At 45.2% G+C, this 143,312-nt stretch overlaps 4 protein-coding genes across 6 annotated transcripts in view; 2 read left to right on the plus strand and 2 right to left on the minus strand.

The window, feature by feature from the left end:
* Nucleotides 1-12,730: 12,730 nt before the first annotated feature.
* Gja5 (gap junction protein alpha 5) lies at nt 12,731-61,452 on the minus strand. Of its 3 annotated transcripts, none has more exons than XM_048351902.1 (2): nt 61,383-61,452; nt 12,731-15,911 (listed from the first exon to the last, which is right to left on the minus strand). In XM_048351902.1, exon 2 carries the CDS (start codon nt 15,887-15,889, stop codon nt 14,846-14,848), a length of 1,044 nt encoding a protein of 347 aa, XP_048207859.1. In that variant the 5' UTR covers nt 15,890-15,911; nt 61,383-61,452; the 3' UTR covers nt 12,731-14,845. The 3 variants fall into 3 exon arrangements, with proteins under 3 accessions (XP_048207859.1, XP_048207857.1, XP_048207858.1); XM_048351900.1 differs by lacking the exon at nt 61,383-61,452 and adding an exon at nt 27,400-27,484; XM_048351901.1 differs by lacking the exon at nt 61,383-61,452 and adding an exon at nt 27,201-27,393.
* A 27,653-nt stretch (nt 61,453-89,105) lies between these two features.
* Nucleotides 89,106-90,383, plus strand: Gja8 (gap junction protein alpha 8). The gene has a single exon (XM_048351905.1). It carries the CDS (start codon nt 89,106-89,108, stop codon nt 90,381-90,383), a length of 1,278 nt encoding a protein of 425 aa, XP_048207862.1.
* An 8,302-nt stretch (nt 90,384-98,685) lies between these two features.
* LOC125355501 (Golgi pH regulator A) lies at nt 98,686-129,948 on the plus strand. The gene is made up of 14 exons (XM_048351904.1): nt 98,686-98,848; nt 103,052-103,111; nt 105,039-105,142; nt 105,866-105,972; nt 107,054-107,155; nt 108,538-108,658; nt 109,747-109,827; nt 112,329-112,438; nt 114,552-114,640; nt 115,898-115,990; nt 121,837-121,932; nt 127,431-127,520; nt 128,771-128,836; nt 129,400-129,948. Exons 1-14 carry the CDS (start codon nt 98,807-98,809, stop codon nt 129,604-129,606), a joined length of 1,368 nt encoding a protein of 455 aa, XP_048207861.1. The 5' UTR covers nt 98,686-98,806; the 3' UTR covers nt 129,607-129,948.
* A 1,456-nt stretch (nt 129,949-131,404) lies between these two features.
* The window catches only part of Pdzk1 (PDZ domain containing 1), a 21,837-nt gene continuing 9,929 nt past the window's right edge, over nt 131,405-143,312 (minus strand). Inside the window, exons 2-9 of the mRNA XM_048351903.1 lie at nt 140,885-141,096; nt 139,269-139,518; nt 136,899-137,035; nt 136,199-136,394; nt 135,523-135,719; nt 134,846-135,067; nt 133,847-134,137; nt 131,405-131,598 (exon numbers count right to left, since the gene is read on the minus strand). Of these exons, the coding sequence (XP_048207860.1) occupies nt 131,545-131,598; nt 133,847-134,137; nt 134,846-135,067; nt 135,523-135,719; nt 136,199-136,394; nt 136,899-137,035; nt 139,269-139,518; nt 140,885-141,094 (1,557 nt within the window). The 5' untranslated portion in view covers nt 141,095-141,096 and the 3' untranslated portion in view covers nt 131,405-131,544. The remainder of the gene's footprint in view (nt 131,599-133,846; nt 134,138-134,845; nt 135,068-135,522; nt 135,720-136,198; nt 136,395-136,898; nt 137,036-139,268; nt 139,519-140,884; nt 141,097-143,312) is intronic.

The raw sequence follows: 143,312 nt of genomic DNA on the forward strand, positions 1-143,312 counted from the left end.
CCACAGAGCCCAGCATGGGAGGGAGGGGGCGAGACTGTCCATTCTGACTTAGCCAGTTTTCTAATGAGTCACATTTCAGTCTGTTTCACCCCCGTCAATGCACCCAGGAGCGCTGGGACAAGCGCTCGACTTCTGCCGCTGCCTTTGGGTGACCCAACAGGGCGCGGGCTCAGCTGTACTTGTAGTGACGGAGTGTCTGCTCACTTCCCCATCCTGACTTGTCCCTGTTCACTAAGCATGCTGACAGGAGATCCACATTGGGGCCTCCTGAAGGGGGTGAGGAGGATGGGCAAAGACAGGGAAGGCAGTGAGACATTGCTACGCTTCAATGTCCAGTGCTGGCACAGCACTGGTGCTCTACCACTTGAGCCACAGCATCACTTCCAGATGTTTATTGGTTCATTGGAGATAAGAATCTCCTAGACTTTCCTGCCTGGACTGGCTTCAAATTTTAATCCTCAGATCTCAGCCTCCTGAGTAGTGACGATTACAGATGTGAGCCATTGACACCTGTCTAAAGCAAATGTTTTCAGTTTTGACAGATGTGGCATAAGAACCACACAAGCTATCTGAATGCTGCAGACTGTCCTGTCTTGTATTTAAAAACACTTCAAAGTTTTGAGATCCACAACCTGCTATATAGACATGCTCAATAAATGATTACAACCAGGCACTTGTAATCTTAGCTACCCAGGAGGCTGAGATCTGAGGGTTGTGGTTCAAAGCCAATCTGGAGAGACAAATCCAAGAGACACTTCTCTCCAATTAGCCACCAAAAAGCCAGAGGCACCAACTTTGAGCAACAAAACTAAGGGACAGTGCTCAGACCCTGAATTCAAGCCTAAGTACCAGAACAACAAATAAAAACAAACAAATAAATGATTGCAGATGGCTGCTTTTTCTCTTAACCATTTGCCTCCATTGCTAAGAGGCTGCATTTCACCACAGTCTTTGTAGACCAATCAGCGTGCCAGCCTCTAGCGGTCCATCCAGAGGAGCAATGACGTACATCCTGGTGTTTTGATATTGACACCATGCCTTTCTCCAAATTACCAGGCTTGCTCCCCTGTTAGACACAACAGTAGGCTGGGAGCCGGGTGGGAGGTCTCAGACTAGACTGGGTGGGCATTTCTTATCTAAGGCTGACCTCACCTACTACAGAACAAGGAACAGGACTTGCTCCATCTTGAAAGATCAGCATGTCCTGAGCTCCAGATGTCTGCTCTTAGATTTTGAATATTTATACAACTATTGTAAAAAATGTTTTATAAACACTGTTATTAGCACAAGAGTTTCATCGAGTATTTATTTTGTTAAGTTTTGCTTTTGCTTTCTAAGAGCACCCAGCAGAATAAAAGCAACTCTTAGATATTTATAAATAGCTCTGATACCAGGCAGATAGATAAGTATTCGAGTAGACACATGCTATACAAATGTGCTGCCTGGGGACATGATAGTTTAAGTTGGATGATATTGAAAGACCTTGGAAGGGCATGAAGGTAGAGCATTACCTTCCACAGAAGGCTCCGAGAGCGAGAAGGAGTCTGAAGAGGAGAAGGAAAGGTGATGTGAGGCAGTATGGCTCAGCCAGAGGTGCGAGCAGGTTGGGAATGTGGGATGCGGGTATATCCCAGGACAGGGCTGCAATGCTCCTTGGAGTGAAGGCAGGTTGTGGAGTGTGGACTGTATTCCCTGAGCTACAGGAAGAAGAGCCGGTTACAGGGCTGTCGTGTGGGTAATGGCAAGTAGGCACCACTAGGAAGGATGTGGAGAATGATCCTGTGTCTACAGTTAGATGGGGAAGTGACGCCAGAGAGAATGGAAGTACTCGATCACTTGGCAAAAAGCCCCTTAAAGTTCTCTGTGGCCCAAACATGTGCCCCTATAAAACTGATCCTATGTGAGCAGAGTCCACAATCCTTTGAGCCTCTTTGGGGAGATACTCTCCTGCTTAGAGGCATTGTCCTAGCTCCATGCCATACCTATTGGGTCAATTCCAGGCTTCCCAAATCGCAACCCATTAACCAGATCCTCCATGGCTGCTTCTTCGCTGTCCTCTGCAAATGCCAAGCCAAGCTGCTGATAATCTTATGTCAGAAACCCCTGACATTGCCTGAAGGCCTCTTTCCTCTCAGCCAAGGTCATCTGACACAACCCCTTGCCCACACGTGCATGCACACATGTGTGGAGGTCATGATGTTCATGTTGGCCCTGGTCTCTGAGGATAACGCTGACACAAAATGGGAAGGCCTTTTTCAAGATCAAGGTGTCCTATTTTTCTGGGGTTCTCTGAATTCTCACGGCTGTTCCCTGGGCTGTGATAAAGAGAAGTGTGTGTGTGTATGTGTGTGTGTGTGTGTGTGTGTGTGTGTGTGTGTGTGTGTGTACTAGGACTTGAATTTAGGGCCTGGGTGCTACCCCTTAGCTTTTTTGCTCAAGGCTGGCACTCTACCCCCTGAACCATACCTCACTGTAGGCTTCTGGCTAGCTAATTGGACATAAGCATCTCACTGACTTTCTTGTTTGGGTTGGCTTTGAACTGTGATCCTCAGATCTCAGCCTCTTTAGTAGCTTGGGATTACAGGCATGAGCCACTAGTTTACATTCATAAAGAATTCTTAGAGCTGACCCAGGCTCACAGGAGGGAGAGACCAAGTCAGAACAAGCAGGTAAGGCTCAGCCATACATTCTCCCATTCGGTCCTGCGCAATTCTGCCAGTTCTACATATGAGCTTATAGGAAATTGTGCTCAGAGAGTTTCAGTGCTACCATATAGCTCTGAACACATTAACCTAGACATTTTTTGAGGCAAAAAGGGAGGTGTGAGGGACAAAACTGGAAAATTTGGTTCTTCCCATTTGTTTCCTGATCATGATCAGGCACCTACCTACCAAGGCACAGACAGGGACAGAGGCTTAAGCATGAGGGAAAAGGACCCCGAGGCCTTGGCATTTCACTCAGTCTGTTTCTGGGTATTGCAGTTGTTCAATGCCATTTATTTTGAGAAACTATAATCCCGGAGTCAGAAGGTGGTGGCTTTGTGAGTCTATATTGGGCAGAGGTGGTGGAAAATCAGATAGAGCTCTGATGAGGGTGAACTCTACATGGCACTATGCAGGCAGGCATGCAGTGGAAGGTTTGGGGAGATTTCCCTTCAGGCCTGAGACTTTCATGGCTGCTATCAGGTGCAAAGATCAGATTAGCTACTGTTTGCAGAAGTCAAATTGTACTTCTCTAAAGCATCTGCTCCTGCCAAACAATGTCTGTTTCAGGATTTATTTAGCCAGCCGTGCCATTTTTGGCAAAGAACTAAAGAATCTAGGGATTAAAGTGGAACCCAGCCTCCAGAGTTTATCTTTCCATACCCGCCATAATCCCTTCTTCCCTACTTCACTATAGGATTCACCTGCCTTTCTTTGCATTGGCCAGAAGGAACGTGTACAGAGATCTTTTGGAGTTTCTCCTCCTCCCTGATTGCCCCCACGCAATTGCATCCAGTAGACAAGTTCTGCTTTACCTCATTTCCCAAGCCCCATGATGTGACTGCTTCCAGTCCAAGGCTCACATTGTGTTCGTTCAGTCAGAGTTGGGCATGGCCTAAGCAGGCAGTTTTCCAACGTGCCAAGTAGATACTTGTATTTGAATTCATTTGCCTTTGGAGACACTGATGGTTTACACCCAGCTTCTATCTACAATCTTAATCCCACCCTCTTGGATCATGGTGATATTCATAATCTCACAGAGAAAACGCTGGGCTGGTAAACATTCATGCAGCAAGAATCTTAACTCCCATTTCTTGAATGGGGAGTAGGAAGCACCTCTTTTCTCTGGGTTCTTACTTTAACCCTGTTACACTAAAATAAATCCTCGCTAAAACAAGTTCCTACAGCAAGCTACAGCAAGCTAGGCTATTCTAGAGCCTTCTACACTGCTAGACACCAGTGGGAACATATTCTCATGGAACAAACATATTTTCATGTCCTAGATTCATTGTGATGAATCCATTAGTATACCTCTTTCCCAAAACTCCTTGTCACAAGTCCTTCAAGATTTGACTCCTTCCAAGTACTTAATTGTCCAGGCCATTCACTATTGTCCAGGAGTTGGCCTCGACCCATATCTCCCTCCAGATAAAGTACACCATGACAAGTACCACCCAGAGCTCTGCACAATGCAAGGATTTCCCTTCTCCCCAGGTCTTCAGGGCTCCTGCTCCATAGCACCCTGGCAGCAGGCATTCACTGCCCCGGCCAGCATATGGCACAGATCCATTCACAGCGCCAGTCTCTTAGGCTAAAACTGAAGGGAGAAGCTGCTGCCATGGAAATGGCTCCCATTCCTCAGGGGCTGCCTGCATCCAGGAACAGAATAAGCAAAAGAGCAGTATTTAGTCACCAGTGGCAGGGTAGACATAGTGAACAAAAAAGGGAGGGGCTGGGGTGGCATCATTGGGACCCCTAAGAGCAATGTAGCGGAGCAGCTCAATAAATTCCTTTGGATCCATATAATCAAAGAAACTAAATCTGACAACTCTAAGCCTGGCTTGATTCACCATAGTAAAGAATTCAGATCAGAATCAGTTCACAAAACCAGAGCTCCATGAGTGAAAAGAAGGCTGGAAACTTGGAGGAACAACACTGAGATCTTGCCACACATGCTAGTGCACTACCGTGTTAAGCCACAGCTCCACTTTCAGTTTTTAGTTGATGAATTGGAGATAAGAGTCTCACAGACTTCCTTGCCCAGGCTGGCTTTGAACCATGATCCTCAGATCTCAGCCTCCTGAGTAGCAAGGATTACAGGTGTGAGCCTTCAATGCCCAGCTTTTCATTGCCTTTTATGTTTTTCCATTTTTCTATACTGTGAAATTTGGACTTTTAAAAATCATATTTAACACTTGATTAAATTTATAAAGCTCAGTACTCATTTTTTCTTCTATTCCAGAAACTTTCCTCCCATTCTTTCTTCCCTTATTGTACCTTTCCCATTAGACAACAGTGAATGTCTCCTTATCTGTTGGTTTCTGTTTCATATTTTCTTTCCTTTTTGTTCATTTATGAATAGACAAGCTTTTTATTCAGAAACTACTCCCTCTGGGTCCCCTTTCATATTTTCTATCTTTTAATTCACTATGCTGAAATTCTAATAAATTTTACCAGCTCTATTTCCCTAATTCACTATTCTTTCTTCAACTCTGTCCAATCTTATTTAAATGCTACACTTAAAAAATTTAAGATCTGGGGCTGGGGATATGGCCTAGTGGCAAGAGTGCTTGCCTCATATACATGAGGCCCTGGGTTCGATTCCCCAGCACCACATATACAGAAAATGGCCAGAAGTGGCGCTGTGGCTCAAGTGGCAGAGTGCTAGCCTTGAGCAAAAAGAAGCCAGGGACAGTGCTCAGGCCCTGAGTCTAAGCCCCAGGACTGGCCAAAAAAAAACAAAACAAAAAAACACAAAACAAAACAAAAAATTTAAGATCTATGTATGTTTTTTCACATACATATACTTCATAAATCCTGCTTTTCCTTTTATCAATATCACTCCATCCTTTATGTTTATTATTTGTTTATTTATTCATTCTTTGGCCAATCCTGGGGCTTGAACTCAGGGCCTGGGCACTGTCCTTGAGCTTCTCTTTTTGCCCAAGGCTAACTAGCACTCTACTACTTGAGCCAAAGCACCATTTTTGGCTTTTTCTGTTTATATGGTACTGAGGAATTGAACCCAGGGATTCATTCATGCTAGGCAAGCACTCTACCATTGAGACACATTTCCAACCTATTTTTTTTTTTTTTGGCCAGTCCTGGGCCTTGGACTCAGGGCCTGAGCACTGTCCCTGGCTTCCTTTTTGCTCAAGGCTAGCACTCTGCCACTTGAGCCACAGAGCCACTTCTAGCTGTTTTCTGTATATGTGGTACTGGGGAATCGAACCCAGGGCCTCATGTATACGAGGCAAGCTCTCTTGCCACTAGGCCATATTCCCAGCCCCCTATTTTTATTTTTAAAAATAAAACATATTTTAAAGTTGTGTGTGTGTGTGTGTGTGTGTGTGTGTGTGTGTGTGAGAGAGAGAGAGAGAGTGAGAGAGAGAGAGAGAGAGAGAGAGAGAACTCAAGACTTTATGTTCTTGCTTGGCTATTTTGCTCAAGGCTGGTGCTGTACCACTTGAGCCATACCTCTACTTCTGGATTTTTGCTGGTTAATTAAAGATAAGTCTCTCAGGTTTGGGCTGGCTTCAGAATGCAATCCTCAGATCTCAGCCTCCTGAGTAGCTAGGATTACAGGCGTGGGCTACCAGTGCCTGGCATGCCCTCCACCTTTTTCAATCATTTGTTAGTAGGTTTCATTATTCTATTTTCATACATGTATATGAAGTATTTCAATCATATTCATACATACCCTATGTACTTTAAAATATTATATTTATTCGGGTATCTTAGACCAACTCAACACTCTCCCAAATCATAAGACATTGACACACTAAGACTGAAATAGCCTTTGGCACTAACTGGAGGCCATGCTTCCATTTTAGAGGGAAAGCAATGTTTTTTGAGGACAAATTCTATGAGGCTTTTGTATTAACATTGGAGGCAAAAAGAAAATCATTATTTCTGCCCTCAAAGAATTTTTTTAAAATATTGTATTTATCATATTTGATTAAGAATGAAAATGTGAGGCCAGTCTGTACTCAGTCTATTCTTCATCATTGAACTTTTTTTCTTTTGTAATACAAGGAATTGAACTCAGGGCTTGCTAGGCAAGTACTCAACCATGTGAAGCCCCAGCTTTGCCCCTTATCGTTTGTGTTTCAAATAGTCCTCATGTATTTTCCTGAGCTAGCCTTAGAGTATGATTCCCCTACCTCTGCCTCCCAAGTATTTGAGATCACAGGAGTGATCTCAACCATGCTTGGCATATTTTATTTATATAGAGTCTCGCTAACTTTTTTACCCAGACTTGCTTCATATTGTGATCCTCCTGTCTCTCTCTCCCATGTAGCTGGTATTACAGGCCAGACACACCTGGCCCTAAAATAAATGCCTTTTGAACAGCCTTCTAACAGTTCCTCCAGGTGCTGCAGAACATGTCCCTCATTCTATGCATCAGGAAGGCACCAGAGCTGTGGGCCATCATTGTTACAGGGCAGACTCTCTGGTAGCAGAGTATGATTGTGATTTGAATACATGACCTGATAGAGAACCGAAGGCCCAATCTTGTCTCCCCAGTATACTTGCATGTGGGCACCACTTCTGTGCTGTCCCTGCTCCTGTAGCATGAGAAAATGTGTGCCTGGAAGCAGGGCCCTCGGTGTCATCAACAAACCCCTGCTTCTCTGCCCTCCTAAGACAGAAGCAGCAGAAGGAATCTCATTAAGGCTGGACGTGACCTGGAACAGAACATGCAACAAAGGATGAGATGTGGGATTATAACTGAGGGGTTTTTTTTCTTGTTCACTAACTAGCTTTGAGGCCTTGGGAAAATCACTTTGTTGCTTGGCTCCTGAAATGAGAATAATGAGACTCGCCCATGAAGGCAGCAGATGACCGCCATCTCGTTCAAGCAGCCAGGCTGGTGGAGTGGTTGAGATTCTGATCAGCTCTGCAACGAACCCCAGCTCACGGAGTGACTTGGAACAACTCACAAGAGGTAGAAACTCTAAGAACAAGGATTTCAACTAAAAAAGAAAAGAAAAGAAAGATTTCTACCAAAGCTATACAAAGATAGGTGGGAATCTATCAGAAAATGGCACAAGAAAAGCTAATATCCATAAGCAATCATTTGATGCAAGGTTTCTGCTAAGTGCTTTCTTTACACTCACAGCAATCTCATCAGTACCTAAATGAGTTACACCTAACCACTTTTTTTGTGTGTGGTGGTGGTGGTCCTGGGGTTTGAACTCGGGATCTTGTGCTCTTTGCTTTTTCCACTGAAGGCTGATACTCTACTACTTGAGACATATCTCTACTTGTGGATTTTTGGTTATTAATTGGAGATAAGACTCTCACAGATTTGTCTACCTAGGCTGCCTTTGAGCCCATAATCTTTAGATCTTAGCTTCCGAGGTAGCTAGGATTACAGGTGTAAGCCATGAGTGCCCAGCCAATTATCCTGGAAAAATGAGCTACATTTCCTGGCTAGATAACCCTTCCAATTCTTTTTTTTTAAAAAATTTTATTGTCAAACTGATGTACAGAGAGGTTACAGTTTTATACATTAGGCATTGGATACATTTCTTATACTGTTTGTTACCTCCTCCCTCCCTCCCCCTCCCCTCCCCTTTTCCCTCTCCCCTATGAGTTTTTCAGTTGATTTACACCAAACAGTTTTGCAAGTATTGCTTTTGTAGTCGTTTGTCTTTTTTTACCCTGTGTCTCTCGATTTTGGTATTCCCTTTCAGTTTCCTAGTTCTAATACCAGTATACACGGTTTCCAATGTACTCAGATAAGATACAGAGATAGTGCAGGTACAACCACAGGAAGGGGATACAAGAGGGTCATCAATAATAGAAGCTACGGTTACACATATCACATTGAAAGTAATTACAACAGTGATATAACAGTCATTTCCATAACATGGAGTTCATTTCAGTTGGCATCATCTTATGTGTTCATAAGGGTATAGCTATCGGGCTCTTGTGATCCTCTGCTATGACTAGCCTAAACCTGTGCTAATTATTCCCTATGAGGGAGACCATAGAGTCCATGTTTCTTGTAACCCTTCCAATTCTACAATCCCGACTCGAGGACTAGAGAGGGGGAGGAAGCCACAGGCGTGCTCACTGACACCCAGCCTGCCTGAGAAGATGTCAGATCACACATGGCCTTGCTCAGCACGAGGCCCGTGACCTGCTGCTCTGCTAGGTGGACAGTCAAGGCCGGCTGGGAGGAACAGCTGTGTGGGAGGAGGTGCCAGGGAAAGGAAGGCAGAGGTGTTTCCCTTGGCAAGCTGAGCTGCCACCCCGGGCAGCACTATCTGTCCCTGACAGACTGCAGGCCTGGCTGTCAGCCGCACTTTCCTCTCCCTCTCAGCAGCTGAGTGTCCCAGCGGCCCTGAACTCAACGCCTGCACGCACGGCTTCCTGGCCCGGCCCAGCACACTCCACACAGAAAGATGGTCACCACGGGGCCATCTTTCACTTCCAAAAAACACTTCTGGTGAAGGAGTGCTATACATGTTAAGATAGAGGCCCCAGTGTGTGTGTGTGTGTGTGTGTGTGTGTGTTGTGTGTGTGTTTGTGTGTATAAGTGTATTTGTGTCTGTGTCTATGTGTCTGTGTTAACTCTACTAAAATCTTGATACTATTTTGGGGGAGCGGGGAGAGGGACAGACACAAGTTAGCCATAGTGACTCTGTGTGTACCAGTACTGGGATTGAACTCTAGGCCTCTCCTCTCTCATCCTGCACTGGAGACTGGTCCTATAACAGGAGCTTAATAGTTACTGTTGCTGAGAAACTGACTCCTCACTTGGGCCCATAAATTAACTAAAAGCAAGACAAATGCTGGACATTCATCTAGGCACCTGGGGCTCAGGCCTGTAATCCTAGCTATTTAGGAGGCTGACATCTGAGAACTGCAGTTCAAAACAAGCTCTGGTAGGAAAGTCTTTGAGACTCTTATCTCCAAATAACCAACAAAAACCATAAATGGAGTTGTGGCTCAAGTGGTAGAGGACCAGCTATGAGAGGAAAAAGAAGCTAAGCAGGAGCCCAAGGCCCTGAGTTCAAGCCCCAGTCCCTCTCTCTCTCCTTCTCTCCCTCCTTTCCTCTCTCTCCCCCTGCCCCCTCTCTCTCACACACACAGCATTATTCTTGGACATCTGCCAAGGATCAACAACTCTTCCTGCTATATAACCTCACCTGTCCAGTCCTGAGTCTGCTGACAGCCACTCGAACCAATAGATCCCACTTGCAATGGAGAGTACTGAAAAACTACAGGTATCTTTCTGCCCCTCGTTCTTCATCTATGAAAAGCTGTAATTCTTGTCATTCTTGTCTGTACCCAGGAAACAGCTAAAGATGCCCTGAAGTGCTGTCTTCCCATGGCTGCCATTCTCTGCCCTTCCCAATGTTTTTAATTTGGGATATGGTGGAGGGTGGCTGCACCTGATGTGATGAAATCATGGAGTTTGGACCTAGGCCTAAAATTCTGGTTCCAGTCAGCTTTACCTGCTCAGAAGTCTCCTCCATGGCGTTTCACCAGTTTCATCATGCACAGCAGTACAAGGAGAGGAAGGAAAAGGCTGGGAAATGAGTCTGTAGATGAAGTAAGGCCCCAGAACATAATGTGAAAGGCAGAGACCTAAGAGAAGGCAACTTAAGCTTTACTTGGCAGATACATTCCAGCACTTTCCAGTGGTTGGTTCTAGGTTGTCCTAAATGCTAGAGGCCCAGGACCTTGGAAGTAAGTATCAACTCAGGTGGACAAAACTAGCACAAGAAAAACTGGAAATCCCTATGAATCCTACAGATGCTAAAAGAATCCTTCCTCCCTTCCTTCCTTCCTTCCTTCCTTCCTTCCTTCCTTCCTTCCTTCCCTCCTTTCTCCCTCTCTCTCCTTCTCCCTCCCTCCCTTCCTCCCTCCCTTCTTTCCTTCCTTCCTCCCTCCTTCTCCCTTCCTCCCTCCCTCTTGTGTATGTGTGTATGTGCACACACACATTTGTGCAGCTCTAGTACACAGATAGTAAAACTTGAACTGAGGACCCCATGCTCTTACTTACTTGCCTTTTTCACTCAAGGCTGGTACAATTTGAGCCACACCTTTACTTTCAGCTTTTTTTTTTTTTTTTTTTTTTTTTTTTTTTTGCCAGTCCTGGGCCTTGGGCTCAGGGCCTGAGCACTGTCCCTGGCTTCTTTTTGCTCAAGGCTAGCACTTTGCCACTTGAGCCACAGCGCCACCTCTGGCCATTTTCTATATATGTGGTGCTGAGGAGTCAAACCCAGGGCTTCATGTATACGAGGCAAGCTCTCTTGCCACTAGGCCATATTCCCAGCTCTTTTGTTGTTTTTCGGTTTTTTTGTTTGGTTGGTTGGTTTGGTAGCTTATTGGAGAGAAGAGTGTCCTTGACTTTCCTACCCAGTCTGGCTTTGAATCTCCATCCTGAGATCTCAATCTTTTGAGTAACTAATTACCTGATTTTTCCAGCAAGGTTCTGAGCACTGAGGACAGGCTTCTCTCACTGCCGTGGCCCCCCGCCACCCCACATGGAGTGGGCGCTCACCACACTGAGGTGTGCAGGGGTTCAGGGGGTGATCAGCCTCCCAGGCACTCTGGTACCCAAGCATCTCGCAGGACCACAGCTGGCTGAGCATGCTCGGCCACCACCCGGGGTGGGGGGGGGGCAACTCTTGCTACCCTGGTTCCAGTTAAGAGTGGCAGGCAGAACCCATGCCAAGAAAAGTTTCCCAGGCATAAGTTCTGTAGAAACAGAGACAACTCCCCAGCAGCCCCAGGGGAACACCAAATTTAGCCCAAAGGTTGCTTATAAATGTATTTTTTCTCAATCATAATTTTAAAAATAACATGATAACATTAAAATAGTTCAGTAAACAAAGAAAATTAAATGTACCCATACAGACCAACCAACAGGAACAATTACTTTCATTTTTTGTTTGTCACAAGAATTTGTTCTTAGTTTTTCTTTTTCTTTGGCACTAGTTGTTTCCGCCTATAATCCTAGCTACTCAAGAGGCTGAGACCTGAGGATCAAGGTTTGAAGGCAGCCCAGGCAAGAAAGGTCGTGAGACTCTTATGCCCAATGAACTGGCAAAGAAAAAAGCCAGAAGTGGAGGTATGGCTCAAGTAGTAGAGCATCAGCCTTGAGTGGAAAAATCACCTTTTTTTTTTTTTCAATTTTTGTGCTGGTACTGGGCTTGAATCCAGGACCTTGAGCTTCCACTTAGCTTTTCCACTCAAGGATGCCATTCTACCACTTGAGCCACACCTCCACATCCAGCTTTTTAGTGGCTAATTGAAGATCAGAGTTTCTAGGATTTGTCTGCCCAACTTGGCTTTGAACCAAAATCCTCCAATCTCAGCTTCCTGAGTAGCTAGGATTACAGGCATGAGCTACTATAGTACCTGACTCTGAACACTATATATATATATATATATATATATATATATATATTCTCATCTCATTTATCAACTGTATGAAGTAAATTTTACTAGGCCTGATTTACAGATAAGGAAACAAAAATCTCAGTCATTAATAGCACACTGTAATCCAGATATAAATCAGCAGCTGGTATTTTAACCTTTGTCTGCCGCCAAAGCTCTTCCCCTCCCCTATCAAATCTCCCATCTTTTTATAGTCACAGAATGAGAGGGACACAAAAGATACATATGGAGACAGATTTTATTAAGACAAATTACACATATTAACTTCCTTTCTCTTTCCTGAAAAGCCTCACCATCATGAACTGCTCTCCTAGAATTTCTAATTCAAAAACACCCATTTTCACAAACCAAACAAGGGCAAAACTTTAGCAATGGAAGGACAGAAAAATTCTGTTGCTGGGCTGGGAATATGGCCTAGTGGCAAGAGTGCTTGCCTCCTACACATGAAGCTCTCGGTTCCATTCCCCAGCACCACATATATGGAAAACGGCCAGAAGGGGCGCTGTGGCTCAGGTGGCAGAGTGCTAGCCTTGAGCGGGAAGAAGCCAGGGACAGTGCTCAGGCCCTGAGTCCAAGGCCCAGGACTGGCAAAAAAAAAAAAAAAATTCTGTTGTTTTTTTTTTTTTTGTGGTACTGAGATTTGAACTCAGGGAGTCATGCTTGCTAGCAGGTGCTCTGCTATTTGAGTCACTCCACCAGCCCTTTTGGTGTTGACATTTTTAAGATAGAGTTCTCACTTCCTTCTTGGGATGGCCTGGACCTCAGTCCTCATATTTCTGCTTCTCCATGTCACTGAAATGGTGGGCACCTTGCCCAGCCATTGGTTGAAATGAAATCTCAGGATTTTTTTTTTCCCTCAAGTTAGCCTGAAGCCAAGATCTTCTGATCTTTGTCCCCCAAGCAGCTAGGATTTTAAGCTTGATCTCATCTCTGTTGGGCTAGGATAAAGAATCTTGATTAAATCATAATAAAAACGTATCAGGGATCTGGGACGACCAGTCAGTTAGTACCCTCCCATCCCTACACTCATCCTTCTTTCCACCCACTAATAGCTTCCAAATACAAGCAGAGGGGCCCGGAGATAAGGAGGGCAGAGATTGTTTCCTTCAAAACTTTCACCCTCCTTTACCTCTTACTCCTAGCCATGTAAGCTCCTGTACTAAGATAGTTAAGCTCAACCTCTCTGCTGGGCAACTGGAGCAGAGGCAGGAAAACATGAGATTCTCTACTGTTTCCTTAGTTCAGGACTTTCCTTAACCACCCCAGTAACCCTTCTACTTACACACACACATACACATACACATACACACACATGCACACGTGCATTTTTAAAGTATAAGAATGTCTCTCAAATAGTTTCAGTAGCCAATTTCTGAGCATGTTTTATCTGCATCCAAAATGGCAGCCACCATTATGGGTCCATTTGGTAGAGACACCAAGCCAGTCCTTGGGGAAGGCTGAGCTGCTCTGCATTCCCACCTAGCCTTCTCATTAGAGGCACCAGGGAGATACACAGATCTCTGTATGCTTTAAATAAGGGCCTTGCCAAAACAAAACACACAAAAATAAGCTGGAGATTCCCTTCCTGCTTTCATGCCTCTGCAGCTGCCTCTAGGGAGAGAGAGAGAGAGAGACAGAGAGAGAAGCAGAGATTGCCACTGGCTGGCATTACCTCCTCCCCCCTTCTCAGTTGGCAATGAGTAAAATAAATAAATAGAAGGGGAAAACAGTTTTCCAGTGTCTTTTCTCCTTTTAATTTCCATCATCACAGCAGAATTGCTTTTCCTTGAGGGGGAGTCTGAGCAGCACAATGCTATCTGTTTTTGTAAGTCCCTGGGGGAAACTCCAACTGCTTTGGTGGCCGGGTGATCCAGTCAGGATGGGAGAGAGGGTGATGGCTTCTTGGGCATTCTGATGATGAGGTTTTAGAGAGACGTTGAGGAAACCCGGATGGCTTCTCTCATGGACTGAACAGTAAAGAAGCCACAGGATGGCAGAGGTAGCAGGAGTGCCAGTAGAGTTTGGGTGTATAGCCACTCCTGGAGTAGGTGGCACCTTGATTGGATGAGTATCCATCTGGGCAGAAGAAAAGGCTGGGCCATTGCCAACAAGTCATTTGCCAAAGATACAAACAATGTCTTGTAAAGTGGAGACTGCCAGTCAATTTCTGAGGCTCAGGGCCTCACACTGTCGATTGGCTTTTTTGCTCAAGGCTGATACTCTACCTCTTGACCCAACCTCCTCCACTTTTGGGGCTTGTAGGGGGCAGCTGCTGTCTAATTAGAGATAAGAGTCTCTCAAATGTGTCTGTCCAAGCTAGCATTGCATCACAATCCTCAGATTTCAGCCTCCTGAGTAGCTGGGATTACAAGCGGGAGCCACTGGCATCTAGCTTGACATTCTATCTCTGTGGCCCTTCCTCCCATTCCAGATTTTGCTATGGTTCCCTTCCCTTCCTCTACCCAATTCAATGACTAGTCTGAAAGGTGAGTTCGAGCATGGGGAGAGGAAAGCAGAGCAGTGAGCAGCCGTCTCTGACTATGCTCTCAGAGATGGGGTTAGACCTTCTAGAGTTAATGCACCATGCCAACGACCCAGCACCCAGGACCCCCATAGCAGTGAGTGTGAGAACAGGGGGGTGTCAGAGGGTCACATCTTCCCTTCTCCGACCCTCCTTTGCTTCCATCTGGTCCTAGTTCCCCACCCCCACCCATATAGGGGTGTTACACGGATAGGTCATCGGATCGCGCCTTGCTGCTGGCCTTGCTGAGACGCCGCTTGTCGCTATGGTAACCGTGCAGCAGGCGGTGTCCCGGCGAGGCCTGGCTGGGCAGATCGGGCTTCTGGCCATAGTGCATGTGGATGAAGCCGTCGGTGGAGCCCGGCTCTGGGCCCTGGCCGGGCTCGGGAGCCGAGGGGGCATCCGCGTCCTGCTGCGGCATGGCGCCCGGGGAGAAGGGGGTGTAGAACTTGCCCCCCGGGCTGCCCTGCAGGCACTGGTGGAAGTCGGGCGGCGGCGTGCAGCCGGGGCCCGGCCCTGGCAGCGCGCGCTCCGCCGGGCCCGGCCTGGACTTGGCAAACCGCTGCCTGATCTTCTTCCAGCCCAGGTGGTAGAGCTCGGCCAGGCTGAGGAGGAGGGAGAGCGCGGCCACGGCCAGCATGAAGACGATGAAGACGTTCTTCTCCGTGGGCCTGGACACGTAGCAGTTGACAGCGTGGGGACAGGGGCTGCGGCGGCAGACGTAGAGCGTCTCCAGGAAGACCCCGTAGAGGAGGTACTGGCCCACGAGGAAGGCTACCTCCATGACGGTGCGCAGGACGATGGCGCACACGTAGGTGTTGAGCAGGCTGCCCTTGAGGATGATCTTGCCAGCCGCGTCCTCCCAGCAGCCCAGCTCGGCCTTGTCGGCGGCCGGGTAGGCTCCGGCCCGCTCGGCCTCACGCAGCCGCCGCTTCTCCAGCATGCGCACCGTGTGCACCGCGTGGCCCATGTACACGAGCGACGGCGTGGACACGAAGATGATCTGCAGCACCCAGTAGCGGATGTGCGAGATGGGGAACGCCTGGTCGTAGCACACGTTCTCGCAGCCCGGCTGCAAGGTGTCGCAGTGGAAATCGGCCTGCTCGTCCCCCCAGGAGGACTCGGCCGCCGTGCCCAGCACCAGCATGCGGAAGATGAACAGGACGGTGAGCCACACCTTGCCGATCACCGTGGAGTGCTTGTGGACCTCCTCCAGGAACTCCCCCAGGAAGCTCCAGTCGCCCATTGTGCTGGGGCCGGGGCCTGCGCTGCAGGGACGGGAGACAGGGGAGAGAGAGGCTGAGGGTGTGCGCTCCGTCCGGGCTGGCGTCCTCACCATCCCCACCACGGGGCTCCCAAGCAAAGGTGCGCCCCAATGCCAGGTGCACCCAAAAGCCCTCTCTCTTCACTCCCAGTACAGAAGGGGCGGGGGCAGGCCCTGGTGGCCCATGCCTGTCACCCTAGCTGCCTCCAGAGGCCCAACCCAGGCCACAGTTCCACTTACGGCTGTTTGGAGGTTATTTGGAGAGGAGAATCTCACAGGCTTTGCATGCCTACGCTGCCTTCAAACCTCAGTCCTCAGATCTCAGCCACCTAAGTAATCCTCAGATTGCAGGCGTGAGACACTGGTATCTGATGCTAACTCAGAGTGCTTTGAGATGATAGTGAAAGAGCACCGAGCACCAGGCTCCGCATTAAAAAAACAAAAACAAAAAAACCACCAGAAAACACAGTGGAATAAAAGGTAGCCGTTGCTAACAGGAAAGAATGGATGTAAGAAAAGGAAAAAGGAAAGTAAGCATCTGTCAGAGTAAAGTGCGTTAGAGAGAAGAAAAGAAAAAGGAGAAAAGAAAAGAGGAAAGAGAAGCAAATAGAAAAGGAAATTAAAAGGAAGACAAAGAAAGAAAAGGAAGGAAGGAAGGAAGGAAAGGGGGAGGGGAGATTATATTATTCCAGGACTGAGGATAATTTTTTACACTTCAACCCTGAAGACCTTTCCCATGATCTTCCCCACTCTGTCCTTCATCCTTTGCAAGTCCCCATGTATGTAAGTATGAAGTGTAAAAGTAACTCCACACAAAGAATGTGACACTTCGGTCTGCCAAGAAGCTTGGTGCTGCCTGCTTTGCTTGTGGTCAAGAAATGCCACCTGCAAGAAGACTAGTACAGGTTCAGGAAAGGAGCGTGTTAGAGTTTGGGTTTTTTTCTTTGTACCAGTCCTAGGGATTGAACTCGGGGCCTGAGCACCATCCTGAGCTCTTTTAGCTGAAGGTTAGCACTCTACCACTTTGAGCCATAGCTCCACTTCCAGTTTTCTGGTAGTTAATTGGAGATAAGAGTTTCATAGACTTTCCTGCCTGGGCTGGCTTTGAACCATGATTCTCAGATCTCAGCCTCCTGAGTAGGATTACAGGGGTGAGCCAAAGATCCCCAGCAAGAAAGGAGCACCTTGGGAAAGCAGAATAAGACTGCCAGGAAAGAGGTGTCCTTGGGAACAGTAGAAACGAGCTGAATAGGTGTAGGGTGAGACAGGACCCCCAGGGGCCTGGCAGAAGAAACAGAATGAAGGACCTCTTTTATGACTACCTCCTGACCTTCTATCACAGTCAGAATAATTAAAATACCAGCTGCTCAATTCTGATCATAGAAGGTCTATGGCTAAAGCCAGTTTTCCAGTACATCATCTCCCTTGGGTTCGCCACAACCTCAAGGAAACATGCAGAGGAGTTGCTCAGCTATTTTACTGGGTGCATAGGATGTAAACTCCTTTGTAGATTTCTTGGCCGGAAGAACATGAAGGAGGAGCCAAGGAAGCTGCTGGTGCCAAGAAAAAAACTCAGATACAATGAAAATTTCCTCATGCCTCAGGCCTTCCCTGGCCTGCTTCTACTTAAGTCTCTCTCTGTGTGTGTGCGCACATGTGCGTGCGTCCACACGCCAGTTTTAAAACTTGAACTCAGGGCCTTGCACTTTTGCTTAGCTCTTTGCTCAAGTCTGACACTCTGCCACTTGAGTCACAGCTTTTCTTCCTCACATTTTGCTTTAATAAGGCTTTGGGATGGTTATAAGGAACCAGGCATCATGCTAGCTACCACGGGTATGACAGGAAGGGAGAGAGACAAGGATTCTCTGCTTTCACTTTACTTGGTTTAATTGCCTTTTTTCCCCTTTGAGGGGAGAAGTTAAATACAAGATAATAATATAATGTGATATGTATTAAAGTGAAGGAAGTTCAGCTGGATGCCAGTGGCTCATGCCTCTAACCCTAGCTACTCAGGAGGCTGAGATTTGTGGATCCTGGTTCGGATCTAGGCCAAACAGACAAACTTTTTATCTCCAGTTAACCAGCAAAAAGCCAGAAGTGGAGGTGTGCTTCAAATGGTAGAGCACCAGCCTTGAGTAAGAGGTCAAAAAAGAGTGCAAGTTCAAGCCCTTATACCAGCACACACACACACACACACACACACACACACACACACACACACCCCATCACATACTGAATACCTCTGCAATTATAGACATTCAATTTGTATTGCTGAGAGGAATTTTTATTGTTGTGCAGTAATTGTTATAGTTTTGTTTTGCAGAGGAGAAAACATACAGAAAAGATTACTTGGTTAAAGAATCAAAGATTAATAGAGAGCAGAACTGGGGTTTTATTCCAGTACCCCAGTTCCCCATCTGGGGTTGGGGAACATTATTTCTTAGGTCTCTGATCCTGGAATTTCATAAACTGCTAACCCTAGGGCACTGAGTGACATTAGATGTGATTCAGCTGTTGTATAATAAGGCCTAGGGCCAGCTTTTATGCAACAAAGAGAATATTTTATGTGTTGGGGGGGGAGATAAGATTCTCACTTTCCTGCCCAGCTAGTTTTGGTCTCAATCCTTAGATCTCAGCCTCCCAATTAACTATGATTACAGGCATAAGCTACTACTTCCTTATCATGCTGGGGAAAAGAATGTGCAAAAATATACTTCCGTTCAGTTTCATAGAGATTTACTGACTGTCATGTGAGTTTGTGTGTGTACTAGTCTTGGGGCTTGAACTCAGGACCTTGTGTTGTTCCTTAGCCTTTTCACTCAAAGCTAATGCTCTACCACTTGAGCCCACAGCTCTACTTCTGGCTTTTTGAGGGTTCATTGGATGTAAGTCTCACTACGACTTTGCACCTGGTGGTATGGATTTTATACAAACAACACTGGATGTAGGATCATATCGAGGTCACTCAAAACACCAAATCCCACACTAATTGAGGCTGGTCCTTTCAGAAGAGAACAAGAGCAAACCCAGTGGGCATGCATGGGCTCTGACACTTGTCAGAAATTGGGCCTCCTGGGAAGCTGGCTTAGGTGCTCCTGTCCTATGAGCATTATGTGCAGAACACTGGGGAAACAAGCCACTAGGCCTTCTCTCTGCCAGGCTAAACAGGACTGAAGGTATCCAGAGGGGCTTTCGCTATACTAATTTGTGCCTCTCCCCCTCAGCTTAGGGTGTTTCTCCAAGCCTGTCAAAATTAGATTGTACGACCATTCCACAGTGTCTAATTCTGGACAATGACACGTGTTCTAGACAGTGTCTAACAGACCTCTAGTTCTCAATAAAGATGGTTATCCATAGTAATAAGAACTCTGGGCCTACGCTATTGTTCTGTTGCTCTTCTGGTGGAAGATGGCAAGGATAATGTGTTTCTCAATGTAATCTTTTATTTTACATTTATTTATTTCATTTTGTGCAAGTCCTAGAGCTTGAACTCAAGGCCTAGGCACTGTCCCTGAGCTTTTGTGCCAAGGCTAGTGCTCTACCACTTGAGCCCATAGCTTCACTTCCAACTTGTGAGTGGTGAAATGGAGACATAATAATAATGGTGAAATGGTTCCTGCCCAGGCTGGCTTGGAACTATGTTCCTCAGATCTCAGCCTCCTGTGTAGATCAGGTTATAGATGTGAACTATGAGCAGCTGCTCCAGTGAAGAGAAACTTTTAAGGGTCCCAGGGCTCCCCTTAAATAATGCCTTTGGCATAGAATCATATCAGTCCAGTTTACTGGAGAATGTGTTTGCTAAATTTTTTTGCTATGCCAGACATCAAAGTTGAGTCCATAAAGAACACAAGCCAAGAATGACTGTCATTTCTAAGCTCTTTTGCACTTCACTTGTGTACACTTTTCTGGTTTCCCTTCACCGCAATAGTTTTTTGTGTTTGTTTGTTGCTAAAATGAATACATAGAAGTACATGAGAGGTGTATGTTGATTTTCAGCTACCTTGGCAGTGGTTATTGGCCTTTGAGGATCTCAACTACATCTTCTAGTTTATCCAGAATTAGATTCAAACTAGAATTTGAATCAGAGTGACGATAAGATAGAGCTTGACACCGTGGCTCAAGCCTGTAATTCCAGTGACCTGGAAGGCAGAGACTAGAGGATGGTGGTTCAAGGCTGGATCAAGCAAAAATATTCCTGAAACTATATCTCAACCAAGAGTTGGTCATAGGGCAATGTCCCTGTGACCCCAAGCTACGGGGATGGCACAAAGGCTGGGTGCGCCAACACACATCCGTCATCCCAGTAATGCAGGAAAACGCAAAAAAGAAGATCCATGGCCAGGCTGGTTCAAGCAGGACCTCATCTCAAAAATAACCAAAGCCAAAATTGCTGAAGGTGTAGCTTCAGTGGTAGAGTGCCTGCCTTTCTAGCAAGTATGAGACCGAGTTCAAAGCCCAGTACTGCCAAAAATACAATAATGATAATAATGCTTATTAAGATCATCCCATGTGCCAGAAACTCTGTAAGCTAATGTGTATGTACGTATGTACATATATGTGTGTAGCTATATATACATATATATCACATATATTTTTGTACACTTATTTTTGTTCATTTGCTTCTGACAACCAACTTAAAGAAGCAGAAACTCTTCTTATCCTCTTTTATTTACAGGATTCAGGTTAACTTGAATAAAAGCTGGAGTCAAACCCAGCTCCTGGATCACATGCAGCAGGGTTCCCACCTTAACAGTTATGACCACTGTCTAAATCACCCGGCCTTTTCATTTGGCAAATCCTTGCCAGTCAGAGGCTGACCACCTGAATATAAGATGATTTGAGCAGGCATACTCGGGACATCATTGTTAGGAGAAAGAGTTGATTGTAAGTAGTTATAAGCAACTCCTACATTTAGGATTTAAATTTCTCCCCTGACTCAGGTTTAGGGTAGCTATATCAGCCTCAGGGGAAATGATCAGGCAGATGCGAATAGCTACTTTCTAACAATTAGAAGGCCAAGGCAGGGCACCTGTGGCTCACCAGTAATCCTAGCAACTCAGGAGGCTAAGATCTGAGGATCACAGTTGGAAGCCAGTCCAGGCAGGAAAGTCAGTTAGACTCTTATCTTTAATGAACCAGCAAAAAGCCAGAAGTGGAGGTGTGGCTCAAGTGGGAGAGTGCCACCTTGAGCAGAAGCTCAGGAACGGTGCCCAGGTTTGAGGTCAAGCCTCAGAACTGGAACAAAAGAAAAAGAAAAAGAATCACAAGTCCACTGGGGACCAGAAATCCTGAACTTAAGCTCTATAGAGATGAGAGAGAAGAAAGAGGTGGACACCTGAGCTGACTTCCCAGTTAAGTTTTCCTCTTGCTCAAGCCCCTGGCAGATAATTAACCCCTCTTTAAAATTAAGTATTTGATTCTGACAAAGGACAAATCAGTCTACTCACAAACACCCTGCTAGCAGACAGTTATTTCAAAGCCAAGAAGGTAGAAAGGAGCCAGCGGAGAGGAGAGAGCTATTCTAGGATAAATGCTTTTCTTCTTAAAATGTTAAGAACGATTTATAAGACATGGATTGAAAGGAGGGGAAATGGAGATAACCTATAACAAAATCAGGAGGTTTTATTACCTACTCCATGGGAAGGGATCTGTGCCTAAGCAATTAGTAATGAAAATTCTATTTATGACAGCACTCACATTTCTTTACTCTTCCCACCATCTTGCCATAGATTTCATAGAGCAGTGGGGCTGAAAAGATGCTAGAGCTCACTCAGACACACTCCTAGATTTATATAAGATATGGAAGTTAAGGAGTACTAAGAAAAACACTAAGTTGAAGGCAAGAAGTACTTTACAGCTGTACTTTATGGGGTGGGGGGACTGGAGTTTAAACTAAAAGTCTTGTACTTGCTAGACAGGTGTTATACCATTTGAGCCACACCTCTAACCCTCTTTGCTATTTACTTTTAAATAAATATGTGGGCCTGGACCCACATATATTCTTCTACTTACTCTTCCTACTTAGATGAGATGACAGACACACATACCTAGTGTTTTATTGTTGAATGGGGATTTCATATGCTTTTTGTCTGGGCTAGCCTCCTACTGTGATCCTCTAAATCTATGCCTCCCAAATAGCTAGGATTATAGACATGAGCCACCATGCCCAGCCACAGATAAACTTTTTCACCTACCCAATAACTGTACTGGAGATGTTGTATTTTCCTGTCTTACAGAAGGGGAAATGGAGACTTGAGGTTAGATAACTCATGCAAAGCCTCACAGTGAGCAAATAAGGGACATAAACCTGGTCAGCCTCACTCCAAAGCCTGCATGCTCTGTGTGTCTCTTGATGAACCTGTGACTGGAACTCCAGTCTCAACTTGTGAACAGGGCTCTGATAACTTTTCCTCAAGCTGTATGGGAGAAGTCCCGGGGTTTCTCCTTTTAGCTTCTGGCACATTGGCTGTCCAGCTTGAGCATATGCCGCTCCCAGAATTGATCACTGCATGGGAGCCCCTCACCCACTGTGGTCAAGATTCCCAGACCTCAGCATCTGCCACCATTTGGCTAGAACTCACATATAGAAAGTTATTTCCTTTTTTAGCCAGTCAGTGCTCTTGGCCAAGGCTCTGTCTACTGCTGGGCTCCGGGCTGGCCAGACAGATTGCTCTGGTGATGCATTGATGTCACATTCTAACAAAAACAGCAGAAACACTCAGCACCGGATGGTAAGACTCTGCATTGCTAGGAATCACAAGGCTAGGTCCCAGCCCATCATCTGCTGGTGGTGTGACTTAGGGCGATCACTCTATCTCAGCCTCCAGCTCATCAGGAAAAGAGCAGGATGTTTATCAATGGGTACTAAAGACTGTGTGACTCTGGAAATGCCTGGAACAGTATCTGGCCCAGGAAAGACATCTGACAATGTCAATACCTTTCTATTTTTGGGGGGGGGAGGTGGTAGGACTTGAACTCAGGACCTTAGCTTTTGCTCAAGGCTGGCACTCTACCACCTGAGCCACACTTCCACTTCCAGCTTTTTTTCTCCAGACTTTCCTGCATGGTTTGGCTTTATGACTCTTAGATCTCAGCTTTCTGAGTAGCTAGGATTACAGGTGTGAGCTACCAGTGCTCAGCTCTAACAAGTCTTTTGTTTTTCCCCTGGTTGTAGAGTCTGGGACACTGTCCATGAGCTCTTTTGCTCAAGGCTAGTGCTCTTCAAGGCACTTCAAGCCACAGCTCCACTTCTGCTTTACTGATGGTTAATTAGAGAAAAGAGTCTCATGGACTTTCCTGCCCGGTTGGCTTTGAACGGTGATCCTCAGATCTCAGCCTCCTGAGTAGCTAGGATTACAGGCGTCAGCCACCAGTGCCCATTTCTAACATGTCTTTAACTCACACTTTCAGGCCCAAGTGTGTTTTATAGGATTTCTCCCTTCCAAGCAGCTGGGTTGCCTTTGCAACAGCAGGCCCACAAGAGCAAAGCGGAAGTGATAGATAGAAGACGATGGTGCTGAGGGGAGGGGACATATTGGCTGCAGGCCTGCCACCTGTGCCCTGTGCTGAAGTTCTGAGTCATGCACTATCCAGGCAGGAGTAAGTTCTGGAAACCCCCTGTGACAATGCAGGGCTATCATTTGCTACAAGAGGTTATTTTGCGTGCCAGTTGTTCATTGTGGCTTTGCACATGAGACCTCCCCCCCCCTGGACCTCAGTGCATACAAGTAGCTGGATGGTGGCTGAGATGGTCAAGGGCTAGGTTCCAAGTGTGTGGCTGGCTGCTTATCATAACATGGCAAGTTCACAGCAGGGCACGGTGGTTCATGCCTGCAACCCTAGCTACTCAGGAAGCTGAGGTCTGGGATCTGAGTTTGAACCCAAGCTCAGAAGACAAACCCAGCCCCAGGGAAACAAATCTATGAGAATTTCATCTCCAATTAACCACTAAAAAGCCTGAAGTGGAGGTGTGGGTCAAGTGGTAGCGTGCCAGCCTTGAGGGAAAAAGCTAAGCAAGGGTGAGAGGTCCTGAGTTCCAGCCCCTCCTTGCCAGTAGGCAGATTCTGGTTTTCTGACTCCCAGCTAAGAAGGCAGCAAAAATAGTTTTTTAAAAAAAAGCTGTAGTCACAAAAATGAATCAGTACTTGTTCATAATTCCACGTCAGAGCCTGCGCTGTGGAAAGTCCTTTTCATCAGATGAGATGCAATGTGGAGAGACTTGGGCTGAGGTGACCTGGAGTCTACGTTATTGATCTATTTGCTGGCTGAGCCCCTACTATGTGGTAGCACTTAAACTAGCAGGCTGGGGGTATCGCTCAATGGTTGGCTATTGTATTTAATGCTTAGACCCAGGCGGGGGTGGGGGGTAGAGGGAAGGAGGAAGGGAATAGTCTATTTCATCCTTAGGAAACCTTACAGATATTAACCTCTTTAGCATGTGAAGAAACAAAGAAGATCAGAGATGTTAAATCAGTCCTCTCAAGTACCACAGCTAAAATTTCAAAGCAAATGTGACCAAAGAGCCCAGGCCATTTCCTCTGCATTAGCTTAAGCTGTGAGAGCCCTGAGTGGCATTGTAGCACCTCTGATTCTGAGACTTCACAGTGCCCATTGCCTTCACACAAATGAATGAATGGCTGACTTCTTCCTTGCCCATACTTTGCGAGTACGTTAGCAGCAAGTGATTCAGAAAGTGTTAGCAGACAGTCCTGATGGAGATGCAGCTTCTTCCAACCACAGACAGGAAGGCCATGTCTTTTGTAAGAGCCCAGAAGCTTTCCTGGAAAAGGAGGAGTGTTTGTCCTTCTTGGCCAACTCAACCCTTCAGGCAGGTGGGTTGGGTGGGATTGGTCCTTGGGGAAGCTTCTAGAATGCCCTGTGGGCAAGTCCTCTCCTGAATGGGTAAGGGCTGGGACTTGTATTTCCAAAGCCCTGAGTGAAGTTTGCAGGTCTCCCATTCCTTCCATCCCTGTCCTGTGTAATCCACACACACAGGACTCTGACTTAGTTTAATTGACTGGGCCCCAAGGTGGAGCCAGCCAGCCAGTACCCATGAGGCAGGTGGCACTATGCCACTATGCACTGGCACTATGCAGGCCTGCTGGTGCCCAAGACTGTCCACTGCGTGTGCCCGGCCTCTGCCAGTGAAGCGGAGGAGGACAGATAGGCAGGTGGGTGTCCCATAATAACCAAAACATAGACCTAATTAGATGTTCAAATGAATGCTCAAACCAAGTACTCAGTGGCTCACACCTGTCATCCGAGTGACTCAGGAGGTAGAGATGTGAAGATGGAGGTTAAAGCCACCCCAGGCAGAAAAGTTCCTGAGAATCTTATTTCTAACTCACCACCAGCTATCTGCAAGTGGAGATGTAGCTCAAGTGGAGGAGCACCAGCCTTGAGCAAATAAAAAGCCAATGGAGAATGAGAGGCCCTGAATTCAAGTCCCAGTTACTGGCACCAGAAAAAAAAAAAAGCAAACTCAAGTGGAAATGTCCAGAGAGAGCTGGGGAAAGAGGGAGGCTGGAAACCAGACAAGAAGAGGGGGAAGAGCCTTAGGTACGAGTGAGCAGGGCAAGGCATCCTTGTTTTATCTGTCAAAGGAGGGGGCACACAGGTCTTCTCGTTTTGATGTTTTAGGACCATAGGTCAGTACTGAGAGAGGAGACAGGAATGTAGCAGTTTGGAGATGAGGCCAGTGGCCACTTTGCAGAGCCCAGGAAGATTGCACTGGGGCTCAGCTTCAATGGGGGGGGGGGGGGGAGGGCACTCAGCTGCTGACCTCAGTTCTGCAACTCTGCTCACTGGGACTCCTCCATGGAGCCCGCTTGCCGAATGAAGAAAAGTCTCAGAGGGGCAGCCAGGGAGCAGGCTCCCAACAGCTCTGCTGCCCGGGGAACTGGACAGGAAGGTAAGAAGTTCAATCCTGTCTCTAGAGAGTAGTGACTCAGGCTTAGGAGCAATGGGTGGAGAAGGTGGAGGCCCTGAGACCTGCACACACCTCTAGGCAGATCAACAGAAGAGCCCAACCTCACATACTGTCCTGCCTTTTCTTTTCTGCTCAGTTGATCTTAGTTCCAGATCTCCTGACTCCATGTCCAGTGCTATCCATGCTGCCCTTCTCTTAGGCTAAGTGGACCCTGTTGTGCCAAGCCTTGGCCAGGTCACTTTCTCCACGAGGGTATGCAGATGTCTAGGAACCAGAAGATACTAGGTGCCAGTAGTTCACGCCTATAATCCTAGCCACTCAGAAGGCTGAGACCTGATGATCAAAGCTAGCCGAGGCAGCAAAGTCTGCGAGACTCTTATCTCCAATTAACCACCAAAAAGAAAAAAGTGGAGTTATGGCTCAGCCTTGAGCAGAAAAGCCCTGTGACAGCACCCAGGCCCTGAGTTCAAGCCATAGGACCAGCACAGAAAAAAGGAGAAAGAGGAGAAAAAGGAGGAAGAGGAGGAGGAGGAGGAGGAGGAGGAGGAGGAGGAGGAGGAGGAGGAGGAGGAGGAGGAGGAGGAGGAGGAGGAGGCTCTATTATGATGTGAAGAGGAACTAGAGAGTACTGGTACTGGGTGGGTGGAGCATAAGGGAAAGGGGAAGGGCTATTCGACTCTGGACCCTCTTCCTTTTAGAAATGCATGTGAGTCCATACAGTCATAGTCTCATAATGTTACCATCAGAGAGCTTTTTGTACCAGCATCATTTCCGGCTGCAGATGACAAAACTGGGGCCCAGAAAGAGGAGTGTCCAGCTCAGAGTCACACAGCCAGGTCAAGGGGACCAGACCTAGGTTTCAAGGCCTGTGTCTTATTTCTTTTGTTTCACAAAACTTCTCTGGCTGCATTTTCTGCCCCACACTCTCCTAGATTCGTGTCTCATCGGCCTGACCCTGCGGAAGCCTAGATTCCACGTCAGTGGCCCCTGCCCTGTGGGGGACATGACGCTCTGCAGAAAACTAAGCAGAGAATATTTTTAAACCATCCGACATGCCTTACCAAGGGAAGAAGAAAAAAAAGTCCAAACACTCCCCTCTACACTACAGAAAAGTATTTTTTTAAAGAGATCCCATGCCTAGAGAAAACATCATAAAGCAGAGTTTGAGAGTGTTGTGTTCTTTTTTAATTTTGTTTTTAAAGGGCCGATTCTCTCTTCACAAAAATGCTTGCTAACAGACAGGGGACCCCATTTCTAATGCTCCCAGAGCACCCTGGAACTGCAGGGACGCCTCCACACACACACCCCCACTACAGGTGCCCGGAAGTAAACTCAAGAGTCCAAACACTTCACTGACCTGCTCACCTTAACCTATCCAGTCCTGAACATCGCGGTGACCTTGCGCAGCAGAGGCCAGAAAGGGACAGGAATGGAGAAACCACACTGTTCCTCCACCCTCTGGGTAAGTCAAGTCTCTGTCTGTCTGTCTCTCTCCCTCTCTCTCCCAGTTACTGCCTATTGACTTGTAATGTTCTCTCTTCTTCAAAGTTTAAGGCCACCTTACCTGCTGCTTTTCCTCCTCCCTGGAGCTCCTGTTGCTTCTCTGGGCTCTGGATGCTTTTCCAACTGCCCCCTGCTCTTTACTCTTGAGGGTGTCAGCGCTTTCTCTTCCACTCTCTTTTTAATCCATATCTGTCGTCCTCCCTCCGCCCACTTCTTCCTCCCCTTTCTCTCTCCACCCCTTTCCCCCTCTGGCTCCCTCCCAACCACTCTTTCTGCTTAGGACCTGCTCCCATTCACCAAGTTTTCTTCTTCCTTCCCACCTCTGCAGCCTGTCCTCCTGTCCTCCCTCAGAAGCAAGCAGGTCCTCCCTTCTCCCAGAAGTCCTTCACCCTACCCCAGTCCCTGCCGTCTCACAGTGGTTCTTAAGGTTTGATCTGCCTGGGGCACTGCTTACCCTTTGTTCTGTAGCACCTCCTTAGAGTTCCCCAGTCACCACTGAGACACTGGCAGGAAAATTGGCACTGCTCAAAAGATTGTCATCAGAAGAGAAGGCGTTCTAAGCCTGGTACCCAAGGCTCTTGCCTATAATCTGCCTGAAATTTTAGCTACTCCAGAGGCTGAGACCTGAAGATTTTGGTTCTAGGACTGGAAAGGCTATGAGATGCTTATCTCCAATTAACCACAAAAAGCCAGAAGTGGAGGTGTGACTCAAGAGATAGAGAACCAGCCTGGAGCAAAAAAGCTAAAGGACAGTGCCCATATCCTAAGTTCTCCGTACCTGTGCACAGGAGCATGTGCTCTGTGAAGGCTTTAGCCAGGGGCTTCATTATATATATATGAGCTTCGTGTGTGTGCATATATACAATACATGTATAAATATATATATAGAGAGAGACTATTTTTATTTCATTCAATCATTCTAATTCTGCATGCTATTAGGATATTTTTTCTGCCAGTACTCAGACTTGAACTTGGGGCTGGCACTGTCTCTTAACATTTTGGCTCAGAATTCTATTGAGCTACACCTCCACCTCTGGCTTTTTGGTAGTTAATTGGGCAGACTCTTATATGGTTTTAAATAGCAGTCTTCTAATCCCAGCCTCCTAAGTCACTAGGATTACAGGCATGAGCCTCTGGCACCTGGTGGTAGGCATTTTCTGCATATTACATTTAAGGAAATTCAAATTCAGAGAATTTAAGTAACATGATCATAGTGGCCTAGATTAGAAGCAGTAGAGCTAGGATGAAAAGTCTTAGCCAACTGTAAAATGCATCTCTATGTTCTCTCCAAAAAAGCATTCAGGTTTCCCAGTGGAATTGAACCAGTAAAGTTTTGTTAGATTACATGACAAATTCAGAAACTGTGGGCATTTCTCTCTTCCACCATCGTCTCCCAACCCAGCAGCTTACGACTTTACGGTTGGGCCCGAGGGGAAGGGATTCATTCATTCATTCATGGCTATTTCCCATCCAGGCACACAATGTACTCTGATCTAATTCTCCTGGGATGTTTCTTGCTCTACATCTGTCACCTGATGTGTGTCTTCCTCACAAAGCACAAGTCACAAACATTCCAACATTCTGTAAGTTGTTTCTATAGGCTAGATTTTTCATGGGTGAATAAGCTTAGGCTCAGAAAGAGGAAAGAAAAACACATGGACAAATTTCTGTATGGGGAGAGGCAATAGCCCTGGAAAAAATCAAACTCAAGACTCTTGATTCTTTACCAGAGACTCCCTAGTTTTTCCTAAGTAGTTTCTAGGTCCGTAGATCTGGGTTTGAGTCTTGACTTCCACTTACTAACTGGGTGACATTGGGTAATATAACCTCTATATAGCTCAGTTTCCTTAACTATAAATTAAGGAGATATATCTCCCTTAGCTGGGCACCAGTGGCTCATGCCTGTAATTCTAGCTACTCAGGAGGCTAAGGTCTAAGGCTCTTGGTTTGAAGCCATCCTGGGCAGACAAGTTCAAGAAACTCTTTTCTCCAATTAACTAGCAAGAAGCTGGAAGTGGAGGTATGGCTCAAGTAGTATAGTGCCAACCTTGAACAAAACAGCCAAGAGAGAGCTCAAGATCTTAAGTTCAAGTCCCAGTACTAGTGTGCATACATGCATGCATGCATGCAGGTGCACACACATCTACCCCTTCGGATTGACATGAGAACCATTGAGTCAGTGTGAACACTGGTTGGTGCAGGGAAGGGCTATGCATAGAGCTGCAAACGACAACACAATATAACACAGCAGCAGTCTCTTCTCTCCTGTCATTCACCACTGCTGGGACATAGTTCAGCATGTGAAACCATTGAAAGGCTTGGTGATGACTGTCATCACACTAGGATTTTATACCTACATCTCAGCCATTCCACAAAATAAGGCACCTGAAAACATTGCTAACCAGGAGAAAGCTAGTTTAAAAAAGCCAGGCAGTGGTAGCGCATGTCTGTAACCTACCTATCAGGAGGCTGAGCTGAGGATTATGATCCAAAGCCAGCCCATGCAGGAAAGACAGTGAGACTCTTATCTCCAACGAACTACCAAGAAACCAGAAGTGGAGGGTGTGGCTCAAGTGATAGAGTGCCAGTCTTGAGCAAAAAAGCCAAATAAGAGCATGAGGTCCAAAGTTCAAATCCTAGTACCGGCACACAACAGAAAAAAAGACCTTAAAAAAGTCAAGTTGTAGGGCTGGGAATGTGGCCTAGTAGTAAAGTGCTTGCCTCGCATACATGAAGCCCTGGGTTCGATTCCTCAGCACCACATATATAGAAAAAGGCCAGAAGTGGCACTGTGGCTCAAGTGGTAGAGTGCTAGCCTTGAGCAAAGAGAAGCCAGGGGCAGTGCTCAGGCCCTGAGTTCAAGCCCCAGGACTGGCTAAATAAATAAATAAAAGTATTTTTAAAAGTCAAGTTGTTGTTAGATCTGAACATCTGTTCCACCCAACTCCCAATTTTCCAGTGCCCCTCTTTCTTCCAAACCTCTACCAACTTCCATCAACCCCAAGAGGGTTTTCAGAGTTAGAGTCAAGCTTTCCTAATCTAACAGTCAGCCTTCCGGACAGCTTATTTTCTTTTGCAGAAAACCCTTCCCTGCCTGGTCCCTTTCGATTAGTGGGGAAGAAGCGATGTCAGGATGGCTAGAACCTACTACCAGCCAAGGAAAACTTGCTAGGATAAGAAGAGGCCCACAGAGAAACAGGTGTTGCTTTCTCTTTTGGAACTCAGTAGCAAAATGACAGTGCTCAGGCCCTGAGTTCAAGCCCTAGTACTGGCATACACACACACACACACACACACACACACACACACACACACCAGTGGCACCTTGAACATTCCCCTGTCATCTCTACTCAATGAATCTCTGACTCTCCAAACTGTTCTCCCAAGGCACAGTGGTCCAGTTTCCTTCACAGCTCCCTCCCTTACAACTTACATGGTGCCACGTGCAAATAACTTCTGTTAAAGCATCTAATTGCAAGAGCAATGAGTCCCCAGAGCCTCATTGGAGGACATAAATGGGTAATTGGAGCCATGGTTAGTGAGCTGAGGTCACGCTTTTCTGTTGCTTGTGATGCAGACACAGACACAGCAGGCTCTCCAGACACTGGCTAAAAAGGGCAAGAACACTTGGTTCCAAGAAGCAAAAGAAATACCGACTTCCGGGCTCAAATTTTCATCCATAAGCAAGGTCAAGTTCATACTGGTACTTCCGTTGGGGCTTATCACAGATGAACTCTGTTGGAATCTGTTATAGGGGCCAAGGAGGAAGAGGAGGAGGGCAAAACCAGTGCCCACAGGCCTGATTCTTTCCCACTGAAGGCACAGCATAAATGTGACAACTGCATTCAAGCTTCACTTGAATTCCAAGAGTCCTCAAACTGGGGGTTTCAACTCAACAAATGGGACCTTCACCCAGGAGATATCAGATGGTAGTTTTTGCCCTATACATCTAGAGGGATCTCCCTGAAAGTAAGGGGGAGAGGCAGGCACTGGTGGCTCACACCTGTAATCCTAGCTACTCAGGAGGCTGAAATCTGAGGAGCATAGAAAATCTCTGAGATGCTTATCTCCAGTTAACCAGCAAAACACCAGATGTAGAAGTGTGTCTCAAGTAGTAGAGTGCTAGCCTTGAGGTGAAAAAAGCTAAGCAAAACAACAAGGGCTTGAGTTCAAGCCCCAGTACTGGCACACAAAAATAAAAATCAGCCTGATTCAAAAGAAAGCCCATAGGGATCTTTTCTAGCAGCAAGAACAGACTACTACTTGCTCATTAGCACCTCCATGAGAGGTATCACAAGTAGAAGGTTCAAAAATACCCTGCATCCCCAACACAAGGCTCATTGCAAACTCAGCTTTGGAGTAGAAGAGGGTGGGAGACATGGATCTTTCAGTACAACTCCACATCTAATGCCTCAACTGGAACATCTAACAGGAAGTTTCAGCTCCTAGGGGCAGGACCAAAGTCTGCAGACACACACAAGGCTCTGTGTTTGCATGGCCTGCGTGGGCAAGGTCCTGACTTGGAATCAGAAGATTCCACATGGAATCTAACCCTGTCCCTTGTTACCATGGAATCTCAGGCAAGGCAGCCTTCACTTTTTTGTCTGTTAAAATGGTCATAATAGCCAGGCACAGAAGGCTTATGCCTAGCCTCTAATCCCAGCTCCTCAGGAGGCCAAGATCTGAGGACTGAGGTTCCTAACTAGCCTGGGCAGGAAAGTCCATGAGACTCATCTCCAATTAACCTCCAAACACCACAAGTGAGGGTGTAGCTCAAGTGGTAGAGCTCCAGGGGACAGTGCCCAGGCCTTGAGTTCAAGTCTTAGTACCAGTGGCAAATGACAACTCTCTCTCTCTCTCTCTCTCTCTCTCTCTCTCTCTCTCTCTCTCTCTCTCTCTCTCTCTCTCTCTCTCTCTTTCTCTCTGTGCCAGTCCTGGGGCTTGAACTCAGGGCTTGGGCACTGTCCCTGAGCTTCTTTTTGCTCAAGGCTAGCATTCTACCACTTGAGCCACAGCGCCACTTCCAGCTTTTTTTCTTCTTCCTGTTTTATGTGGTACTTAAGAATTGAACCCAAGGCTTCAAGCATGCAAGCACTCTACCAGTAAGCCACATTCCCAGCTCTGACAATTGTCTTAATGATGTTGTCTTCCTCATATACCTGTAGGCACAAAATGCCTTAGTTATGATGCTATAGGATGAGACTTCAGGAGAGAAGCTGAAGCACAGAGGTTCCCTCCATTCACAAACAGGCTTTTGTGTGACTAGACTTCAGAGCTGCCTGCCTGCAATCCTTTCGGGGTCCTTGTTTTCTTGTTTCTTTTATTTTATCTTTGTGGTAGGCTGACTCCTATTTGAGCCACAGCTCCACTTCCAGCTTTTTGGTGGTTAATTGGAGATAAGACAGACTTTCCTACACAGACTGGCTTTGAACCTTGATCTAAGGATCAAGGTAGCTAGGATTACAGGGGCGCACTACAAGCCCCCATCTTTGATACCTTCTTAATTAAAAGCCATCTTACTCTGAGGGCGTTGTGTTCAGGAGCTGGACGGCTCAGCCCCTGCTGGCCAGCTCTTGGGGCTCCATTTGTAAAGAAGGAATTCAGAGGCTATCTAAAAGGAAGTCAAATTGTTTTCGGAAAACAATAGCAAAGCAACTACAAGTCATTAGCTTCCTCCCTGGGGCTTGAACTCCAGCTTGTCTAGGGGCTGGAAGGCCATTAACACTGTTTATTTAAAGACTTCGGGACAGGACCATAAATTCATTCCTGTGCAGGGCTTTCTGGAATGAGAAGAAATGAGTCATGGAAGTAGGAGAGTGAGTGTGAGAGCAGAGCAGAGATTTCTTTAGGACACTGAGAGCTGACCTGACTCTTCTCATTCTCATATAGATGGCTCTCAGAGTCTCTCTCTCCCTCCATTTCTGCCTTCCCCTTTGAAGGTCTCAGAGACTGCAAATGCTTCTCAAAGGAATGCTATACAACATCCCTTTCTCATAGGCACTGCCTTGGTGACAGGAGCAAGGTTAGTGTTGCAAGTCAGGCACTGGCGGCTCAGGCCTCTAATCTTAACTACTCAAGAGGCTGAGATTTGAGAATCGTAGTTCAAAGCCAGACAGAAAAGAAAAGTCTGTGCGACTTAACTCTAACAAGCCAGCAACAAGCCAGAGTAGAGGTATGGCTCAAATGGTAAAGCTCCAGCCTTGATCCAAAAGAGAGTGGTAGCTCCTAAGTTCAAGCCCCAGTACCCCCCTCGCTCCCCCCCCCCCACAAAAGTAAAAAGAAACCCCTGGCTAGACATAGGTGGCTCACACCTGTAATCCTAGCTACTCAGGAGGCTGAGACTACAGGATCATGGTTCAAAGCTAGCCTGGGCAGAAATGTCACCATGAGACTCTTATCTCAAATTAACCACCAGAAACCTGAATCTGTGGCTGAAAGTGGTAGAGTGCCAGCCTTGAGCAAAAGAGCTCCAGGACAGTGCCCAGGCCCTGAGTTCAAGGCCCAGGACTGGCAAACACACATACAAAAAAGCTGTAAGTTGTGGTGTGGCTCAATAGTAGAGTACCAGCCTTGAATGGAAAAACTAAGGGCCTGAGTTTCAAGCCTAGTAGCACACGCATGAACACACACACACACACACACACACACACACACACACACTTCCTGCACAAAACAATTCAAAACAAAACCAGAAAATTATTAGCCTCCTCCATTCAATAAACTCTTCCTCCTCTCATACATAAAATGCAGAAGGAAGGAAGTGTTCTTACTGGGTGACAGGGGACGGGGGTGGGGGAGTGGGGGTGAGGAGAGGGAGGGTGGGAATGACCTGGACAGACTCTGGGAAAATACATCATGAGATTTGAAAGAAGATTTCCAGGGGTGAAGTAGAACTTTAATTCCTCAATAGCTAAATCATGCTTTGAAAAACTTGGTTTTCCTTGTTATCCTTATACATTTTTAAAACATTCAATGTATTTACTCTGCCCCTGTACTGGAGCTTGCACTCAGGATCTTGCTTAGCCTTTTCTTTTTTTCTTTTTTCTTTTTTTTTTTAATTTTTATTATCAAACTGATGTACAGAGAGGTTACAGTTTCATACGTTAGGCATTGGATATATTTCTTTTGTTTTGTTTTGTTTTTTTGGCCGGTCCTGGGGCTTGGACTCAGGGCCTGAGCACTGTCCCTGGCTTCTTTTTGCTCAAGGCTAGCACTCTGCCACTTGAGCCACAGCGCCACTTCTGGCCATTTTCTGTATATGTAGTGCTGGGGAATTGAACCCAGGGCCTCATGTATACCAGGCAAGCACTCTTGCCACTAGGCCATATCCCCAGCCCTGGATACATTTCTTGTACTGTTCGTTACCTTGTCCCTCATACCCCCCTCCCTCCTCCCCCTTTCCCTCCCCCCCGCCAGGTGTTCAGTTCACTTACACCAAACAGTTTTGCAAGTATTGCTTTTGTAGTTGTTTGTCTTTTTTTTTTTTACCCTGTGTCTCTCAAATTTGGTATTCCCTTTCAATTTCCTACTTCCAATACCAGTATACACGGTTTCCAATATACTCAGATAAGATTACAGAGATAGTGTAGGTACAACCACAGGAAGGTAATACAAGAACATCATCAATAATTGCTTAGCCTTTTCTACTCCGGGCTGATGGTCTACTACTTGAGCCTGCCGGGCTGTTACAGTACATCCTCTGCCGGTCCTCTTACTTGATTTGAGTTTCCACATGGCCCTGGATCTCAAGTGCCTGCGTCACACTGGACCATGATGGCAAGCACACATATGAGGATCAGAGGTTGGTCAGGAAGAGGGAGAAGGGCAGGAAATATACTCATCAGGACCTCAGGAGACTTGAGCTCGCATCCTCACTGACACAGAGTTGAGTGTTGTTAAGAAGTCATCCGTGGACTCTTGCGTGCCATCTTAGTCAAAGGAAGGATTTGGGTTACGTGGCATTGGCCACTCTTCCAGCTGTAAAACTCTAACATGTCTCTAATACTAAGTAATTCCTTGGGTCCATACCAAAACCAAAGCTTAGAAGAAGTGTTAGGTGCCCGGTTGTGTTTGCTCCTCGGCTGCTCCTTTCCTGACTTAGGGCAGCATGCTGGGAAGCCAGCCCAGAGATGGTAGGAGACCCTTACAAAGACTCTAAATGAGGACAGTAGAAGTGATCAAACACATGCCGGTTTCAAACTTTCAAACTCAAGTGGGATTACCCAAGCGACCATTACTACACTGAGGGAACATATAGGGCATGCTAAAGGCACAGGCCAGCCTTTACTGTTTATGGACAGCTGGCTCATCTTTATGAATTATTTGTATATTCATGTATTCAACTTTCCCTCCATTCAAAAAATAAAATAAAAAATTTTAAACGCTGAATGTGGTACTACTATTCTAGAAGCTGGATGGACTAAATCCAAATGTGGTATCCAAGCTAAAAGACCCAAATCCAAGGATGTGTGTGCAACACATGCACTTAGTCCCCTCTGATAGCCATCTGACCGATGCCATGCATGTTGTGGAAAAATCGATGTGGCCCTCTGAGCTCAGGGGAACAAAAAATGGCAACTAGGTATCTGTCACCCAATCCATATACATGGGGTTGCAGGGGGCTCTCATACATCCAATCTAGTTACTAACTGTATACCTACACATGGCCTCATCACGGTAGTTGGTGCTGATGGGCTGGAGCAGGTAAGGACCATGACAGCAAACAGAAGAGTGGATTTTCCTTGAAGTTTCCACAAGGACCTTTGAAAGGCCTTCTGTTGGAAGTTTCCTTGGATTTGAGGTGGGAAGATGGAAAGATGGCTGAGCAAAATTCTCCCTTACATGTTCTTCCAGTTCTGCAGGACACACCTACAGCCTTACCAAACATAAGGCTGAGTCTCTGCAGCCAAATACTCCATATTTCTCTTCCTAACATAGACAGCCTCCAGGTAAGAGAACCTTCAGGTCAATAGCAGTACTGGGATTGAAGTCTAGGCCTGGGCCCTGTCCCTTAGCTTTTGCCTCGAGGCTGGCCTTCTATCACTTGAGCCACAACTCCACTTCTAGCTTTTAGCTGGTTTACAGGAGATAAGAGGCTCCTGGACTTCCCTGCTGGCTTTGAGCCGCAATCCTCAGATCTCATCCTCCTTAGTAGCTAGGATTAGAGACACGAGGTATCAGTGCACAGTTTTCACCTGTTTTGGTGTGAGTGTGTGTGTGTGTGTGTGTGTGTTAATGCCAGTTGTGGTCATTAATAAAGGGACCCCTGAAGGCCCTGAGACCTCAAGAACAAAGTGATGCAGTGTTAGGATCACTCAGCTACAATTAGAATCTCCAGAGCAAGGCCTGTGACTGGAACTGTAAAATGTCCTTGGTTCTTGTGTGATTTGTTTGGGGCAAGTCCCTAAACTCCCACTCTTAATGTCTTCATTTGTAAACATGATACTTCTTTTTTGTAAAAAGTCTATTCTGCCCATGTCCATTGCCAGTTCATACTGTAATGAACTGACCTGGCCCAAACTACAAAGTATTGTGCACACAGCACTAATCTCAGCAAGCTCTTATCCTGCTGTGGACAGCTCTTCCTACCAGTGGAACTCAGGCTTGTCGGTGGCCTGGAAACCACCAAAAATGGCAAAGCGTGGGGGTCAGGCAGTGGCCCTGGGGCAGAGCAGTAGAGTACAGGAAGGGTCTGATCAACTGTCCACATGCTCAGGTTTCTCCCTGTCCATCACATGTCCTCTCCTGACTCATCTCCACCCTCAGGCCCAAGAGTGGGCTATGCCCAGAGACTCTGGAGTCTACAAGCTAATGAGGGGAAGTTAGGCCTTCCCAGCTAGGTAAAAGATGGCAGCTGCAACTGGTTCCAACATCGGGGATGGAAGATGGAAAGGACTTAGCAAGATGCAGGAGGGAAGTGACTCACATGCCCCTCCTGGGGTAGGAGGATGGCTCAGCAGAGACAGGAGAACCAATCACAAGGCTTCCCGATGCACATGTCCATCCCTCCACCAATCAGACCAAGAGCATGTCCTAAAGGACCATCCAAGGGGCCCTATAAATAGAGGGCCACAGGAGTGAGAAGGTGGACATCTGGCTCCGGGATTCCTCCTTGTAGCAGGAGTCCCTTTCTTGCTGTTCTTTTCCTTGTTCCTTCTGCTCTGTCTGCTTTGAATGCTTTCCTGCCCTTTAATTCTTTAATCATCAGAGAAAAATGACAGTGTCACTCAGAGAACAGACCCTCCTTGGGGAAGGGGAGAGGGTAAATGTCAACACAAAGCTTTATGAAATGTTTGCTTGAGTTTTACTAGGGGCAGCAGCGGTCCAGAAATCTCCTGGGAGAAAGAGAGACATGAACACAACATCTCAGTGTATGAAAATTTGGCAAGAAAAGGGTGGCTTGACTTGTTTGGACCATTCAAAATGATGGAGACAGGTCTGAATGAGGAGGAAGAGGGCTAACATGAACTCACTTTTCTTGGGCCCTGTTCAAAGTGCTTCATGAATTTTATGACATTTGATCCTAACAACAATACCATAAAATAGTTACTATTATTATCAACTGTTTTACAGATGAGGAAACCAAGGCAGAGAGGTTAAACAAATTGTCCAAAGCATAAAGCAACTCAATGATAGAGCCAGACTCCAAATCCAGAGTCCTATAAAGATATTTTGGCCTAATATGAAGAAGGACTTTCTAAGAATCAAAGTTTATCAGTTTTTCAAAAATGGAAGATTGTTTTATAGAAGTAATTAAACTGAGGCTGAGAATCTATTTTCAAGGAGTGTTGTCTCAATAAATGTTCTTGGCAGAAAATTTCAGAAATAACTGTGAAGCCGAGTACTGGTGGCACATGCCTGTAATCTTAGCTATTCAGGAGGCTGAGATCTGAGGATTGAGGTTTGAAGCCAGCCCAGGCAGAAAAGTCCAGGAAACTCTTACCTCCAACTACCCAGCAAATAACAGAAGTAGAACTGTGACTATAGTGTAGAGGATCAGCCTTGACCAAGAAAAGCTAAGTGAGAGAGCATGAGAGTTCAAGCCCCAGTACTGGCACAAAAAAGAAAAAAGAATGGAAATAATTTACTACTTTAATCTGAGAAGGAAAGAAATGAAGAAGACTACAGAGGAGGAAAAGACAGAGGAAGGGACATTTGTTGGAAGTGAGGTATAAAAGAGAAGAAATAGCTGAAGACTCCAATCAAGGAGGACCAGGAAAAAGGAATGCCCAGGGTCCAGAGAACTCCTAGGAGCCGATTAACTATTTCCCCGGGGCACGATTGCCTAAATAAATCAGCTCTAATGGGTTTCTGTCTTCTTGGCATTCTGCTCAGGATTGAGTGCCAGGGAAACAACATTCCCTTGGCCTGGCTTGGGAAAGATTGACAATAAAAATCACTGGTATTTACGGTGTGTTTATTTTCTATCGGACACTGTTCTAGCACGAGAGTGTCTGCATGCATTTTCTTCTCACAGAAATCCTATGAAGCCAAGAAACTGACAGCGAGAGTGTGAATTACCTGCCCAAGTTCATGCAGTGGTTTAGGGGCAGAGCTGGGTTTCAAAGGAGACAGTGAGGCCTGGGAATATGGCCTAGTGGCAAGAGCGCTTGCCTCCTACACATGAAGCTCTCGGTTCGATTCCCCAGCACCACATATATGGAAAATGGCCAGAAGGGGCACTGTGGCTCAGGTGGCAGAGTGCTAGCCTTGAGCGGGAAGAAGCCAGGGAAGGTGCTCAGGCCCTGAGTCCAAGACCCAGGACTGGCCAAAAAAAAAAAAAGAGCGGGAAGAAGCCAGGGAAGGTGCTCAGGCCCTGAGTCCAAGACCCAGGACTGGCCAAAAAAAAAAAAAAAAAAGAAGGAGACAGTGAGAACTCACCCAGCTCAGTTCAAAGGATGGACTCAGAGACAAGAAGTGCAGCAAAAGCTACACTTTGATGGGCTGTCTCGCAAGATCCAGTGTATGTCTGATGATAGGCTTGTTCTCTGAGATTACAACAAGCAATTTTATACCCAGCACATGGTGATCCCTCCCAAACCACCCCCCCCCCCAACACTAGTTCTTCATTGGTCTAGTACTATGGGGTATACATTCTCTCCTTGACATTGCCTAAGTTATGTAACTTTCTACAGAGTAATTCAGATCTGTGCCGCTCATGAGAGGTTGGTTGGATTTTAGAAGCAGGATTCAGGGCTGTCTCCACCCTTCTTTGTTCTTTTGTGGCAGGAAGGCTGTGTGCTTCCTAGCACAAACAGCCAGGAGCCATTTTCTTGTTTTATTGTGGTCTGCTTTTCCCCTTGTGAATGTGCCTGACACTCTTCCCATCAATCCTGTCTGTCTATGGGCCTTCCAATGCACAAACTTTGTCTTGTCCCCAAGTAGCCACTCCAGCAAGCCACTGGAGAGTTTCTATTCACGGTCAAATGCCTTGTCTGGAAAATGGACCACCACTAACTTTATTTCTAATAGACTTCATCAAGTGACACCTATTTTTAATATTAAAAAGGAAAACACAGGTCCCAAAGTAAAACATCGGTATTGATGAAGGAGGATGAGTACTGTAAGATATGCGTATTCATAGGCTATGTAAGGGCTTGCTCCTCGAGAGTGGCTTCTGACACAATTCTACATATGAGTTTCTACTTATCCATTGCAAGGAGAAAACACAAGAAAAGAGAGAGAGAGAGAGAGAAGCAAGGGACAAAAGGGCAAGAGAAAAGATAGAAGTCAGGCAAGGCGGTATACATCTAATCCCAGCTACTCAGGAAATGAAGGTAAGAGATTATTTGCTAAGACTAGCCCAGGCCAAAACACCAAACCCTATCTGAAAACAAGCAAAAAAGCTGAGGGATCGGGGTGGGGAACCAAACAATATCTGAGAGAGGAAAATACCCCTATAAAAGTGTAATTGAAACTAGGCACTAGTGGCTCATGCCTATCATCCTAGCTACTCAGGAGGCTGAGATCTGAGGATGGGGATTCCATGCCAGCCCAGGCAGGGAAAGTCCATGAGACTTTTATTTCCAATTAACCTCCATAAAACTGAAGTGCACTATGGCTTAAAGTAGTAGAGTGCTAGCCTTGAGCAAAAAGGCTCAGGGATAGCATGAGTTCAAGCCCCACAACTGACCAAAAAAATGTATAATTGAAAAACAATGAAGAGTCTATGTATTAAAGAACACCGAGGCACTGGAGTGAAATGAACAAAAGCAGAGAGGTCACTTTCCCACAGATAGTGAAAACTAATGGGAAGCACTAAACACTAGGAGAGACAGGGCCCAGTCAGGGCTCAGGGTAGGAGTTGGCAATCAGGCTGTGGGAGAACTTTGCCTCCACATCACCAGTTGCGTGCATCTGGAAAAAGTTACTTGACCTCTTTGAATGATGCCTATTTCTGAGGAGTGTTGAGGGCAATAAGGCCCAGTGTAAGGCAGGGGGTGTAAGGTCCTCTCCCTGAGGGCTACATGCAGATGCCCCCACCTCATTAAGTCTCCACCCAGTTACCTGGGTAACCTGCAGACCTGGAGGCAGTTACCTCCCCTTTCCCTGAGATCACATCCTAATCCACCTGGCCACACCCCTTGCCCCTGCCCTGGATATAAGGCAGGGCTGGGGGGGGTCTCTCTCTCTCTCTCCCTTCTCTTCGGCCATGGATCACCTCGGCCACAGGCCAGCAGTTCGGTAATAAACTTTCTCTCCTACCTGAATACCGCGTGGCGTTCTCCTTTACCGGCTACCTACTTTAAAAACCTAACAGGGGGTACAGGCACAGTGCTGGCAGACTCAAAAGACTTGCTAAATCTTGACTTCTTGAGCCATTCCCCTGCTCCTTGTTTGCTTTCATTATTTGCAGGATAGTATCTTGATTTTTTAATTAATGAATTTATTTTTCTGCTGCATAGCTGGAATTACAGGCATATGCCACCACATCCAGCCAGGACAGCAAAGATATTGGTGCTACATAGGAGGTCAGGAGAGGGTAGTACTCACAGATGCAGGCCCTCAACACATAGATGAGCAGGTGAAGAGAGGAAAAAGATCCCAGGAGCCTGAGAGTCTGCAGAATGGAATGCCAGAAATGAAGTGTTGGGGAAACATTGTTCCAAAAATATAATTGTAAGAACTCCTGCTGCATCCTCAGAAATCTGAGGGGGATGAGAATGGAGCCTGGGGCTGGCATTCAGGGGCCCCAGGTCGCTGGCACGTGCAGAAGCCAACTAGGCTTTGAAGGCTTGGGCAGGCAATTTAGCTTTCATGACTGGAGGATTTTCTTTTTTCTGCCAAGGGCAGAATATTGGCTATTAATCACATCATTTGGGGGTGGAACATGCAAAAATTTCACCAGGTTCCAGTGATTCCCATCTGTAATCCTAGATACTCAGGAGGCTGAGATCTGAGCCTTTGAAATTTAAAGCCAACCCGGGCATCAAAGTCCACGAGACTCTTATTTCCAATTAAACATCAAAAAGCCAGAAGTGGAGCTGTGGTTCAAGTAGTAATGGGCCATCCTTGAGTGAAAAAGCAAAGGGACAGTGCAAGGCCTTGAGTTCAAGCCCCAGTACCTGGACAGACACACACACACACACACACACACACACACACACACACAGATAATCTGTAAAGCCCCCAGTGCGTAGTGGATCTTGAACAAATAATCAGCTTCCTCTTTCTCACCTTTATTCTGAAACAACAATACAGCTGGCAGAGATCTGAGCAGAGCCAGAAGAATGAGTGGAATGGATAATTTAGTGTGCACAGTTCCCAACCTGGAATGGCCTATCCACTCTGCTTATCCTACCGTCATCTATTCCCTATCTAGCAAAACCACTTCTCCTTTAAGACCAAGTTCATTAGCACTGTCTCAAAGAATTGTTTCTGGGAATTCCCTCCGCATGGGATTTGGTCTTCAATTTTCACACTGATTTCCCTCTGCTTTGCACTGTAATTAGTTCTGAGAGAGACCAAGGGGATATCTTATTCACCTCACATGGCAAAATACACCACACGTTTCTTTCGAGAACTTTCTTTTCCTTGGGGAAGGAAGAGCCTTCTGTCCCATAGATTCCTGGCCCCATCTACAGCTGTATCTGCGCCTCAGCTTTGAGATCACTGGGCAGGCCCTGGGAAAGGAGGAGGGGGCTCTCCTCAGGAAATGTGAAAAGCAAGATTGTCTTGCAGGGCCAAGTTTCCCACTAAGCACATGGCTAGGGGTCACAGTTCACAGCCTCCCCCTTTTTTTTAAACGAGTCCTGGGGCTTGAACTCAGGGCCTGGGCTCCTCTGGTTGGTGGCTCTGTCCCTAAGCCTTTGTTGACTTGGGCAAGGAACAGGCACCATGAGAACATTATGTTGGTTGAAAACTTGGCTCCGTGGTTAAAGCACCTTCCTAGCAAATGTGAGGATCAGGGTTCAAATCCCAGTACTGCTGGGGGGAAAAAAAAGCCTGGCTATTCATAGAGGCTGAGGCCTAGAAGATTTCAGTTTAAAGCCAAACTGGGCAGAAACATCTATGAGGTTCCATTTCTTTTGTGTGTGTGTGTGTGTGTGTGTGTGTGTGTGTGTGTGTGTGTGTGTGTGTTTCCTTAGGTACAAGACTGGGACTTGATCTCAGTACCTGAGGCTTTCACTCATTGGCTAGTACTCTACCGAATGAGCCACACTTCTAAAACCCTCCATTTCTAATTAATCAGCAAAAGGCTGCACTGAAGGCATGGTCCAAATGATAGAGTACAAACCACACTATGAGAAAGCAAGTCGAGTGAGTATGAGGACCTGAACTAAAGCCCTGGTACTGGCACACTCACACGCCTACACACACACACACACACACACACACACACACACACACTTTATGTTGCTCAAATGTTCCTTGTGGAGTAAGCATAAATGGACAAGTTAAAGAAGGTTAAGGAAGGTTAAGCAATTTTCTCAGCTGGGCATTGGTGGCTCATGACTATAATTCTAGCTACGCAGGAAGATGAGATTTGAGGATAGTGGTTCAAAGTCAGTCTGGACAGAGAAGTCTGTGAGACTCTTATTTCCAGTGAACCACCAAAAACTTAAAGATGTGGCTCAGGTGGTAGAATGAAAAGGCCAAGTGAAAGAGTGAGGCCCTGAGTTCCAGCCGCAGTACTGGCATACACACACACACACACACACACACACACACACACACACACACACACACACACACGGAACCTGAGCCAGGAAAAAGGGCATAAGTTCCACCATGAGGAAGTATAAACAAGCCCTCACCTGCCCCGTCTGCTGCCCAGACACAGTGTCTGGGGGGCACTCAGCCCAGAGCTTGCTCCGGCTTCCTCTCTATTGTTTAGTCCTCACCATGCTCCTGATAACCCAGCGGTGGGAACCACTGCCCAGACAGCCTGAGCTGACTCAGGCCAGGAGTGCAATCTAGAAGGGTCTCTCTTTCACTGAATCCTGGGAAAACAGGCTGAGAAGGGCAGTCTAAGTTCTAAAGAGATTTCACTTTGGAGCATATTAAATCACCCAATACAAAGTCAGTAGGTAAAACTAAAGAACATTGTAAAAACTAAAGAAAATTGCTGGACACTGGTGGCTCTTGCCTGTAATCCTAGCTACTCAGGAAGCCAAGATCTGGAGCATCATGGTTTCAACCCAGCTTGGGCAGAAAAGCCTTTAAGAATCCATCTCCAATTAACTAGTAAAAAGCTGGGATAGAGGCATGGCTTGGGTGGTAATGCACCAGAAGAACAAGTGCAAGGTCTGAGTACAAACCAGCAATATAAATTTCTGTTAAAGACTTACTTATTATCCCAAAAGCTTTTGGCATTTAAATATACCTAAGTTTAACTATTATTTCATCAGACATTCTGCTCATGCTTTCCCTTTAATCACTAATTGTTAATGTCAGTATCTGGTGTACAGAATAGAGTTTTCTTTACATCATGAGACTATTCTTTCTTCTGACTATATAATAAATATTCTGTGTAAAGAGAAAAAATGCACCCATAGGTACATACAAATTCTTTTTCTTTTTTTTGGTCAGTTGTGGGGCTTGAACTCAGGGCCTAGGCACTGTCCCTGAGCTTTTTTTCTCAAGGCTAACACTCTACCACTTTAAGCCACAGAGTCACTTCCATTTTCTGGTAATTAATTGGAGATAAGAGTCTCATGGACTTTCTTTGAACCACAATCCTCAGATCTCAGCCTCCTGAGTGACAAGGAGTGCAGATGTGACCCACTGATGCCTAGATCCATAAAAATTATTTTGTTTTATTTTGTGATGATACTGGGGTTTGAACTCAGGGCTGGACACTATCCTTAGCTTTTTGCTCAAGGCTAGCCCCCTATCATTTGAGCTATACCTCCACTTCTGGCAGTTTAGTGCTTAATTGGAGATCAGACTCTCATGGGATTTCCTGCGTGGGCTGACTTTGAACCTTGATCCTCAGATCTCAGCTTTCTGAGTAGCTAGAGTTACAGGTGTGAGCCACCCATGCCTAGCTTTAAAAATTTCAGCTACACATAAACTATGACAAGTGCCGGGTGCCGGTGGCTCACACCTATAATCCCAGCTACTCATGAGGCTGAGATCTGAGGATCACAGTTTGAAGCCAGCTCTAGCAGAAAAGTCCCCATGAGACTCTTATCTCTAGTAAACCTCTCCAAAACTGGAAGTGGTGGGGCTGGGAATGTGGCTTAGTGGTAGAGTGCCTGCCTAGCATGCATGAAGCCCTGGGTTCAATTCCTCGGCACCACAGAAACAGAAAAAGCCCGAAGTGGTGCTGTGGCTCAACTGGTAGAGTGCTAGCCTTGAGCAAAAAGAAGCCAAGGACAGTGTCTCAGACCCTGAGATCAAGCCCCAGGACTGGCAAGAAAAAAGCAAAACCCAGAAGTGGTCCAGTGGCTCAAGGGGTAGAGCTCTAGTCTTGGGCATAAAGTACTAAGGACAGCGCCCAGGCCCTGAGTTCAAACCACATGCCTGTAAGAAAAAAAAAAAACTATGAAGAAGAAATTATACTGCACTGAAAGAATCACCCTGCATATGCTTGATTATCTGTATCACCTACAAGTTATTATATATAGACACATACATACATATGTGACTTTTCATAAAAGCTGTGTACTTTAAAAAACTATGAACATTTTTTTAAAGTTCAGTGTTATAGATTTTGTAGAAATATGTATGTCAGATTTATCCATCTGTATATAACTAGATGTAGAACATAATAAAATATCTCTAAGTAGATAAATATTTATATAAGCAGCTATATAAAACTGCCTAAATAGAGATCGGCTCATATGATGTATGTATTTTTGTTTGACATTCTAGTATGAATTCCTATAATACCCACCAATCATTATATGTGCCTAGTAAAGAATATGACAGACATACTCTTTTAAAAAAAAGTTTATTTCTTTGCCCGTGATTTGCTGTTTGGAAGTTTAACCTGGCATATGCCACAAGGTACTTTGTGAACTAGCATCTCAGGATTTCAGATGAAGAGACCCTGTGATCTCGTTCTGAACCCATAACAGTGCTCAAAATTCAAACCCCTAAACTGATGACAGCTAAAAATAAGCCACAACTCAAAGGCACAACCAGAAAACGCCAAGTCTGGAAAAAATTCAAGGTCTCCCTGCTCCCATCAGTGTCCGGCCGAGACTGACTTCTATTCACTTCACTTTTGGAAATGGAATTGCAAGTAGCCAGAGGAGGCACAGGGCCCCTGAGAATTCAGAGTGCATTGCATATAGGAAGATGAAAGTAGGAAGTGCCCAACGCTGGTCACTCCCTCTTGTCATCCTAGCTACTCAAGAGACTGAGATCTGAGGATTGAGGTGCAAAGCCAGCTGGGACAGAAAGGTCAGTGAGACCCTTATCTCTGGTTAGCCAGAGTGGGAGCGGGGAGACCAGAAGTGGAGGTGTGATTCAAGTAGTAGAGCCCCAGCCTTGAGTGAAAAAGCCAAGAAAGAGAGCAAGGCCCTGAGTTCAAACCCCAGTCCTAGCATCACACCAAGAACAAGAGAAAATGTACTGGGTGGCCAGGCAGGCATTTATGTCTCTCCCTGGGCACTTGGCACTTCTACAAATCCTTCACCTCATTCAAGGTCCTGTAGCCTGGAGCCTGTGCCTCCTTTCTTCTCAGCTCCCTTGATTTTAGCTCATTGGATGCCTCCTCTGGCTGCCATTCCCCCTAAACTCTAGGGGAGCCCCCTCTCAGGGCTGGCTATCCCCAGCTCCCCATCAACCAAAGGGAACTCAGGGGCCCTACATCTAGACTCTGGGTTTGCTTGGTCAAATCATATTTATATGGGCCAACTATCCTTGCGGCACAGTGCTTTGCTTTTGGTGTGGGTGTGGGTGTGTGCACATGCACACACACACCAGTACTGGGGCTTGAACTCGGGTCATCACACTCTCCCTTAGATTTTTGACTCAAGGCTGGTGCTCTACCATTTGAGCCACACTTTCACATCAAGTTTTTTGTTGGTTAATTGGAGATGATTCTCCCATATTTGTCTTTCCAAGCTGGCTTCAAGCTGTAATCCTCAGATCTCAGCCACCTGACTGGCTAAGATTACAGGCATGAACCCCTGGCACCCCACAAGCACTGTATTTTATTTATTTATTTTTATTTTTTATTTTTGGCCAGTCCTGGGCCTTGGACTCAGGGCCTGAGCACTGTCCCTGGCTTCTTTTTGCTCAAGGCTAGCACTCTGCCACTTGAGCCACAGCGCCACTTCTGGCTTTTTCTATAAATGTGGTGCTAGGGAATCTAACCCAGGGCTTCATGTATAAGAGGCGAGCACTCTTGCTACTAGGCCATATTCCCAGCCCCAGCACTGTATTTTTATTAGACTCATAATTCTCCTCCAGTCGCCCTCTAAAGACACAGCAAAGGCGGGGCTGGTCACCAACCATGAGTGGAATCAAGATGGTGCCAAAGCTAGCTACCATGGCCAAGGCATGGAATACCAGCCCCCATCCCCCTATCCTCTCTGCCCAGCCCTTTTTCCTAGGATGACCAAGGAAGTTCACTTTCCACTCAAGGGTCTCCAGCCTGGCCTGCCACTCATTTGAGGTTGCCCCCCTGTGGTCTGCGAGGCCCCTGTCCCCCGTAGAGGAGGCGGGTGACAAATGCAGCCTCTCTTCACAATCACAAATCAGAGAGAATGAATCAACACAGACAGAACACCTGCTCAGCCCATGGGGCCTGGGGTAATTAAGCCTATCCACATATTTTAAAAAGCCATTGGGGAATTATTTTTACATTGGGATATTTCTGCTCCTGTGGCACTCTGGGGACTTTGCTCATTCTACATGCCTGGTTCCTGAGAGCACAGATTTCTAAGGAAGTTCATTTCTTGGGGTGATAAAGGCCACAGACTCTGTGTGTTTCCCCAGTGATCAAGACCCACAGAAACAAAAAGGGCTACAAGCAAATCCCCCAGTGACGCTGCATGTGTATGTGAGATCAGGGCTCTGATTCTTTGCCATATTGGGATGTAGGATTTCTTCTGCAACCCCAAAGGGGGATTGCATCTGCCCTCAAGTACGAAGACTGGAGCCCAGTTCTCTGATCCCACGACCCCTAATCTAGGTGTTATTCTGATCTGTGTGGGCCCTCATTTGAGGCATATTTATATCTCAGTTCCTAAGAAATGATCAGGTCCAGTGCAGATATGACAGATAAAGAACACAGCCTTTTAGGACTTAAGGGATTCAAAGATGCTGAAGCACATGGCATGGTCTGGAAACATGCAATCTAAAAGAGCGTTTTCTTAATTGTCACCCAAAGATGTCTGGGAATCACACTTAGAAAGTGATGCTCTACAGCACAGTCATTGAGTGACTACAGTGTTAAGAAGGACTTAGCAAGGTTACTAAGGCACAGCTCAGTCTTCAAGATGTCTTCGTCTAATGATCTGTGGCTAGATGAACTTGTCATGTTACTACAAAAAGGGGGGAAATACTTAAGCCAGGCACTGGGGCGCATGCCTGTAATCCTAGCTACCCAGAAGGCTGAGATCTAAAGATCCAAATTTTGAAGCCAGCCAGGGAAAACAAGTCTGAGATTTTTATCTCCAATTAACCAGCAAAAAACCAGATCTGAGAAGCATGGCTCAAGTGGCAGAATGCCAACCATTAGCACAAAAGCCACACAAGAGTGAGACACCTAAGTTCAAGCTCCAATACCTGCACATGCATATCCATGCACGCGCGCGTGCGCGCACACACACACAAGCACATATCACTTTCAATGGCCCTAGTATAAAGTTTTGTTACTACTAGAATCCAAAATGAAATGAATGCCTGTATACAAAATGGATTAGGCATCAGGCTTTGCAGAAGAGCAGCTGATCCCGGGCAGGATGGGAGAGGACACAGATATAAAGACATTCCTAGAAGTAGAAATATCTTGGGTAAAAGTTTTTAAGTGATTGGTTATCTCAGCTAGGTGGCAACAGACCAGCATGGGGGCTATAGTCATGCTTTTTTTCTGTTACTATCACAAAATGCTTGTGGCTAGGTCACTCATGAAGAAAACAAGGTTTAACTCAGCTTTCAAAGCTGAAAAATCTAAGCAGCATGAGTCCAGAGCACCCCGAGGTATACAGGGTAAGAGCTGTGCCATAAGAGGGCAGGACACAAGCACATGACACAATAGGAAAACAAAGGGCCACGGACCAGCTCACTCTCATCAAACAGCTCACTCTCCCAGGACTAAGTCAGACTTCCGCGGGAATGACCTTAATGCTGTGACCTAAACACATCCCTGGGCCCTACCTCTCAACATGGTCTCTCACTTGCAGCTGAGGAGAGAGGCATTGGCAGAGGCCACATTGGGCAGGAATCAACTGGCAGTAGTGGGTCAAGGTGCATCGTGCTACTCCTCATCCCTAGCAGCTGCTCCCCAAACCAAACACTGAGCACATGCCCTGGTCCCAGGGTGTCCCAGGGTATGTCTCCCAGGATATTGTCCTCATCCTTCCTGCCACTCTGCCTCCCTTAAACCTCTCGACCCCAGAGGTTGTGGAACTGCCCCTCACACGCACGTTTCCTCTAGCATATGATGGGGAGGAATTCTCAAGAGTATAGTTTTCAGTAGAGCATGATCTAACCAATAAATCTCTCACAAAGTCCTGCTGTGGGTGCTGGGAAATCTGGAGCTTTGGCGGCCACAGAGTCCCAAGTGGCTTCATCAGACTTACAGAATGGCTGGCGCCTCTTCTCTGGGTGCTTTATTCCCAAGGCCCAAAAGACTCTGGCATGCTTCATTAGAAAGACACTATATTTAAAAAAAATTTTTTTTTTATCCGTCAAGGGGCTTGAACTAAGGGCCTGAGAGCTATCATTGAGCTCTTTTTGCTCAAGGCTGGAGCTCTACCACTTTGAACCACAGCTCTACTTCCGGTTTTCTGGTGGTTAATTGGAGGTAAGAGTCTCATGGACTTTCCTGCCTGGGCTAGATTTGAACCTTGATCCTCAGATCTCAGCCACCTGAGTAGCTAGGATTACAGGTGTGAGTCACTGGTGCCTGTCCTAGAAAGACACTTTAGTGTGAAGCTGGTGGCACACATCTGTGGTCTCAGCTAATCATGATTTTTTTTAATCTAAGTTTTGCCCAGGCTCATCTTAGCCTGGGCAAAAGCATGAGACCCAATCTGAAGAACAAACACAAAAGAAATGAGGGACAGGCTCAAGTGGTAGAATGCTTACAAATGAAAGAGCCTGAGTCCAATATTTTAAAAATAAGGGGGAGATGAGATGGAATACACTTTCATGCCACATGTCATAAGATCTTCATAAACATTCAAACACAGAAGGCCTAAAGCACAAATGGAAGCATCTTAGAAGTGACAGCAGGTGCATTATACAACTGCACAACCAAACCCAGCAACCTAATATAGAGGGAGGCTCCTCTTTTTAGTCACAATGCACTACCATCAATTAAAAATGGATTAAAGACCTCAACATCAGACCTGAAACTCTGAAACTACTGCAAGACAGAGTAGGAGAGACATGAGAATTTATAGATATATGCAGAAACTTCTTGAATAGAATCCCAAGGGCACAACAGATAGGAAAGAGACTCAAGTGGGGCTACATCAAAATAACTTTTCTACACAGCTAAGGACATAGTTACTAAACTATAAAGACAGCCACCAAACTGGGAGATCTTTACCAGCAATATATCAAACAATGGCCTAATATCCAGTATATACAAGGAGCTCAAGAAACTAACCCCTCTCAATAATAAACCATCTTAATAAACCATCACTAAGTGAGTAAAGAAGAACTAAGAATGGCAAAGAAGCACATGAGGAAATGCTCGTCCTCCATGGCCAGAAAAGAAATGTAAATTAAAACAACTCTGAGATTCCTTCTCACCCCAGTAATATTGGCCAACTTCATGAATTCTATCAACATATGTTGGTGGGGATGTGGGGGGAAAGGAACCCCACTGTACTGTCAGTGGGAATGTAAACTAGTACAACTACTCTGGAAGTTCCTCAAAAAACTAAACAGAGACATACCCTATGACCCAGCCATACAACACCTGGGCATCTCTTGAGCATCATGAGCCAGGATATAATAAAGACACCTGTGCACCCATATTCATTGCTACACTATTCACAATAGCCAAGCTATGGCAACAGCCCTTTTGCCCCACAATAGACAAGTGGATCCAAAAAAAATGTGGTACCTATATACAGTGAAATTTTACACAGCAATTAGAAAGAATAAAATGATGTCCTTTTCAGGGAAATGTAAGGAATTAGAACAAGTCATAGTAGGTGAGGTAAGACAAGCTCAGAAAGACACACAGTGCATATTCTCTCTGATATGTGGGAGTTAGATCTAAAAAGCACTGGATATGACCAATTATACAGGATTCTAGATACTCACACATACTGAGACCAAAAAAGTACACTATTAGGAGAGAAAAACAAAAGCACAATGCCCAAGAGCCTCTTCATATTTATATAAAATAATACACTTTCTGAAACGATCTCCAAGATAGAGAAACAAAACTTTTTTTTAGTTTTTGATGATTCTGTCTTCTTTTCCTTATGTATGGTGTATTCATGTTTATATCTTTGAGAGGGTTGGGAGGAAGGTGAAAAAGTGCAGCAGTGGAGCTCACAGGACATGATGAAAGTGGACTATATACCTCGTGGGTGGAGACAAGAGGGAGGGACTGGGAGAGAGGAAAGGAAAGGTATTCATTACCTGACTCATATAATTATAAACCCTCTGTACATCACCTCTATAGTAACAATAAAGTAAAAATTTTTTAAATGAGGCTCTGAACACTGGTGGCTCATGCTCGTAATACTAGCTACTCCAGAGGCTGAGGTCTGAGGATCATAGTTCAAAGCCATCACAGGCAAACAAATCCAAGTGACTTTTATCTCCAATTAACCAGCAAGAAGCCAAAAGTGGAGATATCACTCAGTGGTAGAGCCTTAGCCTTGAATAAAGAGGCCAAGCAAGAATGCAAGGCTCTGAGTTCAAGTCCAAGTACATGTACCAAATGAGGAGGAGGAGGAGGAGGAGGAGGAGGAGGAGGAGGAGGAGGAGGAGGAGGAGGAGGAGGAGGAGGAAGAGGAGGAGGAGGAAGAGAGGGGATACACAGGGGAGTAGCAGGCTGGGAAGTGATGTGGAAGAAAAGGCTGCCTGCCCCAGAGGTATCACACACTGCCTTGGTTCCCTCTGACACAGTGGCTGGATGGTGGCTGAGCCCAGAGCTGGGGCTGGGGATGGGCCGAGCCTGCTTGCTGGTCATCTACTGCCGCCTCCTCCCCTGCCCCTGCCCTGGCCACACATGACTTTTTGTAGACATTCTGATCTCTGTATTTCACTCTGATACAGCACTATATTTCATTTGCTTGTTGTGTTTGTTACCTGCCTCTCCTCCAAGGCTGTCTTGGGTGCATAGGGGTGGAACCATCTCCCATTCCTGCCTTGTGCAGCCCTAGGAACAGTTGCCAGCCAGAAGATGCCTGGCACTCAAATGGTGGTTGAATGTATTCATCTTCCTGAGGCCTCTGCCTTCCCTGATCCTGACATGCAGGCTCTGTGGGTTTGGGTGCCAATTTCCTCTGGCTGCACACTGGGATTTTCCCAAGACCTTGGAAACCAAGTCCACACCACCACCGTGCCTCCATTTCCCCTGAAGTAAGGTCGGGTGCTTAATAGATGGTTCTGGAATGAGTGCAACCTAAAGTCCATTCTCAGTGCTCACCCTTAGCTTTTTCCATTCATGGCTGGTGTTCTATACTTGAACCATAGCTCCACTTTCAGCTTTTTGGTGGTTCATTGCAGATAAAGGGTCTCATCTTTCCTGTCTAGGCTGGCTTTGAACTGCAATGCTCAGATCTCAGCCTCTTGAAGAGCTAGGATGATGGGTGTGAGCCATTAGTAATAGGCTTTGGGTCCCTCTTAGCATAGGTTATACATGAGCCACCACCATACTGGCTGTCTTGCTGCCTCCAGCCTGCTGGGCTCCCAATGGCCTATTTGGAGCAGAGCAGTCCTGTGGAGCTCCTGGCTGTTTGGGGTGAGACCCCTGAAGGACCTGATACTATAAATAAAATAAATATCCAATATAACCCAAATGTCAGCACAGGGACCCTGGCCCTCGAGATCCTGATAAGATTGGCTTGAATCTCCAGCCCACATCCTGTGAAGGTCAGCACCTGCCCCGACGCCTGCGTCTTCTCACAGCAGTTACGTCTCTGTGGTCCCTCGCATTCCAGAATTAGTTCAGTTTATCAGCATCCCATCTTTCAGGACAGCTGCCCCCTTCATACCCAGGGCCTTAGGTAAGAGTCTTTCTCTCTCTCTCTCTCTCTCTCTCTCTCTCTCTCTCTCTCTCTCTCTCTCTCTCTCACTCACACACACACACGCACAAGCACATGTACATGTAGTCATGCATGTATGCACACACAGGCACACATAGGCACACACGTTACCACCCATCCAGCAAGACCTTTGCTGTTTTCATTACAACAATGGAAACAAATTAATTTAATGTTAAAATGTTTATGGGTTGTTGTTTTTTTTTTATGTGTATTTGTTTGTGCCACTACTGGGGCTTGAATTTAGGGCCTCACACTTCAGCCACAGCACCACTGCTAGTTTTTTGGTTGTTAATTGGCTATAAGAGTCTCATGGACTTTCCCACTCTGGCTGGCTTTGAACCATGATTCTCAGATCTCAGCCTCCAGAGTAGCTAGGATGACAGGTGTGAGCCACCAGCATCCTACAAAAGTCTGCGTTTGTAACAGGTCCCTCTGCAAATTTTGAGCATTTGTGGTTTTCTTCTCTCTATCTTGCTAAATCTTCTTCTTCACCTCCCTTCTCCTTCAGATGGTCATTCCTGTTTATTTCTTAGGCAGAACACTTGATCAAATACATTTCCTGTTTCTTGCCAACCTAGGATCACCTCTAGAACCAAATTTCTGTCAAGTGATTGTTATTAAGTAACAATTTCTTTTTTTTTTTCCTTTTGCCAGTCCTGAGACTCATGACCTGAGACTTGTTCCTGGCTTCTTTTTGCTCAAGGCTAGCACTCTACAACTTGAGCCACCATACCACTTCTGCCTTTTTCTGTTTATGTGCTGCTGAAGAATTGAACCCAGGGCTTCATGCATGCTAGGCAAGCACTCTACCACTAAGCCACATTCCCAGCCCTAAATAACAATTTCTTAGCTAGATGTCAGTGTTCGTGCCTGTAATCCCAGCTACTGAGGAGACTGAGATCTTCAGAAGCCAGCCTGAGCAGGAAAGTCCATGAGATTTTTATGCCCAATTAACCAGCAAAAAAGCCAGAAGTGGGGTATGGCTCAAGTGGTAAAGTGTCAGCCATGAGTCAAAACGCTAAGTGAGAACACGAGGCCCTGAGTTCAAGCCAAACAACACAAAAACAAACAAAAAAACTCCGAACACCCAAACAATTTCTCCTTCACAGGAATTCTGCCACCTGTGAAGAGCTTTTTTTCTCTCCCCGCTCCCCTCCCCACTGTCTTCCTTACTAAGAACTATTACACAAGACTGTCACATGTAAATGACAGAATAGAAGCTAGGGAACTGAACACAGACAAGCAAGAAGAAAGGAAACAAGCCAACAATCAAAAAAGGGCATGAAGCAGCTTTTGAGATTTCAAACATTGTTGCAGACAAGAAGAGAGGCAGAGATTGAGGAAATCCAAGCAAGTGACATAGTTCTGACTGCTTATGCTGAGCTAAATGCTATAAGATCTCACCAGAGGCTGGCAAGACAGAAATGTCTAGAGAAAGAATGGCCCAGAGATGTTAGACCTGCAGCCAGGAAATCACACAGGTGCCTGAAATCCACTCCCGGTTTGCAGTGGGCTCACTGAGGTCATTTCCTGCCTGGCCTCAAACTCCTTATCTATGAAGTCAACTAGTGCTCCTTCCCCAAAAGGCCATTACCAGATCTCAAGTGATGTTTGCAGTTTGTTTATTTTTGTTGGTTTTGCCAATGTTTTATTAATAGCAGAAGGAGTAGGGGGTGGGGGGAAATCTAATGACGGTAAGGGAGAAAGCAACAGGAATAGTGAAACTTCTCCAAAATAAGTGTCAACCTGAAGATGTTAAATTATTTGATTGGTGATGGAGCTAAAATGTTCTGTGTTGGGGGCTGGGAATATGGCCTAGTGGCAAGAGTGCTTGCCTGGTATAAATGAAGCCCAGGGTTCGATTCCCCAGCACCACATATATAGAAAATGACCAGAAGTGGCACTGTGGCTCAAGTGGCAAAGTGCCTTGAGCAAAAAAGAAGCCAGGGACAGTGCTCAGACCCTAAGTACAAGGCCCAGGACTGGCAAAAAAAAAAAAAAAAGAAAAAAGAAAGAAAATGTTTTGTGTTGTATTTTAATAATTATAATGTATAATCTTTAAAATATTTTAATAGAAAAGATATAATCCTAAACAGAACTGCACAGTAAATGTTCGAGACTCATCTCTCCATGCCTGCAGGAAGCCTGGTAGGTAGCTCAGTTGTAGAAGACTACAACTGTACTTTTCCTGCCTTCACTTTATATATAGTATCCAGAAAAGAAGACCCAGCCGAGATGGTGGCTTATGCCTGTAATCCTGGTTACTCAAAAGGCTATGATCTGAGAGTATCATAGTTCAAAACCAGCCCAGATAGAAAGGTGTGTGAGCTCATTTCCAGTTACCCATCAGAAAACTAGACATTGAGGTGTGGCTCAAGTAGTAAAGTGCCACCTTTGAGCAGCAAATAGCTAAGAAACAGCACAAGGTCCTGAGTTTAAGCCCCAGTACTGGCACATACATAAATAAATAAATAAGTGGTTTCTTTATAGATAAGCCTTGTATAAAGACTTTTGAACTTAAGAAATGTGTTCTGTGGTCTTTTCAAGGAGAACAATGATGGGTCTCAGTGTACGCATCTACAAATTGGGCCAGTAGCCATCTCAGAGAGTAGTTAGTTGTGAGGATCAAATGAAATTGTGTGTGAGGCACATGGCCAGAGGCAGGCAGAAGAAGAAACTGTGGAAATCAATTCTTTTTTCTACTTCTCTCACCATTCTGTCACTCCAAGACTCACTTTGGAGAGCCCCATGCCGGCACACCTACGTCGCTTCTCCTAGTCTCAAGAAAGCATCTTTCTGACCTCTTACACATCCCACAAAGCTTTTGTTTTATTGCTTTTTGGGTGTGTGTGTGTGTGTGTGTGTGTGTTGGTACTGGGGCTTGGACTCAGGGCCTAGGCCCTGTCTCTTAGCTTTTTGGCTCAAGGCTGGCACTCTACCACTTGTGTCACAGCTCCACTTTTGGCTTTTTGGTGGTCATTTGGAGATAAGATCCTCACAAATTTTCCCATTCAGACTAGCTTCAGACATGTATTCTCACATCCCAGCCTCCTGAGTCACTTAAGTTTACAGCCATGAGCTACCAGTGCCTGGCTAAAGGTTGATTTCTTACTATGTCCCATAACTGTGTTTTCCTGGAACAAATATTGGTACCTATGGCCTTACCAAGTGAAAGAGTCGATTCAATTCTTTTTCAGATAAAAGGAACTTACGTGACAAGTTCTTTTCAAAAACAGAGTAATTAAACCACAATCCATTATGCATTAAAAGACTTATCTTTTGCAAGAGTGAAATGATGTCGAAAGAGCACATTTAGCAGAATGCTTGCTTATTTGACATGGGACTTTGGGGAACAGCAGAGTCATGGCAGACATTCTTCATTAGCTTACCACTAATGAGGTGATAGAGTGGGCTGCCCACAACAACAGACCCCCAGTCTGTCATGGATGACCTTTCTTTGCCAAGCAGCCTGGAACATTCTGGTCTTCAGCTGTGTTCACTGAGGATCATGTGACATATAACTCTGGGTGTTACTGAGCTGAAATGCCTGGAGAATGGTCCAAATAATGGAAGATGGAGAGGAGGGGAGATGTTCCCCCAGATAGAAACAGAAACACATAAAAAACAAGTCATATGGCTGTATCATTTTTTATTTTAGTCACTTATGGCTGTGGCTCATTTTCTTCTCTATCATTTCTTTTTTTTTTTTTTTTTTTTTTTTTTTTGGCCAGTCCTGGGCCTTGGATTCAGGGCCTGAGCACCTTCCCTGGCTTCTTCCCGCTCAAGGCTAGCACTCTGCCACCTGAGCCACAGCGCCCCTTCTGGCCGTTTTCCATATATGTGGTGCTGGGGAATGGAACCGAGAGCTTCATGTGTAGGAGGCAAGCACTCTTGCCACTAGGCCATATTCCCAGCCCCTTCTCTCTCATTTCTTACATCCTTCAGCCAAAGCTAAGCCTGGTAATGTCCATTGCCCTCTCTCTAAACTCCTTCCTGGGGCTGGGAATTTGGCATAGTGGTAGTGTTTGCTTTGCTTGCATGAAGCCCTGGGTTCCATTCCTCAGTACCACATACACAGAAAAAGGCGGAAGTGGCGCTGTGGCTCAAGTGGTAGAATGCTAGCCTTTGAGCAATAGAAGGTCAGGGATAATACCCAGGCCCTAAGTTCAAGCCCCAGGACTGGCAAAAAAAAAAATCCTTCCTACATCTCAGCCCTAGGCTGTGTGATGCCAGTACTGTGTCTTCCAATGTAGTCCTCACTGAATGAAAGTCATCTTTCATCATTTGACCTTGAAGTCCCCACTGGATGACCTACAGGTATGGTCACTTCACTTCTCTTAATATTATCCCTAAAGCTAACTCCTAGTTGTGAGAGAAAGTGTTTTGTGTATATGTATGTCAGTACTAAGGCATGTACTTGGGGCCTTTAGCTTTGACACTCAAAGCTGGTGCTTTACCTCTTGAGCCATGCCTCTTACTTCCTACCTTTTGCTGGTTAATTGGAGATCAGAGTCTCATGGACGTTCCTGCCCCAGCTGACTTCAAACCATGATCCTCAGATCCCAGACCTCCTGAGTAACTAAGATTTCAGGTGTGAGCCACTGGTGCCCAGAGACTTTTCTAAATTCTGGTCTGGGCATCCAGCCTGGCCACTAATCCTTTAAGTCATTTCATCCATGTGTTGTGTGAACCCATCCAAATCATTAATAAAAATGTCAGCTGGGACCAGTGGCAAAAGCCTAGAGACTTCCCTTCAGGTTGACACAGACTCATTAATCCACTGTCTTTGTGTGGGATTGTTCAACCAATTATCAATCTGCTGAACCATGGGTCTGTATCCTGCTGAAACTCACCGGCCGTCAACACAGGAAATGAGTTTAGTCTGGCATAACTCTGCATAAACTCCCATTGTTTTATGAAAAATATGTCTGAACCCACACTGTTGCTCCTGCAGGTGTCTATAGGCTAAGAGAAACAGAGACAGGATTGATCACCTGCAGTCGCTCCCCATGCCCTGAAAGTCCAGGGTCCCGGATACCTTCCTTAACAAAACAAAAATATTTCAAAGACCAACCTAAAATCAAACAGCAAATGGCGAGTCAGACACAAGTGAGTCACACCTGTGATCCTAACTGTTCTAGAGGCTTAGATCTGAGGGTCGATGTTCAAAGCCAGCCTGGGCAGAAACATCCATGAGACTTTTATCTGCAATGAATCAGCAAGAAGCTGAAAGTAGAGGTATGGCTCAAGTGGTAGAGTGCCATTCTTGCTCAAAAAAGCCAAGCAAAGGCATGAAGTTACTAAGTTCAAGCCCTAGTAGCTATAAACAACAACGACAAAAAAGTAATAGAGGAGATGCATTTAATCAAAATTTATGATGTGCCTATATGCACCATTAACATATCCAAACAAAAAGAGAAAAAAGTAAGGTGATTTACAATGTGAATGAAAAGAATTGTAAGTAGAATTTGAAATCTCTTTTGGCAAGAAGGGATTGTACTGGTAGAGGTCCGTGATATAAATAACAATCAAGAGTAAGAGCACTTAGAACTGAAGCAGAGGTCTGAAGTCAGACAGACCCTCAGGAAAGCTAGGCTGCAAAGAACTCAATTACATCATGCCACAAAAATACAGCTAGACACCAGTCAGTGGCTCACACCTGGAATTCCAGCTACTCACGAGGCTGAGATCTGAAGAGCTCCAACTTAGGCTGGGCAGGAAAGTCTGTGAGACTCTTTATCTCCAGTTATGCAGCAAAAAGCTGGAAGTGGAACTGTGACTCAAGTGGTAGAGCACCTCATAGGAAAGTCATCCCACTCACCCTCTCTCCCTGTTTTAGGATTCTGGCATAGAGATATCCAAGAGCATGAGAAAGGTTTAGTCCTAAAGCTCCTCAGGTTCACATGGGTTGGTACTGATAGTCTAGTGCAGGTTTGCCTCCTCTACAGCATTGGCTTGGGTGGGGGGAAACATGTTACCTTCAATTACCAAAGCAGCTGACTAAGCACCATAGTTGTTCCCACCCCAGGGCAGGGATGGAACACAAGGCTTTGCACATGCTAGGCAAGTGATCTACCCAGAGGTCCTCGACAGCCCTTACAACTGAGGTAGCACAAGGGTCTCTCTCTGCTCAACCTCAGCAGTACAGTGCCCCAGAATCTTTTCTTCAGGTGGGGGAGGAAAGAAAAGGGGTCTGAAGTTAGAATCTTGATAAATCACTTTTTCTTTAACACGTGTGTGTGTGTGTGTGTGTGTGTGTGTGTGTGTGTGTGTGTGCTGTTCCTAGGCTTGACCTCAGGGCCTGGGCACTGTTCCTATGCTCAAGGCTGGTGCTCTACTCCTTGAGCCACAGCTCCACTTCCAGCTTTTTGGTGGTTAATTGAAAATAAAAGTCTCAAGGACTTTCCTGCCCTGCTGGGTTTGAGCTATGATCCTCAGATCTTAGCCTCCCGAGTAGCTAAGATGATAGGCATGAGCCACTGGCACCCAGATTTAACATATAATTTTTTAATTTAATATAACACATAGAGGAAAAAATGCACAGATCACAGTGTAGAGCAAGATGAAATTCTACAGAGTGGACACATCTGTCTGAGTAATAGCATCAGCAGGCCAAGGGGCTCCACCAACCCTCATCCTTGTCACCTTATTACCTCTCCAAGGGAGACACTGTCCTGGCTTCTAATACACTCGATTTGCTTTTCTTCATCTTTGAACTTAAAACAAAACAAAACAACCCTGTGGTATTTCCTTTTCACACGTATTGTTCATGGGATTTCTGGGCATGAGTGAGGATACTGTGGACTGGCCATTTTTGGAAGATTGCTGCTGCATTAGCTGGCTGTCTCCAGGGCCCTGGATGTCAGTGACATCATACAGAGACATCAACTCAGAAAACAAGGCCTTGACATCTTCATTTTATTTACAAGGAAACTAGACCTGCTGAATTTGAATCCTACCCTTTAGTTAGAACACACTAAAGCCTAGTTACTCTGAGCAACAACCTTAGTGATAAAGAAATCTTAGATTTACTGAGATAAATACTGATAAAGCCAGGCATTGATGGCTCATGATTGAAATCCTAGCTACTCAGGAGGCTGAGATCTGAGGACCACAGTTCGAAGCCAGCCTAGGCAGGGAAGTCGCTGAGACTCTGCTCTCTGGTGAAATATTAAAAACAAGCCAGAAGTTGAGCTCAAGTTGGCTCAAGTGGTAGAGAACTGGCTGTGGGAGAGAAGAAAAATCATCCTCATAGTTGTTGAAAACACTTGCATCCAAAACCAAATTCCATTTCACAAGTAGTTACTAGACTTTGTTGCTTGAGAGTACTTGGTTGCAGGAGCTATGGGCTAGTGATTGACAAGAACTGGATAATGCACCTGAGCATGCCCAAGTGAGCCACTACCACCGGATACAGAAATCACTGTTGCACAGCCTGGGGTAAACTGGGATTGGTGCATCATAGTAACAAGAGGGAAGTGACAGGTGCAACTAGAGGTATCTATATCTCTATCTATATCTCTACTGCTAATAAAGACAAAGGGGACTGCTAATAAAGACAAAGGGGAGGCAGTGCCAGTGGCTCACACCTGCAATCCTAGCTACTCAGGAGGTTGAGATCTGAGGATCACAATTCAAAACCAGCCCAGGCAGGAAAAGTCTCTAAGAGTCTTATCTCCTCAGCTAAAAGCCAGAAGTGGTGGCATAGTTTAAGTGGTAGAGAGCAAGCCTTGAGTGAAAAAGATAAAGGACAGTGTGTGTATCTACACACACACACACACACACACACACACACACACACACACAGAAGGGCAGGCCCTGGACAGGATGAAGAAAGACGGATAGTCAGATCTAAAACATTGCTGCTCTTCTGAAAGTGTGCCTGGGAAAAGCCATCTCCTTGGGGAAGCAGTTCAGAGATTAGCTTGCATATCCTAGGAGCACCCGTGGTCATCTGATAGTTCACTATCTGACACCAGAGAGGGTGGCAAAAGGATCCAGAGGTGTAAAGCCAGAGAAAGAGAGAAGAGACAACTAGCAGAATTCCTGACTCTCAGCTGTTGGGTCTGCGAATGGAAAAAGAACGACTCTGCATTCCATCAGGCTCTTCGGATGAGGAGATCACTTGGAAATGTCTCTTGTGTGTTAGCCAGCACCCACTGGACCCAGAACACTTCTGACATACCTGGAGGCTGTGTGCAGTCATTGAGGAAGGCAGGGAGATGACCAGAGAAGCCCAAAGCCCGAAGCCACCAGGGGAGGAAGAAGGAACCACGAAGGCCACTGTTGGCCCCTGGGCCAGCCTTTCTCCCACCAAATGTGTCTGCTTCACTCTGTTTCTTTCAGCCCAACCTCATATTCTTTTATATAGCATTGGACAGTGATGGGGAGGGCAGAGGGAAGAGGGAAAAGTGAATGGAAAAGAAGTAGGGTGGAGGGGGTGTGGATCTGAGCAAGGAAAAGTTGATAGACTGCCAGGATTTGGGGAGAAAAGGATTGTGGGATGGAAGAAGAAGGCAACCCACACCCTGCGATCTGTGCAAAGTGGGTGGCGGGTGAGACAAAGCCACCGAAGAGACCCTGGTATGGGGAATGCAGAAGGGGCCCCAGGGGCTCGAGGATGGAGCTTTGCCTCTACTCTGCATCCCAGCATTGACTCAGCCTGTTGCAGGCTTTGGGGAAAAGCAAGTTGATGCTCAAGGCTGAGAATTCTTCATGCCAAGAGTCTGAACAATTATGTGAACCTACGTATATGGGTCATGGCTAGGGATTGCAAAAGAGATGGAAATAGCCGAGCACATCCACTCACAGCTATAAAGCTAGTTACTCAGGAAGCTGAAATACGAGGATCATGGTTCAAAGCCAATCCAGGCATAAGTCACTGAGACTCTTACTGTATTTCAATGAATCACCAAAAGCTAGGAGTGGAGATGTGGCTCAAGGGGTAGAGTGCCAGCCTTGAGTGAAAAAGTTACAGGACAGCACCCAGGCCCTAAGTAAAAGTCCAAGTACCAGCACACACACACACACACACACACACACACACACACACACAAAGAGACGTGTTCTTCCTGCCACCCACAAGACAGCGAGGACACCATCATTTTTAGAGTAAAATGGATCTTAGCTCCAACTTTAGTTTTTCTATCATGACAGGAAGCCTCAAGTAAGCTGTGTCATCTTTCTGAGCTTCATTTCTCTGAGCATAAAATGGTAAAATTTAGTTATTTTAAGGGAAGGAAGACAATTATGGATTCCATGAAATTGTTAGTACTCAAAAGTGTTTTGTTTATTGAACAAAAATAACCTATTTCCTTTTGGAAAATTATATTTGAATATTTTCTGGAAGTAAACTGGAATTCACTAAAGAGCAGGCTCATTTCCCTGTCAGCTATTCTGAATCTAGAGAAGCCCTTTATATGTAGCTACCTTAAGATACCACATTAACAGCTCTAGACATTAAGAGCAAATTGCTACCAGGATGGTGGCTCACACTCGTAATCCCAGCTACTCAGAAAGCTGAGATCTGAGGATAGAAGTTTGGAGCTAGCCTAGGCAGGCAAATCTAAGAGACTCTTGTCTCCAATAAACCAGCAAAAATCCAAAAGTAGAAGTGTGGCCCAAGTGGCAGAGCACCAGCCTTGAGTAGAAAAGCTAAGAGAGTTCAAGATCCTGAGTTCAAGCCCCAGCACTGGTATATACACTCAGAAGGCATTTACTCAGACACTTGCACATCAAAGAAGGAATAAAATTTTAACGCTGTATCCCAATTTGGGGTGAAACTAGCACCTCATCCGCCACCCCACTCTTCTTCCTGTGTCTCCCACCAAAACCAGAATGAGGGGGAGGGGCCTGCCACCACCCACCAGGAGGCCACTGAACATTTATCTCAAAGGGTTACTGCAGGTGAATGGGGGACAGTTGGGCAAAGACTAGCACAGTCTGAGACTAGGCTAGGAAACTCAGCCCCAATTTTTTTATGCCAGTACGGGGATTTGAATTCAGGGCCTGAGCACTGTTCCATAGCTTTTTCCCTCCAGGCTGACATTCTACCACTTGAGCCACACCTCCACTTCCACCTTTTGCTGGTTAATTGGAGAGAAGTCTCGTGGACTTTCCTGCCCCAGTTGGCTTCAAACCTAGATCCTCAGATCTCAGCCTCCCAAGTAGCTAGGATCCCAGGTGTGAGCCAGCAGTGCCTGGCCCACAGCCCCCAAAGATCAGCACTCCCAAGCCACCCTGCCATGCGCTTCTGTCTGTGAGGCCCAATAAGTTTCTCTCTCCTTAGAAGGCCCCTACCAAATGCAAACATGTGTGTGGTGGGCAGCATATCAAACAGCACGGCTTTTATCAGTCTCAGCACCTTTGTAATCAGCAAACGCCTGGACTCAAATGATTTGACAACTTTCAGAATGTGTGGGAACGAAATCTTGCTTTGTCCCTGGTAAGAGGAGGTGAAAGGTGGAGATAAGGGGTTGGAGAATGCAAAGCCAGGAAAGTATTGTTCCAGCAGACCAAAGACAAGCCTCACTAAGCTGGCCCCTCTTTGCTTGCCCTGAACTCATGGGATGCAGGGGTGCGGGGAGAAGGGGATGAGACTGCAGAGACATTTCCATGGCCCCAGTAGAGAAGGAGTAGAGGTCTACAAGGAGATGATGGGTTGGTTTCACAAACCTTTTGGAGTGGGGTTAATACTGGAGTTTTGAACTCAGGGCTTTGTGCTTGTTAGGCAAGTCTTCTACTACTTGAGCTACGCCTCCAGCCCCTTTATTTTTCACATAGGGTCTTGTGTTTTTCCAGAGGCCAGCCTCAGACTGGGCTCTTCCTACCTCCTCCTCCCATGTAGCTGGAATTACAGGAATGTACTGCCACCACATCCAGCTCATTTTTTGAGATTGGGTCTTGTAAATTTTTTTTTTTTTTTTTTTTTTTTTTGCCCCACTGGTCGAGAACCACAATCTTCCCATCTCCACCTCCCATGCAGCAGAGGTGACAGGCATATGTCACCACACCAACCCCCTAATAGACTCATGGCTGTAGCTGAGGAGAGGGGCCTATGACAGTCCAGGAGAGTGGCAGGCCCTGCTGTTGGGGTTCACCATTGATCTGAGGTCCTCACCTCTAACCACACCTTCTCATGGGCACTGGCAATGAAAGACCCAATGGCACGTGAATGTTGTACTGTAAGTCTGTCTCCTCACCCACCCACAAGCCTCCACTCTATTCTCCTAACTTTATTTTTGGTTGGTGTGCTTACACTGGGGCTCGAACTCAGGACCTCACACTCTCATTAAGTTTTTCTGTTCCAGGCTGGCACTTTACCACTTGAGCCACACCTCCACTTCCTGCTGTTTGTCGGCTATTTGGAAATAGGAGTTCTCAGATGTGTCTGCTGGGGCTGGCTTCAAACTGTGATCCTTAGATCTCAGTCTCCTAGGAGCTCAGATTACAGGCCTGATTATTCTCCTAAATTCGTTTAGTGTTTTCCACTAATATATTTTAGAATGGCAAAGACAGCAGATTATTCAAATATTGTTTTTACATTGGGGCTGGGGATATAGCCTAGTGGCAAGAGTGCCTGCCTCGGATACACGAGGCCCTAGGTTCAATTCCCCAGCACCACATATACAGAAAATGGCCAGAAGCGGCGCTGTGGCTCAAGTGGCAGAGTGCTAGCCTTGAGCGGGAAGAAGCCAGGGACAGTGCTCAGGCCCTGAGTCCAAGGCCCAGGACTGGCCAAAAAAATATATATATATATATTGTTTTTACAGGACATTTCATGCTTCAGATCATCGGTCACAACAAGGTAAAGGTCAACACAAAAAATTGAAAATATGGCTGGGTATATTGGGGCACGCCTGTAATCCCAGCTATATGGGAAGCCTAAGTAGAAGATCAGGTCTGAGGCTGACCCCAGCAAAAACATAAAAACCCTATATGAAAAATAAAAGCCCAAAAATAAAGCCTGGGAACCTGATTCAAGTGGTAGAACACTTGCAAATGTAAGACTCTGAGTTTAAACCCCAGTACTGCTAAAAAAAAAAAAAAAATCCTAAAAACAATGTCATCCTAATATTGTAAAAAAAAAAAAAAAAAAGAAAACACAATTCTATTTATATGTATAATGAAAAAAGCTAGAAAGAAAATGTGTTAAGATGTCAGCGTATTTCTGGCTTCTATTACCTTCCATTAAGTCCATCTGCTTCTCTCTGATTCCCAGTCATCACCTAGTCCAGGTGCCACCATCTCTCACCTGAACCACACAGTGGCCTCCTGACCAGAGAATCAAGGGTAGCTGGGCACTGGTGGCTCACACCTGTACCCCAGTTATTCAGGAGGCTGAGATCTGAGGATCATTGTTTGAAGCCAGCAAAAATGCCAGAAGTCAAACTATGGCTCAAGTGATAGAGTACTAGCCATGAGCAAAAGAGGTCAGGGACAGTGTCCAGGCTCTGAGTTCAAGCCCCTGGATGACCACCACCAAAAAAAGGGAGAAACAGCATGCTATTGCCAGGCACTGGTGACTGTATGGTGACTGCCTGTAATCCCTGTAATCCTAGCTACTCAGAAGACTGAGATGTGAGAATTGTGGTTCGAAGCCAGCCTGGGAGGACAAATCTGAAGGACTTTGATCTGCAACTAACCAGCAAAAAGCTCGAAGTAGAGGTATGGCTCAAGTGGGAGAGCACTTGCCTTGAGTGAACCATGTACAATATATACAGACTATGAAACACATAGGCTCCTGTCTGACTTTGAACAGATGGTCCTTGGGTCCTGACCTGCAGGCCCTTTGGAGCCTGTAGGACTGAAGGAAGCCAGGAGCTGGTTGTGGATCTCAGGCAAGGAAAAGGAATAGGCATTATCCTGAAGACAGAGCTACCTGTGTGCCGTCATTCAAGGCCTTCTGCTGCCCCCATGCCTTCACAGCCACTTGCAAAGACTTCTCCCTCAGTGTCCGAGGAATTTCATCCCCACTTTCAACGCAGCCATCAAATCAGTTTCTCTCACACGTTAGAGTAGCAGCCAGCCTGGGCCCTCCTCAGGAACACATTTCCTTGCTGACTTTCTCAAAAGATTTCCTGCCTTCCCTCCACAAATGCCTAAACTGCTTACAGTGAATTCCACCGCAAAGTAACAGCTGCTTTCCCACAATCCTGCAGTCATTCCTATGAATTAATTTGGGAACATTGAAGACCCTTGAAAAGCAGGACAGGGCTCTGGTGCCTGCTAGCTTTAGTAGGATTTAGCATCCTTAGTAATGGACTGAATAGCAAGAAACAGAAAATCTATTAACAGTTGCTTCTGAAAATCTACCTGTAGTCTTGGTTGAGAGCAAGAATGTCAATTCTCATCTGTAATAGGAAAATAACGCCACTCGCCTTTCCCTATTGCCAAGCTATCCATGAGACAAATGGAGCACACTTAGTGTCTCAACTTATGTATTTAGAAAATGTAACACAGGAAGCCATTTTCTGTATTTATTCAGTGCTGAGCAGAAGAGAGCAATTAAAATCCCTAGTCCTGCGATGTACTGGGGCTCATGTCTGTAATCCTAGCTATTCAGGAAGCTGACATGTCAAGATCATTGTTCCAAGCCAGCCTGGGCAGAAAAAGTCCATGATACTCTTATCCCCAATTAACCAGCAAAAAGTTGAAAGTGGAGGTGTGGCTCAAGTAATAGAGAACCAGCCTTGAGCAGAAAAAGCCAAGCAAGAGCATGAGGTCTAGAGTTCAAGCCCCAGTACACACTCTCTCTCTCTCTCTCTCTCTCTCTCTCTCACACACACACACACACACACACACACACACACACACACTCTTCATTTTCCAAGAGTCCCAAGGGCACAGAGGGGAACTATATCAGTTTAGGGTAAAAAGGAATTTAGTATATTCATTGGGGCTTAGCTGAAGGGTGGGAATTAGATTGTTTCCATATTGGGTTTCTGGCCCGCAGAGCATCTAGTTGACCCCCACTCACTTATCAGCAAGAAAGGACTTGGGGTACACAGTTCCCAGGTTCAATAGCTTGGGTTGTTTTTTTTTTTCCTTTGCCTTAAAAAAAATTGCTGAGGCCTGAGCTACTTCCGCTCTCCATTGGCATCTTTTCACTCTGCCCAGAGAAACAATCGTATCACACTCAGGAAAGCAAGGAGCTGCCACTGCCAGCGGGAAACAGGAACCGTCCCCCCGGGGAGACAGCCAGGGGCTGGGAACAAAGACTGGGTGAGAAGGAGGGCCAGCCTTCACAGAGGCTCCAGGCCGGGCTGGGCCTTCCCAGCATTCAACATGGCCATCAGTCACAAAATCTGGGAACAACATGTCATTCTAAAGCAACACACTCTTCCTTCCCTCCCCTCAGTATACATGCCCCAATTCCTGTGCAAAATCTCACCAAAGGCACTGCACAACATTCTCTTTTTTTCTAATTGTGATTATAAAGGTGATGTACAAAGGGGTTACAGTTACATAAGTCAGGTAATGAGTACATTTCTTTTTGGACAATGTCATCTCTTCCCTCCCTCTCTTCCAGTTTTTCCCTCCTGTCCACATCCAGAAGTTCTAGAGTTCATTTTCAACATAGTATCTAACTCCATTTCTCTCTCTCTCGCTCTCTCTCTCTCTCTCTCTCTCTCTCTCTCTCTCTCTCTCTCTCTCTCTCTCTCTTAAATTATTTAACGAATTAATTTTTTTGGTGCAGATACTGGGGCTTGAACTCAGGACCTAGCACTCTTGCTTGGCTTTTTCACTCAAGGCCAGTTAGTGCCTGACTGCTCGAGCCACACCTCTACTTCTGGCTTTTTGGTGGTTCCTTAGAGATGAGTCTTTCATATTTGTCTGCCTAGGCTTTGAACCATGATCCTCAGATCTCAGCCTCCTGAGTAGCTAGGATGACAGGGTGAGCCACCAGTGTCCAGCTCCATTTTCCTCTTGAATCATCTCCACAAATTTAACTGTAGCTGGGCTGTTCAGTTCCCAGTACCCCAACTTGTGCCCGGCTCTGTGGCCCTCAGATCCACCCTCCTCTGCTTCCACACCCACCCTGCCCTTCCTCACTAATGAAGATCTTCCCTACAAGCCCTCCACCCCAGGTTCCAGGTTCACAGCCAGTTCCCTTCTCTCGCCTTCAAATTCCAGCAGCACTTCCTAACTCAATGTTTCCTCAACTTTTTCATGGAGTAGAAAATGGCATTCATAGCCAGGCACCAATGGCTCATGCTGATAATCCTAGCCACCCAGGAGTCTGAGATCTGAGGATCCAGGTTTGAAGTCAGCCCTAGCAGGAAAGTCCCTGAAACTCTTATCTCCAATTAACCACCAAAAAGCCAGAAGTGGAGGTGTGGCTTAAGTGGTAGAACACCAATCTTGAGCTAAAAAGTTAAGGAACAGTGCATAGGTCTTGAGTTCAAGTCCTTGTCCTAGCACAACTATATATGTGAGTGTGTGTATGATGTATGTGTGATATGGCTATGTGTGTGAGAGAGATGGGTATATGTGTGTATGTGATGGGTCTCTGTGTGTGTGTATACGTGCATGTGTAAAAAGTCAGAGGTGGTTTGGATCAAACCAGCAGACACATACTGAGAGCATAGAAAGGGACCAAGATCCAGAGGATCACAGAGAAAAGGACACACATGGACAGGCTGGAGTTCCTTCCATTTCGAAGCACTTTGGTCTTCCTCTGGCCTTTCTTGGTAATGTGAGCTCTGCCCGTCATCCCTACGAACTCTGTTCCTTTATGCCTCCCTATATAATTAGATCCAACCTTTTAAGAAAAAGGGTCCTGGCAGCTATGTCTCATGGTTTATGCATAAGCCAGTTCCTTTCATGTTTCCTGCTATAAATGGATGATTGGAAATTGCATTTTTGAGATCCCATTGTAACCTCCCGGAGGTTGGGCTGTTTCCTTATAACCAGGCCAGTCGGCTGCTGTTTAGTTGATTGCTAAAGTACTTTGGGAGAGGAGGCGCTGGGGAACTGGGCAGACAGTGAGGGAAGGACATAGGGAATGTTAATGTCTGGCAGTTTTTGGTCTCCAGTCGTCTTAAGACATGGCATTAGTGAGGGTTCTCCTGAGAAACACAATCAGTAGATAGGAAGGATACATAGATAAGTAGGGAGCCAAATAGAAATACAGACATAGATAGGATGAGGGTCCAATTCAGCAGCTGCTCCTGTGACTTTAGAGACTCTAGATGCCCTCAGCAGCCTAGAGAACCATTAGAAGGAGGGGCAGTGCTTCCATTCTAGTCCTAAGGTCAAGGCCTGAGAACAGGGTTGGGTGGAGTAAGGGCTGGGGTATAAATTATGGAGGCCTGAAAATGAGGGATTCTGGGACTGAGAGTAGGAGACAATTGGGTACCACCATGAAAGAAGAGAAAGAATTAACCATTTCTCATCTTTTTTTTGTTCTAACCAGGCCTTAGTAGATTGCATGATGCTTAACCTCTCCCCAAAACACCTCCCTGACATGCCCAGAAATAATGTTTTGCAAATTATCTGGGCAACCTTTAGTCCAATCAAGTTGACAGAGAAAATTTACCACCACACAGATCAACCTTTACTATTGTCTTGTAAAATGTTACATTCACAACCATATGATTTTTTTGTTCTGTCGCCATTTCCTCTATTCTTGGAAATGAAAAAGCTTTATTCTCTAAAGGCAACTTTTTCTATCTCTCCCATGTTAATTTTAAGCTTAATGATTTTCATAACATCCTTAAACTAACTGGTCTTTGTTCCCACTGGCATAGTCAAGTGGAGTTCATGTTTATACCTGCTTAGGAGATAATTAGCCTAGTTTAAGAATAGACTTTATGTGGCTCTAGCTTTCACTGAAGAGCAACGAAAATAATAAGCACAATACTGACAATGTGGAATTTAATCAATGAAAGAACATTTTATTGTGGGAGGGGTGGATGCATTTTTTGTATTCACTTCAATATACTCATTTGTTGAACCAACAAAGACATAAAATCTTTTATTCTTGACAACTTGTTCAAAACCTGAAAGTGTTCAGAGTGATCACTCTAGTCTCTGAAAAACACAGAAAAGGAAAAGGCAATGGCTGATCAGCTGTCTCTACCTCATGGTCCACTTCAGTGAATTGAGGAAAAAAATATTGGCCCCATTTTGACCCTGGAAACCCCAACAACATGAGAGAGCACAGGGAGACAGAAGGACTCCCATCAATATTTGACAGAGTCAACCCTGCCACCAGACATGGCAAATATTAATCACAAGCTGGTGTATTTGGAGAGAAGTATACCTCTGGTCAGCTGTGCAGGCTGCCCTCAGTTGTTTCATTGATTGAATGAATTTGACCCCTCATGTGTTATTATGGAGATGTGTGTGTGTGTGTGTGAGAGAGAGAGGGGGGGGAGTCCTAGGGCTTGAACTCAGGACCTGTGCACTGTCCCTTAGCTTTTTTTTTTTTTCTCAAGGCTTGCACTGTACCACTTGAGTTACAGCTCTACTTCTGGATTTTGGGCAGTTAATTCACGATCCTCCAATCTCAGCATCCTAAGTAGTTTAAGATTACAGTCCTCAGTCACTGGCATTTGGGTATATTTTATCTCTATCTCTAACAGGTATGTGGAAGAATATTCTTCCACTACTATCTCAGAGATATCTAGAAATATCTAGAAGGTATTTTCTAATTCTAGACTCTTTCCTGCCATCCCAGTTTCTGTATGAAGAGAAAGCCTGCTGAGTACCTGTGGCTCACACCTGACATCCTAGCTACTCAGAAGACTGAGATCTAAGGATCACAGTTCAAAGCCAGCTCAGGCAGAAAAGTCTTTGAGGCTCCTAACTCCAAGAAACCAGTAAGAAGCCAGTGGTGGAAGTGGGGCTCAAGTGATGGAATGACAGCCTTGAAAGAAAAAGCCAAGTGATATTGCAAGGTCCTGAGTTCGAGCCTCTGAACCATGGCAAAATACTCATTATCATTCTTAAAAGAATGAGGGGGGGAGGGTGGGCATTCAGGCAATCTCTTGCCTGGACAGAGACTAGCCAGAAAAGTAGGGAAAGTGGGGGGGGGGGGGGCAGGGACCCGCTCAGCCTCTCAGCACATCACAGTGTTCAAGAGCCCCTGGGAAGGCCAGCTTTTCATTATTTGCACCTTTAACACTCTATGTCTCCTTCATTATGGCAAGATGAAATAAAAGATGACTTAAACCTTACCTAACCCACGTGCCCTGGCATCTCCAACTCCCAGCCCAGTGTCTGACACATGTGCATCTGCTGACTGAAAAGAAGACAGAACACCTTAGGCTCCTCAATCTAGTAAACTATTTTCATAGTGCTAACAAGTTTGGCTGGAAAACGATTGGACTGCCAGCACAAACATGGGGACATTTTCCAGGCCCAATGTCTGCAAATATCCTTTTGCATAATCCAATCTACCGCTTTCCAGACAATCAAAAAAACCAGACACCCAAACTCTCCATGAACGAAGCAGAGTCAGCATTGCTTCCCAACTGCAGGCCTCAGGAGTGACGTCACATTTGCTGACTGTGATGACTCTTTTCTCCAAATTAATCCTCGCTCCTTCTGAAAGATTTGTGAGATTTGTGACAGGGCGCCAGTGGCTCACGCTGGTAACCCTAGCTACTCAGGAGGCTGAGATCTGAGAATTGCCATTCAAAGCCAGCCCAGGAAAGACAAATTGGAAAGATTCTTATCTCCAATTAATCAGCAAAATGCTGGAAATGGAGTTACTATGGCTCAATTGGTAGAGTGCTAGCCTTGAGCAAAAAAAGGTAAGGGATAGCACCTAAGGCCTGAGTTCAAGCCCCAGGACTGACATCAAAAGAAGAAATGACAGGAAAAATAAAGGAAAGAAGGAAGGAAGGAAGGAAGGAAGGAAAGGAGGGAGGGAGGGAGGGAGGGAGGGAGGAGGGAGGGAGGGAGGGAGGGAGAAAGGTGGAAATGTTTTTAAAAAGAAAAGAAAAGGAAGATTGTAATATGTTGCCCTCATTGGGACCTTTTTATTCTTCAGCATTTTCCTTCTAGAAGACAGGAGAGAGTTTAGGGAGTGGCTTATCAAAGTAACCCTGGAGAACTGGGCTGGTGACTCATATCTGTAATCTTAGTTAGGCAAGAAGCTGAGAAGTCTGACCTTCAAAGCCAGCCTGGGCAGACAATCTGAGACTACCTCCAATTAATCAGAAAAAAAAAATGGAAGCAGAGATGTGGCTCAAGTAGTAAAACACCAGCCTTGAGCTAAGAAGCTAAGCAAGAGTGCAAAACGTGTATACACACACACACACACATACACACTCAAAGTGGCCCAAGAGGACTAAGAATGATATTCTTTTTTTTTTTTGGCCAGTCCTGGGCCTTGGATTCAGGGCCTGAGCACCTTCCCTGGCTTCTTCCCGCTCAAGGCTAGCACTCTGCCACCTGAGCCACAGCGCCCCTTCTAGCCGTTTTCCATATATGTGGTGCTGGGGAATCGAACTGAGAGCTTCATGTGTAGGAGGCAAGCACTCTTGCCACTAGGCCATATTCCCAGCCCCAAGAACGATATCCTAAAACTCAAAAAATTGTTCTAGATCACTCTGATTCTTGCCCATAGATTTTTCATTTACTTTTTTATTCTTTAGATTTTCTTGTTGGAAGGTAAAAATAAACAACCAGGACTTGGTATAGAAGCACTGGGGCACACTCTATTCCTGGCCTTGCCCCAGACTTACTGCAGCTGTGCTGAGACGTCCTCTCAGAAGACGCAGCAGACATCCCCAGCAATGCCCTGGGCTGCTCTCATGTTTTCTTTTGTGTGTGTGTGTGTGTGGTGTCAGTCCTGGGTTTTGAACTCAGGGCCAGAATGCTGCCCCTGAGCAGGAAACTGGAGTCCGTTGCTGCAGTCTATGCCAGGGGACTCTGATCCATCAGGAGGTGTCACTGAGTTGAGCACAAGACAGGCAGCTCACAACAGAGGTTCTGTTTTTCCACCTCCTCTGGTGGCCCCAGGCCTCCACCAACCCTGCCCCTCCTTGGCAATACAGGCTAACATCTGCCTGTAGTTTGCAGGTTGGTAAGTTAAATTCATACCATCTCAGCCATAACATAAATGATTAGCCACCATTCTCCTAATCAACAGGGCTCTGGAGAATTTCTGTCTCCTGATCGGCCTGTCCTGGTGACCAGCCTCAGCCACCTGGAATTTACCCTCTACTCACCATCACGTGACGTAACAATTTCCTCTTGCTCTGCCCCTGGAACTGTCAGGGGCATAGGCTCAGAGGGCTCCAAGGCCAGGCTGGGAGAAGAAGGGAAGGAGGCCCAGGATCAGAGAGGCTCTCTGATAAGAGAGTGAGTTTGGTGATTTGGACTTGGAGAATTGGTGGGAGATGGGCAAAATACTTCAGTGCTGAGAAAGACTTGTGAGTAGGAAGCAAAGGCAGGGGAAGGGGAGAGGCAGGGGCTCCTTCTGGGGAACTTTACTCCACCACAGAAGGAGAGGACATGGGAAGTTCTTCCTAGGAAATAAACGGGGCTATGGAAGAAAAGGCACCTCCCAGGGGCTGGAGATATAGCCTAGTGGCAAGAGTGCCTGCCTCGGATACACGAGGCCCTAGGTTCGATTCCCCAGCACCACATATACAGAAAACGGCCAGAAGCGGCGCTGTGGCTCAAGTGGCCGAGTGCTAGCTTTGAGCGGGAAGAAGCCAGGGACAGTGCTCAGGCCCTGAGTCCAAGGCCCAGGACTGGCCAAAAACAAAAAAAAACAACAAAAAAAAAAAAAAAAAAGAAAAGGCACCTCCCAAACCTAGTACACAGTTTGTGGGAGAGTAAACTAGAACAACCCTCTGGTCCAGCCATGCCATGCTTGGGTATCTATCCAAAAGATTACAAGTCAGTTTACAGGAAAGCCACTTGCACAACCATGTTCATTGCTACACCATTCGCTATAGAAACTGCCCCCGATGCCCTACAACAGATGAGTGGATCAAGAAAAATAAAACTAAATTTTACTCACCCATCAGGAAGAATAATATGATGTCATTTCCAAGGCAAATGGATGGAACTGGGAACAATTATATTAAATGAAGTAAGTCAGGCTCAGAGAGATAAAGCATGCACATTTTCTCTTATATGTATAAATTATGTCTAAATTATAAACATAAATGAAAACATAGACAAGATCATACAGCTAAACACAAAAGTCAACTAAGGAATGGTATAGATAGGGGAAGGTTTCATTGGTGTGATTGCTTTGAACAGATAACTTATAGTTCAATAAAATAAATACCAAGCTGGACGCTGGTGGCTCACCCCTGTAATCCTAGCTATTCAGGTGGCTGAGATCTGAGGATGGTGGCTGAGTCCAGCCCAGGCCAATTAACCATCAGAAAACCACAAGTGGCACTGTGGCTCAAAATGGTATAGTGCTAGCCTTGAGTGCTAGACTGCTACCTCACTGAGTTCAATATTGGGGTAGGAGGAGGGAGGTAAAGAGGAGCAGACGAAGGGAAAGAGGAAAGGTGAGTGATTGCTGTCGTCATATTCAGTGCTCATTTGTGGAAATAGAACCAGGTAACTTGAGGGAATTGGTGGAATTGGAAGAAAAGGGGGAGAACGATGGAAGGGGTGACATTGATCAAGATGCTTGGTACTCATTAACCCACACGTTGAATTGAAACTCTTTTGTCCAACCACGTAAATTAAAATTTTAAAACAACAGCAGTTACTCCGAATTCAAGTCCATCTCCACCTCTCCTTTCCCCTACCTGGCCGAATGCACATCTATTCTGGTGTGGCTGAGGTGTTCACTCTTCACTCAAGCCTTCCATGAGGTCCCTTCCCTTCCCACCACCTCTGAGGCTGCTCCAAACTGTGAGGAGGAAAAGAGAGAGAGAAGCGCCCCCTGGTGGCCCATGGCAGACCTCCGCGATGGCAGGCGGCTTTTCTGGACTGCCAAAGGCAGAATCATGAAGCTGTGTTGGAGTGGAAATTAAATCCTCTGCCCCTCAGGCTTCCACTTGGCCAGAATGATGGGGCACCCAAATGGGCAACTACGTGATCTCGCACCTTCCCAACCTATTTTCCAGACAGGTAACTTAGATACTTTCTTTGTTGTTTTTTGTTTTTGTGTATGTGCCAGTATAAGGACTTGAACTCAGAGCCTGGGCACTATCTCTGGGGTTGTTCACTCAAGGATAGTACTCTATCACTTGAACCATACATGCACTTCAGGCTTTTTGCTGATTAATTGGAGATAAGCGCCTCATAGACTTCACTGTCAGGATTGGTTTTGAGCTGTGATCCTCAGAGCTCAGCCTCCAGAGTAGCTAGGAATACAGGTAGGAGCCACTGGCACCTGGCTCCTAGATGAATTTTAATGACAGGTCACCCCTGAACATGGGAAGGTGGGGAGGAGAACAGTATAGTAACTCAGCAGATCAGAGCTCAAGAGGATAAAAGAGTTCTGTCCTTGTTTCCATTTTGGTTCATTCTGTCAAGTTGAAACAGATTGATTTTCATCCTCCTTAAATCCAATAAATAAATAAGCCTCTTGGCTGGGCGCTGGTGGCTCATGCCTGTCATCCTAGCTACTTAGGAGGCTGAGATCTGAGGATCCCGGTTTGAAGCCAGCACAAGCAGGAAAGCTCAAGGCTCTTATTTCCAATGAACTACCAAAAAGCTGGAAGTGAAGGTGTAGCCAAGTGGTAGAGAACCAGCCTTAAGCACAGAAGTTAAGGGACAGAGCCCAGGCCTTGAGTTCAATCCTAGTTCTAGCACAAAAAAAGAAAGAGGAAGGGAGGGAGGAAGGGAGGGAGGGAGGGAGGGAGGAAGAAAGGAAGGAAGGAAGGTCCAGAGACCCCCTATCCAGGTCTAGACTGAGTGAAGAAGGTGAGGAATGACTTTTGTGGACTAGATACAGGTCTGGGCCTTTAGCTCAAACGCCCTGATGGAGGAGGAGTAGAAGCCTGCAATAGGCAGTCATCTTTCTGCGCTGTCTCTCTGGACTGTGGGTGGCTTGGTCCCCACCCAGGGTCTGCCCTCCCACAGGCTGGTGGGCACTCCACATGGGCAGGGCATTGCTGAGCAGCCTTTCTCGTAAACGCAGGGGCTGGAGTGCAGACCCATCCTGGCTGCCGCAGAAGGCAGGAGCAGAGAGGCAATGGAAGGCAGGAGCCAGCCTGTTTCCATAGATACGGATTTCAGTTGCATTTTATGACAGCTGTGCCAAGCTGCCTGGAGAGGCATTGTTTGGATGCCTGGGGACCCGCTCAGAAGGAAAATGCAGGGAGAAGCAATTTCTTTAAATCCACATGGTTTCCTTTCCAGTTTCAGACCAAGAGCCCCGGAGGCCTTTGGGCCTTGCTGGCAGTGGTTAGACTAGATGCAATCTGAGCAGTGCTTCGGGAAGTCACAAAGTGAGTCCGGGCACTGATGGTTCTAAATCTAGCTACTCCAGAGGCTGATATCTGAGGACCAAGGTTCAAAGCCAGCCCAGGTAGGAAAGTCTGTGATACTCTTATCCCCATTGAACCAGTAAGAAGCCCAAAGTGGAAGAATGGCTCAAGTGGTACAGGGCTAATCTTGAGTAGAAAAGCTCAGGGACAGTGTTCAGGCCCTGAGTTCAAGCACCAGGACCAACACACACACACACACACACACACACACACACACACACACACACACCATTGGCTCTCTCCTTTGCCAAATCTTTATAAAACAGACACAAGTAAGAAGCAGTCTCTGCCCTCACAAATCTCATAGACTGGTGGGAGAGACAGACACATAAACTAATCACTTTTAATAAAAACAACAATAACAACTAGATAGAGTCAGAGGATAATTCCTGAAGAAAACAAAATCCAGAATTGAGCCTTAACAGACGAGCCAGAGCTGGAAGAGAGGAAACTCGGTAGAAGACAGTGGAGGCCAGGAGTGGAGTGGCTTCCAAGCATGGAGGCCAGAGGCAGGGTGATGGGGGTAAGGACCTCTGCAAACCTTCCACCATCAGGGGCCAGGGAGAGGCTGCAGGAAGAAGTCGACATAGGGCCCCAGATAATTCTAGGTGCCACACTAAGAACTCCAGGCTCCATCAGGGTGCTGGTGGCTCCTGCCAGTTAGCCTTGCTACTCTGCTGGCTGTGTCGATTGTGCCATCTTGTGGTAGGATTGCAGCATGACACCTGCCTAGGAACCAAGGTTGCTTCTGAAATCTATTTAAACCACAACATAGTTCAGCAAAGGAAGTTATATGATTATTGTGTCTACGTTACATGTCAGGAGCCTGAGGAATGTACAGATCAACCTATTTGTTTGGCGTTTCCTATGGGCTAGGGACCATGTCAGAGGGCTTGGGTGAGATCAGAATCATCACTGTTGGATGTGGAAGCCCCAAGCCAGCTGGGGCTGTACACTCTGAAGTTTTCCTTTTCCTGCTTCAGGATCCATGGCCTTCAACTTCAATTTGGCCAGATTCAAAACTTCACTTGAGTTGAAGTGAAACCAAATGTTAAAATACTAAAAGAGAAGCAAGGTGTTGTGTTTTGTTTATTGGTGCCGGTCCTGGGGCTTGAATTAAGGACCTGGACGTGTCCCTTAGCTTTTTTGCTCAAAGCTGGCACTCTACTACTTGAACCACAGCTCTATTTTTGGCTTTTGGGGGGTACCTAATTGGAGATAAGACTCTCATGGACGTTCCTGCCCAAACCAGCTTCAAATCAGGATCCTTAAATCAGCCTCCCGAGTAGCTGGGATTATAGACGTGTGCCAACAGTGCCTATCCAGAAGCAAGCTAAAAAAAAATAAAAATGGGCAACTGACCTAAACAATATCTGATTTCTTTGTCATAGAAGCCAACCAAATAGACTTGAGGCTGAGAATATGGCCTAGTGGCAAGAGTGCTTGCCTCATATACATGGGTTCGATTCCTCGGCACCACATAAACAGAAAAGGCCAGAAATGGCGCTGTGGTTCAAATGGCAGAGTGCTAGCCTTGAGAAAAAAAAAAAGAAGCCAGGGACAGTGCTCAGGCCCTGAGTTCAAGCCCCAGGGCTGGCAGAAAAAAAATAGACTTGAGGCTAGTAATAGGAAAAATAATTACTGTGTGATAAGAATCTGAGTGTGAAACCAATCAGATAACTACTTATGCAGTGAGGTAGGTTTTTTGTTTGGTTTTGGTTTTGTTTTTTTGGAAGAAAATATGCCCTTAGAAACAGTTTGAGTCATAGTTTAAAAATTACAATTGGGGTCACATTTGCTGCTCTCTGGTCACAAAGCTCCTTGTATATTGGTTTGTATTGGTTTCCTGTTGCTACTGCCACAAATTATCGTATACGTAATAGCCCAAACACTACAAATTGCCTGGGTACTGGTGGATTATGCCTACCATCCTAGCTACTCAGGAGGCAGAGATCTGAGGATTGTGGTTCAAAACCAGCCCTGGCAGAACTACTTGTGAGACTCTTAACTCTAGTTAACTAGCCAAAACCAGAAATGTTCAGTGTGGCTCAGATGGTAGAGGGCCAGCCTTGAGCAAAAACAGCTCAGCGAGAGTACAAGACCCTAAGTTCAAGCCCTCGTACTGTCACAGGGAAAAACAAAAAGAGAAGTTGATCTTTGTATGTTGCTAAAGTCACCAAGATGGAAGTGAAGAGGGAATAATGTGCAACACCTTGGTCTCTTTTCTATTTATATGCATAGAAAAGGGGTTGAGAAAGTCCCACATGAAACTGAAACACATTGTCACATGTGGGATGGCAAAGGAAAAAGAAAATAAAAAGAAACATTTACTTTTTACCCTGCATAGTTTTGTATTATTTGATTTTTTTCCAGTGTACAAATATGTGTGTCTTAGAGCTGTCATTTTGCAAATACAAGTGTGTACAGACCGGATTCCTCTTTAGTTATTTAGAAAATGTTCACAGCTATGCTTTTTTTTTTTTTACAACAACCACCAAAAAAAACTGAGCACTTTTCAAACATTAACTGATGATCACAAAGACAGGAGACCCTGATGCCCTGAAGGTCAGCGCTGTAGCCTGGGCTTTCATAATCAAAGGAGACAGCATGGGTAGCCAGAGCAAACATGGGCTTTGGAGGCAGGCAGAGGTGCCTCCAGACCTAGACCTGCCCTTTCTGTCTGTGACTGGAAGCTAATTGCTCAAATCCCTGAGTCTCCATTTTAAAAAAGAAATGGAGCTAAACGTGCCTACCCTCTCCCATGTACATAGCATGTGGGTCCAATGTTTTCTCTACAGATCACCCTTCACAGGCATTTTACCCCCAGAGGACCCAGAGAAAGATTCCTAGCGCCCCATATGGGTGGTATGGTGTCCAGAAGGAAAGCAGATTGTGGGAGAAAGGCAGAAACACAGAGAGGTTCTAGGTTTCAACGCCAAAACGATGAGCAATTCCCATAGCTGAAACTACCTACAATCGGGGGCAGGCATTTGCCTTGCCTTAGAATCACCTGCAGGGTTTGTGCAGGCGGCCCACAGGCTTCATCTTGAGGCTTAGATTCAGGACTGGGGTGGGGATTGGAAGCCAAATGTGTCACAAGCCCCTGCATGAAGCAACGGCGGCTGGGGTGGGAGGATCTGCAGAGTACACTCAGTCACTAGACCTAAAGAATCCACCGTGAATGGGGTGCTTCTCCTGGCACTTGCCCAGGCCCCAAGAAGGCCAGGGACACTTCCTGGTCTGTCTCCCGGCACCGGTCACTTTGGAAATCTGTGCTGACTCCGCCCAAAGTAAAAGAGCCCAAGACTTGGAATGGGTGCCAGGGAAGAATTGGGTATAAGGGCGAAAGCTGGGGCGGCCTGAGCTGGGCCTGCTGTGTGCTCAGCACAAGGACGGGAAGTGTGCCCCCTCCCCCTTCTGCATAAGCAGATTGGGAAAGATAACTTTGTTAGCAGGAGAAGGCTGGGCGGAGGGGCCGCCTCTATAGAATGGATACAATCTGCTCTCATGCATGAGCCGCTCTGGATAATGGAAAGCCCGGCCTTGCCCTGACAACTTGTCTGGGTTGGAAATCCTCTCACCAGTGAGGGTGCCCCCAACTCCCTCTCCAGCCCACCCTTTGCCCCTCAGGGCATGGGAGCCCTTGAATTCAGCTGGCTGGTCATGGTAAAGAAGAATCTGTGGCCTGCCACCCAGGCAGCCAGGGAGAAGGGGCACAGAGATGTGACTTCTCCCTGGTGCTCTCCAAGTGGCCCAACAAGAAAATGCTTTCGGCCTGGGCTGGCAAAGCAAAGGGATCCCTAGCTTTGTTCTTTAAAATGCACTGGTTGGGCTTGAACTCCGGGCCAAGGCACTGTCCCTTAGTTTTGTGGCTCAAGGCTGCCATTTGAGCCACACCTCCACTTCTGGATTTTGCTAGCTAACTGGAGGTAAGAGTCTGTCAGTTTTGTCTGCCCAGGGTTGGTTTCAAACCACAACCTCAGATCTCAGCCTCCTGAGTGGGAGCTACTGGTACCTGGCTCTTAGACTCCTTTTAAAAAATGTCTTTATTGTTATAAAGGTGATGTGCAAAGGGGTTACAGTTATATAAGTCTGGTAATTAGTACATTTCTTTTTGGACAGTGTCACCTCTTCCTTCACTCTCATACACACACACACACACACACACACACACATTGTATAGTTCATTTTCAACGTAGTATCTAGTGAGTACCACAGCTGCATTTGTTCTCCCCTTGTCCCTCCGTTTCTGTGCCCCCTCAACCTTCCCAAAGATATATAGATGAACAAAACAAGACCAAAGGAAAAGAAAACTAGAATAGCAAAACAGAGGGGGAAGAAAACCCTCGTTTCCATTTCCTGGGGTTCAGTTTGATAAATATTATTTTCTATGGTCAGATGCACATAGGCATTGTGTCTTAGGCTCCTTTTTAAAGATAGATACTGCTCAGCTAGAAGTTTTGAAACACAAGCACATCCCTCCAATGGAGAACAAAACAGCATGGTTAGAGAAGGGCTCACCACTGCCAGGGTTCCACACAGGTAAGCTACAACACGGTCTCTATCACTAGCCAGGCCTTGCGGGGCACATATCTAATCCCAGGACACTTAAGGCAGAGACCAAGGAATCATGAGTTTGAGCCAGATGCTGGGGGCTCAGGCCTGTAATCCTAGCTATGCAGGAGGCTGAGATCTGAGGATTCGTGGTTTGAAGCCAGCCTGGGCAGACAACTCTAAGAAACTCTTATCTCCTATCAGTCACAAAAAAAAAAAAAGAAAGAAAGAAAAAGTGGAGCTGTGGCTCAAGCGCTAGAGCACAGACCTTGAGAGCGAAAGCTAACCACGAATGCAGGACCATGAGATGAAGCCCTAGTACTGGCCCTCTCTCTCTCTCTCTCTCTCTCTCTCTCTCTCACACACTCACACACACACACACACACACACACACACACACACACACACACAAAATCATGAGTTTGAAGCCAGTCTGGACTCCCTAGTAAGACCTTGCTTAAAAATAAAAAGAAACAAGAAGTTCTCTAAGATGGCAATAAAGCCAAGGGAAATGGCTGTGGGCTCTGTGATGGAGGCACGCTGTGGAAGTCCACGCTGGCTCTCCCAGATCAGCCTCCCATCCTCCTCCCCCCAGTGCCCCATACAGCTCTCCCATTCTCTCCCTCCTATTGTTTCCCACACATCCCTCCCTTCATAAAAGCTGTCTGGCTGGGAGCTTAAAATCTTGCTGGACAGTAAAACCAACCCATCAGGGCCCATCCAGTCATATCTGCTCAGTCGTGCAGCAAGGGCGGGGCGGGGTGGAAAAGTGGGAGGTGGGCTTTTATTTTAGATGTCAAAGGAAAGTCATCAACGTGGTCATTTTGCTGCTGAGTGCCAAGAGAGAAAGGCAACACCTGTTTCTCCGTGGGACCCTCCTCATACTGGCAAGTTTTCCTTGGGTGGTAGTAGGTTTTAGCCTTCCAGACATGGCTTCTTCCCCACTAATCAAACGACTGGGGACTAGGGGGAGGGAATTTCCTCCAAAAGAAAATAAATTTCTGCTAAGGTTGACTGTTAGATTAGGAAAGCTCCACTCTAACTCTGAAAGCCCTCTTGGAGTTGATCAAAGTTGGTAGAGGTTTGGAAGAAAGAGGGATACTGGTTAGCTGGAGGAGACTTAACTTCTTAAGGTCTTTTTTTCTTTTCTTCCTTCTTTTTTTTTTCTTGCTCATACTAGGATTTGAACTCAGGACCTCATGCTCTCCCATGGCTTTTTCATTCAAGGCCAGTGCTCTACCTGTTGAACCATACTCTACTTGAAATTTTCTGTAGTTTATTGGAGATAAGAGTCTCACAGACTTTTCTGCCTGGGCTGGCTTCAAACCGCCATCCTCAGATCTCAGGCTCCCGGGTACTTAGGATTACAGGCGTGAGCCACCAGCACCCAGTTAGGTCTTTGCAATTTTCAGAATGAAGTCACAGGTTCCCAAGAACCCAGAAGGCCTTGACCCAACTATTCCATCTGTGAAAGAGTTTAGTTTTGTTTTTGTTTTACTCAGATTCTGCAGCCGGAGTTAAGAGTGATCAGTGTTGAGTGTTGTGTGTGTATAAGGAGGATGTGTGCTCCGTGTTTCCAACGTGAAATCATTTAATGGAGCACAGGAACTAATCAGGCCCAGGTTCAGAAACTCTTTCTGAGCATAAATTCCGTTGTCTGTTTCCAAGAGTTGCTGGTTAATGGCTGCTCTGAAAACAAGAATGGAAGCATATCTGGTAATTTATTACAAACCAGAGTGGCAAATGGTTCTCTACTGTTTGAGAAATTTGTGGGCAAGGGTGTGTATGTATCTTGGGGTATCTTCAAAGCCAGAATAAGACAAGGCTACCCTTGCCTGGAAATGCTCCCGGGCTCAGAGCCAGAAAACCAGGTCTCCCATTGCACTCTGTCCGTTCTTCTAGCTGAGTTTCTTGGGAATCTTACTTAATCTCCAGTTTTCCTACTGGAAAAGGTGGCTCATAATGCCTTAATCCCTAAATCTCAAAAATGTGACTGGAAATGTCAGGTTTAGCTCGAGTTTTCAGCTGCCTGTAACAATAATAATAAAATAACAATAATAAAAAAAGAGATCATGAAGTAAACAATGTTGAACATTTTTCATCAAGTTCAATCTGTTCCATTTCAAGACATCTGTCTTTTGGGCTACAATCATGCATTTTTTTGAGTTTCATGCTACTAAAAATCCCCTTATATGCCAGGCACCAGTGGCTCACACCTATAATCCTAGCTACTCAGGAGGCTGAGATCTGAGGGTCATGACTTAAAATCAGCCCAGAAAGGAAAGTCTGTGAGACTCTTATCTCTAATGAACCAGCAAAAATCCAGAAGTGGATGTATGGCTCAAGTGATAGAGCACCAGCCTTGAGTAAAGAAGCTCAGGGACAGCTCCCAAGCCCTATGTTCAGCCCCCTGCTCCCCCCAATCCCTTTGTATGAAATGATGGTGACAGCAGACCATAGTCATTTAGTGATTTCCTAAGTTTTATATTTTTCTGTCCTTGTTTGGTAAAATACAGAGTGGACAGCATTACGTTAGTCACCTTATTTTCTTGGGAAATTACACTAACCTGTGGATTCCAAATACCAGATGACCGGAGAGCTCAGAGACTGTTGTGAGGGTTAGACGAAGCACATGGAAGCTTAGTGAGAACCAGAGGACTGTGTCCTAAGAGCCACCGTGAGGTGTTCTTGCCATCCTCCTGTGCCACATTCCTGGAATGGAGGAAGCCGTGGGCTTGAGGGCTTCAATTCCATCAGTGCACTGTCCATCAGGAATCGGTCTGATCAGTCCTTTTTATTTCAACTAGTTGAATAATGTGCTCACTAAATGCGTACAAACAACATATAATAGAATTATCTCTATGAAGAAGAAAAGAGAAAACATCCTTCCTTCGTTTTAGATCTCATGTGCACCCGCGGATTCTCTAGCTACTCTGGTTGGACTTCCTTTAACCTTCCCTTCTGTGTGTATATAGAAACCTGAACTCTAACCTTCAGGCTCTCACAAGGCTGGCACTCTACCATTTGAGCCATACCTCCACGTCTAGCTTTTTGCTGGTTAATTGATGATAAGAGCCTTTTGGACTTGTCAGCCCCAAATAGCTTCAAGCCAGGATCCCAGATCTCAGCCTCCTGAGTAGCTAAGATGACAGGTGTGAGCCATCAGTGCCCAGCTTCAATTTTCATTGTTGAAAATTAAGAACCAGGCAGGAAGCTAGGCACAAGTGGCTCACGCCTGTCATCCCACCTACTCTGGAGGCTGAGCTCGGTTCAAAGCCAGCCTGGGCAGGAAAGTCCATGAGGCTCTTATCTCTAATAAAATACCCGCAAAAAGCCAGAAGTGGAGCTGTGGCTCAAGTGGTAGAGTGTTAGTCTTGAGCAATATAAGCTCAGGGACAATGTCCCTGAGTTAAAGTCCCAGAACTAGTGCGCGCGCGCACACACACACACACACACACACACCAATCAGGTAGGAGCTAGAGTTCAACATTTGCCTAACATGTGCAAGGCCCATTAATTCCAGCCTTTCCATTGAAAAATAAAAAGGCAAGAACTCAAGACATTTTCCCTTAGTTCTTCTTGACCTTCTCCCTAATAGTTCACCTGTTGCATTACCATAACATTGGAAAGATCATGCCCTTAATTAGTTTCTCTCCTTCAATTATCACAAGACAGTTTGTAGTTAGGAAAAAAATGGCACTGAGGGCTCACACCTATCATCTTAGCTGCACAGGAGGCTGAGATTTGAGGATTGCCATTCAAAGCTATCCTGGAAAGACAAATCAAAGAAATATCTCTAATGAACCAGCAAAATGCTAGAAGTGGAGCTGTAGCTCAAGAAGTAGCGTGCCGACCTTGAACAAAATAGTCAAGTGAGAATGCAAGGTTCTAAAGGCAAACACCAGTATCAACACACACACACACACACACACACACACACACACACACACACACACACCAAATCTGGTACAGGTAGATCATGCCTATAATCCTAGATCCTCTCCAGAGGCTGAGATCTGAGGACTGCAGTTCAAAGCCAGCCTGGGCAGGAAAGTCTGTGAGATTCTTATCTCCAATTAACTAGCAAAAGACTGGACGTGGAGCTGTGGGTCAAGTGGTAGAGCACCAGCCTTAGGGACAGCACCCAGGCCCTGAGTCCATGCCCCAGTACCAGCACACACCACACACACACACGGATGTGCACACACATGTTCACGCTCACACTAACATGGCATAGTGGGCTATGGGAGGATATACTTTCCCTTGGCTTTAGTTTGGAAGTTGTCAATGTGGCTGTCGGTGTCATGAATGTGTATTGTGGTACTCATATGACAAGAATTACTAGTGTTCCCATTTATATTTTCTATCTTCCAAACAGTTGGTCTGAAATCAGCTGGCTATCCTTTTTCTTTTTTTCCCCCAGGTCCTGGGCCTTGGACTCAGGGCCTGAGCACTGTCCCTGGCTTCTTTTTGCTCAAGGCTAGCACTCTACCACTTGAGCCACAGCGCCACTTCTGGCCGTTTTCTATATATGTGGTGCTGGGAAATCTAACCCAGGGCTTCATGTATACGAGGCAAACACTCTTGCCACTAGGCCATATTCCCAGCCCTGGCTATGTTTTTTATACTTAATGTTTCTCTCAAAGTTATTCTCCTGAATGCTGCTGGGAGGGAGAAAATTAGAGTTCAGCAGCTGAGCAGTTGGGGGGAGCAGGGAAGTGTTCTGTTTGTATGTGTATATGCCAGTATTGGGGCTTGGACTCTGGGCCTCGCACTCTTAATTGGGTTTTTTGCTCAAGGCTGGTGCTCTACCACTTGAGCTACACTTTTTTTTTTGCCAGTTCTGGGGCTTGAACTCAGGGCCTGACTATTGTCCCTGGCTTCTTTTTGCTTAAGGCTAGCACTCTGCCACTTGAGCCACAGCACCACTTCTGGCTTTTTCTATATATATGTGGTGCTGAGGAATCATACCCACAGCTTCATGTATGCGAGGCAAGCACTCTACCACTAGGCCATATTCCCAGCCTTGAGCTACACTTTCATTTCAGGCATTTTGGTGGTTAATTGGAGATAAAAGTCTCATAGACTTCCCTTCCTGCTGGTTTTGAACCTCAATCCTCCAATCTCAACCTCCTGATGAGCTAGGATTACAAGTGGGAGGTATGGGCACCCAGCACAAATAGTTAGTATTAGCCTCATACTCTGGTGTCTATGGGGATCTCACACAGTAAAGTGTTTTGTTCTATGGTATGATGGTTCACAGAAGATAAAACCAGAATGGTTCCAGCCCTCCAAGCTTTTGATTCAGAAGGGGAGGACACAGACTGACTGCCACAGACTTCTGAAGGCTCGCACTCACTGTCCGCTTAGGTGGGTGTGTAAAGGAAATACAGACAGACCTCCAAAGGAGGGCCACGCACTGACAGCTCAAGTGGCAGAGTACCAGCCTTGAGTGGAAAAAGCTATATATAGATATATAGAGACATACATACATATAGAGTACTGTCCTTTAGCTATATATATATATACATATATATATATAGTGTATGTGTGTATATATATATCCAGAATATATATCATGCTCAACTTGGAATGTTATTTAAAAGGATTTCTAGATTTCAACCTTGAGAACAGAAAACATACATTAAGAGTACAGAAGGCAGCGAATTGTGTGACTCTGATCACAGGCAGTCAGTCTTTCTCTCTCTCTCTTTTTTTTTCTGATTCTGGAGCTTGAAATCTTGGCCTGGAAGCTGTCTCTGAGCTTTTTTGTTCAAGAGTAGTGCTCTACTACTTGAGCAACAACTCCACTTCTGGCTTTTTTTTTCTTTTTGGTGGTTAATTGGAGGTAAGAGTCTCGTAGACTTTCCTGCCCAGGCTGGCTTTGAAGCACAATCCTCAGATCTCAGCCTCCTGAATAGCTAGGATGATACATGTGAGCCACCAGTGCCCAGCAACAGGCAGTGTTTCTTAATTACTGGTGTAGGGAAAGAGCCCAACCTTTATTATCAGGCACGGCACTGCTGGTTGATTGCTACCCATTCCTAGACCACCATCTAGTCACTCAAAACATCCATTTTCTTGTTTTAGAATCAAGTTAGTAAGGCCTTAAGCACCTTCTGTCTGTCCCACAAAAGGTGTTCAAAAATTAGAATTATTTTTGGTACACTGGATATTGTATATATCTTATCTGAACTAGGGAAGGGAAAGAAAAATGAGGGAGGGTGTAACAAGTAAGACAAGAAATGTACTCACTACCTTATTATGTAACTGTACCCCCTCTGTACATCACCTTGTCAATAAAATTTAATTAAAAAATAAATAAAATAAAATGTAACATTCTGAAGAAAAAAGAAATAAACAACTAAACTATCTCAAAAAAAAAAAAAAAGGAGAGAGAGAATTCTTAGCTGGGAGGCAGTGGCTCACACCTCTAGTCTTAGTTATTCAAGAGGCTAAAACCTGAGAATCCAGGTTAAAAGCCAGTGCAAACAGAAAAGTCTGTGAATCTTACCTCCAATTAATCAGAAAAAATCTGGAAATGGAGGCTTGGCTAAAGTAGTAGAGCATTAGCTTTGAGAGAAACTAAGAGCTCAAGGCCTGGAGATCAAGTTTCAATACTGGCACCCACACAAATACAGAAAGAGAGACACACAAAGAGAATTCTCTTCTATTTTTCCTCATTCAAACATGATCACTATATATTCTAAAACAGGCAATTCACACATAGAAGATTTGGGGCAGAGGGCTGGCACTCACAATATCGGATAGTTTTCAGCATAAACTTTCAAGCAATGTATATCTTGGTTTAAATTCATGTAAATATGGGATATTCCTTTCAGCCCAAGATAAAACCACATATTCAGTGGTGTTCAATGAGTCATATATAAATTTCTTTATGGGAGTGGGATGCCAGTGACTCACACTTGTAATCCTAGCTATTCAGGAGGCTGAAATATGAGGATCAGGGTTTGAAACCACCCTAGGCAGGCAAAGTAAATGGGACTCTTTAAACCACCACAAAGATGGAAGTGGAGATGTGAAGTTAAGTGATGGAATACCAGCCTTGAGTGAGAAAGGTAAAGGACAGTGCCCACACCGTGAATTTAAGCCCCCAGATTGGCACAGACACATACATATACAAAGAAAACTAGAAGTGGAGCTGTGTCTCAAGTGGTAGAAGGCCCAGCCTTGAGTCCAAGAGGGAGAGGCCCTGAATTCAAATCCCAGTACAAACACCAAAACCACTCATGGAGTGGAAAGAGGTATGCCTATGAAATTCAGGTTACAGATGAAGCTAATGAAGGCAGATTGTTTTTGCATGTGTGCTGGTCCTGGAGTTTAAACTCAAGGCCTGGGCTCTGTCCCTGTGCTTTTCTGCTCAAGGCTAAGGCTCTACCACCTGAGCCACAGCTCCACTTCCAGATTTTTTTCTTTCCTTTTTTTTTTTTTTTTTTTTTGCTGGTTAATTGGAGATAAGAGTCTCCTAGACTTTCTTGCCTGGGCTAGCTTTGAACAGCGATCCTCAGATGTCAGCCTCTTGAGTAGCTGGGACTACAGGTGTGATTCTGGCCACTAGAGGCCGGCCAAGAGGCAGATTCTTTTCTGTCTTTTGTCCCCTAGAAGGAGTCTGCACACTATGGTTGTGCTAATTGGGGGGGTGGGTGGGGGAGCGTTGAGGTTGGGTTGGCTCATTTGGTAGAGGGCCGGCCAATGCACTAAAGTGTCAGGTACTGAGTTCCAGTCCTGATCTGGACCTTAAAAAAAAAAAAAAAAAAGCCAGACAACCCCGCAGTGGGCAGAGGCAGGCCGGATCAGCATCTGCTCTCTCCCCACCTTCCTCTCTTCCCTCCCTCCCTCCCTCCTCTCCCGTCCCCCCATCCCCTTCCCCTCCTCTGCCCACCCCCCACCTCACCCCCAGGTGCGCAGCCATGGGCGACTGGAGCTTCCTGGGGAACATCCTGGAGGAGGTGAACGAGCACTCGACGGTGATCGGGCGCGTGTGGCTGACGGTGCTCTTCATCTTCCGCATCCTCATCCTGGGCACGGCGGCCGAGTTCGTGTGGGGCGACGAGCAGTCGGACTTCGTGTGCAACACGCAGCAGCCGGGCTGCGAGAACGTGTGCTACGACGAGGCGTTCCCCATCTCGCACATCCGCCTGTGGGTGCTGCAGATCATCTTCGTGTCCACGCCGTCGCTCGTGTACGTGGGCCACGCCGTGCACCACGTGCGCATGGAGGAGAAGCGCAAGGAGCGCGAGGAGGAGCCGTGCGCGCGCGCGGGCGCGGGCGCGGGGGCCGAGGCCGAGCAGGCCAGCATCCGCAAGAGCAGCAGCAGCAGCAAGGGCACCAAGAAGTTCCGGCTGGAAGGCACACTGCTGCGCACCTACGTGTGCCACATCGTCTTCAAGACGCTCTTCGAGGTGGGCTTCATCGTGGGCCACTACTTCCTCTACGGCTTCCGCATCCTGCCGCTCTACCGCTGCAGCCGCTGGCCCTGCCCCAACGTGGTGGACTGCTTCGTGTCCCGGCCCACCGAGAAGACCATCTTCATCCTCTTCATGCTCTCCGTGGCCTTCGTCTCCCTCTTCCTCAACATCATGGAGATGAGCCACCTGGGCCTCAAGGGCCTCCGGTCGGCCTTCAAGAGGCCGGCCGAGCAGCCCCTGGGTGACCTCCCCGAGAAGCCCCTGCACTCCATCGCCGTCTCCTCCATCCAGAAGGCCAAGGGCTACCAGCTGCTGGAGGAGGAGAAGATCGTCTCGCACTACTTCCCCCTCACCGAGGTGGGCATGGTGGAAGCCAGCCCGCTGGCCGCCAAGCCCTTCAGTCCCTTCGAGGAGAAGCTGGGCGCCGGCGCCCTGGCCGACGTGCCCCGCGCCTACCCGGAGACCCTGCCTTCCTACGCGCAGGTGGGCGCGCAGGAGGCGCTGGGCGAGGAGCAGCCCGCCGCCGATGGGGCCGAGCCCGAGGCGGAGAAGACCCCGGAGGAGCCCGTAGCAGCGCCCGAGGGGGAAAAGGCGGAGCCCCCCGGCGTGGGGAAGGAAGGCCCGAAGGAGGAGCTGCCGGCTGAGAAGATGGCCAAGCCCGGGCTCCCGGCAGAGAAGGCCCCTTCACTGTGCCCGGAGCTGAGCGCTGACGACCCCAGGCCCCTGAGCAGGCTGAGCAAAGCCAGCAGCCGAGCTAGGTCAGACGATCTGACCATATGATCGATGCAAGGCAGTGAAACACCCAAAGGTGCCGGCCGACATACTTTGATTCTTCCGTGTCCCCTCTGCCCACCCCACCCCGGGGGTGGACAGGTGCTGTCCCGTCACCGTGCATGCTGTCCAGTGAAGAAATCCGTTCTGTATAAAGTAAAGCCATTGTCCAAGCCAAGTTCCCTCTCGGGTATGCCCGCCATGTTTCTCTACCCCAGCAGCTGTGGGGGACTTTGCTCGCTTCCTCGTGTCTCCATGGAAACCCCCGCAGAACGGTGATTACCTCACAGCCTTTTATCAGTCCTGTCTCAAACTCGCACTCAGCCCTCTCCATCCACGTGACCACATATCAGGGCTGTCAACCCCAAATGGCAGCTTGGTGCTGGTGGCTCACACCTGTAATTCCTAGCTACTTGGGAGGCTAAGATTGGGAGATGGAGGTTCCAAGGAGCCAGCCTGTTTTCTGCCTCCACAACTCTTTCCAATTAACAATACCAAAGCTGGACTGGAGACATGGATCAAGTGATAGAGTGCCATCTGTGAGCAGTGAGCACATGAAGCCCATACATCAGGCGCCCTGATACTGGCACCAAAAAAAAATAAAAATAAAACCTACAGGATCCAGGCAAGGGATCTCAACTGTGGGCCTGTTCTAACTCCATGGAGGGAGATGGGATCATGCAAATTGGAGAGCCAGGCAGTTCTGGTGTTACCTGACCATCTGATTTTTCAGAAGAAACCAGAGCCAGGTGCTGGTGGCTCACGCCTGTAATCCTAGCTACTCAGGAGGCTGAAATCTGAGCATCATGGTTCAAAGCCAGCCTGGACAGACAAAGCTGAGAGACTCATGTTCAAATAACGAGCAAAAGCCAGAAATGGAACTGTGGCTCCGTGGAACTGTGGCTTGGTGGAACTGTGGTACAGTGCTAGCCTTGAGTAGAAAAAGCCAAACAAAAGCACAAAGCCATGCGTTCAAGACTCAGCACTAGCCCCAGAGAGGGAGAAAGAGAGAAATCAGAAGTTGGAACTTTCAACATTGAGATTTCCAAAAATATTCATGTTGGTAACCAAATAAACTGTGTTCAAACCAAATTTAAACTGTGGGGCACCAATCTGCAATGTCAGCCCAACGGTCCTATTGAATTTGTCCGATCATTTATGGTCTCAACTTGTTTTTGTGACTTCCAAACCTCATTTCACCACTCTGGAATGTTTAGTTTAAATTATCAGTCCAGGTCCCCCCCCCCCATTTTAAGGGGTCACTGTGGCCCCGGGTCTTAAGCAATGATTTTCTTTGTATTAGAAGAAATTCTGCTCTGGACACCATCAGAGAAAGCCAGTAAGATGCCAGATGAAAATGCGCTGACAGCCTGATCACATTTTTTTTCCTTAATGCAACAAAGATCTTTTTTTTTTCTTTTTAAATTCTCCTCTTCCAACATGAGTGCTTAGCCTAAACTCTACACTACCTTTAATCAGAGGCTGGAAACAAGGTAGAGGACATCTGCTCAAAGGACTGTACTATAGAATGTCAACTCCCAAGCCTGGCTCAGGCATAAGGTGAATACTAGAAGAGCCATCCAGCTAGGTGCTGGTGGCTCACGCCTGTAATCCTAGCAACACAGGAAATAAGATTTGAGATCATAGCTTGAAACCAGCCCAGGCAGACAGGCCATGAGACCCTATCTCCAATTAATGATTAAAAATTCCAATATTTTTGCAGGACCCGGAGGTGTGGCTCAAGTAGTAGTAGAGTGCTAGCCTTGAGTGAAAAAGCCAAGAGAGAATGCGAGGCCCTGAGTTCAAGTCCCAGTACTGGCACCAAAAAAAAAAAAAACCAACAACCAAAACTAAAAAGAGCCATCAGAGGATACTAAAGGAGAGCCTGTTACTCTGTAAAATGGATGCTGAAATACTTAGGGACCAGACTAAGTGAAGCTTTATCCCTGAAAGGTATATAGAAGCCAAAAGAATTAAGAGAAATCCCATAGGTCTTCTAGCCTGCATCCCCCTCAAACCAGCACACCTCAACTATAAAGCCAGTCAGGGGACAACCTAAATTCAAGTACTTGTCTCATATGGGGCAATTTTACCCAGAGCCAGTCAATTTTCACAACAGAGAAAGTAATAACCAAGATAATTCATCTAAAGCAAAATGATGGCAAAGTTGTGGGCTAAAGTGTCTCCTGACACTTTAGAGTGGGAACCTAGGCAAGAGTCCAGTAGACCCCCCCCCCACCACCAAAGGACCATTTGTTGGGTTTCTCCCCTGCCAACACACCCCAAAGTTTGGAAGTCCTTTTATGTTCCTTTTAACACATTCCAGATAAGCCTCTCCAAAGCAAACCAAACTATCCCCCATTACAATTAGTATTCTCATTCTAAAGCAAAGTGGCCTAAAAATTGTTTAAGGTGTGGTATTTGATCATGACATTTAAAAGAGAAAGCCTGCCAGCCCCAATGGTTCACACCACTCAGGAGCTTGACATCTGAAGATTGTGGTTCAAACTCAGTCCAAGAGGATAAATCCATAAGATTCTGATCTTCAATGAACCAGCAAAAAGGTGGAAGTGGAGCTATGACTCAAGTAAGTGGTAGAGTACCAGCCTTGAGCAGAAAAAAAAAGGCCAAGTGAGAGTGCAAAGCCCCAATACCAGGACATTAATTAATTAAAGCCTAAAATATATTTTGCCTAAGATACCCAAAATGACAAACGTTCAGTGGTGGGATGCATTGGAGAATGGACAGTTGAAGTGGGGAGATACATTTATCTTACACACTTGTAACTTTCTGGCTAAGGCTTGAATCTTACCCTTGCAGGTAGTGTTTTTTCCAACACAGACCCTGTGTGTTGTTAGAGAAGTAAGAAAATTCCCAAAATGAGAACCAGGCAAGGCATCTTTATGCACAAAGAATACAGTTTGAGGAGAGTGTTCCTGATCAGTACCAGAAAAGAATCTATCTCCATTGGTACAAGAAAGGCAGGCAGGCAGGCAAGCAGGCAGGCAGGAAGAAAGGAAGGACAACACCCCGTTTTTTGTTTTTTTGTTTTTGCCAGTCCTGGGCCTTAGACTCAGGGCTTGAGCACTGTCCCTGGCTTCTTTTTGCTCAAGGCTAGCACTCTGCCACTTGAGCCACAGTGCCACTTCTGGCCGTTTTCTATATATGTGGTGCTCAGGAATTGAACCCAGGGCTTCATGTATATGAGGCAAGCACTCTTGCCACTAGGCCATATTCCCAGCCCAACACCCCGTTTTAACTAAATCTGTAGATCTGTTTGGAGCCTGTCATAGAGCTGCAGGTAAGGCCTGTTGGTTTCCTTGCCTCAGCTGGGAAATAACTTTTCCCCCAGACAAAGCATCATCTTGCTTCGATGCCTGTGCCTGCTCTGATTGCCCAGAAATTTCCTTTTTCCCTGTTAATCTTCCCCACAAAAAACAGGGAGCTGCTGAATGTCAGTGGCTCACACCTGTAATCAGCCTGTTACTCAGGCTCAAGTGGTAGATCACCAGCCTTGAAAAGGAAAAAGAACAAAAAATAGGCAAGAGCTCAAGGCCCCAAGTTCAAGTCCCAGTATAGGCACAAAAAGAAAGAGGGAGTCTATTTTTGAAGAAATAGAACTAGGCATCAAGTGACTGAGATGCTATTTCAAACTCTTCCATTGAGTAGCTGTATCCTTATTGTCTCTCATACCTCAGTTTTCTGTCTACAACCTAGAGATGGCGCTTACCACCTAGCTACCTCCAGGGGAATGAACGAGTTGCCCACCATGACTGCCAAATGGTACCAGTTTCCTAAGAGCTTCCTCCAACTGCAGTTATGCCGATCCCCTTTATCACAGAAGACACAAAACCTTGATCATTGTGCTTAATAGGAATCTTCATCGACCCCATGAAATGGCTGGGGACTGGGTGCCCAGTGGTTCATCCTGTAATCCTAGCTACTCAGGAGGCTAAGATCTGAGGATCACAGTTCAAAGCCAGCCCAGGTGGGCAAATGGGAGAGACTCTTACCTCCAGTTAACAAAGAAACTATAAGAAGTGGAGCTGTGACTCAACTGGTAGAGCATCAGCCTACAGTGAAAAAGCAAGAGTGTGAGGCCTTGAGTTTGAGCCTCAGTACCAGCAATTAAAAAAAAAATGAGTTTCAGACTTGGTAATCTCATTCCTAACCTAGTATCTGGGTCATTGAAGAAAGGTCCTCACCATGACTTAACACACAGAGGAAGTACCCACATAGCACTGGATAACTATTCTTGCAAGTCCCCAAAGAACAGGTAAAGAGAAGTAGCCATCCCTGAGACAGTCTCTCACTCAGGGCAGGATAAGAGTTTATGGCCTCTGAAAGATTTCTCCTGGACCTCATCAGCCCATGCTACATGGAAAGCCAAGGGCTAGAGCAACACAGGCCACTGCTCCCTCCAGCATTAGGCTCATGGTGGGTGTGGGGGGGTGGTAAGAATGGGCCCAGGACCTCAACAGCATCTCCCTTCCCACTCCTCCAGCCACCTCTTCCCTTCTTCCCCTGACCCCAAAGGAGCCTTCTATGGATCTCATCATGATTGAAAAATCCAAGTTAGCAAAGTCTAGATGAAAGAGGTAGGAGAAAGTTTGGATGGAAAAGGCTTGAATTCCAATAAAACACCTAAGATGCAGCAAGTGTGTGCCTGGCAGTCATTGTGAATAGATGGAGAGAATTTCCCTTACTGTAGTTATGTTATTATTACTAAATAGGGACTTGGGAAAGAGTGTAGAAAATGAAATGGAATTTGAGGTTCACAAGTTGGGTAAGAGGCCAGGCTTCGGTGGCTCTCACCTGTAATCCTAATTACTCAGGAGGCTAAGATCTGAGGACTGAGGTTTGAAGCCAGCCATAGGCAGAGAAATCCAAGAGACTCTTGTTTCTAGTTAGCCATCCAAAAAATGCTGGAAGTGGAGGTGTGGCTCAGGTGGTAAGTGCTACTAGCCTTGAGCAGATAAAGTCTAAGAAGGAGACCCCAAGTTCAAGACCCAGTACCAGCACCAAAACAAAGTAGCAAGGAGCCTCCAAGTAGCAGTGGGACTGACTGGCTCCAGCCTCAAAGCCCCCTGGAAGTTCCCTAGGGCATTCTAGAATTCTAGAAATTTTCCTGGGTTTCCCTAGAAAGAAAAGCAGATGGTTCTGTTGTCTTTTCTGCATCTGCATTTTTTTTACATCTGTGAAACAGGAGACTAAAGGTTGAACAAAGAAACACAACATTACCAAGCACCCTGGGAAAATCTCTGGTGAAAGAGAGGCACTGGTAGGATATCAAACCTGTGTTCTTCAACCTTCCCCATGCTCTATCAGACTAATCATCACTGTTAGACTGTTACAAAACAAATAAAACTAACTGAAATTTTCAATATGGTTGCTGTTGTTTCTTGATTTATTAGCAGAGCTAGGTAGTGAAGAGCCTGCCTCAGTCTCTAGATATTCTTCCTTTGGGGTTGAAGACCTTAGAGGGGGCAGAAGTGGAATTTTGATAAACCTTGAACAACCAGCTCCCGCCAGGTTAAAGAAATCCTAGCTAGAGGCTGGTGGCTCACATCTGTAATCCTATCTCCTCAGAAGGCTAAGATCTAAGAATTGAGATTTGAAGCCAGTTTGGGAAGGAAAGTCTGTAAAACCATTATCTACAATTAACCAGGAAAAAAGGCAGAAGTGGAGCTGTGGCTCAAGTGGTAGAGCACCATCCTTGAGTGAAAAGGCCAAGTAAGAGCATGAGGCCGAGTTCAAGCCCTAGTACTAGCAATAAATAAATAAGTGAAAGCTTAAATCTCAAACCTTTCTTCAAAGAAAAGGTTACATCATGATTCAATCAAGCCAAAAAAGAAAAGTTTAAAGAACTCAAGAATGCAAAATAGGAAAGGGCTAATGATAAATAATGGCATTTAGTTACAAAATTAAATGTAACTATAATAATCCTTCCCTGCCTCCCTCCACCCCCATACCAGAGTTTGAACTCTGAAGTTCAAATTTGCTAAGCAGGGTTTCTGCTACTTGAGCATACCCTAGACAAATAATTTTTAGGTAGGGTCTTCATTTTTTAAAAATTTTTATTGTTATTATAAAGATGATACACAGAGGAGTTACATAAGCCAGGTAAACAGTCGTTTCTTTTTAGACAATGTCACCCCTTCCCTCACTTTCTCCACCCCCCTTTGTCCCCACCCACAAGTTGTAGACTTTATTTTCAACATAGTGTCTAGTGAGTACCATTGCTACATTTGTTCATCTTATGTCTCTCCATTTCTATGCTCCCAAGAGTCTTGGGGTTTTTTGTTTGTTTTGTTTTGTTTTTTGCCCCACTGGCCTGGGTCCACAATATTTATGCCTCCTGCATAGGTGGTATGAGGGGAGAGTATCACCCAGCCCAGGATTGTTGTTGTTAAGATGAGGTCTCTTAACTTTTGCCTAGGCTGGCCTTGAGTCAAGTTCCTCAGATCTCTACCTCCCAAGTAGCTGGGATAATTAAGGGGGAGGAATTAACAGGGGTGAGAAACCATGCCTGACCAAATGTGATCATTATTAATAATAATTTAATAATCTAAGCAATCATTAAATAGTAGTTGAATTATTGATTATATAATTAAACATATATTTATAATTGTTAAATTATTAAATCATATTAAGTAATTTAAAAATCACAAATGATGCCAGGTGCTAGTGGCTCACACCTGTAATCCAGCTACTCAGGAGGCTGAGACTAGAGGATCACAACTTGAAGTCAACTCGGGCAGAAAAGTCCATGAGGCTCTTATCTCCAGTAAACTACTCAGAAAAATCTGGAAATGGTACTGTGGCTCAAGTGGTAGAGCCCTAGCTTTGAGAACAAAGAGGCTCGTGGACAGTTCCCAGGCCGAGTTCAATCCCCAGGACTGGAAAATAAGCAGCAGCAACAACAGCAGGAGCAGCAGCCCAGATTACACAAACATAAATTTATAAATTGTGTGGGGAGTAGGGAATAAGAGAGAAAAATATGAGAAAGTAAAAGTGCCTCAATTTTCTCAACTTACAACAATATTATTTGATTTTTCTATGTTAGTAAATAGAAAATGTTGGGTACAAAGGTTATTTTGAAACCAAATACTTCTAAAATACTAGGAGGAAAAAAAATCAAAGAACAGGCCAGGTGTTGGTGGCTCACACCTGTAATCCTAGCAACTCAGGAGGCTGAGATCTGAGGCCCATGGTTCAAAGTCAGCTTAGGCACAAAAGTCTGGAGACTCTTATCTCTAATTAACTACCAGAAAACCAGAAGTGGAGCTGTGGCTCAAAGTGGTAGAGCACTAGCCTTGAGCAAAAAAGAGCTCAGGGACAGCATCCAAGCCCTGAGTTCAAGCCCCATGACCTACTATAGATAGATAGATAGATAGATAGATAGATAGATAGATAGATAGATAGATAGATAGATAGATATAGTCAAAGAACATCGGATCTAGGTACCAAATAAAGGCATCGTTAAACAAAAAAAAATTCCATCCATTTATAATACAATATAAAAGACATAATACCGTTTTTGTAAGGAAAAAAATGAGACATCAGACAATATGAAGCCCAGAAATTTAGACAAAATAAGAGTGCTGGTGGAGCACACTTGTAATCCTGTGTAAGAGGCTGAGATAGGAGGATCGTGGTTCAAAGCCAACCCAGGCAGTAAAGTTCAAGAAATTCTATCTCTAATTAACAAGGGGTGGGGGGGGGGGGGGGAGAAGCAACTGGAGGCATGGCTCAGGTGGTAGAATGCCTGCTGTGAGCCAAAAAGCCAAGCTCAGTACCAGCACAAAAACAAAGAAAGAAAAAAAATATGCACAGTAATATAGCAGCAATGAAAGATTGTACTAAGCCTCCTTAGTCCTTGACAAGTTGGACACATTTTTGGAAAACAGAAATACAGAGGACCTGAACATCATTTACAAGCCTGCTTTTTCCTTTTGTGCCAGTACTGGGGCTTGAACTCAGAACCTCAGCCTAACGCTTTTTCTTTCATTCAAGGGGAGTGCTCTATCACTTGGGCCACACTTCCATTCCCGGCCTTTTGCTGGTTAAGATAAGCAGCTCACGAACTTTCCTGCCTAGGCTGGCATCGAACTGCGGTCAAGAGCAGCTAGGACAGCGGCTTTGGTCCACCGGCCCATAGTGGCTTTGTAACTTCCGGTCCCCAGTAGCAACACCTGCCCCTTTCAATCGGGCCGCCCTTCTTTAGGCTCCACCCCCCGGCCCAGAGCCCGCCCCTCCCACTCTAGCCGAAGGCCGGATGTCGCCGCTGATTGGCCGGCGGAGTCGCAGCTCGATGGCGTCAATTTAGAGCCAGCTATGCCTGAGATTGCCGGCGGGCCAAGGCCGCTTGCCAGCCGGGGCTGGTGGCTCTAGCGTGGCGGTCATGGGGCGTGGGGAGCGGAGACTTCACCATGAGTTTCCTGATCGACTCCAGCATCGTGATTACGTCCCAGGTGAGTCACCGGTTCCCCACGTCTGGCCACCCCTCACCCTCTCTCCGGCGTCGCCCTCGGGGCGTTGGGGAAGGGGTCGACGACGCGGCCCGCGCCCCGCCACGCCTGCACCGGGAGAAAAGGCGGCCCCTGCCTGCGCGCCCCAATCCAGCATCCACCCCAGACGCTCTGTGTCGCCCTCGAGGGGCGTCACCCGGCCTCGGCGTTAGGAGCCCGTTCCACGACGAGGGCAGGTTCCCACACATCCCTGGGGCTTGGGGACGCCGCCGCGGACCCCGGATGGCCCAAACCTTGGACGTGGCGTTCGGGGTGAAGGCTCTTGCTTTTCGGGCCCTGGTTTGGGGTGCAGAGGTGTTTGCCCAGTGACTTGGAAGTGTAAGGTTTCGTTTGTGCACTGACACGTCACCCTTTGCCCTCCGATCCCTTTTTTCTGATCGTTTTCAGACCCATGTTCATTCCTACAGCCACCATGTATCATTCATTTATTCCCATAGTGCAAAACTCGGAGGATACAACAGATTAAGACACAGCCAGCCATCCCTGCACGCTAGGACGTGTCTACTGAGCTTTCTGCTTTTGTTAGGACCTTTGTCGTTGCTCAGTTGGTTGTTCTCCTGGTATTTATCATTTATGTATTTATTTTTTGAGATTCTATCTGGCCCCTAGCTGTATACTCACCTCCAAATAAAAGCCTTGGAGAAGTAATGATTGGAGCAGGGCACAGGTGACTCACATCTGTAATTCTGGCTACTCAGGAGGCTGAAAGCTGAGGCTCTGGTTCAAAGCTAGTCCAGGGAGACAAATCCTGTATAGACTTTAATCTGTAATTAACCAGTAAAAGGCTGGAAGTGGGGGTGGGGCTCCAGTGGTGGAGCCCGAGGCTTGAGAAAAAAAGCCAAATGTCAGCGTTAGACCTTGTACCAGACCCAGTACCAGCACCAAAAAGAAAAGAGCCAGGTGCTAACGCTGCTCAAGCCTGTAATCCTGGCTGCTCAAAAGGCTGAGATTTGAGGATCATGTTTCAAAGCCAACCTAGACAAGAAAGCCAGCGAGACTCTTATCTCCAATTAACCACCTAGAAACTGGAAGTAGAGCTGTAGCTCAAAGTGGTAGCCTTGAGCAGAAAAGCTTAAAGACAGTGCCCAGGCCCTGAGTTCAAGCCCCAGAACTCTCTCTCTCTCTCTCTCTTTCTTTTTTTTTCTCTCTCTCTCTCACACACACACAGAATAAGTTTCACACATGTATCCACAGGAGATACTAAACTGTCCAACTTGCTCTGAACTAAGACCCAAAGAACTCTTTATATCAAATATTCCCTATCCATTTCCTGTCATTTAGATAATAGCAAAAAATAAAAGCCATTCTAGGTAAGTTTTACCCTCAATCAAAGTGGTCTTTCATTCTGGCCACCTTTTTCATTTCTGTGTTTGATTTTCTTCTCAACATTAATTGTTATTGTTTATTTGTGTGGTTTTATGTTTTGGTTTTTGTGACCTCTAAAACCCAAGGTACTGTCTTTCTTGTTCCCTCTATACTCTTTTAGTATCTAGCCCATAGTGGAGACCTAGTAAGTCTTAATTTAATAATAATACCTCTTTGAAGAGATGCAGTTACCCTGGAAGTCCCACAAACACAACACAACACACACACACACACACACATACACACACACACACACACACACCATTTTCCCTGTTTTATATGAACTGAAAGTTTTATTTGAAATAAAATCTAAAATCAGCAGACAGTATCTTTATTTACTAATGAAGTACAAACACCTTAGTATGGTTTATATTCCTAGGTTGGAATGCTGGCTTTTAGGGGTGGTGTGTGTGTGTGTGTGTGTGTGTGTGTGTGTGTGTGTGTGTGTCTTGTTTTGTTTTGGTGCCAGTACTGGGGCTTGAGTTCAGGTCAGGATGCTATGCCTTAACTTTTTTTTTTTTGCTCAAGGCTGGCACTCTACCACTGTACCATAGTTCTACTTCTGCTTTTTACTGGTTAATGGGTGACTTTCCTGCCCAAGCTAGCTTCGAACTACAATCCTCAGATCTCACCCTCCTGAATAGCTAGGATTACAGGTGTGAGCCACCCGTGCTTTTAACACTTAAGCACTGGCTCTCACCCTGTCTGCTTTTTACTGAAGACTCTCTAAGCTTCTTTTTTGGCCACTCCTGGGGCTTGGACTCAGAGCCTGAGCACTGTCCCTGGCTGCTGCTTGCTCAATGCTAGCACTTTACCTCACGAGCCACAGTGCCATTTCTGGCTTTTTCTGTTTATGTGATGCTGAGGAATTGAACCCAGGGCTTCATGCATGCTGGGCAAGCACTCTACCACTAAGCCAGATTCCCAGACCCTCTCTAAGCTTCTTAAGCTGGCAATGTTATTATTCCTTCAGATTTCCACAGTCACTTCTCTTTCTGGACCTTTTCCCCATATTCCTCATTTCTTACTCTTGGCTACCTCCTATTCAGCCTTTATACCTCAGCTTGGATATCCAAGTAGCCTGTCCCAGACTGGATTAGACCATGGGCCATATACATGCTGCCATAGTACTTTGCACCTACTTCCCTTTATAATGATGCCACCCCAGATACTGAGTTGTAATTACTTGTTTCTCTCCTCTTGGAGAGCAATTCTTTACTTTCTTATTCACCATTTTGTTCTAGGACCTGATACTAATAAATATTTGTTGAATGAATAGAAGGGCGAACTAATGATTCAAGAAAAATATCTTTTCCAGTTCTTTAATACCTGCCTTGCTAATGACTGTCTTTTCTTTTTAATCTATAGCTAATTTTCAACCTAGAGACCATTTTTATAACCATTATCTAACATAATATTTTGAACACTCTATTCAGATAAGATTTATAAGTTCCAAAGTTCACTTGGCCCCAATATCAAAAGTCTGTTGTGCACAATTCTAAAACTATTATTTTTTAATCAGAAGTTGTATACCTTCCATATATGTATGTATGCACTTTCCTTGTACATACTTTTTAGATCTTGAATAATCTTTCTAGAATTCCAATTTATTGTAGATGCAATAAATTGTCTTTAAAAAAACAAAACAAACCAAGCACCAATAACTCACACCTGTAATCCTAGCTACTTAGGAGGCTGAGATCTGAGGATCACGGTTCAGAGCCAGCCCAGGCAGCAAAGTCTATGAAATTCTTATCCTCACTACTCGGGAGACTGAGATATGAAGAAAACAGTGCTAAGCAAGCCAGCCCTGAGGACCTGTGTCCAAGCTCCAATATGGGCGCACGTGTGCGTGTGTGTGCGCACGCGCACACACACTATTATTTATGTTTACTCTAGAAGTCAGTTGGAAGGCAGAAAATAACTTCATAAAATTCCTAACTAATACAAGAAGAAAACTGGAATTACGTCAGTGTGTGTATTTGTAGACAGAAGGTTCTGTTTACTAATGAAAAGCCAGCTGTCAGCTTGTCAGCTGCTGTGTGAGTTTGACTCAAAATCAACAAAGATGGGATCCTTCACTCTTGTCTTCACACTGAGATGGAAACTACTTGTTTAGACTCAGCAGGGTGGTGGAGAAGCTAACAAGGTTCTCTGAAGGACGCATACAAAAAGTACGGTCCTTCTACCCCTACTCCTCTCCTATTTCTGTTTTGTTTTTGTTTTTGTTGCCAGTCCTGGGGCGTGGACTCAGGGCCTGAGCACTGTCCTTGGCTTCTTTTTGCTCAAGGCTAGCACTCTACCACTTGAGCCACAGCACCACTCCGGCTTTTTCTATATATGTGGTGCTGAGGAATCGAACCCAGGGCTTCATGTATACAAGACAAGCACTTTACCACTAGGCCATATTCCCAGCCCCCTCCTCTCCTATTTCTATGTCAACTTCTCCCTGGAGTTTTTGTTTGTTAAATACTTGACAACAAGGATCATTTATAAGCCAAGAATCCCTATCCCTTATTTGGAAACTTCTCTGGTTCATAAAATGATTAGCATAACATTACACCTTTTCTGTAGTGTGAATTATTTTATCTAAGAGCATTTCACTTTTTAGGGTAGTGAATGACTATTCTCTGAAGTAAGTTATCTAAGTAGATAATTGTATTAAAATATTAATATATTACTAATCTAATGTTATATATAATTGACATCATAAAATAGTCACCTATAAGGCATTTCCCTAGAGAAGATGTATATTAATGTTCTTTCTTCTTTCTCCTCTAGATTCTTTTTTTTGGATTTGGGTGGCTTTTCTTCATGCGCCAGTTGTTTAAGGATTATGAGGTAAGGAGAGCTGTGTTATTATACTATATGAATTTAAATTATTTAACCTGGGACGAAAAAAATGCTCTGTCAGAGAAAGCTCATGTTCATTTCCAGGACAACAAGCTTTGCCACTGAAAAACTGTTGTGTGCAACGGTGAGGCTTCAGCCTGTGATTAGTATATTTAAAAGTGAAAAGGTTCCCGGTTAGGGAACCAAAAAAAAACAAAAAAAGTGAAAAGGTATTGTATGCAGGGATAGGGGAGGGGGGGTTGCTGGAGGAAAGTGAAGGAAGGGCTGAAGTTGTCCAATAATAAATGTACTCATTGCCTCACTTGTAAAGCTGTAACCCCTCTGTACATCACCTTAATAATAAAAATAAAATTATATTTTTAAAAAAGTATAAAGATGCTGGGTACTGGTGGCCCACACTTGTAATCCTAGCTATCCAGGAGGCTGAGATCTGACAATTGCAGTTCAAAACAAGTCTGGACCAGCAGATTCTATATTTATCTCCAATTAATCAGCAAAAACCTGGAAGTGGAACTGTGGCTCAAGTAGTAGAGTGCCAGCAATTAGGCCCTGAGTTCAAGCCCCAGTACAGTACAGTGAATGAGTGGATGAATAATGTGAAAAGGAAAGCTAGTCCACAGATATCCCAGGAGTTGGGAGCAGGGGACATGATTCCTTAGTCATAAGGACATTCACCCATAGCAATTATTTTTTTTGTCTTAAAAATTTGTCTGTGTGGGCTGGGAATATGGCCTAGTGGTAAAGTGCTCACCTCGTATACATGAAGCCCTGGGTTCGATTCCTCAGCACCACATATATAGAAAAAAGCCCGAGGTAGCGCTGTTGCTCAGGAGATAGAGTGCTAGCCTTGAGCAAAAAGAAGCCAGGGACAGTGCTCAGGCCCTGAGTCCATGCCCCAGGACTGGCAACAAAAACAAAACAAATTTAAAAAAAAAATTGTCTGTGTAGCAGTGAATTACCAGTCTCACGTTTTCAGTTAATGCCAAAATCCTAAGACTAAATCTACTTTTTATCTTTAGCTTTGGATCTAGAAAAACCATTACCTTTTTTTTTTTCTCATTTATTGTCAAAGTGATGTACAGAGAGGTTACAGTTTCATACGTTATTGTACTATTTGTTGCCTCCTCCCTCATTCCCCCCTCCCCCCTCCCCAGCTACCACCTTAACTGGACATTTCCTAAGTAATCCTCATTATTCAGTAATAAGAGCAATAGTTATAGACTACTGGGTCATTTCTAGAGTATTCTTCATTAAGCCTCCCTAGAGAATTTGAGTGGGTGTTAGAAAGTGCCTGGAGCTTGGAGATTTCTATTTTGTTCAATACTTGAAGGCTTCTGATAGAAGGTTCCAGAAATGATCCAAGATCTGTAGAGGGCCAGCTAATGAGAGCACCAAGTGGGTTGGGAATATGGCCTAGTGGTAAAGTGCTCGCCTTGTATACATGAAGCCCTGAGTTCGATTCCTCAGCACCACATGTATAGAAAAAGCCAAAAGTGGCACTGTGGATCAAGTGGTAGAGTGCTAGCCTTGAGCAAAAAGAAGTCAGGAATAGTGCTCAGGCCCTGAGTTCAAGCCCCAGGACTGGCAAAAAAAAACCCAACAAAAACAAAAGAGAGCACCAAGTACCTGAATTCAAGCCCTGCTACTGGCACAAAAACAAAATGGTGTGCAGATCTGTGGGTGTTTTTGTCAGTGAGCATTGGGAATTCTAAGTGTTGCTCTGGCCCTTTCCCCATCCTGTGCTCTGTCTTCTAACCACAAGAGAGCGGCCTGGCATTCACAGGTACTTCCTACCTTGATGTACTTTTGCTCCAGGCCTCACTTCCAGTGTCTAGATAATTTCTCCAGCGTAAGTATTCTGAATCATCACTGAAAGAAGATTTTCCACTGAGTATTTCTTTCTGACTTTGGACAGGTGCGTCAGTATGTGGTACAGGTGATCTTCTCCGTGACGTTTGCATTCTCGTGTACTATGTTTGAGCTCATCATCTTTGAAATCTTAGGAGTGCTGGACAGCAGGTGAGTAAGGACTGCCAAAGCTGTCCCTCCCAGAGGCTGCCCATTCCTTATAGTATAGGTCAGCTGAGACAGAAAGCCCACCCTGGGGATAGCTCAGCCTGGGGCACTGCAACAGTCCTCCTCTCTGCAGGTCTCATAAATCTCGTAACTAGTTTGGGAAAGGTCATTAGTTGCAGGAAAAAATATTTGAACATTAGCTATGAAGAATTCAACTATTCATGAGGATATGAGAGCCCACAAGCCTCTACATCCCAGCTTCTCTTCTAGAAGCTTTTTTTTTTTTTTTTTTTTTTTTTGTCAGTTAAGAGGCTTAAACTCAGGGCCTGGACGCTATCCCTGAGATTTTTCGCTCAAGGCTAGTGCTCTACCACTTTGAGCCACAGTGCCACTTCTAGTTTTCTGGTGGTTCATTGGAGATGAGAGTCTCATGGCCTTTCCTGCCTGGGCTGGCTTCCAACCGTAATCCTCTGATCTCAGCCGCCTGAGTAGCTAGGATTACAGGCATGAGACATCTTTCTAGCATTCATTTTTGTGAAAGTGCATATTACATTGTTCAAAAGGACTTCACCATGGTATTTCACATGCACAGATCCCATACATTAATCAGATTAAACTGTGACCTACTCTCTCATTTCCCCCACCCCCAAGAGCCTTTGGAAGACTAAAAGGAAAGTTGCTGCTCAGCTCCTCCCCTCTGGTGCTATTCCTTGATGTTTCTTTCAGCTCCCGTTATTTTCACTGGAAAATGAACCTGTGTATTATTCTGATCATCTTGGTTTTCCTGGTGCCTTTTTACATTGGCTATTTCATCGTGAGCAACATCTGGCTGTGTGAGTATGCGCCTCCTCCCATCCCACCAGCACACATTGGGTTGCATGGTAATGGGGCTTACTGTCCTGGACAGCTTTATTTCCACGTTTCCATAGCTGCTGCTGTTTGGAGCATCTGCACATCTTAGAATGCCCACAAAAGGAGTACTCCGTGAATAATGAGAGCTTTTGTCCTGCTAAGCTTTACTTCTGCCCTTCTGTGCTGATTCTTGTGGTGGTGGTGCCAGTACTGGGCTTAAACTTAGAGCCTCAAGCTCTCACTTGGCTTTTCTAATCAAGAATGGCATTCTAGGGCTGGGAATGTGGCTTAGCAGTAGAGAGCTTGCATAGCACAGATGAAGCCCTGGGCTCGATTCCTTAGCACCACATAAACAGAAAAAGCTGGAAATCACGCTGTGGCTCAAGTGGTAGAGTGCTAGCCTTGAGCAAAAGTAGCCCAGTGACAGTGCCCAGGCCTTGAGTTCAAGACCCAGGACTGGCAAAAAAAAAAAAAGAAGATGAATGGCATTCTACCACTTCAGCCACACCTCTACTTCAGGCATTTTGCTGGCTGGATAGTTGGAAATTTGTATACCCTGGTTGGCTTTAAACTGTGATCCTCAGATCTCAGCCTCCTGAGTAACAAGGATGACAATTTCTTTCTTTCTTTCTTTCTTTCTTTCTTTTTTGCCATTCCGGGGCCTTGGACTCAGGGCCTGAGCACTGTCCCTGGCTTCTCTTTGCTCAAGGCTAGCACTCTGCCACTTGAGCCACAGCGCCACTTCTGGCCATTTTTTTTTATATATGTGGTGCTGGGGAATCGAACCCAGGGCTTCATGTATACGAATCAAGCACTCTTGCCACTAGGCCATATTCCCAGCCCCAAGGATGACAATTTCTTTAACTGAATCTACATCTTAACTTGAGCCAAGTTTCTCTTAAGGTGTAAGGGTGTGCTCACTAAAACTTGGGTAGTAACATCACCTATTACGTTGATACCCAGCTAAATACTAATTAGCATTAGCATAAGCTTATTTTCTTTTAAGTAGAACAAGCTCTATAGTAGATAACTGTTTTCCCTTATGATCTTTTCTCCTCTTAGTGCATAAACAACAGCTGCTTTTTTCCTGCCTCTTGTGGTTGACCTTTATGTATTTCTTCTGGAAACTGGGAGAACCATTTCCTATTCTCAGCCCAAAACATGGTGAGTACATGGGGACAAGTGGCAATGTGAAGAAGGGTTGTTTGGCTTTTAAATTTTGAATAAAAAATGGATATGGTTCTTAAATTTTATTCTAAAAGACATCAGATTTTGAAGCCAGGTGCTGGTGGCTCACATTTGTAATCTTAGTTCCTCAGCAGTCTGAGATCTGAGGATCAAGGTTCAGAGTTAACCCAGGCAGTCAAATCTATATGATGCTTACCTCCAATTAATCAACAAAAAGCCAGAAGTGGAGGTTTGGCTTAGGTGGTAGAGTTCCAGCTTAGTGGAAAAAGCTAAAGGACAGCACCTGGTCACTGAATAGCTCAAGTCCTGGTACCAACACACACACACACACACACACACACACACACACACACACACACACACACGAGACCAACAAAAACTGCAGGCATTTGCCTTTAAATTACTCATCCATACGTTCAGCCCAATTATTTTTATTTAAATTATTTTTAATTTTGTTTTACTGTAAAGGTGATATACAGAGGGGTTACGGTTACATAAGTAAGGTAATGAGTACATTTTTTGTCGAAGACTATTACCCCTCTCTCATTTTTCTCCCACTTTCCCTTCCCCCTGACTCCCCCCCACCCCAAGTTGGAAAGTTCATTTCCAATGAAGTGTCTTATGAGTATCACTGTTGCATTGATTCACCCTTTGTCCTTTGTCTCACCACTTTGTTATTCCCCATCCCTTCCCTAAATCAGATAAACTTATATACAAGACACAGGGTACCAAAATAAAAAACAGTGACAACAAGGGATAAGCCAAAGGAAAAAGAAAAAAGAAATAACTTCACACAGTACATTAAAAAACAAGACCCAAAAAATGTCTTTTGTTCCCATATCTTGGACTTCGTTTCAATTAGCATCATTTTATATGGTCATATATACATACCTATTGAGGTATTGTGATTCTCTTCAGCCCATTTATTTAAGTGCATTTTGTATTTAGTGGCTGCAAACAGGAATAAGATGCAAGCTAAAGAGTATGGCCTTTGAGGGACACACATGTCTCAGTCACATGTAACTAGCAGACAATGTCACCTGCCATTTACTTTTCCAAGAATTGCTTTCCTAATTTTTTTTGTCACAGCTTTTACTGAAAGCACTTTGCTTTGTTAGAGTCATACTCCCTAAACGAAACCGTTATTAAGTGGTACTTACAATTACTGCATTTTACTGTTGTCGTGGCCCATGTCTATGTCTTTCTATATATGATAGAGAAACTCCACATCAGTCATTAAACATCAGCTGCTCTGAGTTAGGTCTGAGTAATGGTGGGTGTTGTGAGTGGTGGTTTTTTAGAGTAGAGGTGAGCACTGTCTCACCACATTACCTGACTGTGTACTTTGGCGATTCCAGGCATCTTGTCTATAGAGCAGCTCATCAGCCGGGTGGGCGTCATTGGGGTGACCCTCATGGCCCTGCTGTCTGGATTTGGTGCTGTCAACTGTCCCTACACGTACATGTCGTACTTCCTCAGGTAATGCATGCAGTCTCTTCTTATTCCCCATGACTCCAGTACACATGCCATGTTGTACCACTGTCTTCTGTATTTACATCTTAGATCTGTGATCTCTTCTTCCTCCGTCCCTATGTGTGTCAACTTAAGACTCTTTCTAAATGAGTTATAGCACTCATACTGATTGTGTCATTTGTCTTATTTGTCCTGTATTCTTTTCTTCTTTTTTTGAGGGGTGGGGATAGGAGTTACTATGGTTTTCACTCAGCCTTGTGCTTGCTAAATGGGCGTTTTACCACTTGAGCCACTCTGCTGGTCTCTTTACAGTATTTTCAAGATAGGGTAAGTAAATTTATACAAACAAATAATAAACACATATTTTAATGTCTCTAGAGCAAAGCTAAGAAAGCTAAGTACGTTCTGCTATGCCTAGACCCCAGAAAAATTAGTTACAAGCAATGAGAGCTCCCAGGTGCTCTAGCTAACCCATTAGCTGTTCAGAAGGCTGAGAGCTGAGGATTTATGTTTGAGGTCAGCTTGAGCAGGAAGGTTCATGGGGTTCTTACCTCTTACCAGAAAAAGGTGGGAAGTGGAGGTGTAGCTGAAGTGGTAGAGCCAGCCTTGAGCAAACGATATAAGGGATAGCTCCCTGGCCTTGAGTTTAAGCCACAGTACACACACACACACCACACCACCCACCAACCCCCCCCCCCCCCTTGCCAATGGTTCATGCCTATAATCCTTGCTACTTAGGAAGCTGAGATCTGAGGACTGCAGTTCACATCCAGCCTGGGAAGGAAAGTCCATGAAATGTTTATCTCCACTTGATCACCAAAAAGCTGGAAGTAGAGCTGTGACTCAAGTGATAGAATGCTAGCCTGGAGCAAAAAAAGCTCAATGACAGCACCCAGGCCCTGACTTCAAGCCCCAGAACTGGGACACAAATAAAGAAATGACAGTGAAAGTATTTTAGTCATGTTTAGTTTAGTCATGTTAATATTTTCTAGAAAAAGGCAGGGTAAAAACCAGAATGTATGTGTTTCTCCAGATAGCCTGTGTTGTGCCCAGGCATAGCCCCTAGCCCCACTAACCATGTGCGCTTTCTGTAGGAATGTAACGGACACAGATATCATGGCACTGGAGCGGCGGCTGTTGCAAACCATGGACATGATCGTCAGCAAAAAGAAAAGGTGAGGGTGAGCCTTTCAAAGCCTTGTTCTGGGCCTGCTGCTGGTGGTACATGCCTGCATTCCAGCACGTGGAGGCAGAGGCAGAAGTGTGAGGCCAAGGGAGGAAGTTGAAGCCAGGCTGGGCTACATGGAGAGACTGACTCAAAAAACAAAAACAGAAGTATCTCAAAACAACAGTAATAGTATGTTAAGACCCATGGAGTACTTAGAAGAGTGGAGACAATGATAAACTTACTAATAATCTTTACTGGATAACCACTACTTGGTTTTCACTCATTGCCTTCATATATTCATTCCTCTGATTGTTTTAGAAAACCTAATATCAGCCAGGCACTAGATTCTAGGGATAGAATAATGAACAAAGTAATCATTTCTCACCTTCACAAAGTTTATGTTGTTATTGCCAGACACAGTGGCTCATCCTATAATCTATAATCCCAGCTATTCAGGAAGCAGAAGTCCAAGGACAGTATTATCCAAGGCTAGCAAGTGGCAGAGTGCTAGCCTTGAGCAAAAAGAAGCCAGGGACAGTGCTCAGGCCCTGAGTTCAAGCCCCAGGACTGGCAAAAAAAAGAAAGAAAGAAACAGTTATTATTACCCATATACAAATGGTAGCCCAGAGGTTCTGAATTGCAACAAGTATGTTCAAATTTCTTATTTCCTCCTTACCGTAATTCTATAGTTTAATCCATACACAAGTCTCAGGAGAGGAGAGAACCTGAGATATTGGAATAAGAAAAGAAGACTTAGAGGTACCAGCTAATTACTTATGTCTATATGTCTTTATTGAGGTTTTGAAGGTGTGTATTGTGTGTGTATGTGTATATATATATATATATATATACATATATAGTCTGAGCAGCATAAGAGGAACATTAATAGTAAGAGGTAGTCATATAGGAACAACACTATTTGGACTTCCAAGGTTATTCTCTTTGCTGTATTTCTTTTAGTCATTGACAAATAATTAAAAATGAAGTCATAAGCCGTGTGTTGGTCATTTGTGACTCTGTAATCCTAGCTACTCAGGAGGCTGAGATCTGAGATTGTGGTTAAAAGCAGGCCTGGGCAGAAATGTCTGTGCATCTCTTATCTCTAGTTAACTCACAAAAAGCCAGGAGTGGAGCTGTGACTCAAGTGGTAAATCACCAGCCTTGAGCAGAAAAGGCTAAGCAAGAGTATAGGGCCCTGAATTCAAGCCATAGTACCTACACCAAAAAAAATAAATAAATAAATAAAAGAAGTAATGACAAAAGCAACATTTCCAATCCTCTCATACCTGTTGCAGTCAGTTGGCTTTGATCTGGACATGTTATAGTCCAGTTCCCCTATCAGCCCTGTCTGGCCAGGATGAAGGTTTGCTATTCTTTAAGACTTTATTAACTTCAGTGGCTCTCATCTCTCAGAAGGACCAGCCTCCTAACTTGACTTAATGAGCACAGTCTCCAAGTGGTCTTATGGGCATAGAGGCAGCTAACATGACAACACTGGCCCCTGGGATTCATTAGCATCCTTCCTTCACACTTAGTCCAATCTAGAACTAGTTTTGAACATTCTCATCCTTGAGGAGTGATCAGTATTTAACAGTAGAGGGCCACAGTGAGACAGTGCGAACAATGCCATACAAACAAACCTCATAGTTGAAACAGGGTTAAAGGAACACTGGATAAAATTCCTTTTGTGGGGGGGGGGGGGAACAAGGGGCGGGCGTGGGGAGGGGATGTACGCTAGTATTGGAACTTGAACTCAAAGCCTGGACATTATCCCTTAACTTTTTCTCTCAAGGGTAACAGTCCACCACTGAGTCCAGAGCTCGGTTTCTGCCTGTTTTGGATTTTTTTGTTTGTTTGTTTTTCTTTTGCTCAAGGCCAGCACTCTGCCACTTGAGCCACAGCACCACTTCTGGCCATTTTCTGTATATGTGGTGCTGAGGAATCGAACCCAGGGCTTCATGTATACGAGACAAGCACTTGCCACTAGGCCATATTCCCAGCTCCTGTTTTGTGTTTTTATAATTGGAGATAAAGTGTCTCATGGACTTTCCTGCCTGGGCTGACTTTGAACCATGATCCTCAAATCTCAGCCTCCCGAGTAGGATTACAGGTGTGAGCCACTAGCACATGACATTGCACATGGTTCTTTAGGTGAATACACTATTTTAGTCTTTCCTTTAATGACAACTGTAAGTATTAATGGATTATAGCCCTTGTAGTTGATTTTGTGTGTTGTGATGTTATAGTGGTCTCATGGTTACAGACATTCAGAGATGAGGGAGTAGAGCCCAGCTTGTATAGGTCCTTAGGTTGATGGCCTACCACAAACTCTGCTCAGCCTAGACCATGTTGCTTCTGGAGGCGTGTCCTCCTAAGTACTAGGAAATTAGGGACTGCAGACCAGCGCCACAGTGGGAGGGAGGACTGTGGTAAAGGCTGGAAGTGACTGAGACCAGGCCAGAAGGCTCCGGCTTCTGCTGCCTTGCTGAGGTTTGTGTTTTCTTTCAGGATGGCCATGGCCCGAAGAACCATGTACCTGAAGGGGGAGGTGCACAGCAAGCCCTCAGGCTTCTGGGAAATGATAAAGAGTGTTACGACATCAGCTGCAGGAAGCGAAAGTATCCTTTATCTCTCTCTACCCTGGCAGCATTAGGGTAGTCCCTTGTCAGGGTGCTGATGGTGTCCAAGTCACACTGGCCAGGGTAGTGCTCAGGAAATATGATGTGTCCAGAGCCATCTTTCCAGCACCCACACAAGAGCATGAAGTCGTTGCCTTTGATCTGGAAAAAGTCAGTCTTTCCATTTACACAAGAGAATAGACCCAGCAAGGAGAGGCCACCGGTGGTTTGTGGCATAGCAAGGAACAGTACTGTGGTCTCTGCTGTCAGGTTCCTTCCACTACCTTATTATAGTTCCCAACTCTGGAAAAACACAAAACATTGTGGTTCTCTTAAATGGGTGGCTTGTATATGGGATCGTCCATTCTAAAGTCATCAGTATTCTCTTTTTTTAAAAAAATCATTATTAGTAAGTAGTTGTATAAAGGGATTTCAGTTCCATGAGTCAAGTTATGAGTACAATACATCTGGATCTGTGTCACTCCTTCCATTGTTCTCCCCATCTCTCCCCATCCCGTGCATACCTTCAAGTTACATAGTTCAGTTTTTACACAGTGTACATTGAATATAAATGACTACATTTCTTCATCCTTCCTCCCTCCATTACTGTACCTCCCTCACTGTCCTCCCCCCTTGCAGACCATGTTTCCACTTCCTGGAAAGTTGTTAGTAGTCTTAAACAAATGTAAACAGTATTCTTGACAAATATCAAGTAGCTCTACTTCTTCAGCAAATTATTTTCTTTAAAAAACCAAGATGAGCCAGATACTAATGGCTCATGATGTAATCCTAGCTACTCAGGAAGCCGAGATATGAGGATAGATGTTTAAAACCAGCTCTGTAAAAAATAAATAAATAAAAATCCATGAGCCTTTTTTTCCCAGTTAACTAGCAAAATCTAGATGTATAGCTGTGGCTCACGTAACTAGAGCACCAGGCTAAGGGATAATGCCCAAGCCCTGAGTTAAAGTCCTAGTATCAATGCCCCCCCCCCAAAAAAAAAAAATGTTTTGTCTGGTGCCAGTGGCTCACTCCTGTAATCTTAGCTACTACCCAGGAGGCAGAGATCTGGGGACTGTGGTTTGAAGCCAGCCATGGGAAGAAAGTCCATGAGACTCTTGTCTCCAGTTAATCATAAAAAAAAAAGCTGAAACTGGGGCTGTGGCTCAAATGATAGAGCATTAGCCTTGAGCAAAAGAAGCTCAAGGGCAACACTGAGGCCCAGATTTAAAGTCCCAAGATGGACACACAAAAAAAGTGTTTTGGAGATACCAAGATGATACTTTCTTAGCCCGTTTCCTAAGTGAGGAAAATAACATAGTCCTCACTAAGTTCTTGGAAACCAATGTAGGCCTTGGATAAGGCAGAGCGCTCCTTTGGATCCTCTTGCTAGTTGTATGACTTGGAGCAAGTTCTCTGAGCTTACCTTCCCTTATCTGCAAAATGGCTAACACCTCATGAAATTCTTGGGAGAGTAAGAGAAGTTAAATTCTAAACAAGTCAAGAAGGTAATGATCATAAACTCCAGCCTGTGTTGAAAGTCACTAACTATTAGATCCTTGGCAAACATTGAATTTATTTAGATAATGTAGAAGAAAACTGCCTTGTTAGAGGTAATATACAACTGCTGGGCACTGGTGGCTCACACCTGTAAGCCTAGCTACTCAGGAGGCTGAGCTCTGAGGATTGTACTTTAAAGCCATCCCAGGCAGAAAAGTCCAGGAAACTCTTACTCCTACCTCCAGCTAAAACTGGAAGTAGAGTTGTGGCTCAGGTGATACAGCACTAACTTTGAACAAAAAACTAAACGATGGTGTTCATGCTCTGGGTTCAGGCCCCAGTACCAAGACAAAAGTATATTATACAACCACTTAAGATGGCATTCGACTTAGTAGATAAGTAAAGCAAAACCATTTCTCCTAGATACCAGGACTGGGAGAAACTGCATAGGCAGGTGTTTGGTTTTGTGTCCGTAGGAAATAGTTCTGAGACAGGAAATGGAAACAGAAGCAGTGCCTGGAATCTGCTAGGCAGAAGAAATCAAGAGCAAATGCTTTCTTCGTTATAGTTTTTAAACTATGTAATTTAAACCTTGATGCCCATTTTGTGCCAGATCTTATGCAAATCCAACAGGAAGTGGATTCTTTGGAAGAGCTAAGCAGGCAGCTTTTTCTGGAAACAGCTGATCTCCATGCTACAAAGGTACAGGACTATGGTTTTTACTTAGGATTGAAGAGAGAGCACCACTAAGTGCTTTTTCCGGTTCCTCTTTGACCAAACAGTGCATGAGATAGACATCTCACAGTTAGAGTAAGCCATGAAGGACTTACTCTGTGAGAAATCATGCCTATTCCTGGCAAAATCCTTAACACTCTCCAAAGGATAGTCAGAAGAGGCTTTTGAACATCTGGGTAGCTGGTATGTGCCATTTCCTAATGACCTAGAATAGAATAAAGATGGCAGTTTCAATGCTTCTTTTTATTCCCTAATCAATGAGTGTGATTACAACAATAGTAGGTACCTCTTTGCCATAGTCCAGCCCTATTATAAAAGACCCAAAGCAAGCTGGACACTGGTGGCTCACCTGTAATCCCAGCCACCCAGAAGACTTGAGATCTAAAGGCCACCATGGCAAGAAAGTCCATGCGATACTTTTCTCCAATTAACCACCAGAAAGCCAGAAGTGGAGCTGTGGCTCAAGTAGTAGAGTGTTAGCCTCAAGCAAGAAAGCTAAGGGAGGGGCTGGGAATATGGCCTCGTGGCAAGAGTGCTTGCCTGGTATACATGAAGCCCTGGGTTTGATTCCCCAGCACCACATATATAGAAAACTGCCAGAAGTGGCGCTGTGGCTCAAGTGGCAGAGTGCTAATTGAGCAAAGAGAAGCCAGGGACAGTGCTCAGGCCCTGAGTCCAAGGCCCAGGACTGGCAAAAATGAAAAAAAAGAAAGCTAAGGGACAGTACCCAGGCCCTGAGGTCAAACCCCAGGACTGGCACACATACAAAAAAGATTGACATTGATAATGCATGTTAAGAAATCTGTCCTAGGGCTGGGGATATGGCCTAGTGGCAAGAGTGCTTGCCTCGTATACATGAGGCCCTAGGTTCGATTCCCCAGCACCACATATACAGAAAATGGCCAGAAGTGGCGCTGTGGCTCAAGTGGCAGAGTGCTAGCCTTGAGCAAGAAGAAGCCAGGGACAGTGCTCAGGCCCTGAGTCCAAGCCCCAGGACTGGCCAAAAAAAAAAAAACAAAAAAAAAAAAGAAATCTGTCCTAGTCTCTGGCTTAAAGAAAGCATTTGATAAGTGTTGGCTACCACTGTTTGATAAGTATTACTACTATTATTTTAATATTATATGTAGTTTTTCAAATTGGTCTGGACCCTTGATTCAGCAATGATAGAGAAATAAACTTACATTTCATTGAGACTAACCATATTTTCTCTATGTTTTTTCTCAGGAAAGAATAGAATACTCCAAAACTTTCAAGGGAAAATACTTTAATTTTCTGGGTTACTTTTTCTCCATTTACTGTGTTTGGAAAATTTTCATGGTATGTATGTAGCTTGTAATGGCCTGGGTTGGGTGATTTCCCTGGGAATGGAAAAGATAAGATTTTGTTTTGTTGTTTTGGGGTTTTTGTGCCGGTCTTGGGGCTTAAACTCAGGGCCAGAGTGCTGCCCTTGAGCTATTATGCTCAAGGTTAGCACTCTACCACTTGAACCACCATTCTACTTCTAGGTTTTTTGGTAGTTAATTGGAGATAAGAGTCTCATGGAGTTTTACTGCCCACGTTGGTTGCTGGCTTCAAACCGGGATCCTCAGATCTCAGGCTCCTAAGTAGCTAGGATGACAGGCGTGAACCACTGGTGCCTGGTAATAAGATGGGTTTGATTGATCCATTGTGTTTGATTCCTGATCTTATTAAGTCAACAGACAGAGTGGGCTTTTGCATGTCCAGACTCTCACTTTTGCCCTCTCCTCGGTCCTTTTAGAAGACCTAGGAAGGAAAATTGCATGCTTTTTCTCAGAAGTCATTAATGAGCCATATAGGTGTATGAAAATTTCACAGATTATTATTTTACACTCCGTTTTCTATTTTACCAATCGGAACATAACTATATAATTTCATCTGCTCTTTCATACCAAAATAGAAGCACCACACCATTTTGCATAGTCAGTATATCTAAAAACTTAAATACAATATAAACTCTACAGTATGTTTCTGTAGATACATTTGTTTTGTGCACTCATCACTCTTACTCTTTTGTGGCTCTCCCATAATCTTGTACTCTTTGGTTTTCTGTGCATTTTTATATATATGTGTTTTCCTTTCCTTCTGACTCGGCTGTAGGTATTCATGTATTTCAATGTGGCCATGGAAAAGGCTGATTGCAACTTTCTAGTTTGGTGATTTCCCTATTGGGGCTGGGTTTGAACAAAGGGAGCTTGGTCAGCTTGTTTGTTAATTTTGATCAATGTGGATGAACAGGGGATTTTAAGTATAATAAACTGAAGTCAGTACCACTCAGATGATGCAAGGAAATCTTGCTTCATTGAGTGAGAAAAGCTGGATGAAGGTCCTGTCTTTCAGTAACTTAGCTACTAAAATGATTTTTCCTGAGATGCAGCCTTTAGGAAAGCTGATCATGTATTAAAGCTTCATTGGAACAGAACTGACTTAAAGTAAACGGCACTTATTTTAAAGTGTGCCATTTGGCTAGGCATTGGTAGCTCACACTTGTAGTCCTAGCTACTCAAGAGGCCAAGATCTGAGGATCATGGTTTGAAACAGCCTGAGCAGGAAAATCTGTGAGACTCTTATCTCCAATTAACCACCAATAAAACAGAAGTGGATCTGTGGCTCAAAGTGTTAGATCACTAACTAGCCTGGAGCAGAAAAGCTCAGAGATGGCGCCTAGGCCATTGTGACCTAAGCCTCATGACCAACCAAAAAAAAGAAAGAAAAGTGTTGTTTGGTAAGCTCTGACATGGTATATACATACATACATACATATATATATATCCTATATATATATCCTATATATATATATATATATATATCAGTTCCAGTTGAGAACGGCCACCCATCACCTGCAGTTTCCTTGTGCCTTCATGATGTCTGTCCTGAGGAACCAACCTATCTGCTTGTTATAGTTGGTAGACATCCTTTTTCCATCTGATTCATTTTCCTCATTGTGATCAGTGAAGTTTCTCTGTATCATTGTGTTTATTGGTCATATATTCCTTTTCCACTGGTGACTAGTATTCCTTCCTATGACTTTCCATTCCCCTAGTGGGGGTTGTTCATTTCCAGTATGGGGCTGTCAGGTAAGCAAGGTGTATGTTTAGCTTTTGAAGAAAGATCCCAACTCTCTTCCAGGAACTGCAGTGCTTACGCTCCAGCTGGCAGGGTTAGAGGTGCCAGGCTGTCCCATAGCCTCACTGACCCTTAGTAGGGTCAGTCCTCTTCATTTCACATGTCCCAATGGACTTGAGCTATCACGGGGGTGAGGTGGGGAAGGTTTTTGTTTTTATACCTGTCCTGAGGCTTAAACTCAGGGCCTGGGCACTGTTCTGAGATTTTTTTTATTTTTTTTTTTGCTCAAGGCTAATGCTCTATCCCTTGAGCCACAGCTCCATTTCTGGCTTTTTGGTGGCTAATTGGAGATACGAGTCTTTCAAACAGGCTGGCTTTAAACCATGATCCTCAAATCACAGTCTCCTTAGTAGGTAGGATTATATACCTGAGTCACCGGCACCTAGCAGAGGGATGGTTTTTAATTTTACTAAACCACAACCATTACAATTTTTGAACATTATTGTTAAAGCCAAAATAAATCTTACACTCATTGTGAGTGTAAGACATTTCTTTTTCCATTTCTCCCCAAGCTGTAGTCAGCCACTGTCTCCTTGCTGTCCCTACGTTTCTTATACTGGACAGTTCATATAAGTGGAGTGTGGCATTTGTGATCTTTGTGATTGGCTCCTTTAACTTAGCATGAAGTTTTTAAGCTTCTTCCATGTAAGGACATTTCATTCACTATTATGGCTGAATGCTACTTTTGTTGTTGTTGTTGTTTATTTTCAGTAGCTAAATAATATCCATCCCATTATATGGATAATACCATACTGTGTTTCTCCATTTGCTAAGTAACTTGATAAACATTGGGCAGTTTCTACTTTCAAGCTATTATCAGTAATGCTGTATAAATAAACATTGGGACATCCATTTTTCAAAGGATATATGTTTTCATTTTTCTTACATATATACCTAAAAGTAGAATTGCTGTGCCGTATATTAACTACTATCAGACCATTTTCCACAGTGGTGACACTAGTTCACAGTCCTGTCAAGCATGTGTAAGGGTGCCAACTTCTTCGCATACATGCTGGCCAATACTTGCTATTATTTGCCTTGTGTTTATTGTGTAGCGGGTATGAAGTACTATCTTTCTTACTTTTTGTGTATGTGGGGGGGGGGGGTATGTGCCAGTGTAGGTCTTGAACTTGGTGCCTTGGCGCTGTCCCTGGGTTCTTGTGGGTTTTTTTGCTCAAGGTTAGTACTCTACTACTTCAGCCACAGCTTCACTTCCAGCTTTTTGGTTAATTGGGGATAAAAATCTCACAGACTTTTCCTGTCCTGCTGGCTTCTAACCCTGATCCCTGGCTCTTGGGCTCTGGAGTAGCTAGAATTACAGGCATGAGCCACCAGCACTCAACTTTCTCTCATTCTTGATTTGGTTAACTTGTATCTTTTCTCTTAAAAAAAAAAAATCTTCATATACATTATTTATTTATTACAATCCTGACTCTGTTTGTTCTTATCAGAAAAAAAAACTATTACTAGAGATTTAATTCACTTTATTGAACTTTTCAAAGAACCAACTTTTGATTTCTAGTTGTACTATTTTTCTACTTCCTATTTCATTGACTTGTACTCAGTTCTTATTTCCTCTGGCTTATTTTGGATTATATTTCTGTTACTACAGAAGCTGAAATCATTGATTGGAGGCCTCTTTTGATAAAGGTGTTTTATTTTGGTTTTTTCCAATCCTGGGGCTTGAACTCAGGGTCTGGGCACTGTCCCTGAGCTTCCTTTGCTCAAGGCTAGCACTCTACCACCTGAGCCACAGCACCAATTCCAGCTTTTTCTGTTTATGTGGTACTGAAGAATCAAACCCAGGGCTTCATATATGCTAGACAAGCACTCTACACAAAGCCACATTCCCAGCCCTGATAAAGGTGTTTTATAGCTACAAATTTATTGTTATGAGTCAGGCACTGGTGGCTCACACTTAGATCCTCAGGAGGATGAGATCTGAGGGTCATAGTTCAAAACTAACCTGGACAGAAAAGTCCACAAGACTTCCTTCTCCAGTTAGCCAGCAAAGAAGCTAGACTAGAGCTGCAGCTCAAGTGGTATTGTGCCAGCTGCGAGCAAAAAGCCAAGTAAGAGTTCAAGGCCCTGAAATCAATTAATTAGCTAATTTTCTTTTATCCTCTTTTTTTTTTTTTTTTTTTTTTTTGGCCAGTCCTGGGCCTTGGACTCAGGGCCTGAGCACTGTCCCTGGCTTCTTTTTTGCTCAAGGCTAGCACTCTGCCACTTGAGCCACAGCGCCACTTCTGGCCGTTTTCTGTATATGTGGTGCTGGGGAATCGAACCCAGGGCCTCATGTATATGAGGCAGGCACTCTTGCCACTAGGCCATATCCCCAGCCCCTCTTTTATCCTCTTTAAATTGCTTCTCATGAATTATAATTTCTTGCATTCATTTAAAGATGCTCTTCTAATTTCTCTCTTGATTTCCTCTCTGATTCATAGATTATTTAGAAATACATTTTAAAATATCTGGGGCTGGGATGTAGCTCAGTGGCAAAGATCTTGCCTAGCAAGTATAACGTCCTGGGTTCAGTTCCAGTATCAAAAACAAAAAAAGACAGTTACAATATCTGGAGATCCTCCAAATAATTTTGTTTGTTTGTTTTGGGTTTTTTTTTTTTGCTACTCACTCGGCCTTGTACCGTCTCAAGCATCCATGCTTAGAGCTGGCACTCTACCATTTGAGGTACCTCCAGCTTCCAATAGATCTTTAATTTTATGTAGTCAAAGAACATATTTTTTATATATGATTTATATCTTTTGAATCTTGTAGCTCTGTCCAGAGGTATAGCCAGCCCTCAGCATATTAGATGTTCTCTATGCCCTTTAGTAGAATGTTTCTAATGTCATGTAGTCTCTTACTGTCTAGAATATTTTATAGTTGTCAGGTCAAGTTGGTTGATAGTATTGCTACCAATTTTTGCTTTATATATTTTGAAGCTTTATTACTGGCTAAGCATTTTAAATCATTATATATCCTTTGTGGAAATGATCTTTTTATCAGTGTGAAATGATTCTTCTAATATCTGGCCATATTTTTTACTATAGAATCTCCATCTAATGTTAATGAAAGCTTTTCATCATTCTTGATTAGTGTTAACATAATGTATCTTTTCAGCCTATTTGTATGTTTCTATTTAAAGTGTTTGTGTTGTACATAACATGTGCAGTAGTTGGGGCTTCCCTTTATCAGCCCTGACAGTCTGCCATTTCACTGAGTTGTTTAGGCCAGGGATTAGCAATCTTTAGTCCCCAGGCAGAGCCCATAGACAAGCCCATTCATTATCTGACTACTGTCACACTGCAGTGGCTGGGTTGGCTGACCCAGGACTTAGACTATTTGCAATTAATGTGATTATTGGCACTGTTAGATTTAAAACTACCATGTTGCTTTTTCTAATCAACCCATCTCTTCTTTCTTTCTTTCTTTCTTTTTTTGGTGACAGTACTGAGGCTTGAACTCAGGGCCGGGGTATTGTCCCTTTGCTCAAGGCTGGCACTCTACCACTTGAGCTACAGCTCCACCTGGCTTTTTGCTAGCTGACTAGAGATGAGTTTCAAGGATGTTCCTGCCAGACTGGCTTTAAACTGTAACCCTCAGATCTTAGCCTCCTGAGTGGCTAGAATGATAACCATGACCTTTCTTCCCCCACCCCCTATTTTTTTATTGCCATGTCTTTGCTCGAAAAATAACCTTGGAATTTTTCTATAATTTTCCTCTGACTTCATCTGCCAGAATATTAGCTTCCCAGCATCCAGTAAATTAAGAGTTAAATATGCCAGATTTATTCCCCTTGACTCAACAGGAAACAACATTGGTAGGGAAATTTTCATTTCCCTGCATGTGAGAAGCCAAAATAGATTTCCTACTCATGGCATAGAATGAATGTAGAATTCCATTTTTACAACATTGACCTTTACATTAAGATTTGTTAGGATTATTAATTCATCATTTCAAATAGCTTTTGTCATCGTGATTATCAAGCTGTTCTAATGGTGAGGTCTGGGTCTTTGCAGGCAACCATCAATATTGTTTTTGATCGAGTTGGGAAAACTGACCCTGTCACAAGAGGCATTGAAATCACTGTGAATTACCTGGGAATCCAATTTGATGTGAGAATTATGTCAAGATCCTGGTTTGTTATACTTTCTTTCTGTTTTATCTGCTGCAACTGACATGAATTTTTTTCTTTCCTTTTCTTTCTTTTCCTGCCAGTACTGGGGCTTGAACTCAGGGCCTGAGCCCTTAGCTTCTTTGCTCAAGGCTGGCACTTTACTACTTGAGCCATAGCTCTACTTTTGGCTGGGGGATAATGGGATATAAGTCTCCCCAGGCTTACGTTGAACTGGGATCTCAGCTTCCTGAGTAGCAAGAACTATAGGCAGGAGCCACCAGCACCCAGCCACAAGTATGCTTTTGAATGAAGTACAGGATCCCCAAAGTGTTTAGGAGTAAATGTATCATTGTTGGATTCCAATGAATGTGGCTGTTTTCTATAATTTACATGAGAATACTTATGTTATTTTTTAAAAGTTATGTGATCAGAGATCACAGATGCTAGAAGTACCAATATAGTCTTGAGCTCATTTCCTAGTAATCCCTTTTGTTTTGCTTTGTTTTTTTTTTTTTTTTGCCAGTCATGGAGCTTGAACTCAGGGCCTGAGCACTGTCCCTGGCTTCTTTTTGCTCAAGGCTAGCATTCTACCACTTGAGCCACAGTGCCACTTCTGGCTTTTTCCATATATGTGGTGCTGAGGAATCGAACCCAGGGCTTCATGTATACAAGGCAAGCACTCTACCACTGGGCCATATTCCCAGCCTAGTAATTCCTTTTCTTCACATCACAAAGTCTATATCATTAGCTAGGTTGTTGGTTGTGTTTGTTTTTTTATGATTTATTATACTTTGCTATTCTTGATTTCTTCTGCCTTGATTTGATTCAATCTAATGGCAATAGCCACTGCAGGTGTTTTACTTTCTACTCATTCTCTTCCCTCCCTTAAAAGGGAAAATCAGAGCTGGGTGCCAATGGCTCACATCTACAACCTTAGGTACTCAGAAAGCTGAAATCTAAGGGATCACAGTTCCCAGCCAACCTGGACAGAAAAGTCCACGAGGTGCCATTTCTAAAATACCCAGCAACCATGGAATCAAGAGGGTGGAGTAGTGATGGAGCTCCCTCTGATCACAGGAATGGGGCCTCTTAGCATGGACCTGCACTTCAAATGTCCACACCAAACAAACTAGAAATAATCAGTGTTGGACATCAACCAAGAAGATTTAAACTTAAGATCTACAAGAGGGGAAATAGAGAAGCAGGCACTCCGTGCCACAGGCTCCAGCCAGAGAGCCATCCCAATGTTTTTTTTCTTTTCCTCTCCATTTTCCCTTTGCTACCACATCACCAGCAGACAGCAACAACACACTTGAGATCCAGAAGCTGAATCGGAACTGGAGAAGGCAGCAAAGCAGTGTGCTCCAGGATCACCATTGTCAGACCAGATGACTCCACAAGGCAACTACAAGTGTCCATTAGGGCCTCCAATCCCAGGAATTGTCTCAACAAGGCCCCTAACACTGGGAGGGTCACAGCGGTCTCAAACCCTGAAAAGGTCCTCGGTGTAACATCTAATATGGGCAAATGGACACAGTGGGAGCCTATAAAGACTTGCATGTGCATTCCCGAGGTGGACACTACCAGCACCCAGCCGGGGTCTGCACCCAGCCCAGCCTGCCCATTGGATCCCCACAGGGGACACTGCCAGTGCCACAGCACTGGGGGTCTGCACCTAGCTGGTCCCCAAAACCTCATCCATGTTTTGCCATGCAGGACACTCTTGACACACAGCACCAGGGGACTATGCCCACCCTACCTGAATATCCTTGCCCATCATGCCTGAATATCCTTGTGCTGGATGCTGCCAACAGCCCACAGCGCAGTAGTTTGCATCTAACTGGGCACAGAAGCCTGTGCATCCCTATGACACTCTTGGATACAGCTCGGTAGACAACACTCAGCTGGACCCAAAGCCTGGCCATGCCTCTCCGAGGGACACCAACAGCACAGCTCCCACAAGAAAACCATAGCTCGGGCTGGGGATATGGCCTAGTGGCAAGAGTGCCTGCCTCATTTACATGAGGCCCTGGGTTCGATTCCCCAGCACCACATATACAGAAAATGGCCAGAAGTGGCGCTGTGGCTCAAGTGGCAGAGTGAAAAAAAGAAGCCAATGACAGCGCTCAGGTCCTGAGTCCAAGCCCCAGGACTGGCCAAAAAAAAAAACCAAAAAAACAAGAAAACCATAGCTCATTACCACTGAACCTAATCTCTAGTTTATTGTTAGTTTGTTTTTGTACCAGTCCTGGGCTTGAACTCACATCCTGGGGTTGTCTCAAACCTTTTTTTCCCCTCAAGGCTGGCACTCATCCCAGCTCTATTTCCAACTTTTTGGAAGTTAGTTAGAGATACGAGTCTTACAGACTTTGCTCCTTGGGCTTTGAACCCAGATCTCAGCTTTTTTTTTTTTTTTTTTTTTTGCCAGTCCTGGTCCTTGGACTCAGGGCCTGAGCACTGTCCCAGGCTTCTTTTTGCTCAAGGCTAGCACTCTGCCACTTGAGCCACAGCGCCACTTCTGGCCGTTTTCTGTATATGTGGTGCTGGGGAATCAAACCCAGGGCCTCATGTATACGAGGCAAGCTCTCTTGCCACTAGGCCATATCCCCAGCCCTAAAACATCAAGAAGCTCAGCTCCCCAACAAAAAGATGTAGAGCGCAAGACTGGGTCAAAATCCAATTATTTGATATCTCCAAGAAACCCATCTCACAGTAAAAGATAAACACAAATTCCAAGTGAAGGGATGGAAAAAGATATTTCACACAAATGTATCTGCAAGAAGCCTAGAATACCATACTGGTATCTGGTAAAATAGACTTTTCCTTAGAATCAGTATGAGGGCCAGGAATGTGGCTCAGTGGTAGAGTGCTTCCCTAGCATGCAGGAAGCCCTGGGTTTGATTCCTCCGTACCACATAAAAGAAAAGCGGTAAGTGGCACTGTGGCTCAAGTGATAGAGTGCTAGCCGAGCAAAAGAAGCTCTGGGACAGTGCCCAGGCTCTGAGTTGAAGCTCCAAGACTGGTCAAAAAAATAAATAAATAAAACGTGTGAAGAAACGAAGTCATTATAAATTGATAAGGGAATGCTCCATGAAGAGGAAATTACAGTGGTTTATATATGCAAAATTAATGGAGCACCTAGATACAAAGCAAGCACTGAGACATAAAGAATGTAATAGACCCCAAAATAATAATAGTGGAAGCTTTTAACACTACTCCCCCAAAGGACAGATCAACCAAACAAAAGATCAGCAAAGAAGCCTCTGACTTAAATGACACCATAACTCAAATGTACTTAATAGTCCTACAGAATGCTTCACCCAGCAACACAAGTCACATTCTTGGCAGCACATGGAACCTTCTCCAAAATTGATCATACCCTAGGACACCCCACAAGCCTTAAGCAGATACAAAAAGGTTGAGATTACTTCTTGTGTCCTATCTGATCACAGTGGAATTAAACTAGGTCTCAACAAGAAAAGATCCTACAGAAAACACTCAAACACATGGAAACTGGACAGCTGTTGAACAACAGGTGGATCACTGAAGAAATTAGAAAGTCATTCAGTGAAAATGAAAACACATACCAGATCTGGGAGACAGCAAGAGCAGTGTTGAGAGGAAAGCTGATAGCTCTAAGCACACACATAGAACAGAAACAACTCCAGTAAATAACTTTATGAGGCAACTAAAGCTGCTAGAAAAACAAGAACAAACCAAATCCAAAACTAATCGATGGAGAGATAGCAGAGATTAAGGCAGAAATCAATTAATTGACTGGACACCAAAAAAAAAAAAAAACTACATGAAAACATTTCAAAAGCTAAGTTGATGAAGAAGTGACTTAAATCAACAAAATTATAGAGATGCCAAAGGACACCTTACCACAAAATCTGGAAATCCAAAAGGTTATGAAGGCCTGCTTTCAAAAGTCTTCCAACAAGGAAAAGCCCAGCTCCCGAAGCTGAATTCTATAAGACCTTTAAAGTTGAACTAACACCAGTACTCCTCAAAATGTTCCATGAAATAAAAATGGAAGGATCAATTCCAAACTCATTTTATGAAGTCTGCATCATACTCATCCCAAACCCAGGTGGGGCTCCAATAAAAGATAACAATAGACCAATCTCTGATGAACACAGATGCAAAACTCTTCAATAAAATACTAGCCAACAGAATTCACCAAGTTAAAAAAATCATACATTATGACCTAGTAGGCTTTATCCCAGAGATGCGAGGCTGGTTTAACATATGTAAATCAAGAGTAATACATCACATTAATAGAGCCAAAGACAAGGATCACCTGATCATTTTAATACAAGCTAAAAAGCCTTTGACAGAATCCAACATCCATTCACGTTAAAAGCTGGGGAGAAGCTAGGAATAGAAGGAACATACCTCAAAATAATGAAGGCTAAACGAACTCCAGGAAATGGAAATGAGGATTTTTTTTTCCCCTTGTTTTTAATAGCCTTTTGTGTTGTTTGTTCATTTATCTGTCTTTGGGAGGGCAAGGGGGGCATAAGTCGAGGGACAAAGGGCTTAGAAATGTAGCAGTGGTACTCACTAAACACTGTGGAAAATTATAACTTATGGGTGGAAATAGACAGGGAAAATGGAGAGAGCAAAGTTAGGGGTTACGCTGTCCAAAAAGAAATGTACTCATTAACTGATTTATGGAACTTTAGTCCTTCTGTACATCACCTTTATAATAATGTTTTGTTGGTGGTGGTCATGAGGCTTGAACTCAGGGTCTGAGCACTGTCCCAGGTGACATTGTCCAAAGAGAAATATATTATTGGCTGGGAATGTAGCTTAATGGTAGAGTGCTTGCCTAGCGTTCATAAAGCCCTGGGTTCTGTTCCTCAGTACCACATAAATAGTTAAGGCTAGAAGTGGCAAGGTGCCTCAAGTGGCGGAGCGCTAGCCTTGAACACAGAGAGGCTCAGGGAAAGAGCCCAAGCCAAGCCCCTGGACCAGGGGGCTTACGTAACTGTAACCCCTCAGTACATCACCTTTATAATAACAATTAAAAATTTTAATGATTAAAAACTATAAGCTGAGCACTGGTGGCTCACACCTATAATCCTAGCTACTCAGGAGGCTGAGATCTGAGGATTGCAATTCAAAGCCAGCCTGCCTAGGCAGGAAAGTCTACAAGACTCTTATCTCCAATTAACCACCAGAAAACCTGTGGCTCAAAGTGGTAGAGCACTAACCTTGAGCAGAAAAGCTAAAGGACAGGGCCAAGGTTCTGAGTTCAAGCCCCAGGATCAACAAAATAATAATAATCAGCAAAAGATCAGAGCTGGAGGCATGGCTCAAGTGGTAAAAGTGGAATGTCACACAAGTGCAAGGCCCTGAGATCCAAGCCCAGAACTGCCCAAAAGAAAACAGAATCCAGCTCCCTCTCACAGTGGCATAAGTGAGCACACACATCTTCACCTTCGTGCCTCTGAGCAGCAGTTCACAGATTTCTTCTTAATGTTCCGGCAGGTGAAGTTCTGGTCCCAGCACATTTCCTTCATTCTGGTTGGGATCATCATCGTCACCTCCATCAGAGGACTGCTGATCACACTCACCAAGGTATCTCACTAGCATTCTTGCTTCAGAAAGTTAAAGTATCCAGCTGCTATGTATAGCCTCCTACACCAATCACACAGTAAATGAGATAGATACTGAGATTAGAAGAATACTTATGAGACTCATAGATACTGAGGGTGGAAGAATAATTGTGAGACTCATCTGTGAATAAAATATGGAGCTGGATGCTTGTGGCTCATGCCTATAATCCTAGCTACTCAAGAAGTTGAGATCAGAGGATTGTGGTTCAAAGCCAGCCCAAGCAGAAAAGTCCAATTAATCAGCAGATCTTTAACCAGCAAAATTGAACACTAATTAGCTAACCCAAAAGAATAGCTGGGCTGGAGGCATTGCTGAAGTGCTAGAGCACCAGATGAGCAAAAAAGCCAACCGAGATAGAGGTCAAGCCCCATTGTGGCACCAAAGAGCAAGAGAAAGGAGAAGGGAATGGGCTGGGGAGAAGAGAACAGTATTTGGCTGTTTCTGACCAACAGACAAGGATTGGTGGAGGTGGAAAGGATCCTCCCTCTCATGAAGGCATAAGGTCTCAATCTGAGCACTGAAGGGACAGCAGGCATGAAGCTGATTCGAAAGAGTTCAGGAGCCTTTGAGCAATTACAAATGCCTGGAGTTGCCTGGAGTTATATTGTTAAGGTCACATGCACCAAAGCACTTGTGCATTCTAATAGTATAGAAATGCCATTGTATGTGATCATGCTTTAAGCCTGCAGCTCACAGAGGAAGCTCATCTCAGTCATCTGTTTTAACTCTCTAAAGCCTTAACATGTATACTGTCACAGGACTAGAACATGGAAGAGACACTTTTTTTCAAATTGGTGCCAGTACTGTGGCTTGAACTCAGGGTCTGGGTGCTTATCCCTGAGCTTTTTGACTCAAAGCTTTTGCTCTACCACTTGAGCCACAGCTCTACTTCCAGCTTTTTGGTGGTTAATTGGAGATGAGAGTCTCATGAATTTTCCTGCCCTGGCTTGCTTCTAACTACAGTCCTCACACCTCAGCTCCTGCAGTAGCCACAATAGGGCTTGAACTCAGGTCCTTGACCTCTGGCTCAGTTGGCTTTTTCGCTCAGGTCTGGTGCTCTAGCACTTGAGCAATGCCTCCAGCCCAGCTGTTTTTTTGGGCTACAGACAGACATAAGCCACTGCTATACATGAGAACAGACACTTTCAACTATTGCTTATGATACATGAGTCTAACAGTACATTCTAAGTTGCTCTCTTCTTTCTTGACAGTTCTTTTATGCCATCTCCAGCAGCAAATCCTCCAATGTCATCGTCCTACTCTTAGCACAGATAATGGTAAGTTTATTGAACTTGCTTTATGTTTGCAACTATAAATATCACGAATTCTTTTTCTTTTTCTTTGTGCCAGTCCTGAGGCTTGAACTCAAGGCCTGGGCACTGTCCTTTAGCTTTTGTGCTCAAGGCACACCTTCATTTCTGGTCTTTTGGGAGGTTAATTGGGAATAAGAGTCTCATGGACTTACCTTCCCAGGCTGGCTTTGAACCCAAATCCTCAGATCTCAGCCTTCTGAGTAGCTAGAATCATAGGCCTTTGCCACTGGAGGCCCAGCCTCAACAATGTTTTTGTTGGGCTGGGAATATGGCCTAGTGGTAAAGTGCTCATCTCATATACATGAAGCCCTGGGTTCCATTCCTCAGCACCACGTATATAGAAAAAGCCAGAAGTGGTGCTATGGCTCAAGTGGCAGAGTGCTAGCCTTGAGCAAAAAGAAGCCAGTGACAGTGCTCAGCCCTGAGTTCAAGCCCCAGGACAGGAAAAAAAAAACCAATGTATTTGTTCCTGGGAGCTGCCCCTCCCTCCCCTGAAAGTCACTGTGATGTCTTGGTTTGCCCGGCAGGGCATGTACTTCGTGTCCTCAGTGCTGCTCATCCGGATGAGCATGCCCCTGGAGTACCGCACCATCATCACCGAGGTCCTCGGAGAACTGCAGTTCAACTTCTACCACCGCTGGTTTGACGTGATCTTCCTGGTCAGCGCGCTCTCCAGCATGCTCTTCCTCTACTTAGCGCACAAGCAAGCGCCGGAGAAGCACATGGCACCATGAAAGCCAATGCTGTCAGAGACACATGGAGACTGGGGCCTGGTTTTTGTTTTTGTTTTTTTAAGCAAAATGCTCTGGAAGCATTCTTCCCTCCGGTGTTGGTCTTCCTCCTAGGAAGATGCTGGGACCTGAGAGAGGAGGACTCTGCAGTCCTTGGTAGAGACAGCCTTTTGCATGGATCAGGGCCGGAGCCAGGGGGGAAGCACACAGGGAGTGGGAATACACTGGAGCTCAGGGGCAAGAAAGGTGGCTGCAAACAGCTGATGTTCTATAAGTCTAGCTGCCCCCAAGCCGGGTCTAGCGTTCCCTTGAGGTTAACTGTCATTAAAGCCAGACAGTGTAACACTTTGGCCTAAGGCTCACTTTATCAAACATAGCTTGGTTTTCTGCTTCTGTGACCTGAGTTGGTCGCTCTCTTCCCTCCCCTCCCCATTAAAATAACCACGAGGTTATCTATTTTCTGAGGAAGGAATGATGGAAAATGAAATAGTCTACCAGACTTAATTAGGTATGACCTTTTAATTTTTTGTTTTTACTTCTTTGCGTGTGTGTCTTTATCTGTATTTGTGCAATAGTACTGGGGCTTAAATTCAGGGCTTGGGCACTGACCCCTAACTTTTTTCTCTCAGTGCTGGTGTTCTACCATGTGAGCCACACCTCTCCTCCACTTCCAGCTTTGTGCTGGGCTGGTTAATTGGAGATGAGTCTCTTGGACGTTTCTGCCTAGACTGGCTTTGAACCTCCATCCTCAGATCTCAGCCTTTTGAGTAGCTAGGATTATAGGCGTGAGCTAGGGGTGCTTAGCTTGATTTTCTTTTTTTTTTTTTTTTAACTGTTTTTTTTTTTGTGTTTTCTTTTTTGGTATTGGGGATCGAACCCAGGACGTTGCACTTGCTAGCCAAGTGCTTTGCCACTGAGCTACATCCCAGCCCTTGATTTTCTTTTTATAAAGAGTACATAGGCTGTGTTTAAGTCAATGTTGATCTCTTATGGTTTCTTCCTATCTGCCCTTTTGCTTTGGGATAAATTATTGACTATACTTCATTGGAATAAGGCACTTTCCTATCCTGAGAGGCAGCTTCTTTATCTGTAAAAGGGGTTGTTGGAACATTTTTAGACTACTCAAATACAATTTAGGAAAATGCAGGATTTTATTAACTAGAAATTGCTTTAGTACTAAGATCTTATTCCTGTATCATGTTCAGGATTCTAGAAAGCAAATGAAGATTAAAACAAAGATTTTATCCAGTAGCCTGACATCAGTAGTTTATTCCTATAATCCTAGCAACTCTGGAGGCTGAGATCTGAGGACTGCAGTTCAAAGCCGGCTTAGGCTGAAAGGTTTGTGAGCCTTATCTCCAGTTAACCAGCCAAAAGCTGGTAGAGCACCATCCCCGAGTGAAAAGCAAAGGCTCTGGAGTTTAAGCCCCAATACCAGCACACACACACTCCCAAAAAATAGGGGCTAGGAATATGGCCTAGTGGTTGAGTGCTTGCCTAAAGTACTAGTCAAGTTATACTAACAAGAAAGTTTGAGCAGTTCCGAAGGCATTTTCATGCTATTTATTATGGCAGTCTTAACAGTTACAAAAGCATAATTTCAGTAGGACCATCTGCTCAGATACTTTAATTTGTAGTTCTCACATATACAGATATAAATCATCTTTGATGCTGAAAGAATCTACAGAAGAAAGAAGTATCATCACATGGAAATGTAAAGCCAAAGCTTGGAAGATTTCACATTAAAAGAATCTGGCTCCTGCCTTCCAAAGATGACGGTGAATGAAACTGCCCACCGGGGAGGCCAGCAGAGGACAATCACTGGTAATGGCTCCAGGCTCTCTTGGTGGACAGTGAGCCAGTTGGAGGCTTGTTTCCTGAGAAAGCAATTTCTGGGTCTTTCACGGGATCCGCAGCAGCCAGAGCCATTGCTTGGTCTCCTTACAGCTCTGTATCTTCAGACTGGGAAGACGAATGTGAGGCTGTGCTCTGGGCCTGTGCAGGAGAAAAACAGGCTGTTATGAGTGTATGTGTGTGTATATATTATACATGTATATATGGACATATAGAGATATACTTTTTTTTTCTATAGTTCTATACATATTTGGTTTTGGTTGTGCCTGTGTGTGCCAGTCCTGCGGCTTGAACTCAAGAGTCTGAGTGCTGTCCTTGAGCTTTTTCCCTCAGGGATGTCAGTCTACCATGTGAGCCACAGCCCCACTCTGGATTAATTGGTTAATCCTGCCTGGGAGCTTAACTGCAATCCTTGGATCCCAGCCTCGGAGTAGCTGGGATTACAGGTGCGAGCCACCTGTATCTAGCTTTAGTGGAGGTTTTTTGTTTTGGTATTTTTGCCAGTCCTGAGGCTTGAACTCAGGGCCTGAGCACTAACCCTGGCTTCTTTTTGCTCAAGGCTAGAGCTCTATCACTTGAGCCACAGAGCCACTTCCAGCTTTTTCTGTGTATGTGGTGCTGAGGCATCAAACCCAGGGCTTCATGCATGCTAGGCAAGCACTCTACAACTAGGCCACATTCCCAGCCTCAAACTATATCTTCTCTACTGTAGGTCAACTATAAGATTAAAGCCAGGGATGGGAATGTGGCTTAGTGGTAGAGTGTTTGCCTAGCATGCATGAAGCCCTGGGTTTGATGCCTCAGCACCACATAAACAGAAAAAGCCGGAAGTGGCTTTGTGGCTCAAGAGGTAGAGTGCTAGCCTTGAGCAAAAAGACACCAAGGGACAGTCTGTGCTCAGGCCCTAAGTTCAAGCCCCAAGACTGGCAAAAAAAAAAAAAAAAAGTTGTAGTTTGGTTTTCTTTTTTGTACCAGTACTAGGACATTACCTTATGGGCCTCACTTGGCTTTTTCATTTAAGGCTGGCTCTCTACCATTTGAACCACTCCCCTGATTCCAGCCTTTTTGCTGGTTAATTGGAGATAAGAGTTTCACAGGTTTGTCTTCTCAGGCCAGCTTCAAAGCGAGACCCACAGATCTCGACCTCCTGAGTAGTTTGGATTACAGATGTGAGCCATCAGTGCCCAGCTTGAGAAGTAGCAGTTTGTTTTTAAAGACAATGAGAATACTTTCTGTTCAGTTTTCCAGAATACAAGGTTAGTAATCATTTTGTGTGTTCATTAGATCAACTGTTATTGATATCACCAATCAGTATAATTAATATGAAGGGAAGAAAGGGCATACTGAAAACTTGTAGACTCTTGACATTGTTTGTTTGGGTTTTTTTGTTTTTGTTTTTTGCCAGTCCTAGGGCTTTGACTCAGGGCCTGAGCACTGTCCCTGGCTTCTTTTTGTTCAAGGTCAGCACTCTACCACTTGAGCCACAGCACCACTTCTGGCTTTTTCTGTTTATGTGGTGCTGAGGAATCGAAACCAGGGCTTCATGTATGCAAGGCAAGCATGCTACCACTAGGCCATATTCCCAGCTCGACATTGAACTTGGACCCCAAGTTTATCTACAAAAAAATGGACAAAAATAAATAAAACAAACTTTCTAAAACTGTTATCTGGACTAGGGGCATGGATCTAATAATAGAGTGCTTGCCTAGACATGACACTCTGCATTCAAACTTAAGTACCACCAAAAAAAAACATATAATCCAAATATATGCAGGAAAATGCTTCATCTGTATTGCCTTTCAGTTTATTCATACCATCCTTAATCACCTCCACTTTTACACCCAAGGAGGCATTTCAATCATCTAATATAATTCTGATAACAGTCCTACAAGTTATTCCTATTTTCTAGGTAAGAAACTGATGAGCAAAACTGCCAGGATGTAGAAGTTTCTGGAGGTCTCCATTGTAGTTTTGTTAAGCTTATTTCTAGAGTTACTGACTAGATATCAGCAGGTTATGAAAATCAGAAGTCTGTCCTTTGCTGGGAGCTGGTGGCTCCTGTTGTGTTAACCACCCTGGAGGCTGAGATCTGAGGATCAGATTGGGAGTCATCCTGTCAGGCCCATGAAAAAAGCTGCAAGTGGTGTGGGTCAGTGGTACAGTGCTGGCCTTCAGCCAAAAGGCCATGCAAGTACAAAACACCCTGAGTTCAAGCCCCGGTACCAAAATAGAAAAGAAAATGCCCTTAGACTGCCTTTTCTCCTCCACAATAATTTGATGCATTGGTTATCTATATTAATTGTTTCCTAGTAGTTTAGAAAACCTGGTATACACTACCCACATACTCTGCTCTGCTCCAGATGACCAAAAACAAGTGATGGCTACTCACTCGCGCTCTCACCGCCTGCGAGCTATGCCCCGGCTCCGCCAGTGCCTCTGCCTGGACATCAGGCCAGGTGTCCAGGGGCTCAGCCATGGAAGAGACGATAGGGATCTTCCTTGCTTGGAAGTAATCATAGGCCTTCTTCGCACAGACTAAGAGAGTGACGTCCTTCCCACTGCTCTGGATCCTGTCCACCACCTTCTCATAGGGTTCATGCAGCACATTCTCCCCGTCCACCTCCACGATGATGTCCCCATCCTCCAGCCCCGCCGTGGCCGCAGGGCCCCCGCTCTGTACCTAGGAACAGAGCATCTGGGGGGTCAGTTCTAAACATGGGAAGGGTATGTTTCACTAGCTCCCTTTCCAGTTTTTTTTTGGGGGTGGTTCATAATTAAGTCATTTTCTGTGTGTCACACCTCCATTTCTGGCTTTTTGCTGCTTTATTGTGCAGGTAAGAGTCTCATGGACTTTCTTTTCCAAGCTGGCTTTGAACCACTATCCTCATATCAGTCTCCTATAGGATTACAGATGTGAGCCACCAGCACTGGTTGAAAATGCTCAACTATTACTTCTTGAGGCACAGAGGTTAAGGGTTCTCTAACGCTTCTCTACTTCTGAAAGCTCCACTGTCTGTGTTCAAAGGAGCCGTGTCACCAGCTGGCTGAGTGTCACACTCTGTCTCCAGATCTCAGGTCCCCTTTCTGAATCCCCAACCTGAGTGCTACAGGATGACCCCTCATCTATCCATTCACCCACCAGGGTAGAGGTTTTAGGCCAAACGCAAGAATAAACAAGTAGCACATGATCAGGGATGATTGTCACTGTCAGTCACCTGTTTAATGTGACAGCCTCATTGGGCCAACTATGGGAAAGAAAAGGTGGCCTTCTGCACCTGACTGAAGTGTGGAGGAATGATAACACCCGGGCTGGTGACACGGGCTCCAGCACAACCTTCCTATCAAGCCGTCAGTGGCAAGGGGAGCTATTGGAACCAGATCACCATACCTCTTTGATGAAGGAGCCAGGCACACCCCGGATTGCATTGAGGTGAAAGCCATAGCCATTGTCCCCTTTAACCAGCCTGCAGAGTTTCGGCTTAGGATCGCCTTCCTCCATCATAATAGGACTTGATGTATTCAGAGGAGCAGAGGCTGAAGCTGGGGCCTGGGTGGCGGAGCCATTAGGCAGCTCTTGACTTTTGTAGTAGAGAAATGGAGAAAATCGGGCCTTTTGAACATCAAAGAGGGCAACACAGAACACTTGGTTAAGGGTGCTTCTTGAAGAGAGGCATAAAAGAGGCTAGCTGGAGAGGCTCTGTAAACATGCAAGTGTGTATGCAGAAAGTAAGCTGGTAAAGAATTCTGGGGAGTGGAGGCATGGCTCAAGTGGTACAGCACCAGTCGAGCAAAAAAGCCAAGTGAGAGTATGAGGCCCTGAGTTCAAGCCCTAGTAAAAACACGTACCCGTGCCCCCCCCATACACACACCCCACTCCTTTCAAAATCTCCAGTCTGAGGATTTAACCACTTAGCCTTCTCTTATGAGTTGGTACTTTGCTCAGCCTTCATGTTGTGTGTTCCGACCCCTTCCGTTTTAGAGAACTAAGTATGAACAGCCTGAGGTCTGAGGGCGTCACTAGCCGGCCTACCAGCACTGTAGCAGTCCTTGGCCTGTGCTACTCACCAGTCTGTACATGCTGTCTGTGTCCTTGTCCACCACCAGCAGTGAGGTCTGCTCGCCGCCCTTTCTAATCATCTCCACCACACTGTCGTGATCCAGGCTTTCCACGCACTGGCCATTCACAGCGACCAGCAGGTCATTTTTCTTCAAGCCGGCGGCCTCTGCTGGACTTCCAGAATCTACGTCCTTGATGATTTGACCTACCCTCCCCACACATGCGCACAAAAATCAGAAAAGTCTCTAAACAACTAAATTGGGGTCTCTGCTGGAGCCCAAGGCCCTGATGGAGCAGATGGAAAAGGCATGTTGAATACAAAGTGAGGTGCTGGTGGCTCATGCCTATAATCTCCGCTACTCAGGAGGCTGAGATCTGAGGATCACAATTTCAAGCCAGCCAAGGCAGGACTTATCTCATTATCTCTGATTAACCACCAAAAAGCTGGAAGTAGAGCTGTGGTTCTGGTGGTAGAGCAGTGGCCTTGAGCAAAAAAACACCAAGTGAGAGTGTAAGGCCCTGAGTTCAAGCCTCAGGACCAGCACAAAAGAAAATACAAGAACAAGCTTGGCTTCCATTCCCCCATGTGGCAAAGAAGTGGAATCATCTATGCTTCCTATTTCTGTGTGATGGTCCCAGTGTACATCGGGGAGCTGGAGCCCAGGGGGCCCTGACACGTCTCACCTTTGTGTTCGGGGCCAGCCCTCAGGTAGAAGCCGAAGCCATCGCTCCCTCTCTTCATCTCCACCACGCGTGGCTTCCGGGGCAGCAGCTCCAAGCTGGCTGAGTCCCTGTGGAACGGCATCTTCTGGTCACTATGGCGCTTGTATGTGTCTTGGTCCACGAGCAAGAAGGCGATGTGGCTTCCAGCCTTCTTCACCTACAACACACGCACAGATAGGTGCCACAAACCCCCCAAAATGTGGCTGGGGGGGTCATTTGCTTCACTCCCCAGGAAGCAGGGGCTGCACAGCCGAGCTAAACTGGCATTTATCTTCATTTCTATATTGGTCCTCTTTTTCATGTGTGTGCCCACCATGGGACTTGAACTCAGAGCCTCATGTTCTTTTTACCCTCAAGGTTGATGCTCTACCATGAGCCACAGCTTCACTTGCTGGCTTTTTGCTGGTTCACTAGATATAAGATTCTCATAGACTTTCCGACACAGGCTGACTTTGAACTGCAATCCTCAAATCTCAGCCTCCTGAGCAGCTAGGATGACAGGTGTGAGCCAGCAACTGTGACAGCAGTAAATGCTGCTGGCAGCCCTCTATTATTAATATGAAGAAACAGCTCAGATTCATCTTCAATCCATCCCCTGCCCTGCCTTCTGTTTTTATCACTTGGAAACCAGACAGGAAAAGCCCCCGAGGGGTCTGCTTACCTTCTCCACCACTTCCTCATGGCTGGCATTCTCTACGTTCTCTCCATTCACTTCGATCAGGTGGTCATCAGCCAGGACTCCCGCCTTCATCGCCACCCCATGAGGGGTGATGTCCGTCATGCAGATCCCCGCTTTACCTGGGAGAGAGCTAAGCATGAAGGCTGTGGCGTGGAAAGTCTGCAAGTCCACTTGCAAAGGCTTTTCTCCCATGGGGTAAAATTCGAATTTCCTGCTCTAGAGTTCACTGGGCCCATGGCTGTATCATCAGAAGATAATGAGCAAATGTTCAGCATGGGGATCTTGTTTCTGGAGCTATGAATTCTTCTTATCTTCTAAATAGGTGTGTCATGGGGGTCCATCATTGCCCATCATTGTCCCCTGGCACCCTCCCCATCAGCCGCATCAAGTTCCTGCTTTTATGTTCACACACACTGAATATGACGCTGTATCCACTGTATGTACCCTCCCTTCACCCGCCCTCCTCCCACTAACCCCTCCCATCCAAAAGATATCTCTTAGCTACTCAGGAGGCCAAGATCTGAGGATTGAGATTTGAAGCCAGCACAGGCAGAAAAGTCCATGAATTCTGTGAGACTCTCATCTCCAATAAACTACTCGGAAAAGGCCAGAAGTGGCGCTGTAGCACAAGTGGTAGAGCCCTAGCCTTGAGCACAGAGAGGCTCAGGAACAGCACTGCTCCGAGTTCAAGCCCCAGGACCAGCAAAAAAAAAAAAAAGATATCTAGCTTTCTAATATTCATTTTGTTGGTCTGTTAACTGTTCAAGGGGTTATATATTTATTCCTTAGCCAGTTTAATCATACACATACATGTATGTACATACACATATACATACAGGCATATGATGTATATTTTTATATTCTATGTCTAACATCCAAATACATGAGAAAACATGAGCCTTTTGTCTCAGAGGATGATTTCATGCAATATGTCCATTTTCATGTCCATTCCCTGAAAATGGCATAATGTTATACTTTCTGATGGACAAATAAAATTCCATTCTATATTTATGTATATGTTGTATATAAGTATATATAAATCTCGTGTGTATGTGTATAAGAAAATGGAGTGTGTTTTTACATACACACACATACATAATGTATACATACATTATATATATGTATGTATGTGTGTATATGTAAAAACACTCCATTTTCATGATCCAGTTTTTGGTGGAACATCCTGGATGTTTGTATAACTAACCTCGAAATCAGTTGAGCTCCTGCACAAAGCTTAGCACAGACATTGTTTGATTTGAATAGAATCTGAGCACTGCAGGCAAGGAAAGAATGTCCAGTGGCATTGAACCATGCCCACATGTCCTCATTGTGCCATACTTTCTTCCCTTGCATGTACACATTTAGGAAGCATCTGTTTGGTCCCCTCCTCTTTAATTAGAACTATGACTAACCAGCAGTGGAGTCAGGCAGCCACTCGAAACAAGGTCAGAGGCTCAGGGGCAGGGGAAAGGTGTGCCCAAGTGGAGGTGGTATAACTTACATGTTACTTAAATGCCAGTAATGCTTTCAACATACTCATATTTTAATTTAGGCAAATTTCATATGTCAATCAACTCTTACTAAGAGATGTAAGGTTCAAATCCAGTCTAGGCAAAAAAGTTCATGAGACTCTTATCTCCAATTAACCAGCAAAAAGTCAGAAATGGAGCTGTTTCTTTTTTTGGTTTTTTTGTTGTTCTTTTTGGATGGAGCTGTGTTTCACACGGTAGAGCACCAGCCTTGTTTGAAAAAGCCAAGCAAAAGGTGAAGGTCCTAAGTTCAACTCCCAATACTGACACAAAAAATAAAGGTAGCTATTTTGAAGAACTTCATTTCTATTGCCTCCCCTTTACCTTAAGGGAGCTAGGAAAATATAAACAGCCAAACAATGGTTCCTCAGGCCTGTAATCCTAGCTACTCAGGAGACAGATCTGAAGATCACAGTTCAAAGCCAGCCAGGACAGGAAACTGTGAGATGGGACTCTCATTTCCAAATAACCAGCAAAATGCTGCAAGTAGAGCTGTGACACAAGTGGGAAAGGCCTAGCCTTGAACGAAAAAACTCAAGGGACAGCGCCCAGGCCTGAGTTCAAGCTGCAGTTCTGTCACAAATTAAGTGATCATCAGCTCTGTCATGCTTGCCTCAAAGGGTCAGACTGAAAGCACAAGTGGACAGGAATGGCCAGTGCCCAGCATGCCTTATGGCTGCCCAGCACCCTGGTCCCTCAGTTCTTGACCTTCTATAACTGGGGGATGACAGCTGTGACATGCCTGCTAGTGGAGAGGAAAGATCATTCGCCCGTAGCAGCATCTGCCTTCTGCAAGGCTGCCGTCCACGCCCCACCCACTCACCTTGCACGGTTTTCAGAGAGAAGCCATAGCTGTTTCCATCCTTCACCAGGTAGCAGAGCCGCGGCTGGGTCCAGGCTTGTGCCCCTCCATTCATCGCAGCAGCCATTTTCCTGTCGTTCAATTCCAGCTCCTTCTGGCTGCCACTCAGCTCTCTCAGGTCCACCTGCTTTTTGATGGCTTTTTCATAAGAACCACCATCCAGAACTAGTAAATTCACTGAATTCCCACTCTTTCGGACAAGGTCTACAACCTAGGAGGCAAGGGAAAATTTCCAAAGATAACTTTTTTTTCTGGTGGGGGGCGGGGTCCAGAACTGGGGCTTGAACTCAAGGCCTGGGTTCTGTCCTGCAGCTTTTTTTTGTTCAAGGCGAACACTCTACCATTTGAGCCACAGTTCCACTTTTGACTCTTCTGTGGCTCTCTACACTTGAGCCACAGCTCCCCACCACTTGAGCCACAGCTCCCCTTCTGGCTTTTTGGTATTTAATTGAAGATAAGACGTTCCTGCCCAGGCTGGATTCAAACTGCAATCCTCAGATTTGTCTCCTGAGTAGTTAGGATTACAGCTGTGAGTCACCAGTGCCTGGCCTCATGTTCTCTATCTGGCACTGAAGGCCAAGATAGCTGATCTCACTCTCTGTTCACAAGCAGATGGGGTTCCAGCCGCCTTCACCCCAGCACCCCCCAAATCCAGGAGAGATTAGGCTGGAGCCCTGGCAGGGCCAGGAAACCCTCACAAAACAGCTTCTTCCTAGACATGAATGTGGTCCTCCAGCCCGGCGGGTCTTCCCAGATCTTGGAAGAGATGCAATATGGTGTCGTGAAGAGGGAATCTGGCAGAACTGGCATTAAGGATGGACCTTTGCAAACATTCACTATATTAACATATCAGCAAGATAATTTAGCTGTGTGAATGCAATTGATACCTAGTAAGGTGGCAGGGCTCACACTTGTAATCTAGCTACTCAGGAAGCTGAGAGCTGAGGATACTGATTCAAAGACATCTTGGGAAAGCAAATCCAAGAGACTCTTTTTGCCATCATAATAAGGGAAGTAGAGCTGTGGCAGAACACAGCCTTGAGTGAAAGAAGCTAAGCAAGAGTGTGAGGCCTTGAGTTCAAGCCCCAGGACTGACATACACGCATGTATACACACATATATACACTATATATGTATGTATGTATGTATGTGTTATATACACAAATATATGTATATATTTGTTTATATATTTGTGTACATATTTGTATACACAAAATACATGTATATATTTGTATGTATATACACAAAATATATGTATATATTTGTATGTATATATACAAAATATATGCACAAAGTATTTGTGTATATGTAGAATATATACTATATATGTATATTTGTGTGTGTATATATATATATATGTACATATATATCCTAGCAGAGTTTCAAAAGATAATGCATATTAGGCCCAACACAAACTATCATCTCAGTTAACCATAGGGGACTTGACTGGACCAACAAAGTATAATGACAAGTCCTTGCTCATGGCAGCCAAGAAAGAATCAAATTCCACTGAGCCCACGTCATAATTGTCAGGGAAGACGTGAAGGCTGTTAGAGAGCTCCGAAGGCCCGCCTCACCTGCATGTGTTCTTCCTTATCCACGAAGATGCCATTGACCCTGAGGACCCGGTCCCCATCCAGGAGCCCAGCCTTCTCTGCTGGACTCCCCTGCTCCACCACCCGGACCAGGTGACCGGCAGTGTCCTTCTCAATGCGGAGGAAGAAGCCATAACTTTGTCCTTCTTGTTTGGACAGCTTACATTCTCGGGGGTTGAAAGTGGTTGCCATTTCTGTGGGCGGGGGTGGGGGGGGAAACAAAAATAAATCTGTGGGAAGAAAAATGATGCTGTGTGTGTGTGTGTGTGTGTGTGTGTGTGTGTGTGTGTATACACCAGGCCTGGGGCTTGAACTCAGGGCCTGGGTGCTGTCCCTATGCTTCTTTTGTTCAAGGCTAACACTCTACCATTTGAGCCACAGCTCCACTTCTGACTCTTTCTGGTAGTTTATAGGTGATAAGAGTCTCACAGACTTTCCTTCCTGGGCTGGCTTTGAACCACAATCCTCCTGAGTAGCTGGGATTACAGGCGTGAGCCACTGTTGCTGGATATAGAGTAATACTTTTTGTTTATTTGTTTTGTTTTTGTTGCCAGTCCTGGGGCATGGACTCAGGGCCTGAGCACTGTCCTTGGCTTCTTTCTGCTCAAGGTTAGCACTCTACCACTTGAGCCATAGTGCCCCTTCAAGCTTTTTTCTATATATGTGGTACTGAGGAATTGAACCCAGGACTTCATGTATACAAGGCGAGCACTTTACCACTAGGCCATATTCCCAGCCCTAGAGTAATACTTTTAATCCTCTACCACCTATGAGGCTGTTCTTCCAGCACTAAGGGTTAGGAGGCCTCCCCCAGGACCTATCGTAATTTCCAAATCTATTTCTGCCAGAATGACCTTCTCCTTTCATTTTCAGACCCACACATTTGGATACTGGACACAGATACTTTACTTTTAGTTTCTAACCAAATTCTTCTTTATCCCTTGCCCCAAAGAAATTAAGTCCAGTCTGGATACATTGGTTCAAGCATGTAATCCTCACAAAAACTGATTTAGGAGGTAAAGTTCAGGAGGATCATGGTTCTAGGTTAGCCTGGGAAAAAAGTTTATCTAACAGATCCCATCTCAACCAATAAAAAAGCTAGATGTACCAGGCACTGGTGGCTCATGCCTGTAACCCCAGCTACCCAAGAGGCTAAGATCTGAGAACCAAGGTTTAAAGCCAGCCTGGGCAGAAAAGACCCTGTGAGACTCCTATCTCCAATTAACCACTCAAAAATCCAAAGTGGCTCTGTGGGTCAAGTGGTAGAGTGCTAGCCTTGAGCACAAGAGTCTTACACATAATGCCCAGGCCCTGAGTTCAAGCCCCACAACCAACGAGAAAAAAAAAAGCTAGATGTGGTGGTACACACCTGTCATTCCAGCTATATTATGGGAAGTGTTCATAGGAAGATCACTAAAGCAAAAAAAAGGCAAGTAGGCCTGAGGATATGATTCAAATGGCAAAGTATCTGCCTACCAAGTGCGAAGTCCTGAATTCAAATGAGGAGGAAGAGGGGGTCGGCAGGAATTAAGTCTAAATGCAAGAGCTCAACAGCTACATACATATGATTATATAGGATAAAGCTAAGCAAAATGAACTCCAAGAGATGGAAACAGGAGGATTTTATTGTTGTCATTTAATGTACTAGGTGAATTTCCTGTGGTGTACCCCTGTGGTCACTGTATATGATTTTGGTATACTAGATATTGTATATATATTTATCTGAACTTGAGAAAGAAAAATGAAAGAGGGTGTAACAAATATGACAAGAAATGTACTTACTACCTTATTATGTAACTGTACCCCCTCTGTACATCACCTTGTCAATAAAATTTAATTAAAAACAAACAAACAAATAAATAAATGCATGATCCAAAAAGTTTAAGAAAAAGCAAGCCAGGCACTGGTGGCTCACACATGTAATCCAAGCTACTCAGGAGGCTGAGGATCTTCATTCAAAGCCAGCCAGGACAGACAAATCCATGAGCTTCTTATCTCCAATTAACAAACAAAAACCTGTGTGGAGCCGTGTCCAGAGGAATCTGGCAAAAGTAGGACAGGACAGAGAGATGTCAAACCTTTCAATGGAAAAACCTTGCAGACAGCTTGAGACATGGGGGAAGCAATAGAGAAGGATGGCTATACAGGATTCTGGAAACTGCTGTTGTTTTGTGCTGGTACTAGGGCTTGAACTCAGGGCCTCATGCCTCTCACTTGGCTTTTTTGCAGCTACACACTTCTGGCTTTTTTGCTGGTTAATTGGAGATAACAGTCTCATGAGACTTCTCTGCCTGGACTGGCTTTAAGCCATGATCCTCAGAAAGCAGATGGCCTGTGGCCCCAAGGCTCTTCCTTTTCCAGAAACATCCCCTTCACCACAACTGAGTGTAAGGGAGAAGCGCCCTGTGCA

The sequence above is a fragment of the Perognathus longimembris genome, chromosome 7 (assembly GCF_023159225.1).
Source record: "Perognathus longimembris pacificus isolate PPM17 chromosome 7, ASM2315922v1, whole genome shotgun sequence".
Taxonomy (NCBI): domain Eukaryota; kingdom Metazoa; phylum Chordata; class Mammalia; order Rodentia; family Heteromyidae; genus Perognathus; species Perognathus longimembris.

Coding starts and splice junctions, on each gene's coding strand:
- LOC125355501 (XM_048351904.1), top strand. CDS start 98,807: ATGAGTTTCCTGATCGACTCCAGCATCGTGATTACGTCCCAG. Junction 115,991..121,836: donor GTGTTTGGAAAATTTTCATG/GTATGTATGTAG, acceptor GGGTCTTTGCAG/GCAACCATCAATATTGTTTT. Junction 121,933..127,430: donor ACCTGGGAATCCAATTTGAT/GTGAGAATTATG, acceptor ATGTTCCGGCAG/GTGAAGTTCTGGTCCCAGCA.
- Gja8 (XM_048351905.1), top strand. CDS start 89,106: ATGGGCGACTGGAGCTTCCTGGGGAACATCCTGGAGGAGGTGAACGAG.
- Gja5 (XM_048351902.1), bottom strand. CDS start 15,889: ATGGGCGACTGGAGCTTCCTGGGGGAGTTCCTGGAGGAGGTCCACAAG.